Source organism: Delphinus delphis, chromosome 3 (genome assembly GCF_949987515.2).
Source record: "Delphinus delphis chromosome 3, mDelDel1.2, whole genome shotgun sequence".
In the NCBI taxonomy this organism is placed as follows: domain Eukaryota; kingdom Metazoa; phylum Chordata; class Mammalia; order Artiodactyla; family Delphinidae; genus Delphinus; species Delphinus delphis.
In genome coordinates, this window is record NC_082685.1 from 45,397,452 (window position 1) to 45,541,630 (window position 144,179).

The following is a 144,179-nucleotide window of genomic DNA, read 5'->3' on the forward strand; positions in this document are numbered from 1 at the left end:
TCTGCATAACGCGTGCCTCAATTCTGATCAATGAGACATAAAAAGAAGTCTGCTGGAGACTTTCTTTCTGGGAAAATAAGAGATGTGCATGAGGAAAAAAAGCCTTTTTTTCCCTATCGTTTTACTTCCTGCTTATTGGGATGCTGAATAAAGATAAAGTACCCAGAGCTGAGGCATCAGTCTTGCAACAGCAAGGGGACAAACATGAGGACGAAAATACAACATGCTGAGTATGGTCAAAAAGAGGGAGGGAAAGTGCCTGGATCCTTGAACGTACCACTGAGCAATTGAACTAATACCAATAGCCACCTACCTGCACATTTTATGTTTTGTGAGGAAAACAAGCCCCTGCAGGCTTAAGCCACAGCTATTAAAATCCTGTTACTTGCAGCCAAATTCACTTCTAAATGATACAACAATCAAGCAAGAACAGCCACGGTTTTTTGGTTTTTTTTAAGGAAGCTTCCAGTCTGGTGGGAGAGATATTTAACAAAATAATTACACTAATAGATGTATAGTTGTAAACTGAGACAAGTACTCTGAAGGAAAGGAATTTATTTACATTAGAATATATGAAAAGGAAACTGACCTAGGCTGGTTACAAAGTGAGAAGGAAGTACCTATCCATACAATAAATTGCCCCCAAATGTAACAGCTTAAAACAATCACTGTATTTTGGTCATTATTTTGTGAGTTAGATATTTTGGAAAGGCTTAGCTAGGAATTCTCTCCTGGATCTCTAATGAGGTTTCAGTCAGATATCAACTGGCGCTGCAGTTATCTGAATGCTTGGCTAAGCTGGGTGTTTAAGACGGGTTACTCGCAAGGCTAGCAGGTGATGCTGGCTGTCAGTTGGCTGCCAATTAAAGCACCTATACGTGGCCTCTCCAGCACTGCGTCTAAGGGAAGTTGGAGTTCTTGTGAGATGACTCAGGGCTTCAAGCACAACTATTCCAAGCGAAGTGGAAACTGCCTGGTATATTATGACCTAGCCTCGGAAGGTACACAGCATCACTTTCACCATACTCTTGGTCAAAGCAAAACTGCCCAGATCCAAGAGCAATGATACAGACCCCTCCTCTCAATTGGATAGGATGTCAAGCAAAGTAACGGGCTATTTTTAGATCCTCCATAGACCTCCTTAGGAGATGAGAGTTGAACTAATATCCGGAGAAGGAATAGGTAGTATTAAGCAAACAGAAGGGGAAAGCGGACATGACATCTACAGCAAATAGCCTGTTGCAAAAAAGGCCCAGTGGTAGAAGGAAGTACAACATATTGGAGAATAAAGAGACTAGAGCACAGAAAGTGAGGTGTGGGGGATGGGACGGGGAGAGCAGTGTTTTGAAGGGAATTCATGCAGGACTTTGTAGACTGCGGTAAGGATCTCCATCTTTATTCTAAAAGTCACTACCTGTGTGACCTTGAATAAGTCACTAAAAACCAGTGTCACTCTATCTGTTAAATGGGGGTAGACGTTGGTCATACCTACCTTATAAAACTGTCAAAAGGTTTAGTGAGATAATACCTTCACAGTAGGTGAAGTGTTCAATAAATAGCAGTTGTGGCTATTATTATGGTTATTTTTATCGTATTTCTATTATATTACTAAATAGGGCATTCACTTTGCAGATGGGAAACTAAGACCCAGAGAGTTTATGTGGCTCAGAACAGTCAAAAAACAAGTCTTTGAGCAGGGGTTGAAACCCAAGTCTCTCGGCCCCATGTTAAGTGTTCTTCCTTCCTCCTCACCCTTGGCCAGGGCAGCCTAGAGGCAAAGGTGCATTCACACGTTGACACCTTCTGTATATCTAGATGACATCTGCTTGAAGTGTTACCGAAATGCACGTGTGTGTGTGTGTGTCCGACACACAGTGAAGCCAAACAATACTGAAAAGTCAGAGTTTAAGTGTCCTCCTCCTCTTAGCCAGGACCTGGACCTCAGAGGCTGAAAGCTGTGCCTTGGGAACTTGCTCTTTCTTGTCAGAACAGAGAATAACATTTGTTTGGTGGAGATATATAGGAACATCATTACCTAACCATGACCTGACCTCAAGAACAAGGATCTGACACCAAGAAGTTTGCGACAACTAATCACGCCCCTCCCTCACCTCTCCTAAAAAGGGCTTTGCTGAAAGCTTTCAGAGAATTTGGGGTTTAAAGACATGAGCCACCCACCTCCTTGCATGGCCCTGCGATAAGCCTTTCTCCGTTCCAAACTCTGACGTTTTGATATTGTTAGGCCTCACTGTGCGTCGGGCACACGGACTTGCATTTCAGTAACAGAAGCAGGCATGGATTTTAGGAATTCCATTAATAAACTGAGACCCATCTCTGCTGCTGAGGAACCAGGAAGCCTCATCTACATGTAATTGATGCAGGAAGTAATGTAACAGAGGACAGGTGCATTGACTTTGCCACCAGAGAGAATCCCAGCTCAACATCTTCTGGCTCTGTAACCTCAAGCAAGTCACTAAACCCCATTGAGCTTCAGCTATCTCATCACTAGCGGAGGAGTAATACCCACCTCACTGGGTTATTTTGAGAATGAAAGAGAAAATGAATGTGAAACATTTGAAGCCTCAATAGTACCTGAAAAATGTCTCTTCCCACTCAGAAGTCTAACCCTCAAAACACTGAAACAACACTGATTCTTCCCACAAGATCTTATCATCACTGACAATAATACAAAGGAGGATCAGACATTGACTGGTCTCTGTGTGGGTCTATAAATCTACTGAGTAGGTTCCAGACTCAGAATCTTTCCTCTGCCCAGAACCTCTCACCTCAGATTCTTACACAGATTGTTCTTCAGTTCATTCAGGTTTCTACTCAAATAAGGAAGGGCTGAGGAAAGCCTTCATTATCTAGGATCTCATAGTAGACGGGATCTGATAACATAGAGATCAGGGCAGAGGGCATGTCACATCAAAAGAACAGCATGAATTAAAGCATAAATGCAGGAAAAGTGGGAGTCCTATTCAGGACCATGGTAGACAGTTCAGAGACTATGGTAAGAGGAAATATGGGAAGGTACAATGGGTATGGACACTAACACTGGTGAGCCCTGCAATGTCATTCTAAACATTAAGAAGTATTAATACAGTAGGACCCAAGACCCTGACCCATTAATCCAACAAACCATCAGTTGTGTGTACTTGTGCTCTCTCTTACACACACACACACACACACACACACACACTCACTAAGGACCACCTGCCCAATTGTTCTCTTGTAAGCCTGGGGGACCACTTGCCAGCCAGGAGTTAAGGTTTATAAGCCCATCACTGATGGAAATTAGAGCTGGCAGACAAGTTATGAGAACATAATTTAGGGGACCATGGGGTGAGATGCCCATTGGTTGACTCAAAGAAAAGGAGTAAGAGGAGAAGAAAGGGAGGGGGAAGGAGAGGAGGGAGGAAGGGAGAGAGGGAAGATGAGGGAAACGGGGAGGGGAGAGGAGGAGAGAGGAGGAATAAACTGGAAGAAACTCTAAAACTCCCACTTTCCCTGCAGTTAGAAGAATGGCTGCCAAAATCATTCTTCCTAAGTCACCCTTGTGGGTAGATTGAGTACAGAAAGGCTTGTGAGCTAATACTCAGGGACTCATCCCTTCCAGCCTACAAATATCTCCCCATCTGGTTCTGTCTCAGCACCTAAAATTCCTCCAGTTAGGGATGCAGGTGTCTTCAGGAGTCCAGTGTTAAAGTGCAGATAGCTCTAGGAGGAACCCAACATTAAGCTATTATCAACTATTAGCATTTCTATAGGGATTAGACTCAACAGAACCAGAGGTTTTCAGGGCAGGAAGGGATTTTTAGAGGTTAGTTTATGAGATAATTTACTAACACCCGGACCATGAGAACCATATCCTCAGGGGAGAAAAGTTCAGCCCATGCTCTGGCTCTGCCTCATCTGCCTCCTTCATCTCCTCCTCCTCCCTAAGGCAAACTCATTCATTCATTCAACAGCCATTTATTAAGTACTGCTTTAGACACTGGCGATACAGGGTGACCAACGTAGACAAGGCCTTGACATTCCAGCGGAAAAGCTAGACAGTTATAAAGAAACTCTCTAACCTTTGATGCCTCACCCTTAGTCCTTGTGTTCACATCCCTGTGGTACGCGCTAAACCCTAACCCACACTGCTATCTCCCTTTCTGGAGAGCTGCTGCATTATGCAAAGTGTCCAACAGTTTAGTTTTCAACGATGCTCCAATTTTTCGTTCTGCTTTCTCACCCAGACTGTAAGCTCCTGGAGGGCAGAGATGTCATCATGTCTAATTGTATCCCTCACTAAGCCAAGCCTATGACAAAGCACACGATGGGAATTCAAAGACTTGACAATCCCTACAGATCACACGCATTTTTTCTCACCACTAACCTCCTGGCATTTAGTAGGTACTCTAAAGACACTTTTTCAATAAAAAAATACTAGTTGATTGATATGCAGAGAAGACATTCCAGGTCAGGTGTCTTGGGGAAATGAGCAGGACACACAGATGAACAGCACTTGTACACGACATAGTTTAGGGTGGTACCAGGACAAGGAAGAGTAGATACTAAAAGGGAACAGGCGGGTAGAAACAAACCCTGACCTTATAATTTTTTAATGCTTATTTCCCAGGTATGAGGTGGGCTAAAAATGTCTTCTAACTTGGCACTCAGTGATTGAGGACTGATTTTTCAATTGATCTGACTTATTGCAATTGATCTGACTGATTTACTGCAACTTTTAACATATACTGCAAATCTACTGAACGCTAGGCACTCCACTAGACTCTTGAGAGGATAGAATCCTGATAAGAATTAAATTCAGATTCTGCATTTGAGCAGATTCTGTAAGACCACTGATTCAGAATTGATTCTGAATTTCAGATTCTGAAAGTCTCTTCCCTGGGTGTCCAGAAAGCAGGCAGCAGATGAATATCTATCATTATGAATAGCAGTGACCTTCAGACTGGAAATATCCAGTGCCATGGAGTAAGACAGAAGTGCTCTTAGTGAAGTGGTCAGATGGGGCTTCCTAACTTTATTAGTGCCCTGGACCTGCCTGGTCAGTTCAATCACACCTTCATGAGCTCATTTATTCTACCACTAGATCTGAAATACCCTTTACCTGACAGGTTCTGGAAGTAGACAGCATGAATTCCATTCCTGGCTCCTCTTCTACTTACTGGTGACGTGAAGTTGGGCAACTTACTGAATAACAGTGCCTCAGTTTTCTCATATATAAGTTGGGGATAATAATAGTGCCAGCATTTCTCCTAGAATAATGGAAACAAAAGCAAACATAAACAAATGGGACCTAATTAAACTTAAAAACTTTTGCACAGCAAAGAAAACCATAAACAAAGTGAAAAGACAATCTGCAGAATGGGAGAAAATATTTGCAAATGATGTGACCAACAATGGATTCATTTCCAAAATATACAAACAGCATGTACAATTCAACAACAACAAAAAAGAAAACAACCCAATTGAAAAATGGCCAGAAGACTTAAATATCTATTTCTCCAAAGAAGACATACAGATGGCCAACAGGCACATGAAAAGATGCTCAACATCACCAATTATTTGAGAAATGCAAATCAAAACTACAATGAGGCATCACCTCACACCAGTCAGAAGGGCCATCATCAAAAAGTCTACAAATAATAAATGCTGCAGAGGGTGTGGAGAAAAGGGAACACTCCTACACTGTTGGTGTGAATGTAAATTGGTACTGCCACTGTGGAGAAAAGTATGGAGGTTCCTTAAAAAACATAAAACAGAGTTACCCTGTGATCCAGCAATCCTACTCCTGGACATATATCCAGAGAAAACTCTAATTCAAAAAGATACATGCAACCCAATATTCATAGTGGCACTATTTACAATAGCTAAGACATGGAAACAATCTAAGCGTCCATCAACAGATGAATGGATAAAAAAGATGCGGTACATATATACGATGGAATATTATTCAGGCATAAAAAAGAATGAAATAATGCCATTTGCAGCAACATGGATGGACCTAGAGATTATCATACTAAGTCAAGTAAGTCAAATAGAGAAAGACAAATACCATATGATATCACTTATATGTGGAATCTAAAAAAAATGATAACAAATGAACTTACTTACAGAACAGAAACAGACTCACAGACTTTGAAAACAAACTTATGGTTACCAAAGGGGAAAGGAGGGGAGAGGCAAACTAGGAATTTGGGATTCACAGATACACACTACTACAGATAAAACAGGTAAACAACAAGAACCTGCTGTATAGCACAGGGAACCATATTCGATACCTTGTAACAACCTATAATGGAAAAGAATCTGAAAAAGAATATATATTTATATATGTATGCATAACTGAATCACTTTGCTGTAACCTGAAACACTGTAAATCAACAATACCTCAATAAAAAAATAATAGTACCAACATCTGAGGATTATTCTGAAAGATAAATAAGTTGGTATATGAAAAACACTTAATTTCTGGCACATAGTATATATCTAACAACTCTTTGCTCCATCTATATTATGTGCTGGAATAGATACCTACCTTCCCAGAATTCACTGTCTAATGAAGGAGAAAAGCAATTACAATGCAGTGAGAGAAGTGCTAGGTGGGGTAAAGTAGATGGTGAAATGAGAAGGCAGAGGAGGGGCCCTGAACCAGGAGGTCAGGGAGAATTTCTAGAAGAATGTGAAGACTGAAGTGAGACATAAAGGAGCAACCCATCAAAGAGCTGGGGAAATAAAGTTCTAGGTGGAGTTTATTTAAAATCTCAGACATCAGAGAGTGTGACCTATGTGGGGAAACTGAAATTTCAGTGCAGCGAAGACACTGAAAGAAGAGACAATAACAATAAAAACCTAGTAAAGCAGAAAGAAAAGTGGTAACTGCATTAGTAAAACCAAGAAAGCAGAATTCTAATGTGGTTGTGCAGGGGAAAAAAATAAAAGCAACACAGTTTACACTGAAGAAATTCCAAAAAGCTCCAGGATTGGTGGTACCAGCTCCACTGGACGGGAGGCAAAGGCAGGGCTGAATAGAGGAGCATGGGTTATAAGTACATTTAAAGTAGCTGAAATTGAAACAATATTTGTAAGTACTGAAGCTGGGTGTTAGGAAGATGGGAGTTCATTACACTCCTCACTTTGGTTTATGTTTGAAATTTTCCATTACAAAAGGTTAAAAAAACATTAGCTCCCAGATGTCCTCCTTCAATCTGCATAGCTGGGAAAGTGCCTTTAACTGACCCTGACATAAAATTGGAAATTTATTTTGAAGAATGAATAAAACCAAGATCTCTGAATATGTAAGCATCAGGAAGAATTGAGAAAGAGGGTATTATACTCAAAGCAAGGGTACTAAGTGACTAGTTAAACCTGAATTCTGAGACTTCTAGTTTTTTCTCCAGTTGGACTACCAAAACCATGGCAGCCGTATTCTCCAGGCAAGACACTGGAAGGAGCTTATGTGAGGAATCTAACCAGCTCAAGAATAAAAGACTCGAAGACGCCAACACCAGAACTTCTTCCATGAAGTAGCCCAAACTGATAGCCTAAAAATGCAAGAGTGCACACATACACAAAGATTCCAAATAGTTTCTTGGTTCCCATTCCTAAATATGAACAGATAGCCAAAGATGACAAGGTATCTGAAGAAAGCCTTTAAAATGAATGACAGACAATGAGACAGCAAACAGATAAGGGGAAAAGCAACTTGGTGAAACAGAGACTATTCAGGAAGATGAAAACCTTAAAAAACAACAACAACAAAAAAGCTGCAATTAATAGCCTCAGAGACAGAAGGAGGGAGACTGCATTCATAAAGTAAAAATGCAATGCTGTTTAAGGCGTAATTAGAAAACATGAAAGAACTCTTAGAAATTAAAAATATGATAGGAGAAATGAAAAGCTAAAAAAAGGACTGAAAGATAAAGCTGAAGACATCTCCCAAATGGAAAAGCAAAAAAAAAAAAAAAAAAAAAAAAGGAAATAAAAAACAAAATGCAATAAAAACAGAGAATCCCTCTACAAGATGCAACGTCTATATGAGAAGAGTTCTGAGAAAAGAGGAAATAGTGGAGAGAAAATAATCAAAGAAATAAATTCAGATGAATTTCCCATAACCAAAATAACCTGAGTTTCTAGATTAAAAGACTCACTAAAGACCCTCAGGGATAAAAATATGGCTAAGCCAAAGCACAATAAAGAAAATTTCAGAATGTTGGGAATAAACAAAAGATCTAAAGATTTCAGAGAGGAAAAGAAAAAACAGATTACATATTAAGAATGAATAAGCAGATAGGCTTCAGGTTTATCAACAGCACCCTAGAAGCTAGAGGAAAGTGGAATAAATGCCTTCAAATCATAAGGGAAAATAATTTCCAATCCAGAATTCTATACCCAACCGAAACGTCAATTAAATAGAGAGAGACAAATGAGAGACATTTTCAGACATGCAAATTACTTTAATTTTTATCCTGTGCACGTTTTAGAAGAAAAGTACTGAATGAAGTGCTTCACCAAGATGAGGAAGTAAAGTGAGAAAGAGGCAGACCCAGGATTCAAAATGAGAAAGAGGAGAAGGAATAACTCAGGATGAAAAGAGAGACCCCAGAATGAGAGCAGACTCAGAGACCATTAAGTCCAGATTAAAGCAAGTCAGAAGTTTCTAAGAGTGATGTCTCCAAAAATACTGAATTGAGAAGAATAAATAATATGTATAATCAGTGTAATGAGAGGAGATTGTGATAAGTATGGGGGGGAGGGGGGAGGCTACTTGGGGATACATTTTGGAAAATTACATTTTAAAAAACCAAAGTGACATGTGGAACAACTCCTACAGAACACCTACTGAAGTCTGGCAGAAGACCTCAGACTTCCCAAAAGGCAAGGAAATCCCCACGTACCTGAGTAGGGCAAAAGAAAAACGAAAAAACAGAGACAAAAGGCTAGGGAGGGACTTGCACCTCTGGGAGGGAACTGTGAAGGAGGAAAAGTTTCCACACACTAGGAAGTCCCTTCACTGGTGGAGACAACAGGGTGGGCAGGGGCGGGGGGAATCTTCAGAGCCATGGAGGAGAGCACAGCAAAGGGGTGCAGAGGGCAAAGTGCAGACACTCCTGCACAAAGGATCAGTGCCGACCAGCACTCACCAGCCTGAGAGGCTTGTCTGCTCACCCACCAGGGCGGGTGGGGACTGGGAGCTGAGGTTTGGGCTTCTGAGGTCGGATCCCAGGGAGAGGACTGGGGTTGGCTGCGTGAACACAGCCTGAAGGGGGACTATGCACCACAGCTGGCCAGAAGGGAGCGAGAGACAAAGTCTAGACCTGCCTAAGAGTCAAGAGACCATTGTTTTGGAATGTGCAAGGAGAGGGGATTCAGAGCACCATCTAAATGAGCTTCAGAGATGGGCGTCAGCTACGGCTATCAGCTCTGACTCCAGAGACGGGCATGAAATGCTAATGATGCTGCTGCAGCCACCAAGAATCCTCTGTGCAAGCACAGGTCACTATCCACACACACCCCCAAGGAACCACTGCAGCACCACACTGCCAGGGTCCCGAGATCCAGGAACAACTTCCCCTGGAGAACACACGGCACATCCCAGGATGTTTCAACGTCACTCTGGCCTCTCCTGCCGCAGGCCCGCACCTCATTCCAATTATACCTACCAGACCCCTCCCTCCACCTGGCATCAATGAGCAAAGAGCCCCCTAATCAGCCTCTGCATTAACCTCCTCCTGTCTGAGTGGGGAAAAGATGCCTGAGGGTGACCTACATGCAGAGGCGGGGCCAAAACCAAAGCTGAACCCCAGGAGCCATGTGAACAAAGAAGAGAAAGGGAAATCTCTCCCAGCAAGCTCAGGAGCAGTGGATTAAATCCCCACAATGAACATGATGTACCCTGCATCTGTGAAATACCTGAATAACCAAAAAATTGTTCCAAAACTGAGGCGGTGGACTTTGGTAGCAACTGTAGACTTCAGATTTGCTCTCTGCGACTGATTCATTTCTGATTCTTATGTTTATCTTAGTATAGTTTTTAGAGCTTGTTAACATTTTGGTGGATTTGTTTATGGTTTGGTTGCTCTGTTCTTTTTTAATTTTTATTATTACTCTTTTATTTTAATAATTTCTTTTATTATTTTATACTTATTTATTTTTATTTCTCTTTTCCTCCCTTTTCTTCTGAGCCATGTGGCTGACAGGGCCTTAGTGCTCCAGCTTGGTGTCAGGCCTGAGTTTCTGAGGTGGGAGAGCCAAGTTCAGAACACTGGAACACCAGACACCTTCCAGCCACACGTAGTATCAATCGGCGAGAGCTCTCCCAGAGATCTCCATCTCAACGCTAAGACCCAGCTCCACCCAACAGCCAGCAAGTTCCAGGGCTGGACGTCCTATGCCAAACAACTAGCAAGGCAGGAACACAACCCGACCCATTAGCAGACAGGCTGCCTAAAATCACACTAACTTCACAGACACCCCAAATCAAACCATCAGACGTGGCCCTGCCCATGATAAACACAAGATCCAGCCCCACCCACCAGAACACAGGCACCAGAAACTTCCACCAAGAAGACTACACAACCTCAGCCACTGGGGGCAGATATCAAAAACAACGGGAACTACGAACCTCCCGACTATGAAAAGGAGACCCAAACACAGTAAGTTAAACAAAATGAGAAGACAGAGACATAGGCAGCAGATGAAGGAGTAAAGTAAAAACTCAAAAGACCAAACAAATTAAGAGGAAATAGGCAGTCTCCCTGAAAAAGAATTCAAAGTAATGAGAGTAAAGATGATCCAAACTCTTGGAAATAGAATGGAGAAAATACAAGAAACGTTTAACAAGGATATAGAAGATCTAAAGAGCAAACAAACAATGATGAACAACACAATAAATGAAATTAAAAATTCTCTAGAAGGAATCAATAGCAGAATAACTGAGAATGAAGAACAGATAAGTGACCTGGAAGATAAAATAGTGGAAATAACTATGACAGAGCAGAATAAAGAAAAAAGAATGAAAAGAATTAAGGCAGTATCAGAAACCTCTGGGGCAACATTAAATGCATCAACATTCTAATTATATGGGTGCTAGAAGAAGAAGGGAAAAAGGGTCTGAGAAAATATTTGAAGAGATTATAGTTGAAAACTTCCCTAACATGGGAAAGGAAACATTCAATCAAGTCCAGGAAGCACAGAGTGTTCCATACGGGATAAATCCAAGGAGAAACACACCAAGACACATATTAATCAAACTATCAAAAATTAATTACAAAGAAAAAATATTAAAAGCAGCAAGGGAAAAGGAACAAATAACATACAAGGGAAACCCCATAAGGTTAACAGCAGATCTTTCAGCAGAAACTCTGCAAGACAGAAGGGAGTGGCAGGACATATTTAAAGTGATGAAAGGGGAAAACCTACAACCAAGATTACTCTACCTGGCAAGGATCTCATTCAGATTCGATGGAGAAATCAAAAGCTTTACAGACAAGCAAAAGCTAAGAGAATTCAGCACCACCAAACCAGCTCTACAACGAATGCTAAAGGAACTTCTCTAGCTGGGAAACACAAGAGAAGCAAAGGACCTACAAAAACAAACCCAAAATAATTAAGAAAATGGTAATAGGAACATACATATTGATAATTACATTAAAGGTGAATGGATTAAATGGTCCAACCAAAAGACACAGGCTCGCTGAATGGATACAAAAACAAGACCCATGTATATGCTGTCTACAAGAGACCCACTTCAGACCTAAGGACACATATAGAATGAAAGTGAGGGGATGGAAAAAGGTATTCCATGCAAACGGAAATCAAAAGAAAGCTGGAGCAGCAATTCTCATATCAGACAAAATTGACTTTAAAATAAAGACTATTACAAGAGACAAAGAAGGACACTACATAATGATCAAGGGATCAATCCAAGAAGAAGATATAACAATTGTAAATATTTATGCACCCAACATAGGAGCACCTTAATACACAAGGCAAAAACTAACAGCCATAAAAGGGAAAACTGACAGTAACACAATCATAGTAGGGGACTTTAACACCCCACTTTCACCAATGGACAGATAATACAAACAGAAAATAAATAAGGAAAAACAAGCTTTAATGACACATTAAAAAGAGGGACTTAACTGATATCTATAGAACATTCCATCCAAAAACAACAGAATACGCTTTCTTCTCAAGTGCCCATGGAACATTCTCCAGGATAGATCACATCTTGGGTCACAAATCAAGCCTTAGTAAATTTAACAAAATTGAAATCGCATCAAGCATCTTTTCTGACCACAACGCTGTGAGACTAGATATCAATAACAGGAAAAAACTGTAAAAAATACGAACACATAGAGGCTAAACAATATGCTACTAAATTACCAAGAGTTCACTGAAGAAATTAAAGAGAAAATCAGAAAATACCTATAAACAAATGACAATGAAAACATGATGACCCAGAAGCTATGGGTTGCAGCAAACACAGTTCGAAGAGGGAAGTTTATAGCAACACAATCCTACCTCAAGAAACAAGAAAAATTTCATATAAACATCCTAACCTTACACCTAAAGCAATTAGAGAAAGAAGAACAAAAAAAACCCCAAAGGTAGCAGAAGGAAAGAAATCATAAAGATCAGATCAGAAATAAATGAAAAGAAATGAAGGAAAGAACAGCGAAGATCAATAAAACTAAAAGCTGTTTCTTTGACAGGATAAACAAAATTGGTAAACCATTAGCCAGACTCATCAAGAAAAAAAGGGAGAAGAAATCAACAGAATTAGAAAAGAAATAACAACTGATACTTCAGAAATACAAAGGATCATGAGAGATTACTACAAGCAGCTATATGCCAATAAAAGAGGCAACCTGGAAGAAATGAACAAATTCTTAGAAAAGCACAAGCTTCCAAGACTGAACCAGGAAGAAATAGAAAATATAAACAGAACAATCACACGCACCGAAATTGAAACCGTGATTTAAAATCTTCCAACACACAAAAGCCCAGGACCAAACATCTTCACAGGCGACTTCTATCAAACATTAGAGAAGAGCTAAGTTTGTCTTTCTCAAACTCTTCCCAAATATAGCAGAGGCAGGAACACTCCCAAACTCATTCTACGAGGCCACCATCACCCTGATACCAAAATCAGACAAAAATGTCACAAAAAAAGAAAACTACAAGCCAATATCACTGATGAACATGGATGCAAAAATCTCAATAAAATACTAGCAAACAGAATCCAGCAGCACATTAAAAGGATCATACACCATGATGAAGTAGGGTTATTCCCAGGAATGCAAGGGTTCTTCAATATATGCAAATCAATCAATGTGAGACACCATATTAACAAACAGAAGGAGAAAAAACATATGATCAACTCAATAGATGCAGAAAAAGCTTTTGACAAAATTCAACACCAATTTATGATAAAAACTCTCCTGAAAGCAGGCACAGAGGGAAACTACCTCAACATAATAATGGCCATAAATGACAAACCCACAGCCAACCTCATTCTAAATGGTGAAAAATGAAACTATTTCCTCTAAAATCAGGAACAAGAGAAGGTTGCCCACTCTCACTGCTATTATTCAACATAGTTTTGGAAGTTATAGCCACTGCAATCAGAGAGGAAAAGAAATAAAAGGAATCCAAATCAGAAAAGAAGTAAAACTGTCACTGTTTGCAGATGACATGATACTATACATAGAGAATCCTAAAGATGCTTCCGGAAAACTACTAAAGCTAATCAATGAATTTGGTAAAGTACAAGGATACAAAATTAATGCACAGAAATCTCTTGCGTTCCTATACACTAACGATGATAAATCTGAAAGAGAAATTAAGCAAATACTCCCATTTACCACTACAACAAAAAGAGTAAAATACCTAGGAATAAACCTACCTAAGGAGACAAAAACCTGTATGCAGAAAACTATAAGACACTGATGAAAGAAATTAAGGATGTTACAAACATGTGGAGAGATATATCATGTTGTTGGATTGGAAGAATCAACATTGTGAAAATGACTATGCTACGCAAAGCAATCTACAGATTCAATGCACTCCCTATCAAACTACCAATGGCATTTTTCACAGAACTAGATTTAAAAATTTCACAATTTGTATGGAAACACAAAAGACCCTGAATAGCCAAAGCAAGTTGAGAAAGAAAAATGGAGTTGGAGGTATCAAGCTCCCTGACTTCAGACTATACTACAAAGATACAGTAATCAAGACAGTATGGTAATGGCACAAAAACTGAAATATACATCAATGGAACAGGGTAGAAAGCCCAGAGATAAACCCACGCACATATGTTCACCTTATCTTTGATAAAGGAAGCAAGAATATATAATGGAGAAGTGACAGCCTCTTCAATTAGTGGTGCTGGGAAAACTGGACAGCTACATGTAAAACAATGAAATTTGAACACTTCCTAACACCATACACAAAAATAAACTCAAAATGGATTCAAGACCTAAATGTAAGGCCAGACACTACAAAACTCTTAGAGGAAAACACAGGCAGAACCCTCTATGACATAAATCACAGAAAGGTCCTTTTTGACCCAACTCCTGGATAAATGGCAATAAAAACAAAATAAACAAATGGGATCTAATGAAACTTAAAATCTTTGGCACGGTACAGGAAACCATAAACAAGACAAAAAAAAAAAAAAAAAAAAAAAAAAAAAACACAGTAAAGGAAACCATATTACCCTGAATGGGAGAAAATATTTGCAAATGAAGCAAATGACAAAGGACTAATCTCCAAAATATACAAGCGCTCATGCAGCTCAATATCAAAAAACAAAAAACCCAATCCAAAAATGGGCAGAAGACCTAAATAGAGATTTCTCCAAAGAAGATATACAGATTGCCAACAAACACATGAAAGGATGCTCAACATCACTAATCATTAGAGAAATGCAAATCAAAATCACAATGAGGTATCACCTCACACCAGTCAGAATGGCCATAATCAAACAAATCTACAAACAATAAATGCTGGAGAGGGTGTGGAGAAAAGGGAACCCTCTTGCACTGTTGATAGGGATGTAAATTGATACAGCCACTATGAAGAACAGTATGGAGGTTCCTTACAAAATTAAGCATAGAACTACCATATGACCCAGTAATCCCACTACTGGTATATACCCTGAGAAAACCATAATTCAGAAAGAGTCATGTACCAAAATGTTCACTGCAGCCCTATTTACAATAGCCAGGACATGGCACAACCTAAGTGTTCATTGACAGATGAATGGATAAAGAAGATATGGCTCATATATACAATGGAATATTACTCAGCCATAAAAAGAAACGAAATTGAGTTATTTGTAGTGAGGCGGATGGACCTAGACTCTGTCATACAGAGTGAAGTAAGTCAGAAAGAGAAAAACAAATACCATATGCTAACTCATATATATGGAATCTAAAAAAAAGAAAATGGTCTAATGAACCTAGGGGCAGGACAGGGATAAAGACGCAGACATAGAGAATGGACTTGAGGACATGGGGAGGGAGAAGGGTAAGCTGGAACAAAGTGTAGAGTGGCATGGACATATATTCACTACCTAAATTAAAATAGATAGCTAGTGGGAAGCAGCTGCATAGCACAGGGAGATCAGCTCGGTGCTTTGTGATCACCTAGATGGGTAGGAAAGGAAGGGTGGGAGGGAGATGCAAGAGGGAGGAGATACGGGGATATATATATATATACATATAGCTGATTCACTCTGTTATACAGCAGAAACTAACACATCTTTGTAAAGCAATTATACTCCAATAAAGATGTTTAAAATAATAAAATAAAATGAGCCCTGTCAAGTAAAAAAAAATCTAAACAAATTAAACAGAGACAATCATTAGCTCTACAGAAAGCAGAAAGTTAGAGAGGAAAGAAAAAGTAATTGTCATAACGTAGCTCAGCAGTGAAGAGTGCTTATGGAATATAAACGTGGAATATTCATGCAACTAACAATGCAGTAAGTACATAAAAGGGTAGAAGAATGGAAAATGTACTTGTGTGCATGGGGGAGGTGCTTCTTGGTGAAAGGTAACTTTTTATCTTCCATGGTGGGTTATAAAGTGATATGTCTAAACTGAAAAATCACAAAGAGGCCCTATATGATGTTCCTTAGAGATAAACATTTTTTAAGTTAAAAGTATTTACAATTATTAGGAAGGTAGTGTGTTTTTCATGATAACCTTGTCAGAAATATTTGACTTGAAAGTTTGATTAAAAAATAAAAACTATATTAAAACTAAAAGTAAGCAGAAAAACCATATTCTGGTCCATTAGCAGGTCACAAACAGCACTTCGATAATGAGAACTGATATAGTCTGATCCCTAATTTTGCTTTACAGATAATCTACCTGAGACCCATAGGAGTGAAGAGACTTGCCCAGGATCACCCAGGGGGTTAGTGGCATAGACAGAAGGAAGTATCAGATCTTTGAACAGTTTCCAATGTTAGAGAGTTTTTGTTTATAGCACCCTGCCAATAAGCCATGTCTGCCCAAGGAGTCCTGCAACATCTGGGCCTCAGTTATTTCAGACTGAGTTCTGTAGGGACAAGCGCCATGGAAGGAGACTTGAACACTGCTTCTAGAAGCTTACAGTCAGAAGACTAGGACCCATGTGTGTCAAACCCTTGTGGAATAATTAAGTGCCCCAGGAACTCACTCTTAACTGTTACCCCTGCCACACTGGCACCGCTCTCTCCCTTCTGCCCTCACATTTTGGCTACTGCAGCCTCAGCTGAGAAGTTGACACAGGGGGACTTGCCTTTTTTTCTTACATTGTTGGATAAATTTAAAAAAAAATAAATCTTTATTATTATACAGATTGACAATTATGTTTTCACTAGCATCATACAGAATAAAGAAAACAAACCAAACATAAATAGGCATATATAATAGCTCAGAAGGTAACAACAACAAAAAATTCAAGTGGAGGGGAAATTTAGAGGCATTAGGATTCTACCTACCTATTTTAAAATAGGTTTTATAGGGTTGGCCAAAAAAAATGACCAATAAAGGGAAAGCTGTTACGAAATAGGCACTCACATCCCTGTTGGTTGGAATGTTAATCAAGGCAAATTTTGGAAGACAATACAGCAATAGCTGTCAATAATTAACATTCACTTACCTTTTGACTCAGCAGTTTCTTTGCTAAGAATTTACCAAAATGTGTGCCAAGATATATGCACAATGAAATTCATTGCAGCATTCTTTATAAAGCAACAATAAAAGAACAAAAAATAAACTACTGAAGTATCTATCAATAGCAAAGGGGTCAAATCATTAATTGTTGTATATCCCTACAATGTAATAATAAGCATCCTTTAAAAAGAACGAGTTAGATCTATCTTGCTGACATGGAAAGATTTCCAAGACATACTGTTTAGTTAAAAAGGCAAGGTTCAGCACATTTCCATTTGTTTCATACACACACACACACACACACACACACACACACACACACACACAAACTGTTTTCCATAAAAAGTGTTATCATCTTTAAAGAGACGAATCAGAGCCCCAGAGGAGAGGTGAGGAAGAGTTTTGCTTGGTCTTATACCTTTTAGAAAGTTTAAATTCCAATCATATGCAAGTATACCATTTTTTTTAACAATGAACTTTAAAGATAGATAATTCATGAAAAGCAACAAGTAAACTCTCATTCAGAGAGGGGAAATTATTTTCCTAACTTCTCTCCAATGGTAACAGGAGTCTGAGAACTAAAATTTAAGGCTTTGCCTGATGCACTGCTTTCCATAGCTTCCCCTCCCAGTCCCCTAATCTGTAAAAGGAGAACATTTCTTCCCCCTCTTCTTTAGAAGATGTCAGAAAAAGATGCCTGGATCCTGAAAGTTGTGTCATAGCTACTTGTTCGATAAATGAATGAATGAATGGGAATTAAGATAATGCATGTGAAAAATAAAGGATTACTGCTTTGAAAGGGTTAATGCCCTCTCCCCAGCTGGGACTTGATTGTCTGACCCCTGAGTTCCCCTTTGGAAAGAAGGTGACTGGCCCAGTGACTACTCTGCCTGGCATGATGGATGAGAGGAACACGCAGGAAGTAGCCACCAAAGGCTTGGCATTGTCTCCTGTTGGCTTTCTGATCACATCGCGGCTGGCTGTCAAGTCCATGGCCCAGCGATTTATGGCATCCCTGGGCAAGAGCAGCCTGTGCAAGGCTGCTGCTGTGGCAGCTCAGGGACAGGAGCCAAGCTCTCATTCTCCTTGAAGATGTAACTATTCCTCCTAGGGCCAGGAGCTCTCCCTACATCAGAACAGAAAGAATGCACCCTGGTACCTCCCCTGCTCCCATGGGTTTCTTACCAGGATTGTACAGCTGCCAAAACAGTGTTTCTGTGGACAACCCAGGCTGATGCAAGGCAGACATCTTTGCCAGACCCTGCTTCCCAAATCACTGACAGCCATAAAAAGGCATTTACTGTCTCTATCTTCATCTCAGACTTATGCCTGATGACTGCCACATCTCAGGAAGAGTCGAGCAGAGAGCTCTCTATAATTCGTTTAACCAACTCTAAGCAGAATGCTACATTTGCAGCAACATGGATGCAACTAGAGATTATCATACTAGGTGAAGTAATTCAGAAAGAGAAAGACCAATACCATATGATATCACTTATATGTGGACTCTAAACTATGGCACAAATGAACCTATCTACACTGTAAATCAACTATACTTCAATTTTAAAGAAACATACAAAAGAGAGGAGGAAAAAAAGAATGCTGCAGGCAGCAAGGGTGGTCAGGATGGAATCCTGGTTAAGAGCGTGAGCTCTGGACTCCAAAAGACCTGTGTCCAAACCCTGGCTCTGCTGCTGTCAGCAGTGTGACCTTGGGCACATTATTTAACCTCTCTGTGCTTCAATATCCTCAGCTATAAAATGATAATCCTAATAATGATACCCAGCCCATAGGTTTGTTATGACAAAATGAGATAAGTCATTTGGACAGGACTTTGTCAACTATATTTAGGCAGGCTGTTCAGCAAAGAATGGACCCTGCTTACAGTAAAGGGAGAAGAATTCACATCCAGTTGGAGGAATCATAAAAGGATTCTTGAAAGAATGAGTCAGTAGGATGTGGATGGTCAGAGATGAAGGAAGGGCATTCCAGATATAAGAAACACTCAAAAAGAATGCACAGGGGAAGGAAAACAGGAAACATCCTTAGGGAAGTTGTGTGGTTCAGCAAGGCTGGAATGTAGGACAGTATAGGGAAGATGAGACTGATGAGAGATGAAACTGAAAACGGAAATTGGCTGTGAGGACTCTGAATGCCAGGCTAAGGAAGTCAGCTGGGAGCCATGGAAGCTGTGTGAGCTGCGGCAAGGCAGAAGCAGAGCTGCACCTTAAAGGAGGCATTTGCCAATGTGTATATTGGCACAGATAAGAGAAGGTGCTACAGAGGCTTCTATGAAAGGCAAGTTTATTCAGTGGAAGCGCCTCTAAAATGCCCCCAGATAATCCCTCAAGTCTCTCTTATTGTAAATGGGGCACCTCGGGCTACAGTTCTGTCTCCCCTTCCCAAAGTAACACGTACTACGAACAGATTTGTACATGGAGAGTGCTATCCTGAGGACCCTAGTCACCAATTCCAAGGGCCATTCAAGTCTCTTCTCCCAGGGCTCTGTTTCCCCACCTAGTCAATAGCAAGTGTGAAATAGATGAATGTTGATTAGCCTTACATGATTTTTTGCTACATCCATATATCCCACTTAGTATTATTTGTTTAACCTTTTTCTTCAGTCAACCCACTAGTTTTTTGTTTATGCTAAGATATATTTGAAAAGAAGGAATCTTTCTACCACTGCCATGAAGAGAAAATGTCTATTTCCTCCTCCAAATAAAAGTTAACCACCATAAAAGTTAAATAAAAATGCAAAAAAACCAAAACCTTATGAAAATCTAGCTAGAGCCTCTTGCTCTCTCTTTATCTGGAAAAGAGATTGGCACTTATCAATGAGGTGACATATAGTAGGAGATTGAGACATTCTCCCCCTTAGCTAATGCAATGATTAAAGGAGGATTAAGGGGCAAATTCCTTCCTCACAGCGGATTAACTTTTTCTTTTTAACATCTTTATTGGAGTATAATTGCTTTACAATGGTGTGTTAGTTTCTGCTTTATAACAAAGTGAATCAGTTATACATAGACATATGTTCCCATATCTCTTCCCTCTTGCGTCTCCCTCCCTCCCACCCTCCCTATCCCACCCCTCTAGGTGGTCACAAAGCACCAAGCGGATCTCCCTGTGCTATGCGGCTGCTTCCCACTAGCCATCTGTTTTACATTTGGTAGTGTATATATGTCCACGCCACTCTCTTTGTCACAGCTTACCCTTCCCTCTCCCCACGTCTTCAAGTCCATTCTCTACATCTGCGTCTTTATTCCTGTCCTGCCCCTAGGTTCTTCATGACCTTTTTTTTTTTTCTTAGATTCCATATATATGTGTTAGCATATGGTATTTGTTTTTCTCTTTCTGACTTACTTCACTCTGTATGACAGACTCTAGGTCCATCCACCTCATTACAAATAACTCAATTTCGTTTCTTTTGGAGGTTCCTTAAAAAACTACAAATAGAACTACCATACGACCCAGCAATCCCACTACTGGTCATATACCCTGAGTAAACCATAATTCAAAAAGAGTCATGTACCAATATGTTCATTGCAGCTCTATTTACAATAGCCAGGACATGGAAGCAACCTACGTGTCCATCAACAGATGAATGGATAAAGAAGATGTGGCACATATATACAATGGAATATTACTCAGCCATAAAAAGAAATGGATTCACTTTTTATTCAACAGGGTCCCACCTAAAATCTTTCTTGTAAACCAGACTTACACATTCTCACAATCTGACAAGTAGTGAACTCAATGATCTCTAATAATCCTTCCATTTCGTTTTTCTTTTTTTGACAATATTCTTTGAGCACTTTCAGATACATATCAGGTGCTTTCCTAAGCTTGGGAGATCAACAAAATGAGTAAGAACTGTCTGTGCATTCTCATCCCAGGTCAGCTGGGAACTTGTTTGGCATCACTGGACAGCTTCCTCACCCAGCTACACTCAGACCTCACTTTCTCTACCTCTGAAACATTGAGCTTGAACCACACGATTGCTGTGGTTCTATATCTAGCTTTTTATAACTCGGTAAAGCCAAGGTGGGAGAACTGGGGATTAGGACAGGGGTTAATGCAGAAACTACGGCAGGGATGAATCCAGATAATGACACCGGCAAGTTGATCAAGTCTAAGGTAGGTGCTAAGGTTGGCTGGCTTAAAATTGGGGGCGTTGGGTACAACCACTTTAGAAAACTGTCAGTATTTGCTAAATCCAAGCACACACATATACAATGAACCAACAATTCCATTCCTCAGGGAAACTGAGTGCTTATGTCCATCAGAAGACTGTACAAGAATGTCCATAGCAACTTTTTCATAACCGCCCAAAGCTGGAAACAATCTGTGGCACAAAAATGGATAAATAAAACGTGGTAGATAGACCCGATAGAAGACTACACAGCAGTGGGAAAGAATGCCCTGCTGCCACACTTTACAACATGGATAATTATGTTGGGCAAAAGAGGCTAGATATAAAAGAATACATACTATATGATTCTGTTGTACTTGTATGTTGTTAAAGAACCGACAAAGTAAATTTATCATAATAGAGGTCAGAATAGTAGTTACCTAGAGCAGAGACTTTTTTTGTTTTTCTTTTTTAACGTCTTTACTGGAGTATAATTGCTTTACAATGGCGTGTTAGTTTCTGCTTTATAACAAAGTGAATCAGCTATACATATACATACATCCTCATATCTCCTCCCTCTTGCGTCTCCCTCCCACCCCTCTAGGTGGTCACAAAGCACAGAGCTGATCTCCCCAGAAGAGAGGTTTATATTAATTGGAAAGGGGCATGAGGGAAGCTTCTGGGCTGCTATAAATGTGCTATACCTTGATCTGGATGGTGGTCACACAGATGTATACATATGTAAAAATCCATCAAGCTCTAAACCTACAATTTACACATTTTAATATGTGTACGTTGTATCTCAACAAAAAGCAAATAAAAAATAATCAAGGAAACCAAAGGTTGATGAAGATATTGGGCTTACCCGAAGATAGAAGCAAAAGGAAAGATTACTCCAGATGAAGAGTGTTGCTCTGATTTTACCCCACTATTGAAAGCCACTTTATGTACTGCTGCAGACACAATCTTAGAAGGACCATATCTTCAGGTAGATCAAGTGATATGATGGGGTCTTCATAGATATCATGTGTTGGAAAGTAAAATAATAGAAAAGGGTTCCAATGGAGAGTAAGACCCTCAAAGGGGTGGGTGGTGGGGAGGAGACATCACAGACCAACGAAAAAAAATGTACTATATTTTTGGAACTAGCTATGTCCTCAAACCTCCACCAAACATACCACTCAAGTTCTAAACATAAACCCAGGACAAAGGGGATGTGTGGTGGAGTGGGAAATGTACAGGATCAAGTGTTTGGAGATATTAATCCAAATTCTGATCCACCATTAAGTTAGAGTATGACCTTGGACATCTTATAAAACCCTCCTTAGCCTTAATTTCCTCACCTGTAAAGAATGGTAACTCGATTACACTGCTGGACTTTAACTTTGGGGGATCATGAAGCATTTTGAGACTCTGATGAAAACCACAGATCCCCTTCCCAGAAAAATGCCCATATACACCAAGTTTTGCATATGATTTCAAGAGGCTTGTAGAATCCTTGAGGCCCACACATGGGCTGCAAATTAAGAGTCCCTAGATTACAGGCTTTTAAAAATTCATTCTGAGGATTATTTTTCTACATTTTCTTTTTTTTTTTTTTCACTGCTGCTACTACTGAGTCTCTTCTTTTGTTCTCTCCCCACTTCCGACTTCAAGAGCTGACAAGACTACTAGCTTCGAGCTGCCACTTCCAGTGGGGACCAAAGGGGTTATGATGGACACACACAGCTGGTCCCAGCCAAGCATTCCCCCTGCCCACCAGTCTCATCCAAGGCTTATGGGATATGTGCTCGCTGGAGAGGCAGAAAATCAGTTCATAGCTGGGTAGCTGGAAATCACGTCTTCCATTTGTAACTTTTCAGTAGTAATTAAAACAAGCAGGAAGCGGGGAAGAAACAGTCTTTTTTTTTTTTTTCCCTTTCCACCTGCCTATCCTTTCCCTACCACGTGGCTGGGAGAGGGGCCCAGAAGCCTGAGAGTCAGGACTTTTACTAGTGAAACTAATTGCTTTGGGGCTACATTATGTCAAAAAGCAGACCACAGATCTGAACCCTAAGCAATATCCAACTCCATAACCGTTAGGTCTCCCTTGTCAGATTCAGGCTACTAGATATCCACAGACACAGTCTGGGAGTGGGGTGGAGAAGGAGAGTTACAGAGCAGGGATGGAAGAGGGGAAAGGCTGGGAGAGAGTAGTGGGTATGATTTCTTATCTCAGAGAATTAGCCAAACCATTGAAACAGGTTTGGAAGACAGTCGGATGGAATGCCTGTCCTCATTTGTGCAAGGGTTTCCCTAAAGACCCAAACAGGTCTTTCTCACATCTACATATCTGCTCCAAGTCACTACCCATTATAATCCAATTCTGTTGACAAACTGCTGGATTTTTGGCTTCATATGCAAGGAATGGTAACTTAAAAAAAAAGACATCCCCAAATCCAAACCAGTAATTAACAGTGAGAATTTCAGGTAGTGTGGACGGCAAGAGTGGGGATGGAAGGGAGAATTAGGTTGTAGTAGTCTTTTCTTGCCATTACATCTCTACCCATCCCACCCCCGCCCACAGAAATCTACTTCGCAATTAGAGGACCATAAATCTGAGGTCAGACCTTCCCTTCACTAGCTGTGAGATCTTAGACAAGTTAGTTTTCTTTTATAAGCTTCAAGTTCCTTGTCTCTAAAATCGATGTAACATCAACTGCTCCTAAGGGCCACTGGAAAGAGTAAAAGAGAGTACACACATAGAGACCTGCCCAGGGGATGCTCAGGACAGGTGAGTTTCTCCTCTGCCCTTGCCTGATCATCCCTGTTTCCTGATGGGCTGGGCTCAGACAGCCCGCTCTTTTGAGCACCCAGAGAAGAACAGAATACGGTCATGGAAAACACAGCCAGAACAGTAGTTGTTGGTGGGGGATCACCCCTGACAAGACACCAGAACAGGAGACACTAGGCTGGGCTGCAAACTCTAAGGACAGGCAGACCCTTTCATTACGTGTGTTCATGTCTCACATACCAATTAAATCATATATTTCTGGCACAGAATACATTGCGATTTCATCCCTGAGGCTGACTGAAACATCCATTCATTCAGCATCTTACCATATTATATCTAAACTGTGTTGCAGAGACTCTGGTGCCAGACCATTGGGTGTGAATTCTCAGTCCACCTCCTTCCAGCTGAGTGACCCGTAACAAGCAACATAACTTCACTGAGCCTCAATCTTTGACCTGTAAAATGAAGTAAAAGTAAAAAGGGTTGAGTTCTAGTTGAGGTCATAGATATGAAATGCTCAAAAACACAGCAAAAGATAAGTAATCTATAAATATCAATATTAGTTATAATTATTATTATTGCTGTTAGAGCTGGGATCTCCACTCCAAGAACCTTCAGTGTAACAAGGGACTCAGACAAGAAAAAACTGCTTACAAAAAGTGTAAATGATGCAAAGGAAACACCCAAATATAGAGTACAGTGGAGTACCCACAGAAGGGATCCTTAATCCAGACCTAGGAGTAAGGAACGGCGTTCAGGGCCAAGTAATATCTGAGCTTAGAAAACCTGAAGGGTTAGTAAGAAAGAGTACAAAGGCCTGGAGACAGGAAGAAGGACACAGACATCTTGAGGAACTGACATTCTGAATGGAACAAAGAGTGTGAGCAGAGAAGTCCAGGAGCATGAGGATGGAGAGGACATCAGGAAGCAGACTGCAGCTCCTAACACCATGCCTTGATTTTGTTCATGCTACCAATGGATCTGCCCATTTTATGGATGAGGCAAAATGAAGCTAGAGAGGGTCACAGCTTGCTGAACCAGAACAGAGCACAGGACTATGGAGTCTCAATAGAGTTCCCATCCTATTACACCACCAGCTTTTTGAAAATGAGCATTTTGGAAAGGCGAAGGTCTAGGTCCCTTGAGTAGTGCTAATCATCTCACCCTCACCAGGCTGAGCAGCACAGAGCTGTGGGCTGCAATCACCTCCCTCCCACCTCTGATGCGTCACATTCTCTGAACTGAGACAGTGGGACTGAAATACTCAAGGAAATCAGTCTTCCACTTGAAATGTCAGGACAAGACATTAAGATGTGACAGATGAGGGAAAAGAGAAGCCACACCAAGGAACTATCACTGGGGTCCTCGTTCATTTGGTGTTGCAGGAGTCTCTGCTTCCATAGGGAAGACAACAGATACAAACAAAACAAAATAAAACAAAGCCAAAAAACCAACTTTGGGGAGTGATTTGATAGCAAGTGGTGACCCTCTGAAAGCATTAGATGGAAAAAACGTGAAAGTGGCCTTTGAAATGGTGCAATTTTGCTGAGCTAAGGGAAAATAAAAGACTGGAAAGAAAAGAAATAAGACTTGCATTGGTTTCCAAGACTCTGCAAGCAATGGCCATCTTCTGGAACATTATGCTGAAGCAAAGGCAAATCAGAGAAGGAAGACCCTGAGGGTGATTTCACTTTGAAATGAGGGAGAAAGAGAAATGGTAAAATTTTTAAATCTGTGGTGAAACATGCAAATAGAATCAACATCCTTTGTTCCTTGATGTGGACGCTCATGTACCTCGAGGGAAGGCAATGGATAAAGGATCTTCAATGACATTACAGATTTCAAAACTAGAAGGTTGTTCTTTCGAAAAATATGGAGAGACTCCTTTCAAAGTCCTTTATGTGAATGGAACAGACACTCAAGAGTACCCAGGCTATTGTGGGAATCAGAAGTATGGGTAGGTCAGGGACTGGGATTTTTTCAGAGAAGAGTGTGTTATGTTGTAGATAAAAGAAGGGCATACTTCAGAGACAGCTCAGAGATGGTACATCAAATAATGTATTTCAAGAGGAAAATCTAAAGTCTACCTTTTTTGACATGAAAGGGAAGTCATAGTCTCTGCTATGTGCTTTGCCATTTCATCTCACATTGCCTGGGGTTCTCCAATAACCTTACATAATCTTCACTAGTAAACACTGGCTGAGGATTTCCATTACGTGAAAACTAACACTACCTGACACTAGGTGGGATTCAATGAAGTATAGGGCAGAGATCAACCCAAGAGAAGTTCCAACCTAGTTTGGAGGAAAAAACACAGGTGGGAAAAGTAAATGACGGACAGGAGCAAACATGAAGTGTCATTAACAAGAAGAAGAATAATAACTGTAAAGGCAACAAGTGCTACAGAAGTTCAGAGGTCAAACATTTCTGCTGGTATTATCACCCCAGCAAGGCCGTATGCTTTACACAGAGAAGAGTCACATTTTCTGCTTCTCCGTATACTGCATATACGAAGACCACCAGGCTGAGGGAAGAAAGCAGCTCACTACAGAGCTCTTGTCTTTAAACAAAAGGAGTAACGGCAAGTGCAGTCCAAGCCTAGAGTCATGGATCTGCAGACTGCTTCTTGGAAGTGAGATGGCAATTATGGCTCATGTTGATATGCTATTTATCCTGTAGACAGAACAGTACCATGGTTAAAATGCGGGACCTACCACTGAACTGCCTAAATTTGAAACTTGGTTGTTTTTTTTTAACACATTAATGTGCTACCTCGGATTACTTTCAAAAGCTTTCTATGCCTCAGTTTTCTCACTGTGAAAGGGGAATAATAACAGTATCCACTAATGGAAACCATCCACCAAGGTGGCTCCCTAATAGCTGTGCTATGGACTGAATGTTTGTGTCTCCCTACAATTTGTATGTTGAGGCTTAATCCCCAATGTGACAGTATTAGGATATAAGCCTTCAACAGGTGATAAGGTCATGAGGGTGGAGCCCTCATGAATGAGATTGATGTCCTTATAAAAGAGACCCCAGAGAGCTCCCTAGCCCTTCTGCCATGTGAGGGACACAGCGAGAAGACAGCTTTTCTTTTTTTTTTTAACATCTTTACTGGAGTATAATTGCTTTAGAGTGTTGTGCTAGTTTCTGGTAAACAACAAAGGGAATCAGCTACATGTATACATATATCCCCATATCCCCTCTCTCTTGCGTGTCCCCCCAACCTTCCTTATCCCACCCCTCTAGGTGGTCACAAAGCACCGAGCTGACCTCCCTGTGCTATGCAGCTGCTTCCCACTAGCTATCTATTTTACATTTGGCAGTGTACATATGTCAATGCTACTCTCCCACTTTGTCCCATATTACCCTTCCCCCTCCCCTGTCCTCAAGTCCATCCTCTACGTCTGTGTCTTCATTGCTGTCCTGCCCCTAGGTTCATCAGAAACTTTCTTTTGTAGATTCCATATATATGTGTTAGCATATGGTATTTGTTTTTCTCTTTCTTACTGCACTCTGTATGACAGACTCTAAGTCCATCCATCTCACTACAAATAACTCAATTTCATTTCTTTTTATGTCTCAGGATATTCCATTGCATATAAGTGCAACATCTTCTTTATCCATTCACCTGTCGATGGACACTTAGGTTGCTTCCATGTCCTGGCTATTGTGAAAGGGCGGCGATGAACACTGTGGTACATGTCTCTTTTTGAATTATGGGTTTCTCAGGGTTAAGCGCAGTAGTGGGATTGCTGGGTCATATGGTAGTCCTATTTGTAGTTTTGTAAGAAACCTCTGTACTGTTCTCCATAGTGGCTGTATCAATTTACATTCCCACCAACAGTGCAAGAGGGTTCCCTTTTCTCCACACCCTCTTCAGCATTTATTGTTTGTAGATTTTTTTGATGATGGCCATTCTGACCGGTGTGAAGTGATACCTCATTGTAGTTTTGATTTGCATTTCTCTAATGATTAGTGTGTTGAGCATCCTTTCTTTTGTTTGTTAGCAATATGTATATCTCCTTTGGAGAAATGTCTATTTAGGTCTTCTGCCCATTACTCGATTGGGTTCTTTGGTATTTTGATACTGAGCTGCACGAGCTGCGTGTATATTTTGGAGATTAATCCTTTGTCAGTTGCTTCGTTTGCAAATATTTTCTCCCATTCTGAGGGTTGTCTTTTTGTCTTGTTTCTGGTTTCCTTTGCTGTGCCGAAGATTTTAACTTTCATTAGATTCCATTTGTTTATTTTGTTTTTATTTCTATTTCTCTAGGAGGTGGGTCAAAAGGATCTTGCTGTGATTTATGTCATAGAGGGTTCTGCCTATGTTTTCCTCTAAGAGTTTGAGAGTGTCTGGGCTTACATTTAGGTCTTTAATCCACTCTGAGTTTATTTTTGTATATGGTGTTAGGAAGTGTTCAAATTTCATTCTTTTACATGTAGCTGTCCAGTTTCTCCAGCACCACGAATTGAAGAGGCTGTCTTTTCTCCGTTGTATATTCTTGCCTCCGTTATCAAAGATAAGGTGAACATATGTGCGTGGGTTGATCTCCGGGCTTTCTACCCTGTTCCATTGAAACACTGAATATGTTTTTTTGCCATTACCATACTGTTTTGATTACTGTAGCTGTGTAGTATAGTCTGGGGTCAGGGAGACTGATTCCTCCAGCTCCGTTTTTCTTTCTCAAAATTGCTTTGGCTATTCAGAGTCTTTTGTGTTTCCATACACATTGTGAAATTTTTTGTTCTAGTTCTGTGAAACATGCCATTGGTAGTTTGATACGGATTGCATTGAATCTGTAGATTGCTTTGGGTAGTAGAGTCGTTTTCACAATATTGATTCTTCCTATCCAAGAACATGGTGTATCTCTCCATCTGTTTGTATCATCCTGAATTTCTTTCATCAGTGTCTTACAGTGTTCTGCATACAGGTCTTTTGTCTCCTTAAGTAGGTTTATCCCTAGCTATTTTATTCTTCTTGTTGCAACGGTAAATAGGAGTGTTTCCTTAATTTCTCTTTCAGATTTTTTATCATTAGTGTATAGGAATAGAAGAAATTTCTGTGCACTCATTTTGTATCCTGCTACTTTACCAAATTCACTGATTAGCTCTAGTAGTTTTCTGGAAGCATCTTTAGGATTCTCTATGTATAGTATCATGTCATCTGCAAACAGTGACAGTTTTACTTCTTGTTTTCTGATTTGGATTCCTTTTATTTCTTTTTCTTCTCTGATTACTGTGGCTAAAACTCCCAAAACTTTGTGGAATAACAGTGGTGAGAGAGGGCAACCTTGTCTTGTTCCTGATCTTAGAGGAAAAGGTTTCAGTTTTTCACCACTGAGAACGATGTTGGCTGTGGGTTTGTCATATATGGCTTTTATTATGTTGAGGTAGGTTCCCTCTATGCCTACTTTCTAGACAGTTTTTATCATAAATTGGTGTTAAATTTTGTTAAAAGCTTTTCCTGCATCTATTGAGATTATCATATGGTTTTCAGCCTTCAGTTTGTTAATATGGTGTATCACATTAATTGATGCTTATACTGAAGAATCCTTAAATTCCTGGGATAAACCCCACTTGATCATGGTGTATGATCCTTTTAATATGCTGTTGGATTCTGTTTCCTAGTATTTTGTTGAGATTTTTGCATCTATGTTCATCAGTGATATTAGCCTTTCTTTGTGACCTCTTTGTCTGGTTTTGGTATCAGGGTGATGGTGGCCTTTTAGAATGAGTTTGGGAGTGTTCCTCCTTCTGCTATATTTTGGAAGAGTTTGAGAAGGATAGGTGTTAGCTCTTCTTAATGTTTGATAGATTCCCTGTGAAGCCATCTGGTGCTGGGCTTTGTTTGTTGCAAGATTTTTATCACAGTTTCAATTACAGTGTTTGTGATTGGTCTCTTTATATTTTCTATTTCTTCCTGGTTCAGTCTCAGAAGGTTGTGCTTTTCTAAGAATTTGTCCATTTATTCCAGGTTGTCCATTAAATTGGCACATATTGCTTGGAGTCATCTCTCATGATTCTTTGTATTCCTTCAGTGTCAGTTGTTATTTCTCCTTTTTCTTTCCTAATTATGTCCATTTTGGTCTACTCCCTTTGTTTCTTGATGAGTCTGGCTAATGGTTTATTTGTCTTCTCAAGGAGGTAGCTTTTAGTTTTATTGATCTTTGCTATTCTTTCCTTCATTTCTTTTTCATTTATTTCTGATCTGATCTTTTTGATTTCTCTCCTTCTGATAACTTTGGGGTTTTTTTGTTCTTTTTGTTTGTTTGTATGTTTCTTTGTTTGGTTCTTCTTTCTCTAATTGCTTTAGGTATAAGGTTAGGTAGCTTATTTGAGATTTTTCTTGTTTCCTGAGGTAGGATTGTATTGCTATAAACTTCCCTGTTAGAACTGCTTTTGCTGCATCCCATAGGTTTTGGGTCATCATGTTTTCATTGTCAATTGTTTCTATGTATTTTTTGATTTCCTCTTTGATTTCTTCTGTGATCTCTTGGTTATTTAGTAGTGTACTGTTTGGCCTCCATGTGTTTGTATTTTTTACAGATTTTTGCCTGTATTTGATATCTAGTCTCATAGCGTTTTGGTCGGAAATGATACTTATACAATTTCAATTTTCTTAAATTTACCAAGGCTTGATTTGTGACCCAAGATATCATCTGTCCTGGAGAATGTTCCATGAGCACTTGAGAAGAAAGTGTATTCTGTTGTTTTTGGATGGAATGTCCTATAAATATCAATTAAGTCCATCTTGTTTAATGTATCATTTAAAGCTTGTGTTTCCTTATTTATTTTCATTTTGGATGATCTGTCCATTGGTGAAAGTGGGGTGTTAAAGTCACCTATTATTGTGCTACTGTCGATTTCCCCTTTTATAGCTGTTAGCATTTGCCTTATGTATTGAGGTGCTCCTATGTTGGGTCCATCAATATTTACAATTGTTATATCTTCTTCTTGGATTGATCCCTTGATCATTATGTAGTGTCCTTCTTTGTCTCTTGTAATAGTCTTTATTTTAAAGTCAATTTTGTCTGATGTGAGAATTGCTACTCCAGCTTTCTTTTGATTTCCATTTGCATGGAATATCTTTTTCCATCCCCTCACTTGGAGTCTGTATGTGTCCCTAGGTCTGAAGCGGGTCTCTTATAGACAGCACATATATGGGTCTTGATTTTATAACCATTCAGCCAGTCTGTGTCTTTGGTTGAGCATTTAATCCATTTACATTTAAGGTAATTATTGATATGTATGTTCCTATTACCATTATCTTAATTGTTTTGGGTTTGTTATTGTAGATCTTTTCCTGTCTTGTATTTCCTGCCTAGAGAAGTTCCTATAGCATTTGTTGTAAAGCTGGTTTGGTGGTGCTGAATTCTCTTAGCTTTTGCTTGTCTGTAAAGGTTTTAATTTCTCCATCAAATCTGAATGAGATCCTTGCTGAATGGAATAACCTTGGTTTTAGGTTTTCCCCTTTTATCACTTTAAATATGTCCTGCCACTTGCTTCTGGCTTGTAGTTTCTTTGAGAGATTAGCTGTTAACCTTATGAGGTTTCCCTTCTATGTTATTTGTTGCTTTTCCCTTGCTGCTTTTAATATTTTTCTTTGTATTTAATTTTTGGTAGTTTGATTAATATGTGTCTTGGTGTTTTTCTTCTTGGATTTGTCCTGTATGGGACTCTCTGTGCTTCCTAGATTTGATTGACTACTTCCTTTCCCATGTTGGGGAAGTTTTCAACTATAATCTCTTCAAATTTTTTCTCAGACACTTTTATTTTCTCTTCTTCTTCTGAGACCCCTATAATGCGAATGTTGGTACATTTAATGTTGTCCCAGAGGTCTCTGAGACTGTCCTCAATTCTTTTCATTCTTTTTTCTTTATTCTGCTCTGCAGTAGTTATTTCCACTATTTTATCTTCAAGGTCACTTATCTGTTCTTCTGCTTCAGTTATTCTACAGTTGATTCCTTCTAGAGAATTTTTAATTTCATTTATTGTGTTGTTCATCATTGTTTGTTTGCTCTTTAGTTCTTCTAGGTTCTTGTTAAATGTTTCTTGTATTTTCTCCATTCTATTTCCATGATTTTGGATCATCTTTACTATCATTACTCTGAATTCTTTTTCAGGTAGACTGTCTATTTCCTCTTCATTTGTTTGGTCTGGTGGGTTTTTACCTTGCTGCTTCAACTGCTGCATATTTCTCTGTCTTCTCATGTTGTTTAACTTACTGTGCTTGGGGTTTCCTTTTAACAGCCTGCAGATTCGTAGTTCTCTTTTTTTTCTGTCTGCCCCCAGTGGTGAGGTTGGTTCATTCGCTTGTGTAGGCTTCCTGGTGGAGGGGACTGGTGCCTGTGTTCTGGTGGGTGGGGCTGCATCTTGTCTTTCTGGTGAGCAGGGCCGCAGCCAGCGATATATTTTGGGGTGTCTGTGACCTTTTTATGATTTTAGGCAGCCTCTCTGCTAATGGGTGCAGTTGTGTTCCTGTCTTGCTAGTTGTTTGGCATGGGGCATCCAGCACTGGAGCTTGCTGGCTGTTGGGTGGAGCTAGGTCTTAGCATTGAGACAGAGATCTCTGGGAGAGCTCTCACCAATTGATATTATGTGGCGGCAGTAGGTGTCTGGTGGTCCAGTGTCCTGAACTCAGCTCTCCCACCTCTGGCCTGACATCAGGCTGGAGAAGCTAGATCCTCTCAGCCACACGGCTCAGAAAAAAAAAGGAAGAAAAAAAGATTTTAAATAATAATAAATAAATTAAAAATAATAATTTTTAAATTAAAAAATTTTAAGAATAATAATAACAAAAAAAGAAGAGAACAACAAAACCAATAAAGAAATCCACCAATGATACCAGTGCTAAAAAATAAAATAAGATATACATAAAAATCAGAAACAAATCAGTTGCAGACAGCAAATCACAAGTCAAAATTTGCTCCCAAAGTCCACCGCCTCAATTTGGGATGATTTGTTGCCTATTCAGGTATTCCACAGATGCAGGGTACATCAAGTTGATTGCGGGGATTTAATCCGCTGCTGCTGAGGCTGCTGGGAGAGATTTCCCTTTCTCTTCTTTGTTTGCATAGCTCCTGGGGTTCAGCTTTGGTTTTTGTCTTTTTTTTTAATTAACTTTTATTGGAGTATCATTGCTTTACAATGTTGTGTTAGTTTCTACTGTACAGCAACATGAATCAGCTATACATATACATATATCTCCTCTTTTTTGGATTTCCTTCCCTTTTAGGTCACCACTGTGCATTAAGTAGAGTTCCCTGTGCTATACAGTATGTTCTCATTAGTTATCTATTTTATACATAGTATCAATAGTGTATATGTGTCATTCCCAATCTCCCAATTCATCCCACCCCCACCTTTTCCCCTTCATATCCATACATATGTTCTCTACATCTGTGTCTCTATTTCTGCCTTGCAAATAAGATCATCTATACAATTTTTCTAGATTCCAAATATATGCATTAATAAATGATATTTGTTTTTCTCTTTCTGACTTACTGCACTCTGTATGACAGATTCTAGGTCCATCCACATCTCTATAAGTGACCCAATTTCATTCCTTTTTATGGCCGAGTAATATTCCATCATATATATGTACCACACCTTCTTCATCCATTCTTATGTCGATGGACACTTAGGTTGCTTCCATGTCCTGGCTATTGCAAAGAGTGCTGCAATAAACATTGGGGTGCATGTGTCTTTTTGGGTTATGGGTGCCCAGTAGTGGGATTGCCTGGTCATATGGTAGTTCTATTTTTAGTTGTTTAAGGAACCTCCATACTGTTCTCCATAATAGCTGTATCAATTTACATTCCCACCAACAGTGCAGGAGGGTTCCCTTTTCTCCATACCCTCTCCAGCATTTATTGTTTGTAGATTTTTTGATGATGGACATTCTGATTGGTGTGAGGTGATACTTCATTGTAGTTTTGATTTGCATTTCTCTAATAATTAGTTATGTTGAGCATCTTTTCTGGTGTTTGTTGGCCATCTGTATAAGACAGCTGTCTTTGAACCAGGAAGTGGGCCCTTACCAGACACTGAATCTGCTGGTATCTTGATCTTGGAATTCCCAGCCCCCAGAACTATAAGAAATAAATGTCTGTTGTTTTAAGCACCAGGATTACAGTGTTTTTCATTATAGCAGCCCAAACAGAGTAAGACAACCTGACTCCTAGCATTCACACCCTTGTAGAGTCACCTTACACATTGTACCAGTGTTGGTCTGTGTGACCACTAACATACAGCAGACGTGGTGGGATTCACTTCAGAGACTTGGGTATAAAAGACCATGGCCCCCATTTTGGACATTCCCTCTCACCTCCTCTCTCTCAGAGCTTTTGATCTGGAAGAAGCCAACTGCTATTTTGTGAGCAGCCATACAGAAAGGCCCAGTTGGTGAGAAACTACAGCCTCCTGTCAACAGCCAGTGAAGACTGAGACCTGCTGCCAAAAACCACCTGAGCATCTTGGAAGTAGATTCCTGAGCCCCAGTTGAGCCTAAAGACGATGACTATAGCCCCAGTCAACAGCTTGCCCACAACCCTGTGAGAGACCCTCAGTCAGGACCACCCAGCAAAGCCCTCCTGATTTCCTGAACTTCAGAAACTATAAGAGGGAATAAAATCTAAGTTTGGGGGTAATTTGTTACACAGTAATAAATAATACACCCATCTCATTAGGTAGTGGTGAAAAATAAAGGAGATGATAGATCTGAAGCATTTAGTGCCTGGCACTTAACAGTCAGTAAGTAGTTGCTAACATTATGGGCAAGACACCATGCAAAGTATTTCATTTGCACAATGTCACTTACTTCTTACAACCCAACAAGTTCAGTACAGGACAGCCAAATTTTAGACAAATTTGAAATACTGTGATAAAAAGATAAAATCCCACTTTATGCACAGAATGCAATATAATGTTAATTTTCATTCCTCCCATGTTGGTCAAATATCGCATAATTTTAAAGTTTATGAACTGAAAGATTTTTAAATGATGCTTATACTCTTTCTTAAAGCTTCAAATGACAGTGGTACCAGTTTAGCTTGAAGACAGTCTTCCAGTTTTCTGAGCACCCAATTCCAATGTGTGTTTTGGTGGTGTTTCCCCCACCACCACCAGCAGAGTGTCTGAGAATACAATCCAATTCTGACACTCTCTACCCAGAGATAGAATCAGATTCCACAGGTTAAGAGTTCAGTCCTACAAGACGGCCCACTGCCTTCAGACTCCAGCCACAAGCCCAGGCTCTTACCTGCATTTCTGACCTACTGGCTACAAACTGGATGTTCCAACAACTCCCTCCAACTCAAGATGGCAATCTCAAGTTCAGGTTGTTACCTGTATTTCTCACTGGCTGTGAATCAGGGGTTCCCAAGACCCCTCCTCAGGCTCAATTAATTTGCTACAGTGGCTTACAGAACTCCAAGAAACATTTTACTTACCAGAGTACCAGTTTATTATAAAAGGATATAACTCAGGAACAGTCAGATGGAAGAGACACATAGGGCAAGGTATGGGGAAGGATGTGAGCTTCCATGCCCTCTCCAGCACACCACTCTCCCAGAACCTCCATGTGTTCAGCAATCCTGAAGCCCCTCCTTTTGGGTTTTTATGGAGCCTTCATTACATAGGCATGATCGATTAAATCATTGGCCATTGGTGACTGATTCAACCTCCAGACGCTCTTCCCTCCACAGAGGTTGGGGGGCTGGAACTGAAAGCTCCAACCCTCTAATCACACGGTTGGCTCCACAAGCAACCAGCCTCCAACCTTAGGTAGTGTCCAAAAGTCACCTCATTCACTTAACAAAAGACACCCCTGTCTGGCTTTCCTCCAAATTCCAAAGGTTTTTGGAACTTGGTGTCAGAAATGGGGATGAAGACCACATGCATATTTCTTATTATAAATCACAATATCACAGACAGAAATACCACTCCCTTCTTTTGTCAGTCCTATGAGAAAATTGATTTTGAAATACGTGAGTTTTGAAGCATACAAGTTCTTCTGGAATGCATCCCTCAGATAAAATTATTATTATCTTCCACATTTTGCAGTTAAGGAAACTGAAGCCTATAAGAAATGTGGGTAACTTGTCCAGAGTCACAGTGCTAAGTGGCAGGAGGTGGCATTTGACCCCAGGCAGCTTGACTTCAGAGCCATGCTCTGAACCACTACACTGCTTTAGAGAAAAGAAAGGCCAGCTTTATAACATCCTCTGAGCTGCCTCGGGGTGAGCCTAAGGTTAACATTTTTCAGCTATTGATCAGAAAAAGCCATTTCACTTCCTCTATTATTGGTGCATTTTAATTACTGTCAAAATTAATCAGCAACCTCAACATTATCCTCTTTTGGACTTCAGCACAATACAAATACTTGTATGTATACAGTGTATGCTGATGGTGTTTAATTCAAATTTATACACCAGTAATCTTTTCTTTACTTCTTAATTACACTGTGCTTCCATTTACAGTTATCTAATCAAATACAATCTATATTCAGAAACACATGACCAGAGAAATGAGTAGTGGCACTGATGTCACCGTGAGGCGTTTGCTGCAGCTTTCAAGCGAACCCAATCTTCCCAATCTGTTTGAAGCAACTTTTCCTGTTAGGTCAAAAGGAGTTTTTCCTTCAACAAATGGGTTACCTTTTGGACATGAATCACGTGACTCATGGAAAGGAGAAAGCAAGCCAGCCTGTGACCCATGCTTCAGAGGGTCACCTCACTTCATCTTCACAACAAACCTTCAAGGTAAGTAGTTTGTCATGTAGGCATTTATGTGCGCACACACACACAAACACACACACACACACACATTTATTAAGTGGTAGAGTAAAATTCAGAAGCTGCTCAATCCGACTCCAAATTCTAGCAGTGAACATTTGACTCCAAATCTCCTCCCAGTACATTTGACTCCTGGAAGCACTGCCTGGCTTGGTTGGGCTACAGCACCAGTGGATATGGTGATCTTAAGAGTGGAGAATGGAGTATATTCCCTGTCAGAGGTGGGAGACATTCTCCATCCCAGATGAGAACATTGATCCAGAATCAATAGATGGGCTAGAACAGAGCATGCCAGATTTAATGAACACAATAATCACCTGCAACCTTGCTAACAAGCAGATTCTGATTCAGTAGGTCTAGGGTGGGGTCTGAGATTCCTAATTTCTAACCACCCATCAACTGATGTTTACGCTGCTGGTCTGTAGCCCACACTTTTTTTTTGTAATACATCTTTATTGGAGTGTAATTGCTTCACAATGCTGTGTTAGTTTCTGGTGTACAACAAAGTGAATCAGCCATATGCATACATATATCCCCATATCTCCTCCCTCTTGAGCCTCCCTCCCACCCTACCTATCCCACCCCTCCAGCCCACACTTTGAGTAACAAAGTTTTAAGAGACAGTATCAAGAATACAATACCAATGGCATTCAGAATTAAGTACTGGTAAAGGAAGGTTTTAAAAAATGTTCAATTATAAGAGATTGGTTTGAGATGGAGGAGCAGAAGGATGTGCTCTCACTTCCTCTTGTGAGAGCATCAGAATCACAAATAACTGCTTAACAATTTTCGACAGGAAGACCCTGGAACTCACCAAAAAAGATACCCTACATCCAAAGACAAAGGAGAAGCCACAATGAGATGGTAGGAGGGGTGCAATCACAATAAAATCAAATCCCATAACTGCTGGGTGGGTGACTCACAAACTGGAGAACACTTATACCACAGAGGTCCACCCACCGGAGTGAAGGTACTGAGCCCCACATCAGGTTTCCCAACATGGGGGTCTGGCAATGGGAGGAGGAATTCCTAAAGAATCAGACTTTGAAGGCTAGCGAGATTTAATTGTAGGCCTTCGACAGGACTGGGGGAAAGAGAGACTCCACTCTTGGAGGGCAGACACGAAGTAGTGTGTGCATCGGGACCCAGGGGAAGGAGCAGTGACCCCATGGGAGACTGAACCAGACCTACCTGCTAGTGTTGGAGGGTTTCCTGCAGAGGCGGGGGGTGGCTGTGTCTCACCATGAGGACAGGGACGCTGGCGGCAGAAGTTCTGGGAAGTACTCCTTGGCAAGAGCTCTCCCAGAGTCTGCCATTAGCTCCACCAAAGAGCCGGAGTAGGTTCCACTGTTGGGTCGCCTCACGCCAAACAACCAACAGGAAGGGAACCCAGCCCCACCCACCAGCAGACAAGCAGATTAAAGTTTTACTGAGCTCTGCCCACCAGAGCAACAGCCAGCTCTACCCACCACCAGTCCCTCCCATCAGGAAACTTGCACAGGCCTCTTAGATAGCCTCATCCACCAGAGGGCAGACTACAATCCTGCAGCCTGTGCAAAAAAACCCCACATTCACAGAAAGATAGATAAGATGAAAAGGCAGAGGGCTATGTACCAGATGAAGGAACAAGATAAAACCCCAGAAAAACAACTAAATGAAGTGGAGATAGGCAACCTTCCAGAAAAAGAATTCAGAATAATGATAGTGAATATGATCCAGGACCTCGGAAAAACAATGGAGGCAAAGATCAAGAAGATGCAAGAAATGCTTAACAAACACCTAGAAGAATTAAAGAACAAACAAACAGAGATGAACAATATTATAACTGAAATGAAAAATACACTAGAAGGAATCAATAGCAGAATAACTGAGGCAGAAGAATGCACAAGTGACCTGGAAGACAGAATGGTGGAATTCACTGCCACAGAACAGAATAAAGAAAAAAGAATGAAAAGAAATAAAGACAGCCTAAGAGACTTCTGGGACAACATTAAACACAGCAACGTTCTAATTATAGGGGTCCCAGAAGGAGAAGAGAGAGAGAAAGGACCCAAGTAAAGATTTGAAGAGATTATAGTCGAAAACTTCCCTAACATGGGAAAGGAAATAGCCACCCACGTCCAGGAAGCACAGAGAGTCCCAAGCAGGATAAACCCAAGGAGAAACACAGCAAGATACATAGTAATCAAATGGACAAAAATTAAAGACAAAGAAAAATTATTGAAAGCAACAAGAGAAAAATGACAAATAACATACAAGGGAATACCCATAAGGTTAACAGCTGATTTCTCAGCAGAAACTGTACAAGCCAGAAGGGATTGGCATGATATATTTAAAGTGATGAAAGGGAAGAACCTACAACTAAGATTACTCTACCCAGTAAGGATCTCATTCAGATTTGATGGAGAAATGAAACCTTTACAGAGAAGCAAAAGCTAAGAGAATTCAGCACCACAAAACCAGCTCTACAACAAATGCTAAAGGAACTTCTCTAAGTCGGAAACACAAGAGAAGAAAAGGACCTACCAAAACAAACCCAAAACAAGTGAGAAAATGATAACAGGAACATAGATATCGATAATTACCTTAAATGTGAATGGATTACATGTGCCAACCAAAAAACACAGACAGGCTGAACAGGTACAAAAACAAGACCCATATATATGCTGTCTACAAGAGACCAACTTCAGAACTACGGAGACATATAGACTGAAAGTGAGGGGATGGAAAAAGATATTCCATGCAAATGGAAATCAAAAGAAAGCTGGAGTAGCAATACTCATATCAGATAAAATAAACTTTAAAATAAAGAATGTTACAAGAGACAAGGAAGGACACTACATAATGATCAAGGGATCAATCCAAGAAGAAGATATAGCAATTATAAATATATATGCTCCCAACACAGGAACACCTCAATACATAAGGTAACTGCTAACAGCTATAAAAGAGGAAATCAACAGTAACACAATAATAGTGGGGGACTTTAACACCTCACTTACACCAATGGACAGATCATCCAAACAGAAAAATAAGTAAACACAAGCTTTTAATGACACAATAGACCAGATAGATTTCACTGATATTTATAGGACATTCCATCCAAAACCAGCAGATTACACTTCTCAAGTGGACACAGAACATTCTCGAGGATAGATCACATCTTAGGTCACAAATCAAGACTCAGTAACTTTAAGAAAATTGAAATCATATCAAGCATCTTTTCTGACCAGAACGTTATGAGATTAGAAATCAATTACAGGGGAAAAAACGTAAAAAACACAAACACATGGAGGCTAAACAATACGTTACTAAATAACCAAGAGATCACTGAAGAAATCAAAGAGGAAATCAAAAAATACCTAGAGACAAATGACAATGAGAACATGACGATCCAAAACCTATGGGATGCAGCAAAAGCAGTTCTAACAGGGACGTTTATAGCAATACAATCCTACCTCAAGAAACAAGAAAAATCGCAATAAACAATCTAACCTTACACCTAAAGGAACTAGAGAAAGAAGAACAAACAAAACCCAAAGTTAGTAGAAGGAAAGAAATCATAATGATCAGAGCAGAAGTAAATGAAATAGAAACAAAGAAAACAATAGCAAAGATCAATAAAACTAAAAGCTGCTTCTTTGAGAAGATAAACAAAATTGATAAACCATTAGCCAGACTCCTCAAGAAAAAAAGGGAGAAGACTCAAATGAACAGAATTAGAAATGAAAAAGGAGAAGTAACAACTAACACTGCAGAAATACAAAGGATCATGAGAGATTACTACAAGCAGCTATATGCCAATAAAATGGACAACCTGGAAGAAATGGACAAATTCTTAGAAAAGTATAACCTTCCAAGACTGAACCAGGAAGATATAGAAAATATGAACAGATCAATCACAAGTAATGAACTGAAACTGTGATTAAAAATCTTCCAACAAACAAAAGTCCAGGACCAGATGGCTTCACAGGTGAATTCTATCAAACATTTAGAGAAGAGCTAACACCCATCCTTCTCAAACTCTTCCAAAATATAGCAGAGGGAGGAACGCTCCCAAACTCATTCTGTGAGTCCACCATCACCCTGATACCAAAACCAGACAAAGATACTACAAAGAAAAGAAAATTACAGACCAATATCCCTGATGAATATAGATGCAAAAATCCTCAACAGAATACTACGAAACAAAATCCAAAAACAAATGAAAAGGATCATATACCATGATCAAGTGGGATTTATCCCAAGGATCCAAGGGTTCCTCAATATATGCAAATCAATCAATGTGATACACCATCTTAACAAATTGAAGAAGAAATACCATATGATCATCTCAATAGAGGCAGAAAAAGCTTTTGACAAAATTCAACACCCATTTATGATAAAAACTCTCTAGAAAATGGGCATAGAGCAAACCTACCTCAACATTATGAAGGCCATATATGACAAACCCACAGTGAACATCATTCTCAATGGTGACAAACTGAAAGCATTTCCTCTAAGATCAGGAACAAGACAAGGATGTCCACTCTCACCACTATTATTCAACATAGTTTTTGAAGTCCTAGTCACGGCAATCAGAGAAAAAGAAAAGGAATACAAATTGGAAAAGAAGAAGTAAAACTGTCACTGTTTGCAATGACATGATGCTATACATAGAGAATCCTAAAGATGTTACCAGAAAACTACTAGAGTTAATCAATGAATTTGGTAAAGTTGCAGGATACAAAATTAATGCACAGAAATCTCTTGCGTTACTATACACTAATGATGAAAAATCTGAAAGATAAATTAAGGAAACACTCCCATTTACCACTGCAGCAAAAAGAATAAAATACCTAGGAATAAACCTACCTAGGGAGACAAAAGACCTGTATGCAGAAAACTATGACACTGATGAAAGAAATTAAAGATGATATAAACAGATGGAGAGATATACCATGTTCTTGGATTGGAAGAATCAATATTGTGAAAATGACTATACTACCCACAGTAATCTACAGATTCAATGCAATCACTATCAAATTACCAATGGCATTTGTTACATAACTAGAACAAAAAATCCTAAAATTTGTATGGAGACACAAAAGACCCCTGTTCTCTCTATGGAGAACAGTATGGAGGTTCCTTAAACAACTACAAATAGAACTGCCATATGACCCAGCAATCCCACTACTGGACATATACCCAGAAAAAAACATAATTCAAAAAGACACATGCACCCCAATGTTCATTGCAGCACTATTTACAGTAGCCAGGTCATGGAAGTAACCTAAATGCCCATAGACAGATTAATGGATAAAGAAGATGTGGTATGTATATACAGTGGAATATTACTCAGCCATAAAAAGGAAGGAAATTGGGTCATTTGTTGAGACATGGATGGATCTAGAGACTGTCATACCAAATGAAGTAAGTCAGAAAGAGAAAGACAAATATCGTATATTAATACATATACGTGGAACCTAGAAAAATGGTACAGATGAACCAGTTTGCAGGGCAGAAATAGAGACACAGATGTAGAGAACAAACGTATGGACATCAAGGTGGCAAAGTGGCGGGGTGGGGAGGGGTTGATGGTGTGATAAACTGGGAGATTAGGATTGACATATATACGCTAATATGTATAAAATGGATAACTAATAAGAACCTGTGTACAAAAAAATAAAATTCAAAAACAGTGTTCCATTATATATGTAAAAAATGGTGATCGTGATGAAAGTAACATTTATTCAAAGCTTACCATGTATCATGCCCTGTTCTAAGTGATTAATGTGTAATAAATTAATGTGTAATAAATCACTTAATCCTCACAACAGTTTTTTTGAGATGAATACTACTATCATCCCATTTGACAGAAGAAAAAATTAAGGTGTACGTTAATTTGAGTCTGAAAGGTGCACGTTATTTGAGTCTGAAAAAATATATATATAAAGAATAGATATGTGTGTAACTGAATCACTTTGCTATACACCTGAAAATAATACAACATTGTGAATCAACTATAACAAAAAATAAGAGAGGGGGAAAATGGCGGAAGAGTAAGAGGCGGAGATCACCTTCCTCCCCACAGATACATCAGAAATACATCTACATGAGGAACAACTCCTACAGAACACCCACTGAACACTGGCAGAAGACCTCAGACCTCCCAAAAGGCAAGAAACTCCCCACGTACCTGGGTAGGGCAAAAGAAAAAAGAATAAACTGAGACGAAAGAATAGGGACGGGACCTGCACCTCTGGGAGGGAGCTGTGAAGAAGGAAAAGTTTCCACACACTAGGAAGCCCCTTCGCGGGCGGGGACTGCGGGTGGGGGAGTGGGGGAGCTTCGGAGCCGCAGAGGAGAGCACAGCCACAGGGGTGCGGAGGGCAAAGCGGGGAGATTCCCGCACAGAGGATGGGTGCCGACCAGCACTCACCAGCCCGAGAGGCTTGTCTGCTCACCCGCCGGGGAGGGCAGGGGCTGGGAGCTGAGGCTCAGACTTTGGTCGGATCGCAGGGAGAGGACGGGCTGCGCGAACACAGCCTGAGGGGTTAGTGCACCACAGCTAGCCGGGAGGGAGTCCGGGACAAGGTCTGAAGCTGCCGAAGAGGCAAGAGACTTTTTCTTGCCTCTTTGTTTCCTGGTGCGCGAGGAGACGGGATTAAGAGTGCTGCTTAAAGGAGCTCCAGAGGCGGGCGCGATCCGCGGCTATCAGCACGGACCCCAGAGACGGGCATGAGACGCTAAGGCCGCTGCTGCCACCACCAAGAAGCCTGTGTGCAAGCACAGGTCACTATCTACACCTCCCTTCTGGGGAGCCTGTGCAGCCCGCCACTGCCAGGGTCCCGGGATCCAGGGACGACTTCCCTGGGAGAAAGCTCTGTGGGCCTCAGGCTGGTGCAACGTCACGCTGGCCTCTGCCGCCGCAGGCTCGTCCCGCACTCCATGCCCCTCCCTTCCCCCCAGCCAGAGGGAGCCAGAGCCCCCGAATCAGCTGCTCCTTTAGCCCCGTCCTGTCTGAGCGAAGAACAGACGCCCTCCAGCGACCTACACGCAGAGGCGGGGCCAAATCCAAAGCTGAACCCCGTGAGCAGCGTGAACAAAGAACACAAAGGGAAATTTCTCCCAGCAACCGCAGAAGCAACGGATTAAATCTCCACAATCAACTTGATGTACCCTACATCGGTGGAATACCTGAATAGACAATGAATCATCCCAAATTGAGGAGGTAGACTTTGAGAGCAAGATTTATTATTTTTTCCCCTTTTCCTCTTTTTGTGAGTGTGTATGTGTATGCTTCTGTGTGAGATTTTGTCTATATAGCTTTGCTTTCACCTTTGTCCTAGGATTCTGTCCGTCCATTTTTTGTTTGCCTGTTTCTTTTTTTACTTAAAAAAATTTTTTTCTTAATAATCATTTTTTATTTTAATAATTTTATTTTATCTTTATTTTATTTTATCCTCTGTGTTTCTTTCCTTCTACTTCTTCTCCCTTTTATTCTGAGCAGTGTGTATGAAAGGATCTTGGTGCTGCAGCCAGGAGTCAGTGCTGTGCCTCTGAGGTGGCCAACTTCAGGACACTGGTCCACAAGAGACCTCCCAGCTCCACATAATATCAAATGGCGAAAATCTCCCAGAGATCTCCATCTCAACACCAACACCCAGCTTCACTCAACGACCAGCAAGCTACAGTGCTGGACACCCTATGCCAAACAACTAGCACGACAGGAACACAAACCCACCCATTAGCAGAGAGGCTGCCTAAAATCATACTAGGCCACAGACACACCACCAAACGTGGACCTGCCCACCAGAAAGACAAGATCCAGCTTCATCTACCAGAACACAGGCACTAGTCCCCTCCACCAGGAGGCCTACACAACCCACTGAACCAACCTTAGCCACTGGAGGCAGACACCAAAAACAACGGGAACTACGAACCTGCAGGCTGCAAAAAGGAGACCCCAAACACAGTAAGATAAGCAAAATGAGAAGACAGAAAAACACACAGCAGACAAAGGAGCAAGATAAAAACCCACCAGACCTAACAAATGAAGAGGAAATAGGCAGTCTACCTGAAAAAGAATTCAGAATAATGATAGTAAAGATGATCCAAAATCTTGGAAATAGAGAAAATGCAAGAAACATTTAACAAGGATCTAGAAAACTAAAGAGGAAACAAGCAACAATGAACATCACGATAAATGAAATTAAAAATACTCTAGATGGGATCAATAGCGGAATAACAGAGGCAGAAGAACGGATAAGTGACGTGGAAGATAAAATAGTGGAAATAACTACTGTAGAGCTGAATAAAGAAAAAAGAATGAAAAGAACTGAGGACAGTCTCAGAGACCTCTGAGATAACATTAAACTCACCAACATTCAAATTATAGGGGTCCCAGAAGAAGAGAAAAAGAAAGGGACTGAGAAAATATTTGAAGATATTATAGTTGAAAACTTCCCTAATATGGGAAAGGAAATAGTCAATCAAGTCCAGGAAGCACAGAGAGTCCCATACAGGATAAATCCAAGGAGAAACACACCAAGACACATATTAATCAAACTGTCAAAAATTAAATACAAAGAAAACATATTAAAAGCAGCAAGGGAAACACAACAAATAACACACAAGGGAATCCCCATAAGGTTAACAGCTGATCTTTCAGCAGAAACTCTGCAAGTCAGAACGGAGTGGCAGGACATATTTAAAGTGATGAAGGAGAAAACCTACAACCAATATTACTCTACCCAGCAAGGATCTCATTCAGATTTGATGGAGAAATTAAAACCTTTACAGACAAGCAAAAGCTGAGAGAGTTCAGCACCACCAAACCAGCTTTACAACAAATGCTAAAGGAACTTCCCTAGGCAAGAAACACAAGAGAAGGAGAAGACCTACAATAACAAACCCAAAACAATTCTGAAAATGGGAATAGGAACATACATATCGATAATTACCTTAAATGTAAATGGATTAAATGCTCCCACCAAAAGACACAGACTGGCTGAATGGATACAAAACAAGACCCATATATACACTGTCTACAAGAGACCCACTTCAGACTTAGGGACACATACAGACTGAAAGTGAGGGGATGGAAAAAGATATTCCATGCAAATGGAAACCAAAAGAAAGCTGGAGTAGCAATTCTCATATCAGACAAAATAGACTTTAAAATAAAGACTATTAGAAGAGACAAAGAAGGACACTACATAATGATCAAGGGATCGATCCAAGAAGAAGTTATAACAATTGTAAATATTGCTGCACCCAACATAGGAGTACCTCAATACATAAGGCAAATACTAACAGCCATAAAAGGGGAAATCGACAGTAACACATTCATAGTAGGGACTTTAACACCCCACTTTCACCAATGGACAAATCATCCAAAATGAAAATAAATAAGGAAACACAAGCTTTAAATGATACATTAAACAAGATGGACTTAATTGATATTTATAGGACATTCCATCCAAAAACAACAGAATACACATTTTTCTCAAGTGCTCATGGAACATTCTCCAGGATAGATCATATCGTGGGTCACAAAAGCCTTGATAAATTTAAGAAAATTGAAATTGTTTCAAGTATCTTTTCCAACCACAATGCTATGAAACAAGATATCAATTACAGGAAAAGATCTGTAAAAAATACAAACACATGGAGGCTAAATAATACACTACTTAATAACGAAGTGATCACTGAAGAAATCAAAGAGGAAATCGAAAATACCTAGAAACAAATGACAATGGAGACACAAGAACCCAAAACCTATGGGATGCAGCAAAAGCAGTTCTACAAGGGAAGTTTATAGCAATACAATCCTACCTTAAGAAACATGAAACATCTCGAATAAACAACCTAACCTTGCACCTAAAGCAATTAGAGAAAGAAGAACAAAAAAACCCAAAGTTAGCAGAAGGAAAGAAATCATAAAAATCAGATCAGAAATAAATGAAAAAGAAATAAAGGAAACGATAGCAAAGATCAATAAAACTAAAAGCTGGTTCTTTGAGAAGATAAAAAAATTGATAAACCATTAGCCAGACTCATCAAGAAATAAACGGAGAAGATTCAAATCAATAGAATTAGAAATGAAAAAGGAGAAGTAACAACTGACACTGCAGAAATACAAAAGATGATGAGCGATTACTACAAGCAACTCTATGCCAGTAAAATGGACAACCTGGAAGAAATGGACAAAGATTTGGACATTTTAAAATGGACAAATGGACAATGGACTGCCGAGACTGAACCAGGAATAAATAGAAAATATGAACAGACCAATCACAAGCACTGAAGTTGAAACTGTGATTAAAAATCTTACAACACACAAAAGCCCAGGACCAGTTGGCTTCACAGGCGAATTCTATCAAACATTTAGAGAAGAGCTAACACCTATCCTTCTCAAACTCTTCCAAAATATAGCAAAGGGAGGAACACTCCCAAACTCATTCTATGAGGCCACCATCACCCTGATACCAAAACCAGACAAGGATGTCACAAAGAAAGAAAACTACATGCCAATATCACTGATGAACCTAGGTGCAAAAATCCTCCACAAAATACTAGCAAACAGAATCCAACAGCACATTAAAAGGATCATACACCATGATCAAGTGGGGTTTATTCCAGGAATACAAGGATTCTTCAATATATGCAAATCAATCAACGTGATACACCATATTAACAAATTGAAGGAGAAAAACCATATTATCATCTCCATAGATGCAGAGAAAGCTTTCGACAAAATTCTACACCCATTTATGATAAAAACCCTGCAGAAAGTAGGCATCGAGGGAACTTTCCTCAACATAATAAAGGCCATATATGACAAACACATAGCCAATATCGTCCTCAGTGGTGAAAAACTGAAACCATTTCCACTAAGATCAGGAACAAGACAAGGTTGCCCACTCTTACCACTCTTATTCAACATAGTTTTGGAAGTTTTAGCCGCAGCAATCAGAGAATAAAAGGAAATAAAAGGAATCCAAATCAGAAAAAAAGAAGTAAAGCTGGCACTGTTTGCAGATGACATGATACTATACATAGAGAATCCTAAAGATGCTTCCATAAAACTACTAGAGCTAATCAATGAATTTGGTAAAGTAGCAGGATACAAAATTAATGCACAGAAATCTCTGGCATTCCTATACACTAATGATGAAAAATCTGAGAGTGAAATTAAGAAAATACTCCCATTTGCCACTGCAACAAAAAGAATAAAATATCTAGGAATAAACCTACCTAAGGAGATAAAAGACCTGTATAAAGAGAAGGAGGGAGGCAGTCCCAACCAGAGAGCCTTGTGGAAGCAGGGAAACCCAGTCCTCTCTCTCCTCATGCCTTCTAATCACTCAGTTCTACTTGTAACCCAATATGGTGCAAGTCAGCAAAAGCAGCCCAGGTGAAGTAGCCCAGAAAGTGTCAATCTCCCGAGGCAGGAGCAAGCCAGAAAACACTGGAAATGGATACAGAGAGGAGGGGCAAACAGAAAGCAACCAGCACAGGTGGTAAGGAATCTGGGAACACTTCTATTCTATGTAGGACAGTTTAGGCAAATGTGGATATTTATAAACCAGGAGTGACCACCTGCTAGGAACAAATTTACCACAGTACAACTTGAAGGGTTGATGTATCCAGCAGAGAGGAGACAGTGCACCAGTGGACAAAGCAATAAAGAGTGGGTCAGACGGGTATGCAGGCTTGAACCTGCTATAATAAAGGCACTTTTAACCAATGTGGAAAGGACTGCTTTATAGAGCTCTGAGTCTGCCATCACCAGACATCTTTCAGCTTAGCGTAGAAGGTGCTTGATGGGGGTTTATAACAAAGATCCCAGCAGAAAAATGGTCCAGGTGACTGCTATCGTGTCTTCCAACCTAAGATCCTATAAATGTGCGATGTTAGGACAAACCAGGCCAGGTGATCTCACAGGAGATCGCTGAGTCCAACTGTGCCGGAAGCACAGCCTCAGGACTCTGGGAATGAAGCTCAGCCAGGTGTGACGTCACCTCTCCATGATTCCGGGAGTGATGTTACTACACTGCCACAACCAGCGCGACAGCCGGAGCTTCCTTTCTCATAACGATGATACCCCCTGAACTCTCCGGAGGGTTCTCGCTCCTCTTGGTGAGTATATTGCTAAGAGCATCACACTTGATGATTTGTGTATTCAGAGGATCTCACGCTAAAAGCATGGGAAACCAGCATCCATTTGGGGTGAAAAATGAATCCCTCTAAAATTCACATACCACTGTTACTTCATGGGACAAGTGGTTGGCCCTGTCTTTGCAAGTGTATGTGACTCTTAAGGTTCAAAACAGGGGATTTCGTGTCAGATAGACCTGAGTTCAAATATTGGCTCCACTCTTCACAAATGTGTTGCCACAGACAAATTACTGGCTTCTTTGAACCTCTATCTCCTCTTCTACAAATATGGGGATGTTGATACCAACAGCTCAAAATAATTAAGTGATAGAAGGTAACTAAGACACACTAAATACTCACTGAACAACAGCTATTATTATTATTAACATCATCATCATAAGAGTGAATAGAATGGCATGGGTCCAAGAGAAGAGATCAAACAGTGGAGAGGAAAGTAATAAATCAGGAGGTGAGACCTATTTTCAAATCCCACCGATGCTCTCCATCTCCTTGCTTGTTCAAATAGCAATCTCTCTGACACTCACTATTTCCTCTCCAGGTAAAAAGATATAGTAACCTTTGCCCTACTTAGTAATCTCATGAGAAAATAAAAAGATGCTAAGGAGATCACCTGTTCAACGTGTCACAAACTCCTATGTTGACAAGGTCCAGGCAGCAAACCTTAATGAGACAAGTGGGCGGGTGGAGACAGTCTACTGGGAGTGAAGGGCCCTGGAAAACACATTCCTCACCTAAAGGTGGGAAGTGGCTACTCAACTCCATCTACCTAGTGCCAGCTGCTCCAATATCTAGTTTCCTATAAAATTTCTGAAGTTTTAAGTCTTGATAACTGAGTCAAAACTGTAAAACCTCTATCAGCCAAAGAAAGCCCTTCTGTGGGAACAAATTTGGGCTCTCTAACAAAACATGATTCATTCTCTCTCTCTCTCTCAACACATGAGAGAGCAGGGGCACAGAAAGGTCTAGCAATTTGCCCAAAGTCACTCCACCAGTTAATATTGCTAAGGATGACATGACATCATGGATTTCTTTCCCTTCTCAGGAGCCCTTGGTTACCCACCACCTGGCCACTCCAAGGTGGCTCTTACTGTTGTTTTTAGTCATATGTGCATGTGTTTTTTCTCCAAGCAAGCTCTTGGAGAGCCATTTCCCACATCTTGCTCCGCCTAGCTTTGATCGTGCGTCTCTGCCTGCACTGATCACACTCCATGTGAGAACTGCAGGCTTGATTATAGCATGCCCAGTGAATGATGAGCACAGAGTGACAGCACATCTGTGTCCTGAGGCAGGGCTTGAAAAGGCTCAGCTAAGAGTGATGACCTTCTACTGATGCTCCTTTTCTAAAAAGCAAAATAAATTAGATGCCATTAGAATGCCTTACAAGTTATAAATTAGTCTTATTTGGGTGAGAAAGACTTTTAGGTAGGTATAATAAGTTTTGTTAAGCACTGCTAGATGCTGGGTGTGGACCACAGACTTGACATGATTTACTCAATCCTTACAACAATCCTATGAGGTAGAAATAATTGCTATTCCCATTTTGAAGATCAGGAAACTGAGGCACGGGGAGGTTAAACTAAATTGTTCAAGGTCACATTGCTAGAGAGAGACAGAGCCAGGATGTGAATGAGTCAGTTTGACCCCAGAGCCTATGGTCTTTACCTATGCAATGTGTAGCCTCCCTTGGATGATCTAATTTAATCTTCACAGTGACCTTATGAGAAAGTCCTGTTGTCTCCATTTTGTAGATGGCTAAACTGAGTCTAAGGGAGGGTAAGTGTCTTACTCAGGGTAACACAGCTAGCAGGTGGTAGGTATAAGATGGCTGTCATTTCACTTGAAACCTTTGTGGGAAAGGAACCACATTTCTCTAAGTTGTCTTCTTAGTCCTTAATATTTTCTCACCTGCCCTTTCTCGGAGACTGGCTCCAAAAGCATGCCCATGTCTCCAGGCAAGGCAATGAGTGCCTTGTCAGGGAGAAGAGGAATAGCAGTGGCCTTCTGCTCACTGTACCACTAGAACATAAGCTTTACATGGTAGGAACCCTGTCTGTTTTCCCCCTCTTCTATGCCTAAAACCTGGCACAGATCATGATAAATATTTGCTGAATGAATGAATGAATGGGTTGAATGCACAGCAGAACCGTTTGAAATCTGCAGTTATGTTCCAAATACATTCCAAAGATGCAAAAGAGAATGAACCTTTTAAGCTTAAAAAAAAAAATTATTAGCAGAAAGCCAGAAGGTCAAAAGCAAAGTTTGGTTGAATAAATCTTTTGAATTGTAACAACACAATCATTAAAAAGGAAGGACAAGAAAGCAATCTGTTAGGAACTGGCAGTCTAATCACTCAGGTACCCAAATAAAGAAATGTCAGAAGGAGAAAAAAAAAAGAAAGAAATATGGCAGGAGCAGCTCTGCAGGGCCTCTGGAGAGGGGAGCAGGGGGCGACAGAGACTCAGGGAAGCCTCCCTCTGAAGCTCCATCTCTGCATCAGTGCCTCTGCCATCCCTCTTCCCCTCCAGCCCCCTTCCTCCAAGTCTACTCCTGTCCCATAACATTGGTTTATAAGTATACAGAACCAGGAGAGAAAGAGCCCTTGCCCCTGCTGCCCAGAGACACCATGGGACCAACCAGGATCCCTCACTTAAGTTATAATGTCTGAAGGCTCCCTTGCTTTCTTTTCAACATGTTCTCATTGATCCTTGCAAGGCACCTGTGAACAGGCTGCCTAGGCACGATGACCCCTCATTGGACAGACTCAAGCAGAGAAAGAGTAAATCAAGCCCAGTGGTCTGCACAGTCCCAATGTTCATCCAAGAAGTCTGACTCAAGTTCCAGGGCTCCTCCTTTCCTTAGGCTGCCTCCTAAGACCTGGGATCTCCTGAAGGGTGTGGTGGACACAACAGAGTGCCTTTATTTTAAGGAAGCAGATTCTCCTTATCCTCCATCCATTCTCAAAACGGGCACCATTCTTATACCATAGCAACTGGTCAAGGAGTAGCTGCCTCATCCAAGCTTGGCAACTCTAAAGCCCCATCTTATTGACCACAGGGATTGGATCAAGAGGTGGACATATGATCCAAGACAAGCCAACCCAAATCCTTCTCTGCAATTTTCTAGACCTAATTTGAGAGATAAGTATAATAGATAGGGTGGTAAATGTCCCGAATCCATTCAACCCCAGATAATTTTTCTAAGCCAGTGATGGTAATCTCATCCTTCTTATCAGTAATTGAGTTAATATCTGCCATGTGACCCAATTCTGGCCAATGAGAGGAAGTGTGTTAAGTATATGTCTAGGAAGTCACAGATTGTGGTTGGGTCTGCATGTGACGCTGGGAACTCATCCAACCACCCTACCAATGGTTTAAAGATGAAGCCAACACTGAACCCTCATACACTGTTGATGAGAATATAAATTGGTGTAGCCGCTGTGGAAAATAGTATGGAGGTTTCTCAGAAATCTAAAAATAGAACTACCACATGACCCAGCAATTCTACTCTTCGGTATGTATCTGAAAAAACAAGAACACTAATTCAAAAAGATACATGCATCCCAATGTTCATAGCAGCATTATTTACAACTGCCAAGATATAGAAGCAATCTAAGTGTCCATAAAACAGATGAGTGAATAAAGAAGATGTGGCATATCTATACACACACACACACACACACACACACACACACACACACACACACAATGTAATATTAACCATTAAAAAATGAAATTTTGCCATTTGCAACAACATGGATTGACTTGGAGGACATTATGCTAAGTGAACTAAGTCAGACAGAGAAAGACAAATACTATATGATATCACTTATATATGGAATCTAAAAAATACAACAAACTACTGACTATAACAAAGAAGAAGCAGACTCACAGATATAGAGAACAAACTAGTGGTTACCATTGGGGAGAGGGAAGGGGAGAGGGGTAAAATAGGGGTAGGGGAGTAAGAGATACAAACAATTAGGCATAAAATAAGCTACAAGGATAGAGTGTACAACACAGGGAATGTAGCCAATATTTTATAATAACCAGAAATGGAATATAACCTTTAAAAATTATGAACCACTATACTATACACCTGTAACTTGTATAACATTGTAGAGCAACTATATTTCAATTTTTTAAAAAAGATGAAGCCAACACAGAGAATAAAAGCAGGAAATGGAAAGACCCAGGGTCCATGAGCACTCACCATAGCACTGACCGTATGCTGACTAGACTTCCAATTATGTGATATAATAAATTCCCTTTTTATTTGAATTATTTTGGGCCTGAGTTTTCTGTTACTTGCAGCCCAAAGCCCTCTTTGTGATACATGCCTCTTTCCTTTTGGCCACGGAAATGCTACAAACTGACTTTGGAGCTGCTGGCAGTCATCACGGCACAGTTGTGATCACAGCCCCTGATCATGGCAAACAGTGGATCTAAAGCAGGAATGAGTATGCCTATAAAAAGCAGAAATAAGAAGCAGAAAGGAGAAGGGATGTGAGAGCGCTCAGGTTCCTAGTTGCTGTAACCTTGCTCTGTGGCTTGAGGGAACTTGGGTCTTTCCAACTCCATGTCCCAAACAAGTTCCATGTGAGCCCTCAGCCAGGGATAGAGCCAGCACTATGGTGGAAAGCACCCTGGTTAAGTGCTGGGAAAGTAATTTCAAGTCCATCTTCTGCCATTGACAAGCTGGGGGACTCTGGACTCTTCAATGGATTTCTTGAACTGTCTTTAAAATGAGGAGGCTGGGACGTTATCTGTCATGACTCAAAAGTACATCCCAGAGATTTCATGGCTATGAATTTATCCTCCAAATAAACTCAAAAAACACTGAAAGATGCAACACAAAGATATCCATTGCAGGGCTTTCCTGGTGGCGCAGTGGTTGAGAGTGCACCTGCCGATGCAGGGGTCGCAGGTTCGTGCCCCGGTCCGGGAGGATACCACATGCCGCGGAGCGGCTGGGCCCGTGAGCCATGGCCGCTGAGCCTGCACGACTGGAGCCTGTGCTCCGCAACGGGAGAGGCCACAACAATGAGAGGCCCGCGTGCCACAAAAAAAAAAAAAAAAAGATATCCATTGCAGCCTTGTTGATAGTAACAACCTAACTGGCCACCCAAGGGACTTTGTAAATGAGCTACAGCCATAGACCAAATCTGGCCACAGCCTGTTTTTGTATGGCTTGTGAGCTAAGAATAGTCTTATGTTTTGTTTTTGTTTTGCGGTACGCGGGCCTCTCACTGTTGTGGCCTCTCCCGTTGCAGAGCACAGGCTCCGGACGCGCAGGCTCTGCGGCCATGGCTCACGGGCCCAGCCGCTCCGCGGCATGTGGGATCTTCCCGGACCGGGGCACGAACCCGCGTCCCCTGAATCGGCAGGCAGACTCTCAACCACTGCGCCACCAGGGAAGCCCTGGTCTTATGTTTTTAAAGCATTGTTAAAAGAATCCGGAGGAGCAGGAGATGGTACGGAGACCCTATGACCCACAAAGTCTAAAATATTGGCTCTTTACAGAATGTTTCTTGACCCGTGAGCTATTGTATAATTGCCCTGTGAAAAAGCAGCCGTTGAAAATGAAAAAAAAAGAGAGAGAGATCCATACGCACTCACATGAAAAGAGATCTACTACATATTGTTGAATAAAAATGCAGATATCAGCACAGCATGAGTCATCTGATTATATTTGTGTCAAAATATAGAAGGCAAGTTATTTATGATGTATATGCAAATAAAATTTCTGGAAGGGTACACAAGAAACGTAACAGTGCTTGCCTCTAGGGAAATGAGACGAGATGGAGGTGATGAGAGTCAGAAAGCCTTTTACATTGTACTTTACATTCTGCTTGACCCTTTCATTTTACCATGAGCACGTGTTATGGTTCTAAGCGTAAAAATGAGCCAGTTGGACAATATGATCTCTTGGGGCACCTGCAGCTCTGAATCTGTCTAGAATAATAAGTTCTAATGTTGAGTTACCATTTTTTGCCAGTGTGACCACTACAATGCAGGGCACATCTACACTTTGTTTTCATTTTCACAACAAGCTCCTGAGGTTATGAGCTTCCTCGCCAGATGAGGAGACTCTGGCTTGGGCTACAGCTGAATATTCCAGGCCTCTGGCTCCACTATGCAGCTTCCAGAGGTGACACCATTCAGTCTACCTGAGCCTGAGAGGCACAATGAGGCTGACGGTGTAAGCAAGTAGAAGCAGCAAAAGATACGGCGTATGATGTAAAGGAGGCCAGATATGTAATATGGCTGAATATTTCTTTCCTGGACCCACTGCAGGCTTTTATGGAGCAGATGGCAAGGATGGGAGGTCAATTTTTTCATAGGGGAGTTGGGAAAAAAGTCAATCTTTTCTACCGCCCCTCAAATCATATCATGCAAAGGGAGCCTACTCTGCTCACAGGGAAGGCTGTGTGACCTTGGGTAAATCACAGTCCCTCTCTGAACCTCAGTGCTTTCACTTTTAAAACGAAGAGGTTGGCCCTAATCGGGGCTCACAAACTCATGTTGACAGGGCCGGGCCAGTCAAGTTAATGGGTCAAGGGACCAGGTGGGGACATTGGGGAACTCAAGAATTCTTGCCCTATTTAGAGCAGGGCAGAGTCTATCCATCACTTACAGATTGCTGCCAAGGGTAAATGCAGACCAGTGTCACCAAATGGCCTGGTTTTCAAGAGAAGCCAGAATCCCTATTTTTATATCAAAAAATTCAATTTTAAAATCTTGCCATCTCATTCCAGTATTGAAAAAAATCCACTCCGGTGGAAGCCAAAACCACCACCAAGTAGCCTGCAGGACTGCCAGTTTGCCACCTCTAACCAAGAGGGTCACCAGGGACACATACCACTGAGTCCCTGATGGAGGTGACAGGGACTGCATCACCCAAAGACCAAACTCCCCAGAGCTTTCATTTGCAGCCATCCATCAGAATCCTCCCTCTTTCCTTTCTCTCAGCCACGTCTCTGCTCACCCCCAGCAAATAAGAATTGGCAAAATACGGTAAATAAAGTACCAAGCAAGTGAAGGAGAGAGGCGTGGACTCTAGTCATCTGAAATCAGCAACAGGAGGTGAGGTGAGAAGGTAGAAGCAAACTTTGCTAAAATGCCCGGCTGCCCCCTTCCTGGGGACGAGTCCTAAAGCAGTTGCAGGAAGGGGGCTCTCCTCTCTCTGTCTGCAAGCAGCGTCTTGCCCCCTTTCCTTCCCCTCTGCCAGCATCCTCAGCATCTCTGCACCCACATCAGAGATTTCCATGCCCCTCAATCTAGAACTGACAAGCCCGTTACCGGCCGACCGTGACATCCCAGCTCGTTCTGCATTCTGACGTGGCTGCCAGCGACACCAGCCTCCTCGGCGACAACCTCAAGGTGATTGAAATACTAAATACCCCACGGTGGCAGGTGTGCTCCTGTGCGTGTGCACGTGCACACGTGGTGGGGGCAGCCATCATTCGGGCTCGTGACAGCCCTCACATCAGAGGAGCAGGAAAAAAAAGTAATTCAAGAGAAATGGAAAACTGCCCTACTCCAGAATCAGCCACGTTTCCCCACCACTGCAGGAGAGAGCAAAGCTCCCAGTACTGGAGGCCACCAACATTTTAGTATCAACCTGCTTTTCCAGTCTCATCCTCAACAACACCGTTCCTTCAAGGAACCTCAGTCACTCAGATATTTTCCCAAGACTCTGCCAAGAATATCCCTCCATTTGGAGGAAGGCAGGTTTTCATGGTGCTTGTAAAAAAACAAGTTAGGCAATTCCTTGGTACCTGAAATAGTAGTTCTCTTATAAAACCACTGATAATCTCTTCCAACCAATACTACCATGCAGTCTTAGCAAAAGTAATGATAAATATCATTTATTGAGTACCTGCTATGTGCCAAGCACTGTACTGAGTGCTTTGCCTGCTTTATATTATTCGACCCTTACAACCACTCTGTTAGATGAGAACACTGAGGCACAAAGAGGTCAAGTACCCCACCCGATGTCACACAGCTAACACAAGGGAAAGCAAGGATTCGAACCCAGGACCTCTGTCTCAGGAGCCTACGCCCTCAACTCTAGGATATGCTGTCCTCCTCTGAGGTTCTGTGCAAGTGGAAATCTCCAACACCCCCTACACCTTGAGGTCCAGAGTAGGAGACAGCATATCAAGGAAAAGGGGATGAGATGGGAGTCAGGCAGTCTTGTCACTGATGCACTGGGTCACTTTGGACAGGTCACCTCTCCAAGCCTCTTTTTGCCTCTTCTCTAAAATTGGTGTTTAAATCAGATGACCCAGCTTGATGCAGTTTGGGATGCCACATACAAGTCGTTTCACCCAAATGTATTTCAAAGGAGCCGAAAGAGAAAAAGGACTGCGTGGTGGAATGTCTTGGTGAACATAATGGAAACAGGGTAGCAATCAGAGAGAGGTGCATAAACAAAGACATAGAATGACCTAAAAATCTATTTCTTTGGGACAGCTTGGTGGGCTCTACTGTGACTGATTAGACCCTGAGAATTCTACTCCAAAGGTTCAGCTCCAGACAGCAAGGCTCCTGGCCCCTGGGTGAGCGCCCAGGTAGGCATCACTGTAGATTCTCCAGTGTCCAGCAGAGGGCATCCACGTCCACATACTTAGCTGCTTGGAGGGACTGTTAACTTGGCAATCGCTTCCGACCCTGCCAGGACCTTGTCTGTCTTGCTTTGTTTTCCCTGCTCAGTTTGTCAGTGGGAACTGGAATAACCAAGGCATGGGATAGGCAACTGAGGAACTTCCGTTTGTTCCTCTATGCCTCTGGATTTCCAACCAATTCTTTTAAAAGACAAAGAGGCCGTTCAGCAGCCCCATTCCTCTCTGCCATTTCTCCTTGTTCCTGGGTCTCTCCAAGCCGGTCAGGGAGATAAGAGAATGTGCCCAGCCCGCAATTGTGCTGCGCCTTCTCTGCCTACTCTCAGGGATCTCTGATTTAGCTGAGAAGGGTTTCACTTTATCAAATCACAGCCCTCCTTAGCAATGGCTCAAGAGACCATCACCGCCCACCGGGTGCTAAAATACGCTATCATTAGGCTCAACATGTGAGTTAGTTAATTAAATGTCATGCTTTTGATGGCATTAATTAGACCTGCTGCCGACTCCTCAGAAAACAAAACCAAACAAAACTGAAAACACCACTCCTCACCCAGAGAGACTCAATGGAGCCAAAGTGAGACCTTCCTAAAGCCCTCCCTCCTCCCAGGACAAAATTAGTCCAAATGGATCTCTGAACAGTTCAGTGAGTTTCATGATGTCATATTTCCTTTGAGGGATGATATTGCTAATGTCCCTGGTATTTGAGAGCATTTAATGTTTTTATTAATAATGACATAATTGCTCCTTACATGAATATACTATTTTAGAGGTTATAACCTACTTTCACATTCATCGTCTCTTTTGTGTTTCAAAATAACCTGCAGGGGTGGGTGGGGGTGAGGAAAGAGGCTCAGTTGCTGGAGGTCACTCAGAGGGCTGGACAGGGTGCTGGGCCTCAAACCCAGACCTTTCCATGGACCCACATCTTCCCATTCATAACACACTTTTGCATATGTTTTCTCATGTGTGAAACATCTAACAAAAACCCAGGCAGGAAGAAAGAGGAATAATTATCAGCATTTCTTGACAAGTGATGAAACAGAGGCCCCAAGAAGTCAAATGAGTTTGCTGAGGGACCTAAGCTAGTCAGGCTTTAGTGACTAATACTAATAAGTGACAAAATGAGGACCAGAATCACAAAGTCTCAGGGTTCTAGCCCAGATGCTTAAGAAACTGTCTAAGAGAACACCAGGACAGACCATGCTCTTCCAATAAAATTAGAAACAATAATCTGAGCGTCCACCAATTATTTAACCCCACCATATGCCAAGCATCCTGACACAGCACGTCTAAGTGCTCACAAAACTTTAAAACTAGGTATGGCTATCTAATCTATTCAACTGAACAAACAAAACCTTAGAGAGTTGATCCTACAGCTAGAAGAATAGAGAGGCTGGCATCTGGGACCAGGGTTTCCTGAATCTAAAGCCCACTGTCCATCCACTTTACCATAATTCCTTCAACAAGGCTATCATAGTATAAGGATGTATTGAATGTGCACTGTGGGTTCAGCATTATGACACATGTATGGAGAGAAGAGAGGTACTTTGGACACAATTCCAAGCACAAGGGGTTTGCTGTCCACTACAGAAAGATAAGCTAAACAGACGGGAAAAGAAAGAGTGCAGAGAGCAGTACAGTACACACAGAGCTAAGGAAGAATCCTTGAGGGTAGTGGGTATCTCCTCAGGCTTTAAGCTCAAACATCAGAAGTGTTAAGGGCTCCTGGATGGCTTTGATTTTTCATATTACCTATCTTGTACAGTTGATGTATGCAACATGCATAATTAATATACATTAAATCATTGGCATGTATTCAGCAGAGAAAGAAAGAGAACTGAAATACTTGAGCGGTGTCCTTGCCATTCTGCTTAGCAAGAACGTGCCCCTGCATGAGCGTGAGATGGGAGACATTAACCTGCTGGTCCCCCAAGCAGCATCTGTCCCTGCATCCCTCTCTGAGCATGGGCATTTAGCAAGATGACTGTGGTTGTTTTGCTTAAAGACACAGTATTATTTTGGTATTAACTGGTTTCTAAACACAAGGCAACCATTTTGCTTGAGGCTCAACCAAAGAAATACACATCTGTTCCAATGCTCAAGGACAAGCTGGCTGTGTCAGACACAGGAAGAGATGGAATTATTTTGAACTTTATAGACAATTTAAAGTATTTTCTAGGGCAATTTTTATTACACAGAGTTTTCCACTTCCATGTTGACTTTTAAACTTAACCACGCATATGGTGTGACTCCACTGTAAATTGCATGCATGTACTTGCCACTACATTACCCACTGAAATAGCTGAATCTACTGGCATTGCTTCCCAAATAGCAGCCATGTGTTATCAGGTGGCCAGAGATCCAGAAATGCAGGAATTACAATGCTGACGAAGAGTAACAATGGACACACGGTCAGGTGGTCCTCTCCAGGCACTACCAGGAAAACAGCAAAGTGTGAGGCAGGCCCAAGATTAGACAGAAGAAGGCAGCAAGGTCCAAGGTACAAACACAGGCAGCAGCATCGAGTAGAAAGATTACTGAATGAATGACTGAAGGCCTATCCCTTATCATCGATGACCTTGAGCAAGTTACTTCATGTCTCTGAGCCTTAGTTTCCTCAGTCATAATTGAAAAGAATGTACAAGTTCTCCCTGAAAGATCAACTTCCAAATCCTGATGCCAGGAGTCAAAAAGGATACAGAGGCAAACCTCTGGGAGTCTGGACTACTAAGAGTTTTGCAAAGCAGAGCCAGGGTCCCGATGTTCAAGAGTCACAGTAAATGGGCTTGTTACAGGGTTACCATTTAATGCGGGACACTTTTGAGAGTATAAGCAAGAAGAATAATACTTAAGCAAGCACAATGTGCATAAGCCAGGACCATCTCAGCAAACCAGTTCACACAGCCTCAAGCTTGGAGAAGACAGAAGTCTCAGAACCCTGGAGAGCGCCTTGCCCCCTACAGCTCCCCCTCAGCCTGGGTCTGTCCTGTCAGCACAGCCCCACTTAGCTGACTCCTCACGTCTTTCCTTGGCTTGTGTCCACTTGGGGCCAGGCTGGAAGTTTTCAGAGGAGCCTAAGTCCTTAGCAGATACATTTAGTTTAAACGAGAGGGACAGCCAGATTCAGCAAGCTGGAGGCTAAATCACCCAGAAGTGTAGCAAAATACAGAAGAAAAAATATATTCAACTGCGACCCAGGAAATCTGAGTCTCCAGATACGTCTTTGAATTTCTGTATAATTTCGGGAAAGCCAGTTAGCTTCTCTGAGACTCAATTTTATCTCCTATGAAATCAAGGAGAAATCTTGGTTCCCTTTCGCATTTTGAGCTCTAATATCATAGCATTTTATGGTTCTTATACACATGGGCATGCACCTTGGTATTTTGGTGTTTCTGTGAGATTTTAGATTTTAAGCTTTTCCTTCGCAGTATAAACCATCTAACATCTCTAACCATGTCCGTTTCATTAGCTCTTGACATGGTGAGTGTCCAGCCAAAGCCATCCATTAGGAATGATGATGACACACAGTGGGCAATCACAGAAGAGTTGCCAACGCTCTAATATCGCATATGAATACTGCAGCATTTTTTTACTCTGCTTAGATGATCAAGGGTAAGATCACTTTAGCATTACTCATCAGTCCTCATAATATCACTGAGCGCCTGGATCTAGCCATGCCTGAGGCCAAAAATCCCCAGATTTTCCAGTTACATGAATCAGTCACCTCCTCTTTTTAATTTACTGGGTTGAAAAGTTCCCTGTCTCCGTTAATCTTACTGCATTCCATTTCTATCACTTGTAACTGAAAAAGGCCTGAGACTGTGCCATCTATCTAGAAAGTGAGATTGCTGCATACAGCACATAGTACAAAGCTTTAGATATAGATGTCTCTATAGGTTTTTTTCTTTCTCCTATAGGTCAGGAGTCAGAAGGGGAAAATTGTAGAGTCAAGATCATGCCAATGTCAAGAATCTGCTAGACTAGGTTGCAGAACTATTTGTTGAAATGCCCTTTTGGCCAGTCGTGCTGAGCATTTTTAACAGTCTGCAGTTTGCTCCTGAGACATTTAGCTGCCTATAGATAAGTTTGCGCCTCTTGTGATATCATAGTATTAATGAAATAGACGAATACTCCAATGAGATATGTTGATAGGTTCTACATGATATATGCCTGAGGAGAGGTGACAGCCATTTATTGAAGACCTACTGTGTGCCAGGAATGTCCTGTGCACTGATATCCATTCTCACAATAATCCTGGGTAGTGATATAATCATCTCCATTTCATTAATATTAACGTTAAAGGTTAGAGAGGCTAAATACCTTTTTCCAAAATGTCACTGGTCAGTAAGTGGTAGAGCCTGTGTTCAAAGCTTAGTCTCTCGGGTTCAGGTCCAGAGTTCCTTCCCCCGTGCTAAGACAGCTTTCCCTCCATAGAATGCAGGGGGCTCACTGAAGACTAACAGCACTAAAGGAAATGGGAATAAAAACAGCCCAGACCTGAAGGTGGGTGGGCCAGGGGCTGTGGGAAAGAATCTACCTCCAAAGGGGCAGAGCTTGTGGCGAGGGCAGGCATGAAGAAGGCTGTGTTCACATCATGATAACCCAGCAAATGCTTTCCTGGAGAGCCATCATCGTCCTTCTTCATTCTTCTTCCTCCATGTAACCCTCAAGATCAGGCTGAAGGTGACACAGCTAGTAAATAGCAGAGGCAGGGTTAGAACCCAGGCCTGACTTGTTCCAGGAGCCCAGGCTCTTTCACAAGCACCTCGGAGGTTTCCCAAGTGACATCACTCCCACGTCACATTCCGGACTTTGCTAGACCCTTATACCACCTGCATTGTTATTTACTTAGTATTTTAATTCAAAACGACAACATTTCCATTTAAAGTCATTTTAAAAGGAAGCTTAACATCACTAAATGAATGGAAAAACTATATTGCTTGCCATCAATAGAAACTTCAAAATAAATACAAGAAGAACAAGACAAAGTTATTAAATTTAAGAGACACTGGTGCTTGATGATGTTTCTGAGCCTAAGGCTTGATTTTTCTTTAATTAAAAAAAAAGGTAGGAAGGAATTATTGAGGGTCTTAAAAATATATTAGCACAAACATGAATCTTTCTCCCTGACATGATCAGATGGATTAAAGGAGAATTGAAAAGAAAACAACTCTCACAACACATTTCTACATGACTGAAGGCCCAGTTGATGTGCCACTTAAAACCATGGTGGAAGTACCAGCAGGGACACACTGCCTTGATGTACATCTGGCTCACACAAGCCTGCCACATCCCCATCTCTGTGCCTTTGCTGACGCTGTCCAGCCCCACCCTCCTTCCCTTTCTCCTAGCAAGTCTCACTTCTCTTTCATGGAGCCTTCCAGAAATGTCTAACCCTAAAGGGCTATTTTGACTCTGGACCACACATCTACAAAGTGCACAATTTATTGTTCTGTGTGGTAACGTGACCACCTCCCGTGCAGACTTCTTCTCGCTTTGATAAGCTTGATATCCAAAGAGGCAAGGTGACTGTCCCAATCAATCCATTGCCCTATCTGCAAAGTAACTGCAAAACAGCTAACATCCATTCCAGCTCTGGCAGGGGCTGCGTAAATTTTAGTACCAGAAAATATCTTAATGATCATCTGATCTGTCCTCTTATTTTGTAGGTGACAAAGCTCAGACTCAGGTTTTAAAGTGACTTGTTCAAGGTGAAACCCCCAGATGATGATGGCAGAGGTGGGGTGTGAACTCAGAGTCTCTTGGTTGGTAGAGATCTTTCTTTTTCCTATATTTTTCTATATGGTAAGAAGATAAGAGCATTTAATAAACACAACTCCCATTTTAAACACTCAAGAACAAACAGGCATGACCCTGGTTCAGTTGCTGAAAATTTCCAGTGGATACAGAATCTTCCAAAAAACAAATTCCAGGAAACATCTTCATCTTGCAAACCAGGCTTTTCTGATTTTGTAGTCATTTGTAAATGAGGACTGATGGGGTAGAAGGGGCCAGCCAAAGGGAATAGGGAAGAGTGATTCTGCCAGTGGTGACATTGTAGAAATAATAAATGTCTCCTTAGGAAAGGTTTTTTTAAAGCTGTTATTATTAAACCTCTCAAACATAACCGTGTGAAGAGCGCCTGCCAAATCGCACCTACCTCTGCTGCTCAGATGATTGGGATAAGCTTTAGATAAATACCTCCGGATCTATGGTGCTGATCCAACAGGAGCTGGAACTTCCAACACTTTGCCCAGCTCTAAGTAATTATTTATTTATTGGAAATATTTATTGTTTATCTACCTTCAAATTTTAATGACAGACATTCCACTGCTCCCATTGTGATTCAGGGCACAGACAAAATCTCCCCCAGACTCTCCCTAGTAAACGTAATACAGCACAGAGTAGTGCTGAAATTTTTATAAGTCTGCAAAGTCAGTTCTTCATGCTTACCCTGTCACCCCTTTACAGCTTTTTGTACAGAGACCAAGAAATGCTCCATAATTTGTTCTTTAAAAAATGCTCTCCTATCTGGGTTACAGGTTCTATGAATTACCTCTGTTCTAAGATCTGTGTCTTTGTCTTTTCTCTTCTGGGAATGCAGTCCATTTCTCTTAGCAAGAGGCATACCCAGCCACAGCACACACCCTCTGTAGTGTTTCTCTATCCAAGATGGCCCAAATCAATGTCACCTTCTCTTTTCAAGGTTACCTTGAAGACTATGGCCTTGGGATGGGAATGGAGAAGATATGAGAGTCAAGAGACCTCTCTGGGACTCAGTTTCCTTATTAGTAAAGATGGAGGTTGGGCTAGACAAACCCCAAGATTTCTTGCCATTCTAACAGTCTGTGGATGGGCTTATGGCAAACATCCAGTGACTGTTACCATCAGAGAACCAGCTCGCTGTTTAATCAACTGTAAAAGATGGTCAGGAGCGTTACGCTTCGGAAGAATTATCTGTTCACCTCTTCACTGGGGACACCCAACAGTGAAGGACTGACCACAAGTCAGGTAGTCTTCATCTCCCAGGGAAGACACAACCCAAGGAAAGACCATACATCTCTCTTCCTGAAGAACAACATGACGAAATCAGCCTCCTTCCCCTGCTCCTAAAGGGCCTGGGACGTCAGCAGATTTGCCCCGGGGCAGTTTTTTTCAGCTGCCTTATCCTGCTCCCCAATAGGCAAGTAAGGCAGAGTCAAGGATGTGACTTTTCCAAGAGTCTGGCTACCAGCGATGGGCTGGGCTGAAGCAGCCACCTCTGGAGCTGGGTTGCAGGGATCTTTGGAAAACCACTCCTCCTGTAACATTTGTCCACACCTAATGTCCACACCATTGGTTTTCGTTTGTTAATTTATAGGTAGAACCAAAATAAATAATCAAAACTAAATGATGGTTTTGCTATGAAGCAAAATTCTTGATTAGATTTTAGTGTCTGATCTAACATCTCCCCCTCTAATACATAATTGTCAACTCCTTAAGGCACAGAATGCCAACATCAGGCTGCCCACGAAGTGAAACATTCCTAGCACAACACCCTTGGCTTAAAATCAGAAGACTGAGATCCTGGTCCAAGCGTTTTCTCCCTTACTTGCCACGTGGCCTTGAACAAACCTCCTCACCTGTCTGGACTCCGTATACGGAGTCATCTATGAACTCGATATAACTCAACGAACCTTTTTTGAGTGTCTACTTAAAAGGCACTAATAAGCAAGACAAAGTTATGCAAAGAACAGGACAAAGTGATCTTGCCCTCAACTCAAGATAAGACAAATACCAGTGATTGTAACACAGAATCTACTGAGAAAAGTGTCATGAGAAAATTATAGTTTTAGTCAGGGTAGAAAATGAGAGGGCATTTTGAGGAAGTTAGCATTTAAGCATGGATGAAAAAGAGAGAGAATTGTGAGGGCAGGCCTGAAGAGTAAAATGAAAATTTCAGACAAAAGAAATATGAACAAAGATATGAAGCAGAAAATGGCAGACTGAGATTGCCATGGGTGGTTGGCTTGGTTAGAGGTTGGAGCACTAAAAGAGGAGGAAGGGTGAAACTTGAGGACCAGAGACAGACACTGAAGCATGACTTTAGATAGCATTTATTTTGTCTAAGGGGTTTATAATTCATTCTGGCAATGGGGAGCCATTAGCTACTGTGGAGTGAGGGAGTGGTGCGATCAAAGCTGTGCTTTAGGGACTCTTGTCTGGCAACCGTGGAGAATATGAATGAAGAATGGAGAGAGATCAGAGGCCAGAAAGTAGTAAGGAGGTACTGCATTCCTCCTCCCAGGTGCTGTAACAAGGCGCTGACTGAAGGCAGCTCATAGCTCCTGTGGTTATAAGAAAGAAAGAAAATAGATGTGAGAGCATTTTAAATTCTTTATTTGGATAAGAAATATGTCATCAAGAACTGGGAGAATGAGATCGTGTAAAATAATAGTTGAGGCTCTGCCACAACTTCATAGATGCTGGCAGAAGACAGGAGACTCTTGGGTCAGAGACAAAGGACTTTGTTACTCAAAGTGCAGTAGACAGCATGAGCTTCATGTTTGCCTCAGTTTCCCCTACCCCTCAAGTCTTATGGGGCAATAGAGAGATGGACCCAGGTGAATGCAGCCAACACAATGTGTTTATGATACAGCTGAGGAACCCAAAATTTAGGAAACCTCCAAATTTCATAAGGGGGTATTAGCAAACCTGCCCAATCTTTGACCCAGAGTGAGACGTTATCTTCATTTTCCTGGTCAGGAAAGAAATCTTTTCTCTGCCCTCAATGGAGATGCTATCTCTGTTTTTCAAGGCTGTCTGTTATACAAACATCCTTGAAAAGGTAGTCCTGAACAAAGCTGTGGATGTCTCTCACTTAAAAGACAGGCAGAAATGCAAGAAACACATGGAGAATTATATCCTAACAGTCTTCCCCGGTGGAAATGAATGTTTCATATCTCTGCATTTGACTGGAGAGCTTCCAGAGGAAAATAACCAGGTAGGTAGACTTTAGCAGGGCCACATAAGTGGCAAATAAAAAGATGCTGTGTCTCCTGTGGTTAACTGTAAACTAGCAAGAAACAAACAAAATCAGCGCTACAGGCTTGTCCATGATGTTGTCAATCTGCAAGAACAGACACTTTACTACCTTTTAATACTGATCTTTTAAAGAACTCTTTCCTCTGTTGATGAAGATTAAAAGAGGGTGTACAAGTGACCTGCCCCAGGGAACCATCCAGTGGGCAGGCTCTCTATCTCAATGCTTCAAAGTCAGCTTGATTGCTATTACTGTGCATATTTTTATCCTCCCATAAGCGCAGAGCGCTGAAGAAGATGGTTTTGCACTGCTATGTAAACATCATATCTGCTTCCCAGGATGACCGAGAAGAGGGGAAACTCATAACAGCATTAGCATTTTCACTTACTGAGCACATTTTACCTGGAACACCCAATTAATGCTTTGCCTAGGATGTATTCATTTATACTCCATGACACCCCTGAGAAGTAAGGTAAGTATTATTAAATTCATCCAGCAGTTCAACCATGGGTAGTGTGAACAATGTTAGGTCAAATAAAAAGGGTTCAGAACGACACCAGCAAAAGTTGGGAGTACAAATGCCAGGCTCCCCTCTCGGGTGTTACCCAGTCTCATTCTCCTAAAGAGGAAAATTCCAACAACTAAGAACTACAAGACCATACCCTCTACTGCATCTATTTTACCCATGTCCAAGCCTTAAAGATCGAACTTACTATCCCTATTTGTTTTCCATACATCTCTCTGACTACCTTCATTTAAGTCAATCTGACCTACTCTTGAAATTGCACAAGTGGAGTTGATGCAATTTGTCAGGGTTCATTCCCATTGCCCACCCTGTATTTCCACATCATGTCCATATCTTAAGGCCAATGTCATCTCCTCTCTGGAGTCTTCCCAGGATCCCTTCTCTAGCCTTTGATCTATACCTCTTTTATGATTTAGGCATAGATACTGACAATGAAAAGTAGAAAGTGATGTGTATCAGCTCCTTCCAAGACTGAAATTTGTTTTGTTTTGTTTTGTCTTTTTTATTGGAGTATCATTGCTTTACAATGGTATGTTAGTTTCAGCTTCACAACAAAATGAATCAGTTCTTTATATACATATGTTCCCATATCTCTTCCCGCTTGCGTCTCCCTCCCTCCCACCCTCCCTATCCCACCCCTCCAGGCGGTCACAAAGCACCGAGCTGATCTCCCTGTGCTATACACGGCTGCTTCCCACTAGCTATCTACCTTACGTTTGGTAGTGTACATATGTCCATGCCTCTCTCTCACTTTGTCACAGCTTACCCTTCCTCCTCCCCATATCCTCAAGTCCATTCTCTAGTAGGTCTGTGTCTTTATTCCTGTCTTACCCCTAGGTTCTTCATGACATTTTTTTTTCTTAAATTCCACATATATGTGTTAGCATACGGTATTTGTCTCTCTCTTTCTGACTTACTTCACTCTGTATGACAGACTCTAGGTCTATCCACCTCATTACAAATAGCTCAATTTCGTTTCTTTTTATGGCTAAGTAATATTCCATTGTATATATGTGCCACATCTTCTTTATCCATTCATCCGATGATGGACACTTAGGTTGTTTCCATCTCCGGGCTATTGCAAATAGAGCTGCAATGAACATTTTGGTACATGACTCTTTTTGAATTATGGTTTTCTCAGGGTATATGCCCAGTAGTGGGATTGCTGGGTCATATGGTAGTTCTATTTGTAGTTTTTTCAGGAACCTCCATACTGTTCTCCACAGTGGCTGTATCAATTTACATTCCCACCAACAGTGCAAGAGGGTTCCCTTTTCTCCACACCCTCTCCAGCATTTATTGTTTGTAGATTTTTTGATGATGGCCATTCTGACTGGTGTGAGATGATATCTCATTGTAGTTTTGATTTGCATCTCTAATGATTAGTGATGTTGAGCATTCTTTCATGTGTTTGTTGGCAGTCTGTATATCTTCTTTGGAGAAATGTCTATTTAGGTCTTCTGCCCATTTTTGGATTGGGTTGTTTGTTTTTTTTGTTATTAAGCTGCCTGAGCTGCTTATAAATTTTGGAGATTAATCCTTTGCAAGACTGAAATTTTTTGAAGGTACAGTTCATGTCCATTCATTCTCCATATCCCTCATGTACCCAGATCAGTGTCTGATTCTATACAGTTTCTTGATAAAGATTAATAGAATGAATGAACTTTTTCCTCCACTGTGGTTTCTGGAGAATAACAGCATGTCATATGCTATTTTTTTTGCCAAGATACTTAACCTGTCTATTCTTTAATTCTAGAACACAAAAGTCATAGACGTGGCTTTGAACAATACCAAGGTGTAGAAAATTTGAAGAGAATGTGAACAGTGTTCACAAGTCCTTTACCCTATACAGAATATTTAGATAACCTTCTAACCTTCAAATGATGAAAAATTAATGACAATTTCTTACACTTATATAGCCCTTTTCATGTTATTTATTTTATGTGACCTTCCTCAGAAGGTACTCTGTATTATCCCCAACTTTAGAGATGAGGAAAGTGAGATTAAATGAAGCTAAGTGAGTTACACAACCATATATCACTGCTTGGTGGCAGGCTGGAATGGGATCCTAGGTATCTGATTTTAAGTCTAAAACTCCCCTCTTTGCCATTAGTTAAAACAAATAATTCACCATTCTGCTTTTGAAAATTATATTTAAGACTTACTGCTCATTTTTTTAAGATTTTTTTTTGATGTGGACCATTTTTAAAGTCTTTATTGAATTTGTTACAATACTGCTTCTGTTTTATGTTTTGTTTTTTGGCCATGAGGCATGTGGGATACTAGCTCCCAGACCAGGGATCAAACCCACACCCCCTGCAGTGGAAGGTGATGTCTTAACCACTGAACTGCCAGGAAAGTTCCCTTACTGCTCATTAAATAAGCATTTATTTAGTGGCTTCTTTGTGGTTGAACACCAGGCATGGAAGAAGAAATTAAGTAAGCATTGTCTCTGTTTCTAATACGTTTACAGTCCGACTGGGGAGACCAATAAGTAAGTCAGCAGCTACAGTGTATTGTGCGCTGTGATCATAGTGTGTATGTGAGTGGAGTATGAACTTAGAGGAGAAGGATCTCAACTAGTTATGGGAGCAGCAGCCTGAAGTAGCAAGAAGAACAGGCAGGTAGAGAGTGACATCAACAGAATGGTGGAGTGGGAAGCCCTCCTCCCCCTATTACCACAAACATACCGACTCAGCAACAGTTCATGGATAAATCCTTTTGTGAGAAATCAGAAACTAACTGAAAGGCTTCTGCACCCTGGGAGAATGTGAAGCCAGGCTCACCAAGCCGAGTAGAAACAATTCAGAACTTTCTCTTGCTGAAGACCCTGCCCCCAGCACAGTGACATACAATCAAGAAGAGACCCCTGAGCTCCCTGCTTTACTGAGGAGAGGGAAGTGATTGGTTTATGTGTCCAGAACCCCAAATTTTGCAAGGAAGCTTCCCCAGAGGACTGGCTTGTGGCTTAGCAGTTTTAGAGCTCTAACAGGCACAGTTTAGCTGCCTGGGGGAGAACAAAGGATGTAGTTTGGGCTGGTAGATGCCATTTATTCCCTTCTCTCACCTCACCCCCACTCAGCACAGAGTGGATGAAAAATCCCAGCTCTCATCTTCCTCCTGGGGAGGGTAAGAGTTGATCTATACATCAGCACCCCAACTCCTTCAAGACTGCCCAAGAACTAGCAAATGTCTTACCAGTCCTGGAGCTCTGATGGGTCTAACACAGTTTAGTCTTCTACGGGAGAAAAGAGGCAGAGGATTGGGCTAGTAGATGCCATAGTCCCCCCTACCCCCAACTGAGCACATAAAAACCACAGCTATCTGCTTCTTCCTGGGGAGGGAAAGAATTTCTAGAGATTCTGAGAACCTCTAGCTGGGCTGATCGGTGGGGCTCTTCTACTGTAACTAGACAGTGAAGAAGCATGTGAGAGGTGCCCACATTGTTTAATGTACATACACCAACACAGAGAGTCAAAGAAAATGAATAATCAGGCAAAGATGTTTCAAACAAAGGAACAAGATAAATCTCCAGAAAGTGATTCTAGAGAGACCTTCAAGATGGCGGAGGAGTGAGACGTGGAGATCACCTTCCTCCCCATAAATACATCAAAAATACATCTACATGTAGAACAACTCCTACAGAGCACCTATTGAATGCTGGCAGAAGACCTCAGACTTCCCAAACGGCAAGAAAAACCCCATGTACCTGTGTAGGGCAAAAGAAAAAAGAATAAACAGAGATAAAAGAATAGGGATGGGAGCTGCACCTCTGGGAGGGAGCTGTTAAGGAGGAAAACTTTCCACGCACTAGGAAGTCCCTTCACTGGCAGGGACGCGGGGTGGGTTGGGGGGAAGCTTCAGAGCCACAAAGGAGAGCAAAGCAACAGGGGTGCAGAGGGCAAAGCGGGGAGCTTCCCGCACAGAGGATCAGTGCTGACCAGCACTCACCAGCCCGAGAGGCTTGTCTGCTCACCCGCTGGGGCGGGCGGGGCTGGGAGCTGAGGCTCGGGCTTCCGAGGTCAGACACAGGAGAGAACTGCCGTTGGCTGTGTAAAGAAGCCTGAGGGGGGCTAGTGCGCCACAGCTAGCCAGGAGGGAGTCAGGAAAAATGTCTGGACCTGCCAAAGAGGCAAGAGACCTTTGTTTCGGGGTGCACAAGGAGAGGGGATTCCTTCCCAGTGTGCCCACAGAAGGCAGAGCACCACCTAAGCGAGCTCCAGAGACAGGTGTGAGCTGCAGCTATCAGCTCGGACCCCAGAGACGGGTATGAACAGCTAAGGCTGCTACCGCTGCCACCAAGAAGCCTGTGTGCGAGCACAGGTCACTATCCACACCCCCCCAGGAGCCAGTGCAGCACACCACTGCCAGGGTCCCGTGATCCAGGGACAACTTCCCCAGGAGAACACGTGGAACGTCTCAGGCTGTTGCAAAGTCACACTGGCCTCTGTGCCTCAGGCTCCCCCCACATTCCAATCATGACTACTGTACCACTCCTTCTCCCTGGCCTAAATGAGCAAGAGAGCCTTAATCAGCTGCTGCTTTAACCCCCTCCTATCTGAGCAGGGAACAGACTCCTGAGGGCAACCTACACACAGAGGCAGGGCCGAAACAAAAGCTGAAGCCCTGGAGCTGTGTGAACAAAGAAGAGAAAGGGAAATTTCTCCGTGCGACCTCAGGAGCAGCGGGTTAAATCCCCACCATCAACCTGATAAACCCTGCATCTGAAGAATACATGAATAGACAATGAATGTTCCCAAACTTGAGGCAGTGGACGTTCGGAGCAACTGTAGACTTGGGGTTCGCTTTCTGCATCTAATTTGTTTCTGGTTCTATGTTTATCAGAAAACAGAAAACATAATCAGAAACATAAACTATGTTTATCACAGTTTAGTATTTAATGCTTATCATCATTGGTGGATTTGTTTCTTGTTTGGTTGCTCTCTTCCTTTTTTATATATGTATTTTTTTTCTCCTTTTTCTCTTTTGTGAGCATGTATGTGTATGCTTCTTTGTGTGATTTTGCCTGTATAGGTTTGCTTTTACTCTTTTTCCTAGGGTTCTGTCTGTTCGTTTTTACGGTTTTTTGTTTGTTTGTTTGCTTCTGTTGGTTTTGTTTGTATGTTTTTACTTTCTTCCTTTTCTTCTGAGCTGTGTGGTTAGCAGGGTCTTGGTGCTCCAGCCAGGTATCAGGCTTAAGCCTCTGAGGTGGGACAGCTGAGTCCAGGACATTGGACCACCAGAAACCTCCCAGCCCCACGTAATATCAATCAGCAAGAGCTCTCCCAGAGATCATCATCTCAACACTAAGACCCAGCTCAACCCAATGGCCAGCAAGCTCCAGTGCTGGATGCCCCAGGCCAAACAACTAGCAAGACAGGAACACAACCCCACGTATTAGCAGAGAGGCTGCCTAAAGTATTACTAAGTTCACAAACACTCCAGAACACACCACTAGAGGCGGCCTAGCCCACCAGCAGGACAAAATCCAGCCTCATCCACCAGAACACAGGCATCAGTCCCCTCCACCAGTAAGCCTACAAAAGCCACTGAGCCAAACTCACCCAATGGGAGCAGACACCAAAAATAATGGCAAATATAAACCTGCAGCCTGTGAAAAGGAGACCCCAAACACAGTAAGATAAACAAAATGAGAAAACAGAGAAATATGTAGCAGATGAAAGAGCAGGGTAAAAACCCAACAGACCAAACAAATGAAGAGGAAAAACGCAGTTTACTTGAAAAAGAAATCAGAGTACTGATAGTAAAGGTGATCCAAAATTGTGGAAATAGAATGGAGGAAATACAAGAAATGCTTGACAACGACCTAGAAGAACTAAAGAGCAAAAAAAAAATGATGAACAACACAATAAATGAAATTAAAAATTCTCTAGAAGGAATCAATTGTGGAATAACTGAAGCAGAAGAACGGAGAAGTGACCTGGAAGATAAAACAGTGGAAAAAACTACCACAGAGCAGAAAAAAGAATGAAAAATATAGAGGACAGTCTCAGAGACCTCTGGGACAACATTAAATGCACCAACACTCAAATTATAGGGGTCCCAGAAGAAGAGAAAAAAAAAGGTTCTGAGAAAAAATTTGAAGAGATTATACTTCAAAACTTCCCTAACATGGGAAAGTAAATAGTCAAGTCCAGGAAGTGCAAAGAGTCCAGTACAGGATAAATCCAAGGAGAAACACAGCAAGACACATATTAATCAAACTATCAAAAATTAAGTACAAAGAAAAACTACTAAAAGCAGTAAGGGAAAAGCAACAAATAATACACAAGTGAAACCCCAAAAGGTTAACAGCTGATCTTTCAGCACAAATTATGCAAGCCAGAAGGGAGTGGCAAGACATATTTAAAGTGATGAAAGGGAAAAACCTACAAGATTACTCTACCCAGGAACGATCTCATTCAGATTCGACAGAGAAATTAAAATTTTACAGACAGGCAAAAGTTAAGAGAATTCAGCAACACCAAACCAGCTTTACAACAAGTGCTAAAGGAACTTCTCTAGACAGGAAACACAAGACAAGTAAAAGACCTACAATACCAAACCCAAAACAATTAAGAAAATGGAAATAGGAACATACATATCGATAATTACCTTAAATGTAAATGGATTAAATGCTCCAAACAAAAGACATAGACTGGCTGAATGGATACAAACACAAGACCCGTATATACTGTCTACAAGAGACACACTTCAGACCTAGGGACACTTACAGATGAAAGCGAGGGGTTGGAAAAAGATATTCCATGCAAATGGAAGTCAAAAGGAAGCTAGAGTAGCAATACTCATATCAGAAAAAATAGAGTTTCAAATAAAGACTATTCCAAGAAACAAAGAAGGACACTACATAACAATCAAGGGATCAATCCAAAAAGAAAATAAAACAATTATAAATATTTATGAACCCCACATAGGAGCACCTCAACACATAAGGCAAATGTTAACAGCCATAAAAGGGGATATCAACAGTAACACAATAACAGTTGGGGATTTTAACACCACACTTTCACCAATGGGCAGATTAACCAAAATGAAAAAAAATAAGTAACACAATCTTTAAATGACACATTAAACAAGATGGACTTAATGGATATCTATAGAAAATGCCATCCAAAAACAACAGAATACACTTTTTTCTCAAGTGCTCATGGAACATTCACCAGGAGAGACCATATCATGGGTCACAAATCAAGCCTTGGTAAATTGAAGAAAACTGAAATCTTACCAACTCTCTTTTCTGACCACAACGCTATGAGACGAGATATCAATCACAGGAAAAAAACTGTAAAAATACAAACACATGGAGGCTAAACAATACGCTACTAAATAACCAAGAGGTCACTGAAGAAATCAAAGGGGAAATCAAAAAAATACCTAGACACAAATTGCAGTGAAAACATGACGACCCAAAACCTATGGGATGCAGCAAAAGCAGTTCTACGAGGGAAGTTTATAGCAATACATTCCTACCTAAAGAAACAAGAAACATCTCAAATAAACAAGCTACACTTACACCTAAAGCAATTAGAGAAAGGAGAACAAAGAAACCCCAAAGTTAGCAGAAGGAAAGAAATCATAAAGATCAGAGCAGAAATAAAAGAAACGAAGGAAGCATTAGCAAAGATCAATAAAACTAAAAGCTGTTTCTTTGAGAAGATAAACAAAATTGATAAACCATTAGCCAGATTCATCAAGAAAAAAAGGGAGAAGACTCAAATCAACAGAATTAGAAATGAAAAAAGAGAAGTAACAACTGACACTGCAGAGATACAAAGGATCATGAGAGATTTCTACAAGCAACTCTATGCCAATAAAATGGACAGCCTGGAAGAAATGGATAAATTCTTAGAAAAGCACAACCTTCCGAGACTGAACCAGGAATAAATAGAAAATATAAACAGACCAATCAAAAGCACTGAAATTGAAACTGTGATTAACATTCTTCCAACAAACAAAAGCCAGGACCAGATGTCTTCACAGGCAAATTCTATCAACCATTTAGAGAAGAGCTAACACCTATCTTTCTCAAACTCTTCCAAAATATAGCAGAGGGTGGAACACTGCAAAACTCATTCTACGTGACAACCATCACCCTGATGCCAATACCAGAGAAAGATGTCACAAAGGAAGAAAACTACAGGCCAATATCACTGATGAACATAGATGCAAAAATCCTCAACAAAACACTAGCAAACAGAATCCAACAACACATTAAAAGGATCATACACCATGATCAAGTGGGGTTTATCCCAGGAATGCAAGGACTCTTCAATATATGCAAATCAATCAATGTTATAAACCATATTAACAAACTGAAGGAGAAAAACCATTTGATCATCACAATAGATGCAGAAAAAGCTTTCGACAAGATTCAACACCCATTTATGATAAAAACCCTGCAGAAAGTAGGCATAGAGGGAATTTACCTCAACATAATAAAGGCCATATATGACAAACCCACAGCCAACATCGTTCTCAACAGTGAAAAACTGAAACCATTTTCTCTAAGATCAGGAACAAAACAAGGCTGTCCATTCACCACTATTATTCAACATAGTTTTGGAAGTTTGGGCCACAGCAATCAAAGATGAAAAAGAAATAAAAGGAATTCAAAACAGAAAAGAAGTAAAGCTGTCACTGTTTGTAGATGACATGATACTATACTTAGAGAATCCTAAAGAAGTTACCAGAAAACTACTAGAGCTAATCAATGAATTTGGTAAAGTAGCATGATACAAAATTAATGCACAGAAATCACTTGCATTCCTATACACTAATGATGAAAAATCTGAAAGAGAAATTAAGTAAACACTCTCATTTACCATTGCAACAAAAAGAATAAAATACCTAGGAATAAACCTACCTAAGGAGACAAAAGACCTGTATGCAGAAAACTATAAGACACTGATGAAAGAAATTAAGGATGATACAAACAGATGGAGAGATATACCATGCTGTTGGATTGGAAGAATCAACACTGTGAAAATGACTCTACTACCCAAAGCAATCTACAGATTCAATGCAATCCCTATCAAACTACCAATGGCATTTTTCACAGAACTAGATCAAAAATTTTCACAATTTGTATGGAAACACAAAAGACCCCGAATAGCCAAAGCAATCTTGAGAAAGAAAAATGGAACTGGAGGAATCAGGCTCCCAGACTTCAGACTATACTACAAAACTACAGTAATCAAGACAGTATGGCAGTGGCACAGAAACAGAAATATAGATCAATGGAACAGGATGCAAAGCCCAGAGATAAATGCACACACATATGGTCACCTTATTTTTTATAATGGAGTCAAGAATATACAATGGAGAAAAGACAGCCTCTTCAATAAGTGGTATTGGGAAAACCAGACAGCTACATGTAAAAGAATGAAATTTGAGAACTCCCTAACACCATACACAAAAATAAACTCAAAATGGATTGAAGACCTAAATGTAAGGCCAGGTACTATAAAACTCTTAGAGGAAAACATAGGCAGAGCACTCTATGACATAAATCACAGCAAGATCCTTTTTGACCCACCTCCTAGAGAAATGGAAATAAAAATAAACAAATGGGACCTAATGAAACTTAAAAGCTTTTGCACAGCAAAGAACACCATAAACAAGACGAAAAGACAACCCTCAGAATGAGAAAATATTTGCAAATGAAGCAACTGACAAAGGATCAGTTTCCAAAATATACAAGCAGCTCATGCAGCTCAATATCAAAAAAACAAACAACTCAATCCAGAAATAGGCAGAAGACCTAAATACACATTTCTCCAAACAAGATATACAGATTGCCAACAAATGCATGAAAGGATGCTCAACATCACCATTCATTAGATAAATGCAAATAAAAACTACAATGAGGTATCACCTCACACCAGTCAGAATAGCCATTATCAAAATATCTACAAAAATAAATGCTGGAGAGGGTGTGGAGAAAAGGAAACCCTCTTGTACTTGGTGGGAATGTGAATTGATACAGCCACTATGGAGAACAGTAAGGAGGTTCCTTAAAAAACTAAAAATAGAACTACCATATGACCCAACAATCCCAATACTGGGCATATACCCTGAGAAAACCATAATTCAAAAAGAGTCATGTACCACAATATTCATTGCAGCTCTATTTACAATAGCCTGGACATGGAAGCAATCTAAGTGTCCAACAGACAGATGAATGGATAAAGAAGATGTGGCACATGTATACAATGGAATATTACTCAGCCATAAAAAGAAACGAAATTGAGTTATTTGTAGTGAGGTGGATGGACCTAGAGTGTGTCATACAGAGTGAAGTAAGTCAGAAAGAGAAAAACAAATACCATATGCTAACACATATATATGGAATCAAAAAAAAAGTGTTTATGAAGAACCTAGGGCAAGACAGAAATAAAGACACAGACGTAGAGAATGGACTTGAGGACATGGGGAGGGGGAAGGGTAAGCTGGGACGAAGTGAGAGAGTGGCATGGACATATATACACTACCAAATGTAAAATAGGTAGCTAGTGGGAAGCAGCCGCATAGCACAGGGAGGTCAGCTCGGTGCTTTGCGACCACCTAGAGGGGTGGAATAGGGAGGGTGGGAGGGAGACACAAGAGGGAGGAGATACGGGGATATATGTATATGTATAGCTGATTCACTTTGTTATAAAGCAGAAACTAACACACCATTGTAAAGCAATTATACTCCAATAAAGATTAAAAAAAAAAACCTTAGCCTCAAGCAGTCTTAAAATGAAGCTGATGTTCTAGGTCAAGGACTAAATGCAGTGAGAAGTATTTCTCTTATCTCTGCTATTGGTCTGAGGATATCTGTCCTTGAATTCATATATTCAGTACACTGTGACTTAAATGGAGAAATTTAGTATTCAATCAACCAATATGTTGATTCAGTCAACTCATTATCTATCTACCACATGCCAAGCCCCGTGCTAGGAACATGCACCCATATATCAAACAGACATGGAACTGCTACTGTGAACCTTTCAGTCTAATGTGAAGAAAGTCCATCTTACTGATGACAGGTCATCAATGAAGGGGTCATTAAGACAAAGAGAGGGTTTCCACTGGAATGTTGACATCAATAAGAAAAAGCATACATCGACTGGGACTGTGAGCTGAAATTGATGGTCTAAAATTCCCTTACCCTATTTTTGACGATATTAGATGGCTTGCTGGCCATGAGGGGTTTCTTCATTCTTCCCATCCTTGTATCAAACTTAAGGAAGAAGTCTAAGCCATGAGTTTGAATGATGTCCCCTTATATACTTATCATGAGAATAGTATGTAAGAAACTAAGAAACATAGACTCCCACATTTAGAAAAGACAGAGTTTAACTCCCTTTTGGTGCTTGAATCTCCCATATAACATTCTCACCAAGTAGTCATCCAGCCTCTGATTAAATACTTCCTGTAAGGGGGAACTCACTACCCCAAGGACTACTTACTTTATCTTAAAAATCACTTCTTTGGGCTTCCCTGGTAGTGCAGTGGTTGAGAGTCCACCTGCCAGTTTATTTGTAGTGAGGTGGATGGACCTCACTACAAATATCAACAGCCGGGTTCATGCCCCGGTCCAGGAAGATCCCACGTGCCGCAGAGCGGCTGGGCCCCGTGAGCCATGGCCGCTGAGTCTGCGTGTCCAGAGCCTGTGCTCCACAACGGGAGAGACCACAACAGTGAGAGGCCCGCGTACCGCAAAAAAAAAAAAAAAAAATCACTTCTTTGTGCTTGAATGGAATTCTGTCTTTCTGTGGCTTCTGCCCAATTAGAGACTCTCTCATCTTAAAGGACATAGAAGCTTTAGCTGTACATGACGAGCTAACAGGATCTGCAAGCAGGTGGTGTCATTTAGTAAAATCAGCAGCCCAGTTCTTAATCCTGGTTTCCAGAAGAGGCCGAGAGTATGCAGTCCCACTGCAACCACTGGGGGAGAAAGGAACACGCCATGTGTGTAATATGCTGAAAATCAGTCACTTACAAAGGGAAGTCTGGAATTAGAGACAGTCTAAGAGAAAAGAATGAGTGGTTCTCATCAGTCTGACAAGAGGACAGATGATCTGTCTTCAGCCCGGGTCTCTTGATCTCTGTCTCTCTCTTCTTTCCTATTTTTAGTTCCTCACTCAATCAACCGTTATGTACTGATTGTCTGCCTCTTCGTGCCAAGTACTGTGGTAAGTGCTCAGGACGAGGTCCATCACCTCACTCTCCTGACCCATGCAGATAGAGTAATCTCGACATTCAGGTCTGGAAGAGGAGGAAGTAAAAGTTCCCTTTAGATCTCAGACTCCTGCTGGGTACTCTAGCTCAGTTTGCCAATAATGTTCTCAATCAGGGCAAAATGATACCTGCTTTGTACTTACCACAGTCCCCTGTAACCATAACACCCTTGGGAGCCTTGAGGAATGAAGGATATGGTTCAGAACACAATGTAGACATTCCTGTGTCTCCTAAGCAAATTCCATGGCAGAATATTCCAAATCTATGTTCTTTCTTTCTTTTTCTTTTTTTAATTTATTTATTTATTTTTGGCTGCATTGGGTCTTCATTGCTGCATGCGGGCTTTCTCTAGTTGTGGCGAGCGGGGGGCTACCCTTTGTTGCGGTGCGCAGGCTTCTCATTGCTGTGGCTGGTCTTGTTGTGGAGCACAGGCTCTAGGCGTGCAGGCTTCAGTAGTTGTGGCACATGGGCTCAGTAGCTGTGGCTCGTGGGATCTAGAGCGCAGGCTCAGTAGTTGTGACACAAGGGCTTAGTTGCTCCTTGGCATGTGGGATCTTTCCAGACCAGGGCTTGAACCCATGTCCCCTGCACTGGCAGGTGGATTCTTAACCACTGTGCCACCAGGGAGGCCCCTATGTTCTTTCTTAACCAAAAGCCTTATTACTAGAAGGTAAAGTAATTCTGAGCCTTTATTATTGGAAGGTAGAATAATTCTGAGTCCACTGCAATATCTCACACTCCAGTTTTTCCTCAGCCCAGCCTCTCACAAGTTTCTATCTCGAGGGCAAACAAACACAGAAAGAATTCTCACTAAAAGCTCCATGAGCCATTGAGAGGCAAAGCAATACACATACTAACAGAAACCTAAAGAAAAAGAGATGCATTCTTCCCCACTTTGCCCCTGAGTCCCATACAAGGACAGCCCTCTGTACCCTAGTACATTCACTACGCTGGCAGACGAATCTCCTAACAAAGCAGAATCTACTATCAGAAGTGAGAACTGATTCCTACAGTGGTCCCGGGGTCTGATGGGGCATGATGAGAGCAGTGACACCACAGAGCTCCCATGGAGGCCATGGGGATCTGAGGAAGTATCAGGGCTTGACAGGGGTGCCTGCCTCTGGGCACTGGGGGAAGCAACTACCCCTGACCAGTGAATACAGCAGAGCATCAGCTATGAACATCACAGAGGGCATCTGAAAGGGGGAGATGGCAGATGCCAGGTAGTAACTGACCAGATTTGTTAGCACATATGGGACTCTCCCTGGGGACCCTCTGAAATAGCTTGAAGGACCTTGCTGGGAGCTGAAGGCACTGCATTAGCAGGTGCAGATGAAAGGCACTGCAATATGGGCTGTTACCAATAGCGCTTCATTCTGAAGAGCGAGTGAAGGTGTTTGGGGAAACCAAGATGACAAATTCAGCAGAATCACAGAATATGAGGGAGGGACAGGAACACAGAGACAACGGAGTATGAAATCTTTATTGTTTAGATGGGCAAACTAAAACCCAGAAACGGGCAAGGACAGAAGTATGGTCACACAGCTGAGGATATAGCAGAAGGAGGACCAGGCTCTTGTCTAGCACATGGCCCTCCCCTGTCCCTGTGCAGGTCCCACATCTCTGATTAGACTAACCTGTACTGCTCTTGGTGATGAGAATGCTGGGCCTGGTATTTGTAGATGCAGACTATATATGTGTGGATTAATGACTTAGCGAAGCTGACTTCATTTCTGTGTCCGCATTTTTAGCAGCTCTTTGGAGGAAAGGGAGGGGGGGAGACCAATGGTCAGGGAGAGGCTGAGGTGTGCCAGGCATGCTGAAACTGAGCCTTCTTCATGTCCCATCAGGGTCCACTCCCCTGTCCTCCACGCAAGGGGGTTCTAGAAGTACAGGAGGACGTGGGTCACAGGGTTACAAGTGCACATGTGTGTAGTGCGTGTCACGTTTTTGCTGGTTTCTACACTTCAACTGATGTCTGTATGTTTCTGATAAACCAGGGTAGAAGGGAGGGAGAATTTGTGCAGAGGGACAAGATCTGTAGACAGAATGTCTGGGAGGCTGGTCATAAAAAGCAAGCGGTAATGCTTTCCACAAACAGCCACGAGCAACCCTGAGCCAACACAATCATAAAGCACCAGCGCCTGCCACAACCAGCTTGACACGACTCGCCCACACGGCCTGCCTCCTGCATCCCTCTTCACAGGCTCCCCACAGACTGATGCCTGGTTCCAAGCCAGAACCTGACTATCTTCCTCCTCCTTACCACCACCAAGGGTAGAAAGCACCTCCTGAGACGGGAGGGAAAGAGTTAAACTGCACTGGCCTGTCACCTCTACCAGGTTTCCAGGACAATACCCTGGAGATGGTGACATCTGAATTCCCTACCATCAATCTCCCAGAGCTGCGTCCTTCCCCCCCACTCCCAGGGCCTCCTCCATTATATGCCCTCACCCAGGTCAGGGCCTCTGCTTCTCCAGGTCTGCTCCCCAGCAGGCCTGCACTCCTTCACTCTCCTCCAAAGGGAGCCACGGCAGCTGAAAACGACTCACAATACCAGGTTTTATTTAACATCTATCATAGGCCAGGCACGCCTTGCTAAGGGCTTGAACTGTACTGCCTTCTTCGACTCTCACAAAAAAAATCCATGACATAGATGCTGTTAAGGTGCTTGCTTTGCAAATCAGAAAAACAAGGCTTATTGTCACACAAAAAGAGTGTGATCCAAAAGCAAAGCCATTGGCCAGAGCCCATGCACCTTGTTATAGGTTTGCAGTTTAACCAGGACCACCGAATTTTGAATTAGCAGCAATATACTTCCCAAAAGTGCTTTTCTAGCCCCTCGAAATCATCTGCTTGAAGTATCTCAGTCCCTTGAATTAAGTAAGGTGCTCAGCCAGGATCCATTTCCTTCCACAGAAACAATTCTCCCACCTTCATGGGAGTCTTTTGGCAACACCTGGGGTTTTTCTTGTATGTTCTCCCACTCAGTCCTCAAGTCGGTCCTGTGATGGACATGAGTCGGGGATTAGTCTACTCTTACAGATGAGGAAAGGGGGGCTCAGCAGGGTGAAGGTGAACAGGGTCAGAGAGCTTATGAGCAACTCAGACAGGGCTAGAAGATTCTTTACCAGCATTTGTCTCCAACACATCCAGGTTACATCCAAGTACCTCACCTAGGAACAAGAAAAGATTTCCCACAAGCCAGTCACTCCTTAAATGGATTTCAACCAGGAATTGCTTGACAACAGCTAACAAAAGCCTTTCTTTTTTCCCCAAGTCCTGGCAAATCAATCGGGACACCAATGGAGTGAAGTGTTTCTGTTCTATGTGCCCCAGCCTCCACCCAGGGAGGTAGAGCAGGCGCAGAAGCAAGGGCAGCTCTTCTCACAGGAGGGAGACACAAGAGGGAAGAGATATGGGAACATATGTATATGTATAACTGATTCACTTTGTTATAAAGCAGAAACTAACACACCATTGTAAAGCAATTATACTCCAATAAAGTTGTTAAAAAAAAAAAGAGCAATTTACAAGATGCCCTTAGAGGGAGAGAAGAACCACAGTGCCTTCATTAAAAAGGAGATGTAAACAGCTGTCTAGCCTTTTGAAAACACTCCCCGTTGGGAACAGAGATGGCAAAGAGAAAATGCAGCAAAAGGAAAGAACATTTAAATGAACAGGAGGCAGCTGTTCTAGGACAGGATGCTAAGATGTCAGTTAAGAGTTTCAGATCCCTTAGTGGCTTCCTTATGCCTAAAAGATAAAGTCCAGGTGCTACCACTGGTTTCAAGACTCTCCCTTTCTCAATCATAAGCTGCCTTTCCAGCTTTCTTTCCCACTACTCTCCTGCATGTCCTCTAGCCTCCAATCAAAATGAGCACCTATTCCCTGTACATACTCTAAGCCAAGGGGTTCATATTCAGATGCCTAAAAGATCCAGCCAGAAAAGTGGTAGATTAGAACCAGCTGCGAGTAAGTAAAGCAATATGCCAGGCATATTTTTAATGACCACTGACCTTTAGAAAAACAGTAGAGTGATGAGGCCTGAGGCAAACTGGAACATTTCTGCCTTAATGGGGGCATAAATTTCCCAGCTCCAGCCAATCAAGGCCCAGCTTATACCTAACTTTACACCTCAAGGAATAAAAACAAAGAACAAACTAAGCCAAGAGTTAGCAGAAGGAAGGAAATTACAAAGATAAAGAGAGGAAATAAATGAAAGACAGACCAAACAAAACACTAGAAAAGATCAATGAAACTAAGAGCTGGTTTTTTTTTTCAAAAATAAACTAGATAAACCTTTATAGCTACCAAGAAAGATGACTCAAATAAATAAAATTAGAAATATTTGATACAATACAAAGGATCATAAGAGAATACTAAGAACAATTATATGCCAACAAATTGGACAACCAAGAAGATATAGATAAATTCCTATAAACATACAACTTACCAAGACTGAATCATGAAGAAATACAAAATCTGAATAGATGAATTACCAGTAAGGAGATTGGATCAGTAATCAAAAATCTCCCAACAAAAGCCTAGAACCAGATGGTTTCACTGGTAAAGTCAATCAAATATTTAAAGAATAATTACCAATCCTTCTCAAACTCTTCCAAAAAATACAAAAAATGGGAATACTTCCAAACACATTTTTTGAGTCCAGCATTACCATGATACCAAAACCAAACAAGAAAAGGAAATTACAGGCCAATATCCCCAATGAACATGTATGCAAAAATCCTCATGAAAATACTAGGAAACTGAATTCAATAGTACATTAAAAGGATCATGCAACATGATCAGGTGAGATTTATTCCAGGGATGCAAGGATGGTTCAACATTCACAAATCAATAAATGTGATACACCACTTCAACAAAATAAAAGATAAAATTATTTGATGATCTTCATAGATGCAGAAAAAGCACTTGACAAAACTCAACATCCTTTCATAATAAAAATTCTACATCCTTTCATAATAAAAACTCTGAACAAATTGGGTATAGAGTGAATGTGCCTCAACATAATAAAGGCCATATATGACAAGTGCACAGCTAACATCATACTCACAGAGAAAAGCTGAAAGCTCTTCTTCTAAGATCAGGAACCAGGATGCCCACTCTAACCACTTTTACTCAACAGAGTACTAGAAGTTGTAGCCAGAGCAACCAGGCAAGAAAAAGAAATAAAAGGCATCCAAATTGGAGAGGAAGTAATAAAAATTGTCTCTATTTGTAGATAACATGATATTATATATAAAAGACCCTAAAGATTCCACCAAAAAAATTGTTATAACTAATAAACAATTTCAGTAAAGTTTTCAGGATACAAAATCAATATATAAAATTCAGTTGTATTTCTACATACTAACAACAAACCATCAAAAACAGAAATTTAGAAAAAAAAATCCCACTTACAATAGCATCAAAAAGAATAATTTTTTTTTAAAAAAAGAATAAAATTTTTAGGAATAAATTTAAACAAGGAGGTAAAAGGTCTGACATTGATGAAAGAAAGTGAAGACATAAATAAATGAAAAGATATTTCATACTCATTGATTAGAATTGATACTGTTTAAATGTGCACACTACTCAAAGCAATCAATAGATTCAATGTAATCCCTATCAAAATTCCAAGGGCATTTTTCACAGAAAGAGAAAAAACAATCCTAAAATATGTATGTAACTACAAGAGACCCTGTATAGTCAAAGAAATCTTGAGAAAGGACGAAGTTAGAGGCATCACAATTCCTGATCTCAAACTGTATTAAATAAAGCTGTAGTAATCAAAACAGTATGGTGTTGGCATAAAAACAGACATATAGATCAATGGAACAAAATAGCCACCCCAGAAATAAACCCATACATACATGGTCAATTAATTTTGACAAAGGAGCCAAGAACATACAATGGGGAAAGGATAGTCTCTTCAATAAATGGTTTTGGGAAAACTGGATAACCTCATGTAAAGAGAAAAAAAGAAGAATGAAAGAAAGAAATTGGACCCTTAACTTATACCATACACAAAAATCACCTCAAAATGGTTTAAAGACTTGAATGTAAGACCTGAAACCATGAAACTCCTAGAAGAAAACAGAGGGGGTAAGCACCTTGACAGTGGTACTGGCGACAATTTTTTGGATGTGACCCCCCAAACTCAAAGTCAACAAAAGCAAATATAAACTAATGAAACTACAACAAACTAAAAAGCTTCTGCACAGCAAAAGACAATCAACAAAATGAAAAGGCAGCCTACAGATTAGGAGGAAATATTTGTAAATCATATATGTGATAACGGATTAATATCCAAAATATAAAAGAACTCAAACAACTCAATAGCAAATAATCTGATTTTAAAATGGGCAGGGGAAATGAATAGACATTTTTACAAAGAAGGCACACAGACGGCCAACAGGTACATGGAAAGGTGCTCAATGTCACTAATCATCAGGAAAGTGTAAATCAAAACCACAATGATGCATCACCTCACACCTGTTAGAATGGCTGTCATAAAAGTCAAAAGATAAGTAGTGTTGGGGAGGATGTAGAGAAAAGGGGACCCTGTGCACTGTTGGTGAATGTAAATTGGTACAGCCAGTATGGAAAACAGTATGGAAGTTCCTCAAAAAGTTAAAAATAGAATTACCATGTGATCCAGCAATCCTACTTCTGGATATATATCCAAAGGAAATGAAAACAGAATCTTGAAGAGATATCTGCATTCCCACGTTCAGTGCAGCATTATTCGCAATAGCCAAGATATAGAAACAACCTAAGTATCCATCAAGAGATGAATGAGTAAAGAATATATGGTGTATATATACAGCCTTGAGAAAAGAGGACATTCTGCCATTTTCAACAACACAGATGGACCTTGAGGATATTATACTAAATGAAATAAGTCAGAGAAAAACAAATACTGTATGATTTCACTTATATGTGGAATCTTAAAAAAGCCAAACTTATAGGAACAGAGACTAGAATGGTGGTTACCAAGGCTGGGAGTGCGTGAAAAGGGAGATGTTGGCCAAAGAGTACAAACTATCAGTTATAACATAAATAAGTTCTGGGGACCAAATATACAACATAGTGATTAGTATAGTTAATAACACTCTATTATATACTTGAAAGTTGCTAAGAAAGTTGGCCTTAAATATTCTCACCACAAAAAAGAAGTGGCAATCATGTGAGGCAATACAGGTGTTAACTAATGCTATTGTGGTAATCATTTGCAATGTATAAATATATCAAATCAACACATTGCACACCTTAAAATTACACCATGTTATATGTCAATTATATTTCAATAAATCTGGAAAAACCAATCACAGCCCAGCTTGAAGGCAGGCTCAGGATTACCAGAGCTTCTGAATAAAGAAAATTGAGGACTGAGGATATGAAATATCCTCATAATCAAATATAAGTAATAATTTTTTAAACATGCTACAGACTAAACAACATATTTGTTTGGGCCAAATTTAGCCTGACAGAGACTAGTTCTAAGCCTTTGATCTAATGTCTTTATTCCTTTACTGCTTTACTCTTACTGAATAAAATAGTCTCCCCTTCTCCACTGCCTATTAAAAGCCTATCCATTCATAACCTGAGAACGCAGTACAATGCCAAGAAAAATGTCTCATGGTTGCATTTTTTAAAAATAATATGAGTAGGGCTTCCCTGGTGGCGCAGTGGTTGAGAGTCCACCTGCCGGTGCAGGGGACGCGCGTTCGTGCCCCGGTCCCGGAAGATCCCACATGCCACGGAGCGGCTGGACCCGTGAGCCATGGCCGCTGAGCCTGCGCGTCCAGAGCCTGTGCTCCGCAACGGGAGAGGCCACAGCAGTGACAGGCCCGCGTACCGCAAAAATAATAATAATAATAATAATATGAGTAAAGTGGTATAAAACTTCGAAAAACAAGTCCAGTGAGCATGATAGGTCTAATAATCTCTCTCAGGCTATTATCATGAGAGATAAAACAGTCATTGGGGAGGAAGTGAGGCCAGCAGCCTTGTATAATGCAAACGGGCAGGCATCAGGGTTCCATGTCAGAAGGCTCTGTCATTTACTAGTTACTAGGGTAACTAGTCTGTTACCCTAAATAGATTACTTCATTCTCTGAGACCTGTTTTCCTCATCTGAAAAATGAGGACTAATAGTGTCTACCTGCCTACCTCCAAAGTTGCTGCTAGAATCAAATCAAATTGAAAGTATATTAACATGCTCTCAAAATTAGAAGATGATACAAAAATGTAAGGAATTATTACTAATATAATATTCTGCAGTTAATAAAAATGTAAATAACAAAAATAAAGTGCCTTTTTAAAGTGCATGCCTACTCACCATTTCCAGAACTTAGAGAAAAAAATAATTTTTTTAAAAGGGCATTCCCTTTGGGCCCAGGAATATTACTGCTAAAAAATTAGCCTGAAGAAATAAATCATGTGTGATTGCATTGTTTAGCTACAACTGTGTTTGTTGTAGTGTTTGTACACATGACAAACAAACAAACCAAAAAACCAACCAGGAAACAGCTTAGATGTTCATCTATAGAAGCTTGGCTAAATACACCATAGGATCTCCAAGGGTCAAATACCATGTAACCATTAAAAAGTCTAAGACCATGTGTTACAAATTTTAAAATATATTTTCCTGCTGCCTCAACACCCCCACAAACAGGCTGGGAGTACAGTGGCCAGGCCACCAAGTGCGCCAGTATGAGAAAGCTGACCCCTGCCACTGGTCACTTTCTGTCCTCTCCTGACTGTGACCTAGTAGCGTTCAAACACACCCATGAAATCCCCTCATGCCTTTTGCTTTGATTCTCCATCCTGATCCCCAATAAAGATGCTTGCTCATGGCTCCTTGCTCTTTCTTGAGTCCTCACCTGTTTGGTGGAGCCCCATCTCCTGGTGTTTCCCCCATGCATTACACTCACCCTCATGGCGTGCAGTGACTCTCCAGGACTTGTGAATATGATAAACTTTGTTTTTCTGCACCTCTCTGTGTCCCCTCTTGTGGCCACACCTGACTGACCACCTTGTAAAAGAATACAAAACAGAACATTCAGTGGAATGAAAAATTATTTTTAAATGTGTTTTAAAGTAAAAAGAAAAAACTGGCTCTAGACTAGCACAATCCCATTTGTATAACTGTGTGCATATATATTGCACAATAAAATGTTTTAAAATTATACAACCCAATGGTAACTCAGCTGGTGAAATCACGGGAGAATTTTGATTTTTTTTCCTTTTGTTTACTGACTTATTTCTAAATTTTCTAAAGATATCAAGTATAACTTTTGCAGTACAAAGGAAAATATCCAAACTGGTAACTACCCCATATTCAAAAGAATAATATTCTGCTCATCCTCCAAACAACATTTCAGGAAACATCTTCTCCCAAAGACTTTCAGAATTCCGCCAGGTGGAGGGCACACCTCTGTCACTGAACCTCCATTTTACTTAGGATTTCTCCTAGGAAACGTTATTAGAATTATTTGTAGACTTGTCTCATCCCTCCATTTAATCACCTTGGGGATGTGAACCATGCCTAAGACAGACCCTTGTATATAATAGACCATAAGTTTTATAGAACTGATTAATTAAAAGTGAAGTTAAATAACTCTTTTCTAAAACTACTCTAGAAAGGACACACTCTGTCTTTGACTAAGTAGATCAACATTATCACCCTCACCACGCTAATAACCAGCATTTACCATGCACTTACTGTATGCCAGACACGTATTTGCTTTCAATAAAACAACATGATATGAAACTACCATTATTACACCCAATTTTAGTTGAAGAAACTCAGTCTCAGAGTGGTAACGTAACTCGCTAAGGGGGCAGAGCTTAATAAACGGTGGATCTGGGGTTTGAACCCATGTCTGTCTGGCTTTGAGATCCTAAGTCTTATACCAACCATATTATCCTGCCTTGAACGTGATGGGGAACCTAAAGTGGTCATCCATGTGGTCAGGTTATGAGTTAATAAAAAGTTAAGTGCTGAATTTTCCTTTATCACTCTCCATGAAATACCTGTAATAAGACCACAAAATGTCTTAAGCCGCCATTGAAGGACAGACATCCATTATTGCTATCCCTACAAAAAGGAAATCATTTACTTAAATGTAGTGTGGTGCAGTGTCAAGTATACTGGCCTAGAAGTCACTAAACCAGGTTTCAAGTCCTGCCTCATCTGCCAACTCACTAGGGGAGTTTGGCCACCACTTCAACTCCATCCGTGAAGGGAAAGGTTGGATGCAGTGGCTCCTAGGGTCTTTCTCTGTGGGGACAGCCTCCTAATCGTCTCAGCTTCACTGTGCCCTCTCCAACCTATTCTTCTTCCGGCAGCCAAACCAGGTCATGTCACTTTCCTGCTTCAAATCCCTCTGCAGATGCCTTCATAGTTTGAATAAAGACAAAGTGCTTAAAATGGCCTCTGCCCCTGTCTCCAAACTTTTGTCCCCTCACTCACTCCAAGGAAGCCACATCACCTCTTTCCAGTCCCTCAGATACAGGTCAGCTTTTGTCCCCATTGTTCATTCTTCCTGGAAGCACACACTCCCTCACACACACACCACCAAACCCAAATTGTATACCAGATGAACTCCTACTCATCTGTAAAACCTCTAGATAAAAATCCCTTCCTCGGGGAGGCCTTCCCAGTTCTTCCAATCTGAAAAATTCTCTTTTAGGACCCTATATTTCTCTCCATAGTACATCATAGTTTACAATTATTGAGTTCCCTGTATGATCGTTTGCTTAAAGACTGTCCCCTGCTCACATACTCCCTGGAGGCCTGCTTTGTCGACCATATGACCAGCATGTCTCTGCCTGACTTATAGTAGGCGCTTAATGCCCAGTAAGCAGTTAATTAACTAATTAACACCTAAACACTGGTATGATCATTGTGAGTTCCCAGAGCATATAGCTGGGAACAGGCCAGAGAGAAGAAATGGAATATAGGACTGGTCTAGGGGACAAAGAAGAGGCGCTGCAAGTAGAGTGTCTTGGTTTAAGTACTGAGGAAAAAAACAAGAGCAAGACACAATCCCAGAAAGGTCCATGAGGTGCATTTGCAAAGCTGGACCAGTGCCCTTTACAGAGCACCTTGGGTTGGGCGTGTGTGTGTGTGTGTGTGTGTGTGTGTGTGAGTGTGTGTGTGTGTGTGTGTGTGTGTGTGTGTGTGTGTGTGTGTGTGTGTGTGTGTGTGTGTGTGTGTGTTGGGAGTGGAGGGTGGACACAGCTCTGCTCTGGCAAAGCAGAGTCCTTCCACCTGCTTCTGGCACTGTACCCGCCTCAGATTGGCGTCTGCACCGCTGGAATGCAGTCAGCGTGGGCAAGCTGTGCCTCACCACTGCATTTCAGCCCCACGGTGCTGCACCATGGTCTGCTGTGCTGAGTCCCCGCAGGGCAAAGGCATCTCAATCCAACTGTCTCTCTGCCACGTCAGTTTTCACCCTGAGATGGGACCCACCCAACAATAGCCACTTGTTCTCGCTGTCACTCGAAGCCTCCTGGTAGTAACAACACTATTTCAATGTAGCCAGTGTTGCTCGGGAAGCACTGATCCATCCTCTGACCGCCTATCCCATAACCCCAGGGACAGGGCAGCCGAAAGGGAGAGACCGTGATCTCCGTCCTTTACCCTGACAACAGGAGGCCAACATAAAGTGAGGTCAATGGGGAATATCTGCTTGAAATACTATTTTTACTTGAGAAGTTATTTCATTTATTTTTTCATGCAATTTTCATTGTCACTGATCAAAGTTCTGTATGAATATGCCAACTATGAATGGATATCTACATATTACTTACCAATTATTTGTCTACATTGAACCGTAGTTTGAATTTAACCATTTCTAAAGCACTGTTGGATTCCTTCCCCTTTGAGCTTCACGGCAATCCTGTAAGGCCAGTGGTATATCGTATTAATTTCCTGGGGCTGCTGTAACAAATGACCACAAACTTCGTGCCTGAGAAACAAAAGAAGTGTATTTTCTCACAGTTCTGGAGGCCATCAGTCTGAAACCCCTCAGGGCCATGCTCCCTCTGGGGGCTCTAGGAACACGTTTTCTCCTTGACTCTTTCAGCTTCGGGTGGCTGCTGGCATTCCTGAGCTGCTAGGTGCAGGGCTCCAATCTCTACCTCTATCTTCAGCTCACTGCCTTCTCTGTGTGTTCAAACTCCCTCGGCCTTTCTTTTATAAGGACACTTGTGATTGCATTCAGCATCCCTTGGATAATCCAGCATAATCTCCTCTTCTAAAGATCCTTAATTACATCCGCAAAGACCCTTTTTCCAAATAAGGTAACATTCATAGATTCCAAGGACTGGATGAGGATGTCTTCTAGGGGGACATTTTTCAGCCTACCACAGACACGGATGATAACTGTCATTTCACAGATAAGCAAACTGAGGTGAGAAGACTGATCCATAGTCACATAGCTAGTAACAGAGACCACATGGAAACCAAACCTGAACACTAAACTCAGGACACTTCAAGTCTATCATGTGGAGAGGAAAAAACCTTTGTCCAGCTCTCAAAGACAACTCAGTCTCTGTGGGGAGTTCTGGAATGTTCCAGATAAACTCCAAGTCAAGTATTTGCCCAAGGCTTCTTAACCAGTTGGTGACTGAGCCACTAAGGGAGCCAGGCCGTGGAAGCAGACTAGATGGAGAAGCTTCCTGTTGTGTGGCCTCCTGGTTCGAGCACTCCACAAGGGTGATCCCTGCCACTGCCCTGCCCTCCAGCTGGCTTTCCTGATCCATTCAAAGAGAGTAGGACCAATCAATGAAGACCTTCTGGAAGCAACAAAACTGCAGGCCATATAAAACAAATGTACGATTACCAAAGCAGAGGGTAGGGGGGAGGGAATAAATTAGGAGTTTGAGATTAAAATATACACACTACTATATATAAAATAGATAACCAACAAGGACCTACGGTATAGCACAGGGAACTATACTCAGTATCTTTTAATAACCTATAATGGAAAGGATGCTCAGCATCACTAATCATTAGAGAAATGGAAATCAAAACTACAATGAGGCATCAGCTCGCACTGGTCAGAAAGGCCATCATCAAAAAATCTACAAACAATAAATGCTGGAGAGGGTGTGGAGAAAAGGGAACCCTCTTGCACTGTTGGTGGGAATGTAAATTGATACAGCCACTATGGAGAATAGTATGGAGGTTCCTTAAAAAACTAAAAATAGAACTACCACACGACCCAGCAATCCCACTACTGGGCATATACCCTGAGAAAACCATAATTCAAAAAGAGTCATGTACCAAAATGTTCATTGCAGCTCTATTTACAATACCCAGGACATGGAAGCAACTGAAGTGTCCATCGACAGATGAATGGATAAAGAAGATGTGGCACATATATACAATGGAATATTACTCAGCCATAAAAAGAAATGAAATTGAGTTATTTGTAGCGAGGTGGATGGACCTAGAGTCTGTCCTACACAGTGAAGTAAGTCAGAAAGAGAAAAACAAATACCATATGCTAACACATATGGAATATATATAAAAAAAAAAGGTTCTGATGAACCTAGGCACAGGACAGGAGTAAAGACTCAGATGTAGAGAATGGACTTGAGGACATGGGGAGGGGGAAGGGTAAGCTGGGACGAAGTGAGAGAGTGGCATGGACATATATACACTACCAAATGTAAAATAGACAGCTAGTGGGAAGCAGCCACATAGCACAGGGAGATCAGCTCGGTGCTTTGTGACCACCTAGAGGGGTGGGAGAGGGAGAGTGGGAGGGAGGGAGATGCAAGAGGGAAGAGATATGGGGACATATGTATATGTATAACCGATTCACTTTGTTATAAAGCAGAAAATAACACACCATTGTAAAGCAATTATACTCCAATAAAGATGTTTAAAAATAAATAAATAAATAACCTATAATGGAAGAGAATGTTTAAAAAAGTATATATTTATACATATATATGTATAACTGAGTCACTTTACTGTACACCTGCAACTAACACAACATTGTAGACACAGATATCTATGAAGCAGCAGGGAGACGAGGATGGTACATGTTTGAGGCAGGCAGAAACAGGATCAGCCTGACTGGACTAGAAGGCTTCTACTGAAGGTTCTGCAGGGGAAAATGTGCTTTTCAACAGAAAATGAGGCATTGTCCATAGCACCCCCTTCTGCCTTATCTGATCTGACCCTGGGAATTTTTTTTTCATTGTAGATAACTGATAACAATGCCAAATAATTCTTGCCTATAGCCATGCAAATGAAGTCTCTCTAGTCGGGGAACAAGCCTCCCCACCCTGTGGGGGAAAAAACCTAGTTTTGTCTCCATTTGCAAATTCATTTCAAATATTTCTGATTTCTAAATGCTCCTGTTCTTTGGATTCTCCTCTGAACTGGTTGTAATATCACAGCTATTTCCTCATTAAAGGAGTTAAATAAAATCTTTAACACGAGTTTATCTTTATACCTGTACAAGAATCATGATTTTATCTTTTATTTTTAATTTTCTTTTAATAGTTCATAGGAGAGAGTCCCAGAAACTACCTCTAAGCTCATCTAGCTCAATGTGTTTTATTGAAAAGGAAACTAAGGCTCAGAGAGGGCATAGGACTTGTCTGAGGACCCAGGGATGGGGATAGCAGAGCCTGGGCTAGTGCATGGCACCAGATTCATAGTCCCACAGACCTGGATTCCTCTCCCAGCTAGCCTCTAATAAGTGTGTGACTCAGGCGAGTCATTTATCTCATAGAACCTCAGTTTCCCCATCCAAGTACCTACTTCCCATCACCCGCCCACACTGGGTTGCCTTGAAGGCAAACGAGATCATGCATGTAAAGCAAGAAGAAAGAATCTCAATGAGAAGTGCTCAAGGTGATCCAGTGAAGTGACTGAATTTTACATTTGTCTTATAGTAAATCATCGTGTCATTATTTCATCATCTCTGTCTCCCTCCCCAGTAGAAGGACAAATTTATTGATGATAAGGATGATTACCTTCTCTTGGATAAACCCGATCTATATGACTGGGCACTGAGCTAAGTGCTTTACATGTATCATCTCATTTAATCTTCACAAAACCTAAGAGGATAGGTAATATTATCTGGCTTCCATAGCAAAGATTGCTAGTTACCTGTTCAATATCCATTACCCCTTTCTTCCTTACTAAGTCAACTCCAGTTTTATTCAGAGCTGCAAAGGACCCAGACAAAATTTCTATCTCTCAACATCTCTTGCACATAGGGATGGTCACATAGCCAAGTTCTGGCCATGAGACATAAGAAGTTGGTGAGCAGGGTTTCTGAGAAACATTCTTTAAAAGAGAACTGACCTCTTTCCCTTCCATGTTTCCTCTATATTCCCACAAAAAAAACTTGGATGTGGTAGTTGGAGCTGAAGCAGCCATGTTGTGACCATGCATTAAGAATGAAGTAACCATGCACTAAGGAAGGCAAAGAAGAAAGGGAGAAGGATCCTGAGTCACCTTTAGATTGTGTAACTGCCATTACAAGTCTTGGTCTGCCTATTCGCTGACCTCTTTAAGTGAGAAAATTAACACCCTAATTTGTTGCTGTCAACGTTTGCAGGATTTTCTTTCTACCAGCTGAATGTAATTTCTAACTACACACCCCATTTTCCAGTTGAGAAAATTTCACCCCAGAGAACTAAAAAGACTGCCCAAGGTCACACATTTAGTAAATATAAGACCTGAGAGTGTTACCAGGCATTCTTAACCATGTGGCTTCACTGCCTCCTTAGTGGCACACAAGGCTATATTGGATATTTTGAGCCCAACACACTTCCACTCACTGAGTGATTGATTTGGCTATTGTGAAGCTGCCCAAAGTTCATCATCCTTCCCTTTTCTCATACCCTTCCATCTAAACCATTTGGTGACGGTGAGCATTAAAGAGAATATTATCAGGAACTGGACTGGGAGATAGTACCTCAATTTCTCCGTATGTGCAAGGAACAGCTCAGACTCCGTGATCTCTAGAGCCTGAATGTCATTGTAGAATATCAGCTCTGACACTCTGCAATGTTAATGTCATACGAGAGTACAGTTTTGTAAGTCACCAGGCGGGGGAGTTGCTCCAAAGTCCCTGAGTCCTCCCCTGGCTTACCCAATGCATGAGTCTCCTCTACAGCATCCCATGACTGATTGCCCACTCTTTACTTATATTCTTCCAATTCTTTTAATCAATTTTTAATCCCAGCATGTAGTACCTGTTAAGTCACTCAATATGTTTATCAAATGAACAAACAAACAAACAACTGAACGATCCAATATAATACATCCAAGTTTATTCAGGGATAGCTCTGAGCAAAAGGAAGTTCTATATCATACAACTTTTAAACTCACATTTAAAATAATTATATCAGTAACAGCAATTACCACTTGTCAAGTGATCATCAGATGCCAAGCACTGTACTAATGTCTTCACGTGCATTCTCTCATGGAGCTGAAATCTGCCTGCCTATGGTTTTAACCCGCTAGTCCTAATTCTACCCTAACAGCTGCCATCTGAGATCTTGCTATGTGCCTGGCACTAAGCTACACACTTTACATATCTTCTCTCATTTAATATCTTCAACAAACCTATGAGGTAGATGTCATCATCTCTACTGACTAATGAAGAAAGAACAGGGAGGTTAAATAACTAGCACAAGAAGACCATAAATCAAAGTGTATGGATTAAAAGCCAGGATGGTTAATACAAAAGTTCATGTGCTTAATCACAGTGCAGTGCCTCATCCCAATGACTAAGAGACCTTAGCGCTCCTCTCTTGTGGAGGACTCCAACTAAGGATTTCAACTAAGGTATACAAGAAGCCTCTGCTTTAAGACAGCCCAGATAGCAAAGTGAGAAAGGCAGTGAGAGCGGTTCACTCTGCAACCCTCCCCAGGCCTGGAGGTACGGTCTAAAGGTTCCACTGGCTCTTGCCTAGAGCGGCCCCACCTTCAGGACTCACCACCGTAGAGGAGACAATGGCAGAGAAGCCTGTCTGAAGCTAAACAAGCGAATCCCGCCACACTATGACGCATGTAAACCTAACAAGCCCTACAGTCCCACCAAGGGCCAGAGACATGAGCCTGGCTCTCCCCACGCCTGGAAGCACTGAAGCCAACACACGCTAGTGCCTACTGTTACATCAGACCAGCAGATTGCAAACTTTTTGGTTCCAGGACTCCTTTACACTCTCTGAAACCACTGAAGATCCGAAAGAGTTTTGGTTTATGTAGGTTATATCTATCAATATTTACTGAGTTAGAGATTCAAATTGATAACTAAAAAAAAATGTTTATTGTAATACAACCTAACAATAAATCTATTAACAAAAATAATATATTTTTACAAAAAGTAACTGTGTTTCCCAAAGCGCGCACACACAAAAATACTGGGAAGCACAGGATTGTTTTACTTTTTTGCAAATCTCTTCAATGTTTGGCTTGGTAGAAGACAGCTGGATTCTTATTTCTGCTTCTGTATTCAGTCTGTTGCAATATCATAAGTCATACTGCCTCTGGAAAACTCAACTGTACTCCCATGAGGCAATGAGACTGAAAAAGGTAAATAATGAAAATAGTTTTGCTTCCCACATCAAAGTGTCCCCAGACTATACTTTGAGAATTTCTGCCCTAAACCAATAACATAACACATAGCTGTGTACTTTCCTGCTGTGCCCTGGCCTTCTCTCTGAGCTCCTAGTCAGGCCCATCTTTTTTTTTTTTTATTGAAGTACAGTTGATTTATAATGTTGTACTAATTTGTACTGTACAGCAAAGTGATTCATATTTATTTATAGATATTTATAGATATATATACATTCTTTTTCATATTCTTTTCCATTATGGTTTATCACAGAATACTGAATACAGTTCCTCATGTTATACAGTAGGATCTTGTTGTTTATCCATTCTATATACCAATATAATAGTTTGCATCCAAATTCCCAATTCATCCCTCCACCACCCACCTCCCCCTTGGCAACCACAAGTCTGTTCTCTATGAGTCACTTTCTGTTTCGTAGATAAATTCATTTGTGCCATATTTTAGACTCCACATATAAGTGATATATGGTATTTGTCTTTCTCTTTCTGACTTATTTCACTTACTGTGATAATATCTAGGTCCATCCGTGTTGCTGCAAATGGCATTATTTCATTCCTTTTTATGGCTGAGTAGTATTCCATTGTGTGTGTGTGTATGTATATGTGTGTATCTATATATATACACCACATCTTCTTTATCCATTCCTCTGTAGATGGACATGTGGGTTGTTTCCATGTCTTGACTATTGTGAATAGTGCAGCTATGAACATAGGGGTGCATGTATCTTTTTGAACTAGAGTTTTCTCTGGATATATGTGGCCTGGCCCATCCTAACTGGTGCCTTCTTACGACACAGTCTCTGATTCTGCATCTCCCTACCCACATGCTGGGAAAATTCTCTTCCTTCTTTGAATCCTAAAAGTCCTCTGTTTCTTCCTCTTGTGTGTTACACACCACTTTTTAATTTGGGGGGAGGTGGGGAGTCATCTGTGGCCACACTTCATCCCTCTGGTCTAGCAACAAGTCTAAAACAGGAACCGTGTATCACTCAAGTCCCTTCTCTCACTTAGACACAACACATGGCAGGGTATCCACAGGAAACACTTATTTGATTAATTTTATGACAAGTACAGCATGTAAAACTGAGAGGAGAGTAATAAAGCATGAACTTATAGTTGGATACACCTGGGTTCAATTCTGCACTCTGCCACCTCCTACCTGTATGACTTGGAACAAGTTTCTTAACCACTGAGCCTGTTTCTACAACTGAAAAATGGGACTCAATAACAGACATTTTAATGTGAGAACTTAGGAATTTAGCACAATGTTGGGCACAGTAAATTCACAGTTACTACTGTTAATATTACTGGCTATTATCTCTCTATAGCCAAGCCATCCCTGAGTCCACAGTGACACGTGACACAGGTGCAACTTGAGGGTGAGAGATGGTGTGAAACTCACTGCCAGGGGATTCTACCCTGGACCATTTAGGGCTCAGACTCAAGAACCCTTCTTGGGCTTCCCTGGTGGCGCAGTGGTTGAGAGTCCGCCTGCCAATGCAGGGGACGTGGGTTCGTGCCCCAGTCCGGGAAGATCCCACATGCCGCGGAGTGGCTGGGCCCGTGAGCCATGGCCGCTGAGCCTGCGCATCCGGAGGCTGTGCTCCGCAACGGGAGAGGCCACAACAGTGAGAGGCCCGCGTATTGCAAAAAAAAAAAAAACAAAAAAAAACAAACAAGAACCCTGCTTAAGTACAGACACTTCCTCATATCTCTGACTCTCTGTCAGTACTTCTCACCTCCTGCTTAACTCCTTACAGGGCACCTGTCATTCTACCTGCAGAGCCTCTCATATCCATCGATGTGTCCCCTCCTTCACTGTCCCACCCATTCTGAACTACCATACCTTCTCACAGCACTACTACAACAACTCTTGATTTTTTTGTCTCCTTCCTCTAGACCCTTTTAATCCATTCTTCACTTGGCAGCCAGAATAACTCTTATCAATGGTCTTTATCAATTCACTGCTCAAAACTCTTTAATAATTTCTCATTGCTGGCCATCATCAAAAAGTCTATAAACAACCAATGCTGGAAAGGGTGTGGAGAAAAAGGAACCTTCCTACACTGTTGGTGGGAATGTAAATTGGTGCAGCCACTATGGGAAACAGTATGGAGGTTCCTTAAAGAACTAAAAATAGAACTACCATATGTTCCAGCAATATCACTCCTGGAGAAATATATAGGGGTACATGTATATATATATATACTCCTGGAGAAAACTCTAATTCAAAAAAGATACATACACCCCTATGTTCATAGCAGCACTATTTACAATAGCCAAGACATGGAAGCAACTTAAATGTCCATCAACAGATGAATAGATAAAGAAGATGTGGTACATATATACAATGGAATACTACTCAGCCATAAAAAAGAATGAAATAATGCCATTTGCAGCAACAAGGATGGACCTAGAGATTACCATTCTAACTGAAGTAAGACAGACAGAGAAAGACAAATATCATATGATACCACTTATATGTGGAATCTTAAAAAATGATACAAATGAACTTACTTACAAAACAGGAGTAGACCTGCAGACACAGAAAACAAACTTATGGTTACCAAAGGGAAAGGTGAGGGAGGGATCAATGAAGAGTTTGGGATTAACATATATACACTATTATATATAAAATAGATAACCAACAAGGACCTACAGTATAGCACAGGGAACTATACTCAATATTTTGTAATAACCTATAAGGGAAAAGAATTTGAAAAAGAATACATATGTGCGCGTGTGTGTGTGTGTGTGTGTGTGTGTGTGTGTGTATATATATATATATATCTGAATCACTTTGCTGTACACCAGAGACTAACACAACATTGTAAATCAACTATACTTCAATAAAAAAAAAAAATCCCATTGCCCATAGATTAAACTCCTAACTCCTTACCATGCCCTACAAAGTCCTTCATGACCTGGACCCTCCTCAACTCTCCACCCTTTTTCACAGCATTCTCCCCACCCTGCTTTTGTTCACCATGCTTCAGACATACTGGCCTTCTTGCTACTCCTAGAATCTGCCAAGCTCTCCCCCACCTCCAGGCCTTTGTGTTGGTTGCTTCCCTGTCGGGAATGCTCTCCTGATAACTCCTTATATGGCTGGCTCATTCTCATCCTTCAACTTTCAGTGCAAATGTGTATCTTCAAAAGGGGCTCAGTGACCACCCTGTTCAACATGGCCTCACTGGTAACCCTCTCACTCATTGGTCTATTTCTTTCATGTGACTTCTATTGAGTTATAATTATTTATTTGTGGAGTTTTTGTGTGTCTTCCTTATTAGAATATAACCTCCATGAGGCATAAATTTTGTAGGTTTTCTTCATCGTTGTGTAACAACACTACATATGGCACTCAGCACCTGTAGGTACTCAATAAACATGAAATATATACTAAATAAATGAATTATTGGTCCAAGCTTTGGTAAATGGTATAAGACAAGTTTCCAAACCTTATCTACTATAGTATCATGAAAGGAAAGTGACACTGACTCCACCGAAGCCTGAGGGTAAAATGTGCAATCTCATTGTCAGGGGATTCCACTGGGAATTTCTACAGCTCACATTCAAGAATCTTTTTCAAGTGCAAACTAGTTCCTGATACCCTCCTCCAGTCTTTCCCAGCTGATTCTCTGCCAGTAGCTACCACTAACTCCTCCATCCACCCTCTGTTTAATTCCTTGCTGGTCCCCCAGCTTTTCCTACTAGAAAAAACAAAAACAAAAACCCAAAAGCCTTTCTCCATAAGGATGACTTCTAATTGCTATGTGGACACAGGAATGAACAAAACTTGTAAGAATTCCAGAATCATAAAACATTTATGATCATGGTCCTTGGTTCATAACTTCTGACTCCCTCTTGAGAGGGAGCTTCATGGGGTTTCTGTCTGCTGTAAGAATTGGACTCACCAAACTTCTTTCCAAAACAACCTCACATCTGCCTGACAAGATCATCCTTGTCTCAAATTGACTCCTTGTATTTCAAAGGCGTTTTGTACAGTGGAGTCCCCAGCTCTCTGGGTTCTGCCATTCTCTCTTCCACTGCCTGCCGCTCGTGGCTGGTAGGCAAGGATGACTCTTACAGCCAGTAGGGAGGCGACCACTGATGTATCAGCAACCAGCTAACATATCAAAATAAACATCCGCTGTGCCCTTTTGGGCCTGAATGCCAGTGTGTGCCCTCTCCCAGGCACTACGCAAACCCTTGCCAGTGAATTGACTGAATTGTGGAGAGCTATGCTCAGGTGGTCTTTATGGTTATAATACTTTCAAAGCTAGTAAGTATGCTTGAGATTACAGTACAGCGGGTAATGCTGTATGCACGCACACTGGGAGAAACAGCTTCTAGCCGTTTAAAATGTTTAGTACATCCTAAAGAAATCCCATTCCGCCTCCTCTTGCCATGCAAGTGCCAGGGCACTGGAAGGTGGGAGAGAATTATCTACCCATGTCCACTAGCAGTACCCCATCTTGAACTTCTTTATTGTCATTGTTTGGCCGTGAGCTATTTGGCAAGCTGTTTTGAAAGGCCCCAGTTTGTTAAATTCAAGAAACTCATGTGAGAAGCAGCGAGAAAAACAATCAAAACAGCAATAAAACACAGGCTTACCCTGGCACATTACAGAAATGTTCCCTCTCCTTTTCCACCTCTCTCCCCAAGACGTTACCCCCTGCCTCGAGCAAGTGGGAGATCTGGACTTCGTTGATGGAACCTGGTAGGCTGTGTCAACAGGGCCCCTGTTAGTATTGCTCAGGGACTGTCTGGGCCAGGCCAAGAGAGCTGAACCAGATGCTTACGGAGCAGAAAGACGGTGATCTGCCCACACATGGGAACAGGCAGCACATGAAGACTTAGGGTTTTTCAGGGTCCTTCTATATTCATTGTATTAACTAATTCTTATAGGAGCCCTGCAAGGATATCTCTCCTTAAAAGAGCAGGAAGCCAACTCAGAAAGGTTCAGTCATTTGCCCAAGATCACAGAGCAAACAGATACAAAGCACTAGTTCTCAAGCCTAAGGATGCTGACTTCCTATGCAAGCCTTTCTCATTAATAATAATCATCCCTGTTTGCAACATATATGACAGCCAAAGGTTAATATACCTTGTTAGACACCTGCCCAATATCCATACCTAAATTTCATGTTACAAACCGAATCTCAGTTCTGTTCAGGGCAACAAGAAGCCCAATCATGGATGATAAGTAATTGATCTGAGCCAGTGGTTCTCAAAACTGAGCATATCAGAATTACCCAGAGAGTTTGTTAAAATACAAATCACTTATTGGACATACCCTTTGCAAATATTTTCTCCCATTCAGTGGGTTTTCTTTTCATCTTGTTAATGGTTTCCTTTGCTGTGCAAAAGCTTTTTAAGTTTAATTGGGTCCAATTCATTTATTTTTTAGTTTGTTTCCTTTATCTGAGGAGACAAATCCCAAAAAACTATTGCTATGATTTAAGTCAAAGAGTGTTCTGCCTACATTCTCTCCTAGGAGTTTTATGGTTTCCAGTTTTACATTTAGGTCTTTAATCCATTTTGAGTTTATTTTTGTATATGGTGTGAGAAAATGTTCTAACAAGGGGTTAATATCCAAAATATATAATCAGCTCATACAACTCAATATCAAAAAAACAAAGCGCCCAATTTAAAAATGGGCAGAAGACCTAATAGACATTTTTCCAAAGAAGATATACTGTTGGCTAACATGAACATGAAAAAATGTTCAATATTGCTAACCATCAAAACCACAATAAGATATCATCTCATACCTTTAAGAAGACGTGGCACATACATACAGTGGAATATTACTCAACCATAAAAAGAAACGAAACAGAGTTATTTGTAGTGAGGTGGATGGACCTAGAGTCTGTCATACAGAGTGAAGTCAGAAAGAGAAAAACAAATACCACATGCTAACGCATATATATGGAATCCAAAGAAAAACAAAAAAAAATGGTACTGATGAACTTAGTTGCAGGGCAGGAATAAAGAGGTAGACATAGAAAATGGACTTGAGGACATGGGGTGGGAGGGCAAAGCTGGGGCGAAGTGAGAATAACATCGACATATATACACCAGCGAATGTAAAATAGTTAGCTGGTTGGAAGCAACAGCATAACACAGGGAGATCAGCTCGGTGCTTTGCGATGACCTAGAAGGGTGGGATGGGGGGAGGTGAGGGAGGTTCAAGAGGGAGGAGATATGAGGACATATGTATACATATAGCTGATTCACTTTGGTGTACAACAGAAACTAACACAGTATTGTGAAGCAATTATACGCCAATAAAGATCTATTAAAAAATAATAATAATAAAAGAATGGCTATAAAGAGACCACAAATAACAAATGCTGGAGAGGGTGTGGAGAAAAGGAAACCCTCCTACATTGTTGGTGGGAATGTAAATTGGTGCAACCACTACAGAAAACAGTATGGAGGTTCCTCAAAAACCTAAAAATAGGACTACCATATGATCCAGCAATCCTACTCCAGGGTATATATCTGAAGAAAACGAAAACGCTAATTCAAAGATATGTGTATCCTAATGTTCTTTACAGCACTATTTAAAATAGCCAAGACGCGGAAGCAATCTAAATGTCCATCAATAGATGAATGGATAAAGAAGATGTGGTAGAAATACACACATACACGCACAATGGAATATTAGTCACAAAAGAGAGTGAAATTTTGCCATTTGCAACAATATAAGTACATCTAGAGGGTCTACTAACCTATGCTTAGTGCAATAAGTCAGACACAGAAAGACAAATACTCTTATGTTATCACTTATATGTGGAATCCAAAAAAATCAAACATATGACTGAATATAACAAAACAGAAACAGTCTCACAGATATAGAGAACAAAGTACTGATTATTAGTGGGGAGGGGGATGGAGGAGGGGCAATACAGGGGTACGGGATTAAGAGATACAAACCACTATATAAAATCAATAAGCAACAAGGATATATTGTATATCACAGGGAAATATAGCCAATATTTTATAATAACTTTATTTTATTTTATTTTTTTTGCGGTACGCGGGTCTCTCACTGTTGCGGCCTCTCCCGTTGCGGAGCAGAGGCTCCGGACGCGCAGGCTCAGCGGCCATGGCTCACGAGCCCAGCCGCTCCGCGGCACGTGGGATCTTCCCGAACCGGGGCACAAACCCGCGTCCCCTGCATCGGCAGGCGGACTCTCAACCACTGCGCCACCAGGAGGCCCTATAATAACTTTAAATGGATTATAATCCATAAAAATATTGAATCACTATGCAGTACACCTGAAACTAATATAGTACTGTAAATCAACTATACTTCAATAACACACACAAACGTCACTGTCCCTACTCCAAGCGGTTTGGATTCAGTAGGCCTGGGGTGAGGCCTAAGAATTAGCATGTGTAGCAAGCTCCCAGGTGATGGTGATGCTATTGGTCCAAAGACCTCTCTTGGAGAATCACTTGGCCAAAACTAATCATGACAGTCCTGGTCTACAGCTCCCTTGCAGCCAGGTATGGTCATGGATATCAGCAGTTCTGCCAGTAAGATATTAGGAGACAGCTGCCGGGGACTTCCAGGAACATTTTGCTTTCTTAATAAAAAGGAAAAGTATGGTTAGTGCCACCCTAGCCCTTTTTCTGCTTTGGACAGAGAGGTGATGCCTGGGACTGCAGCACACATCCTATGTCCATGAGGCAACAAGACAGCACTGTGGGGTTGCAGGGGGTAGGGGATGCAAAGAAGAAAAGTCTAGGTCACTCGTGACATGTCTGAACCCTGGACCAGCTACCTCTGAACTTCTTCCTCTTTTAGGAATCTAATCAACCAAATATCTTTATTGCTTAAACATCATTAGATTAAGCATCAGGTAGATGCTATTGTTATTTATAACTAAAAGCGATTGTAACGTAACCTATACAAAAAATTTCTGCAAAACATTTTTCTTTTAATCAAACAATGGAAATTGGTGCCTCCCACTCCGCAAAGGGGACCTTTACATTCATCAGTACATTCAGGCAGGCCCAGAGTAAGCATGATGTTGACTTAAAACAAGTTTCTGTTTTCTGGTGGGGATGCCTTATTTTAAAAGTTTGGAGTCCCTTGCCATAAATAACCAATGCTTTGAAAAACACTATGCTAGGTATTTAAAACATGTTTCTTAAATTAATATTGAGTGAAAGATGTGGACCAGATGTGAGGAAAACTGCCTAGAGATGTCATCTTAGTTTCAAACTTGTCATTATAGACCCACCATGCCTGATATACAGTAATTGCCGCCAAAGACTAGATTCACTAAGCAAAACAAAACTTGAACTTCTGTACACATTTGTTGCTAGATTAGAGACATGACCTACCACTAAGTACTCCAAAATGTGTCCCAAAGGACAGAGGTTCCATAAAATGCTCCACCACCAAAAATAAGTTTGGGAAATGACGCATATTCTATCTCCCTCCAGTAGAAGTACAAAACACATGTTGATATTAAAGTCCTTGAAATAGTCCTACAGTAGAAAAATCTATTTAATGCAGCCTTTCCCAAACACACTTGGCCCACATTTTCCACCATTATATCCACTACTCTTTCAAAACATTTTGAGGAATGCTGACTTAGTAAAACAGTAGTCAAAAATTATTACTCTACCCAGACTTCCCTGGCGGTTCAGTGGTTAAGACTCCACGCTTCATTAAGATGCTGCATGCCTCACGGCACAGACCAAAAAAAAAGACAAGACTCTGCCTGCGGCATGAGTAACATGGTAGAAAAGCTATTAAATACTGCAGTTGATCTGCTGGGCTTCAAACCCCAGCTCTGTCACATAAAGCCGTTGATTCTAAGATGTATTTTTTCACATTTATCATTTCCTAAAGTCATTTCTTAGTTTAACTGGCAGGATTTTTTTTCTTAGTGTAAATAAAATAATGGTGAATCTTACAATTAATGCCACCATTAATTACTTACCAAATTGGTAAAGCATTGTATATGACTTTGTACTAGTCACTTAACCAGGGTGTGCCTCAGTTTCCTCATTGGTAAAACTGGGATATTAAATGCTTCATAGAGTAGATGTGAAGATAAAATACTTCCTGGCACAATGTAAGTGCTCAGTAAATGCTAATTATCCTGATAACTATTTCAGGAACACTGAAAAGGCTTCCTATTCCCCAAATCCCTTCCTCATCTATCAATTCTTTAACAACGAATATTTTCCCCAAAAGATGTGAATCTGCAAATCCCTCAGGGAGAAAGAACCACAGGCTGGTAGTCATGCTCAAGAATAAAGACTAAGAAAAGATGCTCTTCTGCAGACAGATTTTGACAGAGAGAAGAGGAAGTGGTCCCAAGGCACAAAAGGCAGGGAAAGAAACTGGGCCACATCTAGTGGGGGAAGCAGAGCAGTGAGGCTGGAGGCATGTTCTGTATGGTTTTTCTCAAGGTTAAATCAAGGCTTGTTTCCCCGGAGAGCCTCATATTACTCTTTGCTTAGAAACTGAGCATCCCCAGGAGGCTTCAGCCCATAAGAGAGCATCAGGTGCTCATCAACAGCCTCTTGAAACTAGACACAGGGGAGGCATCAGAAGGGAGATGGACTCAGAGACAGAAGACGGAGGAGGCCAGAGGCCAGCTTTTGTCTCTTCATTCTGCTGAGTATTTAGGCTAAGACGACCAGAGGCAGGGAATCACCTGAACAGTGCAGGGCCACTGAAAATTCTTAAAACTCAAAAACTACTCTTGAAAACCCAAAACCAAACTTTGAGGAAACCTCCTCTCTCTCTCCTTTGACAAATGTCTAATTATACGCCAATATCTTCTTCATCAGCAGCATCCTTCTCTTTAAATAAATGGGGGGCTTCCCTGGTGGCGCAGTGGTTGGGAGTCCGCCTGCCAATGCAGGGGACATGGGTTCGTGCCCCAGTCCGGGAGGATCCCACATGCCGCGGAGCGGCTGGGCCCGTGAGCCATGGCCGCTGAGCCTGCGCGTCCGGAGCCTGTGCTTCGCAACGGGAGAGGCCGCAACAGTGAGAGGCCCGCGTAGCGCAAAAAAAAAAAAAAAAAAAAAAAAATGGGGCCATCCTTCTGATGGAGCCTCCTTTCCTTTTCCTAGGGAATCTTCAAAAATATAACCAAGGAGGGGTAGCGAAGAAATATTTAATGGATCAAGCACAAGTCTCAGAGACAGAAGAGCTCTAAGACAGTCTCAGCCATTTGCTGGCTATGTGACCTTGGACAAGTCACTTAATCTCACTGAGGCTCACCTGCAAGGTAAAAACAATGCCCTTCACCTTGCCTACTGCATGAAGGTGCCATAAACATCAAGTTAAATAATACAGGTGAAAGCACTCAACAAAAAGTAAGTAACTAAAGGAGGCAAGACAAGTTATTGAAGATTAAAGTTTAATGTTTCCTTTGTCCTAATAATCCCATATTTTGGGACTCTATCCTATAAAAATATAAGCATCTGTATGAAAGGAGTTATGTATGAGGATGTTTATTACAGATCAGCTGGTACAGGAAGGGAGAGAGGAAAGGAAAAGGAGAACGAATTTGAAAATTATTTGAATGCTCTTCAACAGGGGACTGGCCAAATAATTTTATGGTGTATCCATATGATGAAATACTATGAAGCTATTATTTATTTTTATGATTCTATTCATAAAGTGTTTACACTTTTTTTCCTTTGAGTAGCCTCATGTGGCTTACTCATTTTGATAGTCATCAATGGTGCTTAAATGAAGCTATTATTATTCGAGTGAGATTTATATCCTGACCTAGAGCATTTTCTGATATGCCTTTTAAGTCAAAAGAGCAAATAATATATAGAGTTTGGGTTCTATTATTTTATTTTAAAAAAGAAAAAGGGGAAGAAATTTGTATACTTGTAGCAGGATTTTTAAAATGTGTGGAAAAATACAGACCGAACTATTAGCATTGGTTATCTGGAAAGGATGGGATTAAAGAGGAAGGTTATTAATGTTACCCTCATGCACCTCTGAATTGTTTAATATGATAAAAATAAATATGCACTACTTTTATAATGTGAAAAATCCAGTAATGCTAAGGGAAGGGAGGGAGGGAGGAAGGGAGTAGACAGAGGGAGGGAGAAAAGGGGAGAAGAAAGGGGAAAAGAAAAAAAAGATAAAGAAAGATCTGTGATCTTTGACCAAAGTAGATGGAAGCCTTATATGTCTACACAGCTTCCAGGATCATGCCTGGTTCTGTATGGATACTAGGAATTTTAGGCATGGCATTGACCTAATAGATCATGACTCTGAATTACCTGTTCCCTCCTCCTTCAGAGTCTGCCAGGTTCCCAGGGGTCCAGAGAGAAGACTCTCTTTGTTGTTACAATTCAGGATGAACTTTTACTTTCCAAATTGAATGTCTATGGCATCTCCCTTGAATAACAAATGTAAAACTCATTTGCCTACCATATTTACCTTTCTCTCTCTGATATGTGAGCTTCTCATGCCCCTAGAGCTCTTTGGAGTTTTCCCCTAGAGGAATAGACACAGGGAGGATCCTGTATTCTGCATCCTTGGCCAGCATGACACCAGAGATGTGCATACACACATTGCTTCCTGGATCCCACCCTGTCCTCAGCTCAGCTCTCAGATTCCATGCCAGCAAAGTATACAAGTATCTTAGTAGGTGCCACAAGCAGCTCTTGAGTTTTTATCAGCTGGAGATCTACGATGCATCAGCACAAAGCTTCAAAGGTCCTTTGAGGTAGAATGATGCAGTAGAAAACACTCAAGACTCAAACACTTTTTAAAATGATAAAACACTGTGCTGGTGAAAGTGCAGAGAGAAGGGCACACTCACATCCTATTGGTTTGAGGATAAACAGCTACCCTATCTCTGAAAAGCAGCTTGGTAATACAGCTGAAGGATCTTAAAAATGTTTCTATATTTTAAAGAAATTTGCTTTCCTAAGGAAATAATCAAGAAATAGCAAAAATGTTTATGTATGTATCTCAAATGGTTGTTGTGGCAATTAATAAGTTAATTTATGTAAAGTGCTTAGAATAGTTCCAGGTACCTAGAAAGCCCTGTATAACTATTAGCTAATAATAATAACTGTTATCCTTTCCCTCTTTAAATTTCCCTTGCTTTTTAACCTTCTAAGATACCTTTGTATTATATTTATAACCAAGAAAAAATATTTTAAAATATAGATGTCAATCTTAAGGAAATAACCTAAAATTTTTAAATGCTTTATGCCCAACCATGTTCATATTATCATTTATAATCATGACAAGCTAGAAATAACTTCCATGTTCAAAAACAAGGGATTGATTAAGTAAATGACAATGCCTCCTTATGAGGCACCACTTGGCAGAAATTAAAAATGATAATCCTGAGGAATTTTAATAACTTTTGGAAATGCTAATGTTCTTAAATTAGGAAGGGAAAAAGGACACAAGATCATATACATATACTTTCAACTGTGGTCCAAAAAAAATGAGGGATGGGGGAGTGAGGAGGGGCCTAGAAGAAATTCTTACAAAATGTTAGCTAATACCTTCTTCCTACACCTAAATCCCAACTCCTTAATGGGGTTCAATAAATTCCAAGGTATATAAACTTTCAGGGAATAAGCAGATGACAGCTTCTTAAAACAGGGGGCCCAGAATAGCCCTCTGCCCACAGAACTCATGGAACATTAAAGCAGGAAGAGGCCTTGGAGGGGACGGTGGTACATGGCATGGGGGAAGGTGCAAGAGTTGTGGAGTAAGGCCAACCAGCCTTCAAATCCTACCTGCACTCTACACCCTCTGGTGGCCGGGCAGGTGATTTAACCTCTCTCAAGCTCTATTTCTTCCTCAGTAAATTGGCAGTAAGCAGAGTACCTACACTATACATAAATAAAGCCATGAATGATGGATAAAGCTACAAACTATACGTAACATGAATAAAGCTACAAACTATACCTAACATGTTCTCAGCACCTATGAACTGGAGAGGCAGTGATGGTGGCCTTTCCAAGAGCCTCTGTCTCACCATGAGTAAATTGTGGCCTTAAGAGGTAAAGTGACTTGTCCAAGTCACTCACCAAAACTCAATCAAAACAGACCCCAAGGGGCTTCCCTGGCGGCGCAGTGGTTGAGAGTCCGCCTGCCGATGCAGGGGACACGGGTTCGTGCCCCGGTCCGGGAAGATCCCACATGCCGCGGAGCGGCTGGGCCCGTGAGCCATGGCCGCTGGGCCTGCGCGTCCAGAGCCTGTGCTCCGCAACGGGAGAGGCCACAACAGTGAGACACCCGCATACCGCAAAAAAAAAAAAAAAAAAACAGACCCCAAGCCTCCCATTTCCTGTTCTCTGGGCAAGAACTTCCTCCCTTGAGTCCCTTTTTTCTTGCTTTGCCCCCTCCGGCTCCATTTTCCCTTTTGGAAACAGCTGAAATTATCACTTTGATATTTAAAAACGCAAGTTACTAATATGTGCCCAAAGTAATAAATGTTTTAGAGTTTCAATTAAATTAAATGCAGGAAAGCTGGATCCCTTTTCTATATCTAATGACTCACACAGACCCATTGCCCCACTACCCATTAATTCTAACAAGGTCAGCTCATTACCAGAGTCTCCTCATTACTGCGTAATGAACCTGGGCAGGGTATGCCGTGAGCAGACCCACAGACAGACCAGAAGTCTGAGCCTCTGGAGTTTCTGTGCCATCCTCTCGCCCATTGAAACTCAGGCCTCAGAGCTGAGGGCAGTTCATACACACAAAGGCCAGAGGTGCCAGGGAAATGTATCTGAGACTTACACGTCTAGCCTAGACATCAGGTAGCCCCAGCTCCCATTTCTCCTGATGCTACAGCACAGCAATCTTCCACAGTGTGTTTCCCATCTGTTGTTTCTTTCTCCCAAGCTAGAATCTCTACTTCTTCTTTTTTTTTCTTTTTTTAAGCCACACCACGCGGCACATGGGATCTTAGTTCCCCGACCAGGGATCAAACCCGTGCCCCCAGCAGTGGAAGCACAGAGCCCTAACAACTGGTCCGCCAGGGAAGTCCCTAGAATCTCTACATCTTAAGGGATTACTCCTTAATACTTATTGACCATCTACCCTGTGTCAAGCACAGTGCCAGACACCATTATTATCACCATCTTGCAGATGAGGAAAATGAATCCCAACCTCAGAGTGGTTAAGTAGTTTGCCCAAGGACACACAGTTAATAAGTAGCAGGGATGGAATTTGAGCCCTGATTCCAAACCCCATAGTCTTAACTGCCAAGTTTTTCCTCTCTCTTCTGAGAGGCATTCCAAATGGATTGGAGACAGGGACCACCCATCTTATTCCCTGTTGCATCTCCAGTGTACCCCATACGGCTGATGTGAGGATTCAATGAGATAATGGAAGAAAAGCGCCTTGACAAAGTGTAGAGATTATTGGTACTAACACATAAGCAAATATGATTATAGTGCTGGGCACTCAGTAGATGATCATTAACTATTTAGAATGAGAGAACTTTATATCTTAACTTCAGAAAACACCTGTCACAACTGTCTCATTTTTAAGGAGAGGAAAAATAATTTGTTTAAGATGATGAAAGTAATTAAAAGCAGAAGAGGGGTTGAGTTCAAGTCTGTTCTCCCTTCTCCTCCCCAGTGGCTTTAAAAGCCAGTTCCCTGTGGTGCTGGAGCTTTGCAGAGTTTGGGGGGAACCCCTACAGAATGAGGAAGATGATAAGTACTGACTATAGTCCCCCACAATGTCACTCCTCCAACCCGGGTGCCTCTGCTTTTATGCATCTTTAAACTGGGCTTCTGTACAGGAGTTCACGCAACAAAGGGCTCTAGTGGTTTAAAGAAAAATGTTCAAAAATTGGACTTTATATTTCACTGTTGGATCATGCAGAACTACATAGAGAAATATGAGAGATTTTACACACCCCTCTCAAAACTGACAGATCAAGTAAACGAAAAATAAACAAAGATATAGAAGATATTCTTGATGCAATGAATAACCTAGACCTAGTAAAATATATGAAACTTGGCACCCATCAAATGAGGAACATGAACGCTTTCTAGCACTTACTGTAACTTTTACAAAAATAAGGGACACAAAGGAAGGTCCCAAATATCCCAAAGAATCAACATCATGTGGAATCTGTTCTCTGATCACAGCAGAATAAAATTAACAATTTTAATGACAGCTTAAAAATTCAATGTATCTACAAACTAAAACAAAAATATTGCTGCTGAATAATCCGTGGGTTAAAGACAAATCCAAGAATGAAATTATAAAACACTTCTACTCAAAAAACAAGGAAATCGGGCTTCCCTGGTGGTGCAGAGGTTGAGAGTCCGTCTGCCGATGCAGGGGACACGGGTTCATGCCCCGGTCCGGGAAGATCCCACATGACGCGGAGCAGCTAGGCCAGTGAGCCATGGCCGCTGAGCCTGCGCGTCCGGAGCCTGCGCTCCGCAACGGGAGAGGCCACAACAGTGAGAGGCCCGCGTACCGCAAAAACAAAAACAAACAAAAACAAAAACAAGGAAATCAATGCATATCAAAACTTGTAGAAAATGGCAAAGCAGTACTAAAAGAAAAATTCTAGTTTTAAATATAATTAACAGAAACAATAAAAAAATCGAAGGAGCAAGCTAAGTGTTCAACTCAACAAAATAAAAGAGTATAAGATACACCAAAAGATACAGTGAATTACAGAAAAATGGAGAAGAGTGTGGAGATTCCTTAAAAAACTAAAAATAGAACTACCATATGACCCAGCAATCCTGCTGCTGGGCATATACCCTGAGAAAACCATAATTCAAAAAGACACATGCACCCTAGTGTTCATTGTAGCACTATTTACAATAGCCAGGACATAGAACAACCTAAATGTTCATTGACAGATGAATGGATAAAGAAGATGTAGTACATATATACAATGGAATATTACTCAGCCATAAAAAGGAATGAAATTGGGTCACTTGTAGAGATGTGGATGGACCTAGAATCTGTCAGAGTGAAGTAAGTCAGAAAGAGAAAAACAAGTATCATATATTAACGCATGTATGTGGAATCTAGAAAAATGTTACAGATGAACCTATTTGCAGGGCAGGAACAGAGATGCAGATGTAGAGAATGGACATGCAGACACGGAGGAGGGCAGAGGGGATGTGATGAGTTGAGAGATTGGGATTGACATATATACACTACCCTGTGTAAAACAGATAGCCAGTGGGAACCTGCTGTATAGCGCAGGGAGCTCTGGGGTGACCTAGATGGGTGGGATGGGGGGAATAGGAGGGAGGTGATATATGTATACATATAGCTGATTCACTTCGTAGTACAGCAGAAACTAACACAATATTGTGAAGCAACTATACCCCAATTAAAAAAAATTTTAATGTAAAAAAAGAAAAATATAGAAACGAATATAAAAATAAAAAATAATAACAAAAATGAAAAAAATCAAAAATGGGGCTTGAAAAATAGTAATAATGTGGGCAAACTCTGGAATGACTGATTTAAAAGTTTAAAAGATACCATGCAGTTTTAAAACCACAGATATTAAATATAAATTTTTTTCTTTTTAAATTATAAACCATATGTGAATAAAACAAGAAAATCTAAATGAAATATGTAAATTTCTTAAACTATATATAATTAACAAAATTGGTGCAAAAATAAGTATAAAACTTAAGTAATCTAATTAGTCATTAAAGAAATTAAGAAGATAATAAAAGTCCTTCCTTCTCTCCAAAAAAAGGCACCAGGATTAGATGATTTGATAGAAGACTTCTAACAAACTTTCGAGGAAGACATAACAATCCCTCTTTTATGCAAATTGTTTTTTAAAAAGAAAGAGAGAGATTTTCAATCTATTTTTATGAGGCTTATAAAACTTTACCAAAAGCTAGGAAAGAAAATTATAAGTAAAGAAAAATTATATGACTATTCATTTAATCATATATATGAAAATTTTGAGTAAAATGTTAGCTTTTAATTTTTTGGAAAAAGTCTCTCATGACCAACCAGGATTTATTCAAGAAAAGCAAATATGGTTAAACATAAGAAAAAAATCATCCATATCATTTTCTACAATCATGCACAAAAGGAGAAAAAGTCACATTCTCATCTCAATAGTTATAGAAAAGGCATTTTATAAATTTCAATACTTATTTATGAAAAACTCTCAGAAAACTAGGAGTTGAAAGAACTTTCCTTAAGTCGATAAAAGCTATATTCCATAGACCTACATCAAATATTCAATTTAATGAAAACCCTTTAGATATATTCTTCTAAAATCTTCAAATCTTCTTTAAATCAAGAATAAGCTAAGGTTTCAACTATCACCAGTACCATTCAAAATAATACTGGAAACCTTGCCCAATTCAATAAGACAAGAGAGATAGGGGTTTCCCTGGTGGCACAGTGGTTAAGAATCTGCCTGCCAATGAAAGGGACAAAGGTTCGAGCCCTGGTCGGGGAAGATCCCACATGCTGCTGGGCAACTAAGCCCGTGTACCACAACTACTAAGCCTGCACTCTAGAGCCCGTGAGCCACAACTACTGAGCCTACGTGCCACAACTATTGAAGCCCGCGTGCCTAGAGCCCGTGCTCCGCAACAAGAGAAGCCACCGCAATGAGAAGCCCACACACCGCAATGAAGAGTAGCCCCCGCTCGCTGCAGCTAGAGAAAGCCACACACAGCAACGAAGAACCAAAAGCAGCCAAAAATAAAATAAATAAATGTATATTAAAAAAGAGAGATAAAAGCATAATATTAGAAGGAAAGAGACAAAACTGTCATTATTAGCAGATGATATAATTATCTGTATTTTAAAAACCGACATAATCAAGAAACAAACTAGAAGAACTAATAACAGAATTTGGTAAAATTGCCAGATTTAAGATAAATTTATAAAATGCAATAAATAGCATGTGTCTACACCAGCAATAACCAATAGAAAACAGAAATTTATTTACAACAGGAACAAAAATGATAAAATAGTTAAGAGCAATAAAGGAAGAATGTATACCACTATTATTTCAAAATATATTTAATGGCATAAAAGAAGAATTGAAGAAAGAGAGGGTTATGTTCATGGATGCAATTACTTCACATTTGTAATGATGTTAATTTTCCCCTTATTTATCTATTAACTCTGTGTAATTCTAATTTAAATTTCAGGAGAATTTTCTAAGAAATGTGACAAATCATATCCTTCAAATGAATCCTCCTCCCTTTATAAAAACAAGCAAGTTGGTTTCTGTTTCCTATAGCTAAGGGTAAAATAACTCTAACATGAATTACATTACTAGAATTTAAGAAAGGAGACCTAGAGGCCAGGACAATGACTATGATACTCTTGTAAGACTTCTGGCAATTTTCATCGTGTCCATATCTGTCATTGTTGTGCCACCCCCATTCTCTATAGCCTCAGGTTCTCAATCTGCAAAGCAATCTCTGGCAATGTTTTACAATGTCTGTTTCAAAACACCAACCGGGGTTAGTGTTTGGAAATCAGAACCCTGCCCTGCCCAGATCTCCTGTGGTGAATATCTGCTGCATTCAGTCTTCCTGACTTCTGTATTTCTTCTTCATGGACACTTTCCTTCCCCACCCGCCAAGTGATGCTGGTGATGCTAATCACTCAAGTGATCTTGCTTTCTCTACTACTCAGATGGCCAACTTGTGTACCCCTTCTCTTTGGACACCTCTTGTGAGCATGTGACCCAAGCAAGGCTAATCAGAGTCCATTCAGGAGTTGACATGAAACTGAAAGAGAAGCTCTGGGACTCTTTCCACTGGGATCAATGTTTGTGATCAATATCTTGTATCAATGATACAAGCCTAGAGTTCCTAGACCTATTTTTACCACCATGTGGAGAAAGCCTCCCTACGGATGAAGCCAATATATACATAAGAAGAACTTTAAAAAAGAGAGAGGGAGCTTTACTGACATAGTTTAACTGCTAAGTCCAGCCATGCCTGAAGCCAACACACCCCTTTGATTTCCCAAGTAGGAAAGCCATTAACAGTTGTTTAGTTTCTACTTAAGTTGGTTTGAGTTAGCTTTCTATTACTTGTAACAGAATGAGCCCTAATTAGTCTGCATATTATAACAGAAGCTCTAAGCAAGTGTTTCAGTTTTATAAGCTCCCTGGGAGAGTCTGTTACACACTCAAGTTTAAGAATTAATCTATGGCTTCTTCAGGATCTAAATGACAGGAAGTAGAGCAGAATACTGGGTTTAAGCAAAATGAACATACAACCCATGATCTAGCCCCTGCCTGCCCCTCTAACTTAGATTCATGCCATTTTCTACCTCTCCCACAGGGGGCTTCTTTTAGTTCCTCCAACAGGACATTGCTTACCTCAGGACACTTGCATGTGCTTATCCCCTCATTCTTCAACACAGCTTGCTGGTTCTCCATTTTTAGGTCCCAGATTAACTCTCAGAGAGTCCTTTCCTAACCGCCTCATGGAAAGGAGGTCACCTCTCTCACTATCCATTATCTTTTTCACCTTGGTTTTCATTCACAGCTTTTACCAAGTTTATAACTACTTATTAGTCAACCTGTTTTTGTCTGCTTCCCCTATTAGAATGTAAGCACCAAGAGAGTGAGCACCGAGTGTCTTGATCACCATTATCTTCCCCATGCCTGGCACACAGCCTGATGCCTAGCAGGGTTTCCAGTAAATATATTTGAGTAAACGAATGAATCACCACTTACCCATCAGCCCTCCTCGGGAAAAGCAAGGAAGGGAAGCCAGCATTCACTCATCACCTCCCTCAGCTGAGTCAAGCAACAAAGAGAAAAGAAAAGGGGGTAGGAGAAGAAATGGGCAACATGCTTCCACGGGAATCTGCAGATCTGTATGATGTGCCGACCCTGTACGTGCTTCTGAGAGGAACACAGAATCATCAGGTAACCCACGGCAAGACGTGGTCCCTGTCTTCAAAAAGCTTCTCATCCGGCTAGAGAAACCTTTAAAATAAGGAGCTACTAGGGCAGAGGGAGAAACGCACAAGAACAGCAACTCCAAAATTACACTTCATCTTTGCAGACACTATTAACATCTCACGGCAAAATAATTTGTGAACCTAACAGAGAACACAGAGAGGGGAAGAACAGATGCATCTCGACCATACCAAGGGGGAAAAGCTGCAATTAAACACACATCCCTTATTCAACAGCCCGCAGGCTCTACGGCTAGGCTCGGGGCTGGTGCCGCGTTTCTTTCTTCCTCGGTAACTTAGTCGCATTTTCCCCTTCTGGCGCCTTATTTCAGTAATGGGTTTGTTATTATAGCTCCGAAGTCAGAGCGACACATGAGAACAGGGGAAATGAGAGGAAGAAAAAGAGCTGAACGTGAGCAGAAGGCTCTTGCCTGAGAGCTCTTGCTACATTAAGATACAGAGGGAGGACGGTGTCCTCTCACTCATATTTGCCTTTCTCCTTCTGTGGCGCTCTCTGAAATGAGCTGCAGGGTAACAGAAGAGGCTGTCTTTGGGAGTGTGTCTGTTCAGATCCCTGAAAGAATTAAATTACGTTCAAGAAGCACATACTTAGGTCCCTATTAGGTGAAGGAAAGGAGGAGGGACCTTATAGGTAGTAAATGTCGCTTCCCTGCCAGGCTCTACTCTGGGTGCTGAGAAAACACTGGTAAAGAAGAAAGCCGATGCCCCTCACCCCATGGTACTTATACACTAGTGAGGAGAGAGACAGATAAACAAATAAGACAGATAAGACAGAAAAAAACCAAAAATACAAGATCACAGGATAGATGCAGGCGAATCTGAAATTCCATCCTGCCTAGAAGATGTTTCACCTGGGAAAGTGAGCTTACAGGAAACACTGAGTCCGCAGATCAGTAAACAGGAGTCTGGAGAGTGACAGGAACCTAAGAATGGATGAGTCGGAGCTCCCTGAGGACAGAGGGGATCCTCACCTCAACCAGCTGACACACCAGCCACAGGGACTTGAAGGGCTGTGACTTCTAACAAAAAACCACTGCTCCCTCCCCAGCTTTGTGTAGCTGTCTTCACGCACTGAAACTCTTACGTCTTTTAATTATATTAAAGAAACGTGCGTCCTTTGCCCAGGTGTGTTAGTATCTCTTATCAGTCACAGTCACCCTTGAGACAACCATACAAAGGTAATTTCAGAGAGTGACAGAAGTCTAAGGAGGAAACGAAACCGAGGAATGTGACACTGAGGGCCTGGGAAGGGGAAAACAACATTCACTTGGGTGTTGGAGCAAGGCCTCCCTGAGAAGGGCATGAAAGGAGGCCGCCAGGGCCAAGACCAGATGGAGGGCACAGCAAAGGCAAGCACCTGGGGGTGGAAGCAAGACTGAGCATTCGAGGGGCAGAGTGAAGGTCATGTGGCTAAAGTGGTGCTTCAGGTGTGATGCCCCCAGACCAGCAACATCAGCAACCCGTGGGAACTTCTGAGAAGGGAACATTCTTGGGTCTCACGCAAGAGTCAGAAACTCCGGGAGTGCAGCCCAGCCATGTGTGTTTAACAAGCCCTCCAGGTGATTCTGAGGCACATGCAGTGTGAGAGCCACGAGGCTGGAGGATGGTAAGAGAAGAGTGGACTTGGAGGAAGCGCTGAGCCAAAGCCTCCTTTAGAAGTGAATTCCCAAATCAGGACAGTAAGCCATCCGGTTCATCTGAGATTTTCATCATCGGATCCTCAGCATCTACCATGTTGCCTACTACAGAGTAAATGCTTCATACCTGTTTATTGAACAAATAAATTAATATAAATATTGAGCCTCTACTTTGGTCGGATACTAGTTACTGGGCAAAGTTAGGTAAGATCAACAGTAGCTTATGATCTACAAGTGGAAAGAGACAAATGCAAAGGAAGAAATGAGACCACTAGAATCAGATGCACTGATATTGACAAGAAATGAGAGGCGAAGATATCTTGAAGCAAGGAGGGTCAGAAAAACGAAAAAGCAGACAGAAGAGCTCAGTAAGCACAAAGGCGGCAGCATTTAGTTTTGGGGCAAACGGTGTAGTTCATTAACCCCCTAGGGAATGACTATATTAATGGCATGGAACAACTATCATTCACTTGTTGTCTCCAAGTAAACCAGAAATGGTATATTGACTCAATCGATTAAAACACACACACACACACACACACACACACACACAAATAAGAGTCTCTACTTATACAGAAAAATCCTCAGCTTTAAGGAAAATTCCACTACCCAAAATGCTTCATTTCCTGAGTCATTTTAGATAGCCAAGATTTTTACGTATTGTTATTATTTCTATTACCAAAGCGCTCTCACAGCCCATAGTAGGGGATATCGGTGCTAACCAGGTCCACCTGGAAGCTGTCCAGAGGCCCCCTCTGAGAGCCTCCTGAGCCAATGCGAGCAGGGAAGCCCAAGCCAGCTAAGCCCCTCTAGCTGTCAGGACGTCCAGTAGGGCATGAGTCATTCTGAGACCAGAGGCCAGCCTCTCTACTGAACCTCTCCATAATAGAGTGGATTTTAATAGACTCTTCCTCACCTCCTTCCTTCCTCCCCTTCTGGCAGTTGGCAAATTCCTGGGATGAAAGCACCTCCCAGGTTTCTTTCATTCACCTCTGTCTCCAGATCAGAGAGAGCCTGGCCCACATAAGAGAACATGGGAGCCATCAAGAGAAGCCTCACCTTCCTCTGGCCACTTCCCAGGGAAAAAGTCCTTGACTGTCTAATCCAAATCCTTCCTGCTGCATGAAGCTCTTTTTCTCCGACTGAATTTGGAAGATCCCTCAGCTAAGGAGAAAAAAAAAAAAGAAGTACTTCATTATGGATGTAGCTGTTCACAATTGATTTTCCTTCTTCATCTACATTTCCATACCTTGAATATTTGTCTTACTATTTTTTTTCTATCACTATTCTCCTGTCAACAGTCTATGTTTCATTAAGGACTCACTTCCTATATTAGTGAAAATACCAATGAAATAGCCCTGGAAGTTATTGTCGGTGCGTCTAGCGTGTGCGCGCGCATGCACACACACCACACACACACGCACACACACAAAGAAGATATTAATAAACAGACCTAGACTCCAAATCATCAAAGGTATCTACACATGAACTGGGCTGTCTAGAGAGTCTGGGCTGTCTACAGCATTCCCTGTAATCAGGAGGTAAGGTTACTTCTGGTCAGTAGTTCAAGGAACAGTTGAAATATTGGATTAGATGTCCCCAGAAGTCCTTCCTTGCTGAACTGCTGTGACATTCCGTGATGCAGTGAGCCTCCAAGCTTGAACATGAATTTGAGCAGGAGCTAAGAGGAGAACGGGGAGGGAGTAGCACAGGTTTGCTGGGTTTATCTGGTGCCAAAAGATATGCTAGGCGTATTCGGAGAGCCCGGCATTGGCAGTGCAGTGGCATCTGTGATGGCATCATCATCACCACTGCAAACATTCCACCAGCACCTACACTGTGAATTATTTCAGTCTACCTTACAACAGACCTATCAGACGTGACAGTTATTAGGCCCATGTCACTACGAAGAAGAATGAGGAATGGAGAAGCTGGACTCTCCATCATCACAAAGCTGGTAATAGATCCAAGACTCAAACCCAGGCTGTCTGGCTACATCACGCTGCCTCCCAAAAGGGTTGTAATGACCCCTTGCAATTTAAGCATTTTTAGCATTTTATATGCTAAAAAAAAATGAACAAGACCTGTTTTTATCCTTACAGAAGTCTCCTGAGGCCAGGAAGTTATCCCTAAATGATACATTGGAGACAGAAGGTAAAGGAGGAGGATGACTTGTCCACGGTCACCTAGCAATCAGAGGCAGAGCCTCTTGGTACTCTGCCCACATGTCCTCTTCCTGTCCCCACACTGCCTGGCTCTCCTGCAGCTCCTAGCCTAGTTACCTAGGCAGCAAAGTAGCACTTGGTTAATCCCCTGCCTGCAAATTGGCCACTCAGCCATGCACCCTGAGGTCTCAGATACATTCTACTCACAGCCACCAACTCCCTAGGGAAATAAAGGGCCAGAGAGAGAAGGGAATTAAGAAAGAAAGATGATGCTCAGGGTGCAAAACTAACAGACATCTCTGATGCACCCTTTCCTTCAATTTCCTATGCCTACCAGTCCTCAAACCCTAGAGACAATAGTAATAGATTCCCATTTTGCTGATGAGGTTGAGTGGTCTCCTCGCTGTCCTGCCTCCCCTATCACACCTATCCTTTTCTCTCCTGACTATTAGGATAACCTCCTTACCGGCATCTTTTCTTCCCCTCCTCTTGCTGCTCCAATTCTGTCCGCATGGGATGCAGGGCTATGCCTCCTGGATCACTTCTGATCATGGCCCCCTCCTCCTCAAAGACTTCCAATAGCTCCCAGCTACTTACAAAGACAAATCCCCACCTGCTCTTCAGTCTCTCCATGATTTGGCCACAAACCACATTTTCAGCCTTATCTTTACTACTTATATATGAGCTCCAGTCACAGTAGTACTCCAGAAAAAGAACCCAAGAAAGTTCTATGTACACACTTCTCATGATGACTTCTCTGCTGGAACCCTTTGCCTATTTAAGGCTGTACTCAGATGCCACCCATCATGGAAATTTCTCCCCCTCCCCTCTTGGTCTCAATCTCTATGCTACCCCCATCACCCACTAGTATTGTATTCTGTATCCTAAATATGTTTGACAATGTCTGCCCCATGGTCTCCGGCAAAAGTCAACCTGCTCTTACCATACGATCAAGCAATTGCACTCCTTGGTATTGACCCAAAGGAGTTGAAAAGTGATGTCCACACAAAAATCTTCACACCCATGTTTATAGCAGCTTTATTTATAATTGCCAAAAGTTGGAAGCAACCAAGATGTCCCTCAGTAGGTGATGAATAAATAAACTGTGGAACGGCCAGACAGTGGAATATTATTCAATGCTAAAAAGAAATGAGCTACCAAGCCGTGAAAATACATGGAGGAACCTAAGTAAAAGAAGCCAATATTAAAAGGCTACGTACCGTATGAGGTCGACTACGTGACACTGTGGAAAAGGTAAAACTATGGAGACAGCAAAAAGATCAGCGGTTGGCAGGGGTTAGTGGGGAGGGATGAACAGGCAGAGCACAGAGGATTTTTAGGGCCGTGAAGCTACTCTTCGTGAAATTTATAATGGTGGATATATGGCATTACACATTTGTCCAAAACTGCAGACTGTACAACACCAAGCGTGAACCCCATTGTAAACTATGGACTTTGGGTGATGCTGACGTGTCCGTGCAGGTTCATCAGTTGCAAAAAAAAGTACGCCTCTGGTGGATGATGGTGATAGTGAGGGAGGCTGTGCACGTGTGGGGAAGGGGGGATATGGGAACTCTCTGTACCTCCCCTCAATTTTGCTGTGAATCTAACTCCTCTAAAAAATAAAGTCTATTTTTTTAAATGTCTGCTCGTGCATGGTAAGCCCCTTAGGAGAATGAGGCATGCCTTCTGCTCCTGTATACCCTTCATGGCCTAGCCCTCCCACCATCACAGCAGGTGCTGATAAATGTTTGTTGAGTTGAATTAAATTGAGAGGTCATCTGGGGGGAAAGAGCTAGAACTTTACCATGATTTGGACTCTGAGACGACAGGGAAGTTGAAGGACCAGTGACCTCTCTCTTCAGAACTCAATTATCTGCATAAGAACAAACATCTCTGATATCTAGCTATTAATTTGCTCACAATCATCTCGGCCTCCAAAGTTCACAAATGTCCCTTTCAATTTCTCAGCGACATCTTTCATAGGAAATGAGATTCTCCCCTCATTCACCGCATCACAGTAACCCTTGTACCATCTCCCTTCCCCACCCTACCCCCCAAATCTCCTCCCACATTCTTATTCTTTTCTGTTTGCCACAATGAACCCCCTGGGCATCAAAATGCCGGTCATCACAGCTTTCTTGGGGCCTGTTAGGGGACCCATCATTTCCCGCTCAGCTTCCTAAATCAATAGCTGAGGACCACAGGTCTTATTGGCAGCCTGAGTCAAAGGAATCTATTCTAATTAATCCTCCACACGAAAATGATGGCCTTCAGCCATCTTGCAGGCAGAAGCCAACAAACCTGGAGTGAAAGGAAAATAAAATGCAGGCCTGGCTTCCTATGAAATCAATACAACCTGACTCTGAGCTCTGTTCTGGGTCACACAGAAGGGGCAGCAAGTGTGGCCGAGAGCACTGGAGAGGTCCCTGACCATGAATCTGACAGCTGGGGTGCAGGAGCTAAGGACCCCCATTGTACCACAGACCCCAGAGGATGAAGGCCCTTTGATACACATTCATTCATGATTAACAGTGATTTACAAAATTCAAATGCTTCCATGTGCTTGATATGACAGTATCTTGAATACGCAGGAAATGGGCAAATCTGAGAGTGAATGAGACAAGAGAAGAGAAAATTCACATCGTTATTGAGGTTATTCTGCAACAAGGCAGTTGGACAGTCCAATGTTCAGTGACCAGCACATCACACAATTTCAGGGATGGCTCAGCCAGTCCCTGATGGGGAGTGATGTGGGCCACCTAGCAGGTCATGGCCAAGGAAGGCTTGGGAGGGTGGCAGTGCCCACAGTCAGGGAGAAGCGATGCTCTTCTTCCAGATGACCCACTGCAAAGTAGAAAGACTGTGACATGAGTTGGAGCCCACGCCTGGCTTTAAGTCCACTTCTTTCTACCTGCATGACTTTAAGCAAGTTACTCAGCTTCTCTGAGTTTACTTCCTCATCTGGAAAATGGGATAAACAGTAACAGTACTTAGTTAACCAGCTTGTTGTGAAACTGTCTTCATGGTGGGATGGCGTGTGAAATACCAAATGATGTGATTTTTCCCCTTCATCCTTCTAAGTCCAAGATCCTCCCTTACCCACTGAGTGGGTCGGAACAATTAGGTCAAGACTATCCCAAGAATTAGAAGTTTCACAAAAGAACTCAAGGACAAAGAGAGCAAAATTTCTCACTTTGGACTTTGTTTCAAGTATAATACAGGAAAGGCTAGGAAGAAAGTCAACACACACACACACACACACACACACACGCACACCCATTCTTCCACTCTACCACTATGCTTATAGAATTTTCCACCCTTAGGGGGAAGAGAACAGTTGAAGGAAAAATGAGAAATCTTAGACACTAATAATAGGCCCTGTGCCCCATCATGGCCATCCTCATCCCACTTTCCAATTTCTTCTGGGGTTCTGGGAGTATGGCAACCCATCCTACCAAACCCTATGCCATTCTGCGAGTAGAGAAACAAGAGGGCCCCATAGGGTCAAGGACAGAGAGGACCAAGTGATGGCCCAGTGCAGTGCCACCAGCCAAGCAACACTGGTGCTGGGGACCAAAGCCCAGGTCAGGACAAGTGTCCCTCTCTGAGCCACCTCTCAGCCTCAACTCCAAGGGAAAGGAAGGAGAGGGGGAGAATCCTGAGGTTTCCTGAGTTTACCCCCATGAGACCCAAATAACTAAAATGACTGAGTTCTGCTGGAAGTGAAAAGAATATATAATCTGCCTTCCGATGGAATGGAGCTCTAGAAGGAAAGTAGATTCAGTTTTGGGAAAATAAAGTTATGTTTTGATAACCTGAGTCCATGACATATATACCTATATATTTACAGACATACATATATATTAAAAGTAATAATAATAATAACTGACATAATGTAACAACTACATTTATTGAGTGCTTCCGTGTGCCGGGACTGTTCTCACGGCTTTATAGAGATTACATCTTTTATCTCTCACAATAATAGGCATATGGGTTCAATATTATTGTCCTCTTTGGATGGGTAAACTAAGCACAGAGAGGTTAGATAACTTGATACCTAGCCCAAGGTTACAACACAGGAGTGGAGGATCCAGAACTTAAACTCAGGCCATCTGATGGCAGAGCCCATGTTCCTGATCACTTTTGCTCTCTTGCCTCTACCTTGAGCATTCAACACCTTACAGCACGTTTACTTGTAACTTATTGAGTGCTGACTATGACTTGGGCACTATGCTAAAAACTTTACTCTGATATTTATACTCTTTATAATAATCCCAGGAGAGACATGTTGTTATTTTCACCTTTCTAAAGTTGAGGAAACTGGGACTCTGAACCTGACTCTATCTGGCTCCAAATGTGTGCTCTCGACGCTTTCCTATACAACCTCCGTGGAAACACAGATACAGGGCTTGGTTCACTGCCAGCGTTAGAGCAAGGGCTTCACATGTGTAGCTGCCAATATTTGGGTCATGATGGTGAGGATGGGATATGGGTTCCTAACAGCCCCAAGTCCAAAAGTGGGGACCAGAGGAAAGGGCTCTGTAAGAATTGGGGTCCAATCTCACCAAGGAAAGGCCTGGAAAATACTAGATGGGTATCCAATCATGCATAGATTCCCAAGGAAAGACTCAGGTCCTGGCAGATGGGGTGAGTCCTGGGTGAAGAGGGAATATTGGATTCAGAGGCCACACAAGGGTCTACTGCCAACGAGATCTGACTCAAGGAATCGTGGGCCCAAAGTTTCTGGCTACAGTGCAACCCCGACAATTCAGGATGGTGGTTATTCTGAGTCTGAAAGCAGAGGACATCACTGAGCTTCACTCTACAGACAGGGAATTTAAGGTTCAGAGAATATGAGTCATGAACACAGTCACACAGCTGATAAGTGGCAGAACCAAGGACGCAAACTTGGCGTGCTCTGTCTCCAAATTCTGTGCTTTTCCTCACCACTGCATTTATCCCAAGCAAGGTAAATGCCACTTGGGGTTTGACTCCCAGGAAAGAAGGGGGAGCAAAGATACACTTTGCCAATCTCCTGTTGTTCAAAAGGCCCAGTCCTATAATCAGCAAATATTTTCAATTGTCTAGGCTTGCCCGCCCCTCTCCCAGTCCAGAGCAAACTGACATCAGACTGCAGACCTCTCCCCGGCAAGGGATTAGTTAAAGAAATAAAGTCCCATTTCACAAGCTGCTAAATCCTATTTGAACAGCCTTGCCAGGGATTTCCTGGGCTTAATCACCTGCTAGCGCTGGACAGTGGGGAAGTTGCTGGGCTATGACTTTGTTTTTCCCTGTCCTTCTCCCTTAGTGCGATTCCACTCCTAGGTACACCCCCCAGGGTTTACACAAGAATGCTCACTGCAGTAGGGCTCATAGTGGCAAAAAAAAACAAAGCAAAAAGTAAAATCTGTCAATAGGAGATAGAGAAAAAAAACAGTATATACCACAGTTAAAACAAATGTACTAGAACTATGTATACCAACGTGAATAAATCTCAAAAATACATTCAGTGAAAAAAGCAAACGGCAAAAGAATATGCACGGTATGAATATTTCTATACAGTTCTAAAATATAGAAGGTAATGCCAGACACTTTACAGAGACTCGAACATGTAGAAAATTCATAAAGTCGTGCTTGAAAATGACAGTCACTCTATTTAAGATGGTGGTAAACTTCAGAGAAGAGAAAGGGGAAATAAAATTAAGAAGAGGTTCCTTCTCTATATTGGGAGGGGGAAGGTAAACTGTGACAAAGTGAGAGAGTGAAATGGACATATATACACTACCAAACGTAAACTAGATAGCTAGTGGGAAGCAGCCGCATAGCACAGGGAGATCAGCTCCATGCTTTGTATCCACCTAGAGGGGTGGGATAGGGAGGGTGGGAGGCAGATGCAAGAGGGAAGAGATATGGGAACATATGTATATGTATAACTGATTCACTTTGTTATACAGCAGAAACTAACACACCATTGTAAAGTAATTATGCTCCAATAAAGATGTTAAAAAAATCATAATGGAAAAGAATATGAAAAAGAATATATATATATAGGTGTTACTTTGCTGTACAGCAGAAATTAAATACAACATTGTAAATCAACTATACTTCAATTAAAAAAATTTTAAAAAGAACAGGTTCCTGGAGTAGTTTAAATCTATTTGTAACTTTTTACTCCTTTTTTTAAAAAATCTGAAGAAGGCAAAATATTAAAATCTGTTCAAGTTGGATTATAGGTACATAAGTGTTCATAATACATGATCATATTTACATTTGAAATCTATCATTACAAAAAAGTTTTTTAAAAGAATAATTGAACCTTTAAGTATTATAGTATGAAGTTGGACTCTAGTCTGAAAGCAATGAAAGTTTCTATGCTGATAAAGATGTGATCAGACAGCCTGGTGGAGGAAAGGAGATAATCCTAGCATGGAGTTATGAAGGCCTGGTCTAGTGCAATAGCACAGTGAGGACAGAAAGAGCCAAGGAGTCAGAACCCAAATCTCCCAGTAGTGCTGGAAGGTGAAAGCATTACCTAGACTAGTCCTTCTCATCCCCTGTCCCTGCCTCTGAGAAATCCACCCTCCTCCTCACACCATTCCAACCATTCACTCCCACTGAGAGCTGCCAATCATGGTTTGCTTCCCAAGGGTGGGCATGGGAGTCAAGCTGGCCAAGTAATGGTACCCCACCACCAAGGCCTATCATGATTGGTCCAAGAATGGACAATGACCCAAAGCTCAGCCAATCCTTTTCCTGGAATGCCTTCTTCATTGGGAACCAAAAGAAGATGGTAGAGCTTGAAAGAGATGGGTGGGTGTAGAGCTCTTTGTGGCCACGATCCCTCACCAAGAGAAAAGCTAGTCAGGACTTGGAGAGAATGAAGCCATGCTGCAGGGAGCAGCAGTGATAAGAGATTTCGAAGCCGTAGTGAGCTCCTGGCTCCAGGTGCCGCATTCTATAGCCCTGCCCTATGTGTGTGTGAGCAGCGGTGGCTTCCACAGTATCCTTCTGGATCAGTTCTGCTGGGTGACTTTGGACATTGATCCTGGCTGCACAGCCTCCTGGTCTTCTGGTGCTCTGAACACTCTGAGCTACCCCAAAACCATTTAATAACTCCCTTCAGTGTCTAAACGAGCAAGGGTTGGTTTCTGTTGTTTGCAACCAAGAACCCTGATGCCGACATGTAGTGTAACCACTGTTCTCCCAGGAGACGCCAGGAAGAGAACATCTCAAAATGGTGCCACACGTAAGGACTAAACCAACTGGGGCTTGGAATAATCAGGATCTCACTGTTTCCATGCTGGACTTTTATTCCCGGAGAGCAAGCCGCCCCTTCCAAGAAATGATCTTAACACAGTCGACCCTTCACAGAACATCTAGCATCCTGTCGCCATTCAAGCAGGCAAAATGTTAACATTCACAAAAGCCATTCATGCCCATTATGTCATTTCATCCTCTGAGTAATCCCAGGCAGAGACTATGAGTCTCATTTAATTGAGGAGGAAGCTGAATTTTGGAGAAATGACACACCCGATTCACACAGCAACTTAGCAACTGTGCCTGGAACAGAATTAGGCTCCTTAACGCCAGCCTGACACACCAAAAAGGAAATAAAACTAAAGAGCTAGGAAACAACATTAACTAACACTTCCACGGTGCTAGCTATATGCCAGATAATATCCTCAGTGCTTTTCACACACTTAATCCTTCTTGCAATCCTGTGAGGTTACTACTAGTGTGGCCCCCATTTTACAGATGAGGGCACAGAGGCACAGAGAGGTTAAGGTACTTGTCTGAGGTCACACAGCAGGTAAGTGGCAGAGCTAGGGTTCAAACCAGGAGTCTGGTTCCAGAGTCCAGGCTCTTAATCACTACATGAAATAGGATGGGAGGAGTGGTCTTTCTGGGGTCCAGGTACCTTAGCCTCTACTCCTTAAAGTGAAGGGAAGGTCTAGAAGGCCTGGCTGTGAAGGCACCCACACCACCCCACAGCTTAGGCTGATCTAAATGCAGGTACCTCACCCTAAAAACCTGGAAGGGAGGTGCACTAACAGAGCAGGTGCTGAATTGCAGAAAGGTTAAATATGGAACGGGAGCATGGGAGGCTGCAATAAGAGCGAGGAGGGTAAAAACCAACTTCAAAACAGAGCCCCAGACAATGATTTGAAGAGAAAAACCAATATATGTGCTATCACATAATAATTATAGCAACGCCTTCCATCTACCTCACCCTTTCCTTTCAAGGAGGCCAAAGAAGTTCACAATTGTTATTACAATTCTTCATTCTTGAGGCCTGGGACCAGCTGAGGATGGCTGAGGGCTTTCTTGTTATACGCAGGGCAAAGGGAAGCACTGAGAGGTCAATGCAGAAATCACAGAGCAGCGAAGTAGCTATCAAAGCCAACCGTCTGGGCTCGAGAGCAGATAGGCAAAAGCCAATACATTGAAAATCAATTCAGCAAAGGACTGATTCACACAAAGCTGTCAGACAAAGACTGAAGCTCACACTAAGAGAATTAGCCACTGCCATTTTACCTCCAGGGTGTGGGCACAAGGAGCAGATAGATATAGGGGGACAAGCAGGAACCAAGACATGCGCAGAGGACAGGGCGCAGGACTGGGGAATAAGTGACAAGTGAAAGAGTCAGTGAAGTGCTCACCAGAGCAAGTCTACCCATTCACAGAAAAAGCCCCAAGATACAATATCCTCAGCTCGACAATGAATTCTCCATCTGGTAAATCAATCGTTCAACGAAATGATTTTCATCCAACTGGTCTGGGGGTCTTGCGGGGGACCCTCCTGCAGTACAGTGAGCAGCCAAGAATTGTGTCTCTAACCAACCCTTCTCTCTCCCCTCTACCTTCACCTTAGACAATAGGTACCCAGTCCCCTCCCCCCACCAAACTAGCTGTCTGGAAGTGACCTGATCGTTGCCATCACCTCTTTCTAATGTTTTTTCCTCTTTTTATTCATTTTACACCCAGGCAGATGGGGTTATCCATTCCTCCCCAAACTACCTCTACAACCTCCCTCTAAACCTTTGCTTAAGTTGTTCCTTGGACTGGAATGACCCCTCCTATCCTCTTGGATAACTGATCCATTTCAGTGTGCAAACTACAAGTCACTAGGGAATTAGACTGTGGTGATGGCTGTACAACTTTGTAAATATCCTAATAATTGTTGAATTGTTCATTAAAAATGGGTGAGTTTTACAATATGTAAATTATAGCTCAATAAAGCTTTTTTTAAGTCACCCAAGGGACATGTATTAGAAATGCATTTTTCCATTTCCTACCCCTAGAAATTCTGATTCAGTAAAAGTATAAGAAAAAATATGCTTTTTTATAAATAATCAGGCCATGGGATTCCAACATCTGGGGAACTCACTCTCGGAAACACTGATCTGCATGGAGATTCAGATCAAATGGCCCCTCCTCCCTGAAGCCCTGCCAGCCATAAGTAAGCACTCCCTTCTCTAAACCTCATGGTAACTCTCTAAATAAACTTAGTCTGCCTTGTAGTACAGGTTTCTGTAGACAGATATCTATCTTCTACTAACATCTGGAAAATCAGGAACGTGTCTTCCCTTGACATCCTTTGTTTATGTGTATCTTGGTTCATTCCACAGATTACAGGTCAGACTATGCATGTTGTTATAAACTATGAGAACAGTGGGTAAGGATGCTTAGAGGGATCAACAGTTGGTTTGATGGAGGATGAGTGAAAGGATGATAGATAGATGGACAGATGAATTGGATGGATGACTGAGTAATGGGAGATGAAGTACCATGAATGATGGTTAGAGAAATGAATGGGTGGCTAAACAAATGCATAAAAGAAAAAAAGGATGGAGTCATTTACTCTAAAATGTGAATGTGAGTCCCACTGTTTCCTTTGCAAGACTAATGGGGTCAGGGGAATACAATTCCATTGCACACACCTAAGCATAGGGGGGTATCACTGATTACACGAGAGAGCACTGGACTGGCGATCCGATGACCTGGTCAAGGGCCTACTTTCTCTGCTATCTCCAAGTGTGCCCTCATGCAAGTCATTTTCATTCTCTGAGTTTCAATTGTCTCACCAATAAACGGGCATGCTTCCCCCTATTCTGCTGCCCCACCACGTAATTTTGAAGATCACACTGGCTAATGAAGGTGAAAGCTGTATGATAGCACTGTCTTATGAGAATTTCTAAGGGACACAGGGAAATAAAAAAATTTTTAAACATATTCAGATGATATTTGATATTTCTACAGGTGGCCAAAAGAAACAGCTTCACACAAACCAAATTTTGTTGCACAGTTAGAGCTCCTCATACCTTGCTTCTGAAATGGAAGTAAGACCCACATTCCACTTGGGTGTAAATTTTTAAAATAAAATAGGTTTGAGTCAGAAAGAATTGGTTTCAATCCAGGCCCCAAAATTTATTAGCTATGTAACTTTGAACAAATTAATTTTTTTTTTTTTTTTTGGCCATGCCACGTGGCTTGTGGGATCTTAGTTCCCCAACCAGGGATTGAACCTGGGCCCTCAGGAGTGGGAGTGCACAGTCCTAACCACTGGATTGCCAGGGAATTTCCTAATTATTTTTTCCTAGCCTATAAAGTGGGCATAATAACATCTACCTCACTGAATTGAGAAAATTAGGTAAGCGATATTTATAAAGCGTCTAACACTACGCCTTACACAAAGCCCAAAAGCACCACAGAAAGTGTTCTGTGTTTGCTCTCTTGTCTCCTTCAATGGAAACGGAAGTCTTAATGAGCATGTCGTCAAGGAATAGGTAGAAGCAGCCCCCAGTTTTGCCACTTCACATTTCTCCCTGATCTGCATCTTCAACCCTGTTTAGAGAGACTTTCAGCTCTCTCCACCTTTCTTGAACCAGCTTTCTCATTCCAAGATTCTACTTGTATCCAAAACAGACAAAAGCAACAAATGCATGGATTGCTCATTTATCAAACACTTGTTACACATCAAATTCACCAAATACCTATGATGGAGCATCTATTCTCGTGTGTCCAGAGTGGTGCTGGGATCCAGGCTAGGGTCATTTTAGCACATGGGACTTCGACGCATAGCAATTCCTTTAAGACTAGATCTCATGGAAGGCATCTTAACTAGAAAGCAAAGAATCACCAACTCTACACACACAGCTGGCTTACCCTTTGGCTAAGGATTCACAGAAACAAGCCATGAAACTAGATTATGTAAGCCTCTTCCACGGAAGAAGAAAAGTATTGATTTTAATGCTTCATTCAAATATATAACAGAAAGCACCGGACTGGCAGTCTGGAATCCTGGGTTCTCATCTTGGACCAATTGTTAATAGCCATGTGACTTGCAGCAAGTCCCTTCTCCTCTCTGGACCTCAGGTTTCTCATCTACAAAATAGGAAGAGACTCCTTAACGCTCTGGATAGCATTAAGTCTTGAAGTGGGTAGATTAGTGCCTCTCCACAAAAAATTCATGTTCACTTGGAACCTGTGAGTGTGACCTTATTTGGAAATGGGATTTTTGTAGATATAATCAAGTTAAGATCATCTTGATAGTCAATCGAGATGAGAGTGGGCCCTAATCCAGTGGCTGGTATCCTTATAAAAAGAGGCAGACAGAGCTTCCCTGGTGGCGCAGTGGTTGAGAGTCCGCCTGCCAATGCAGGGGACACGGGTTCGTGCCCCGGTCCAGGAAGATCCCACATGCCGCAGAGCGGCTGGGCCCGTGAGCCATGGCCGCTGAGCCTGCGCGTCCGGAGCCTGTGCTCCACAACGGGAGAGGCCACAACAGTGAGAGGCCCACATACCACAAAAAAAAAAAAGAGGCAGACACACAGGGAAGAAGCCATGTGAAGAGAGAGACACAGATCAGATGATTCATCTGCAAGCCAAAGAACACCAAGGATGGCCAGAAACCAAAAAAAACAGGAAGAGGCAAGGAAGGATTCTTCGCTATAGGGCTGTCAGAGAGAACATAGCTCTACTGACACCTTGGTGCTGAACTTCCAGTCTCCAGAACTGTGTAAAGAAAAACTTTTATTGTGTTAAGCCAGCTGGTTTGTGGTGCTTTGTAATGGCAGCCTTAGGAAGCCAATACACATCTCCTCAAACTGCATGCTAACTCCACCTTATTGGCAGTATCTTCTTGGAGGGGTGTGTTGAGGGGGCTTCTGAGGCTGCACAGGATACAGGGATTAACTCCTGATGTCTTTCCTACAGAGAGAAGGGTGCAGTGACCTTGGTTTTGCCATCTTTCAGCTAGATAATCATTATGATACCTTTATGCTCAGATAACATACGATTCTATAACCCTAAGTCCGTATACCCTACCAGGTCCAAAAGCACTGTAAAAGGGGGAAATGTGGGGAGAGAACCATGTCTTCCCCCAAACCATGGCCTCCAAATCCCCCTGGATAGCACCAGCCCCCCTCTGCTCCAGAGACAGCCTGGAGTCTGTCACCCTCTTAGCTTTGCCTTCACCGGGTCTGATCTAAGATCAAATTGTCAAAGACCTGAATGGGTTTCCCAACTGGCACTACCTGAGCATTATGACTGGAAGTGACCTTGATTTACAGCAGTGTAATGGTTGAGAAAGAAAAAACCCTGAGTGGAGTGGAAGCCACAGAAGTGCTGAGGCTTCCCTGAGAAGGGTTCAGAGAAGCCAGTCTCCTGGAGCCGTTTTGTTTTTTGAAACTATGACAACATTGGTTTATTTTTGTTTTTTTTATTTTATTCTATTTTATTTATTTATTTATTTTTGGCTGCATTGGGTCTTCGTTGCTGTGCGTGGGCTTTCTCTAGTTGTGGCGAGCGGGGGCTACTCTTCATTGCAGTGCGCGGGCGTCTCATTGCAGTGGCTTCTCTTGTTGTGGAGCACAGGCTCTAGGCGCGCGGGCTTCAGTATTTGTGGCATGTGGGCTCCGTAGTTGTGGCTCGTGGGCTCTAGAGCACAGGTTCGGTAGTTGTGGCGCACAGACTTAGTTGCTCCGCGGCACGCCAGATCTTCCTGGACCAGGGCTTGAACCCGTGTCCCCTGCATTGGCAGGCGGATTCTTAACCACTGCGCCACCAGGGAAGTCCCTCCCGGAACCTTTTATGGGCATGCAGATCAGACCAGCGAAGCTCACTCAGGTACACAGACCATTCATGCCTCTCCTCTGCCCTACTGCTCCTGACACCATGCTTAGAACATGCTAGACAGCACCCGGGATGCAAAGAAAGATAAGGGTCTCAGTGATGGTGCTTTGCAGTCAAGGTTTGAGTCGAGTGCCTCCTTCACCCAAAGCAACTCAGTCTTTGGAACCTGGTCTTCCTCGAGCACAGCCCAGTCTGCTGAGTGTTCCACTCACCCACATGCCCTAGGAAGCTGGAAGTTCATTAATACCCAGAAATAAACTCAAAATGGTTTAAAGACCGAAGTGTAAACCAGACACCATAAAACTCTTAGAAGAAAACATAGGCAGAATGCTCTATGATATAAATAACAGCAAGATCCTTTTTGACCCACCTCCTAGAGAAATGGAAATAAAAACAAAAATAAACAAATGGGACCTAATGAAACTTCAAAGCTTTTGCACAGCAAAGGAAACCATAAACAAGACCAAAAGACAGCCTTCAGAATGGGAGAAAATATTTGCAAATGAAGCAACCGACAAAGGATTAATCTCCAAAATTTATAAGCAGCTGATGCAGCTCAATAACAAAAAATCAAACAACCCAATCCAAAAATGGGCAGAAGACCTAAATAGACATTTCTCCAAAGAACATATACAGATTGCCAGCAAACACATGAAAGAATGCTCAACATCACTAATCATTAGAGAAATGAAAATAAAAACTACAATGATATATCATCTCACACTGGTCAGAATGGCCATCATCAAAAAATCTACAAACAATAAATGCTGGAGAGGGTGTGGAGAAAAGGGAACACTCTTGCACTGTTGGCGGGAATGTAAATTGATACAGCCACTGTGGAGAACAGTATGGAGGTTCCTTAAAAAACTACAAATAGAACTACCATATAACCCAGCAATTCCATTACTGGGCATATACCCTGAGAAAACCAAAATTCAAAAAGAGTCATGTACCACAATGTTCATTGCAGCTCTATTTACAATAGCCCGGAGATGGAAACAACCTAAGTGCCCATCATCGGATGAATGGATAAAGAAGATGTGGCACATATATACAATGGAATATTACTCAGCCATAAAAAGAAACGAAATTGAGCTATTTGTAATGAGGTGGATAGACCTAGAGTCTGTCATACAGAGTGAAGTAAGTCAGAAAGACAAATACCGTATGCTAACACATATATATGGAATTTAAGAAAAAAAAAATGTCATGAAGAACCTAGGAGTAAGACAGGAATAAAGACACAGACCTACTGGAGAATGGACTTGAGGATATGGGGAGGGGGAAGGGTAAGCTGTGACAAAGCGAGAGAGAGGCATGGACATTTATACACTACCAAACGTAAGGTAGATAGCTAGTGGGAAGCAGCCGCATAGCACAGGGAGATCAGCTCGGTGCTTTGTGACCGCCTGGAGGGGTGGGACAGGGAGGGTGGGAGGGAGGGAGACGCGAGCGGGAAGAGATATGGGAACATATGTATATGTATAACTGATTCACTTTGTTATAAAGCAGAAACCAACACACCATTGTAAAGCGATTATACTCCAATAAAGATGTAAAAAGAAAAGAAATGAAGTTGCAAGGTTGTGGAGAGCTCGTGAGCACTGTCAAGGGTCACCCCCTCCCTGGTGCCTGTCTCTGGCCCAGCACACAGCCAGACGGACCCAAGGGAGGCAGCCCACGCACAGCTGGCGGCCGCCTGCTCACGCAAGTTCTCTCAGCCCCCGGGGTCAGGTCGGGAACTAGGGCCTTTCTTCCTGGGGAACTTAGGTCCCTCTGCACTCCCAGCAATGATACTTCCTGCCACCGAAGCACCAAACTCTCTCCAAACAAAGCCCTCTTCCCTGTTCTCTTTTGTCTACCTTGACAAAAAGCCCTGCCAACAAATTTGCCTTGGCTTCAAGTCCTGCTCAGTCCCACAACCATCCTCACAGCCAGTCTCCTGAGCCCCTGGGGCAACGCCCTCACTGCCTCCCAGCCTCCTCCTGTGCCGCTCTCCACTCCAAGCTCCTGTGGCTGCCAGAGCTATCTTTGCAAAACTTAGCTCTGATTTTGTCACACGCCTAGTCAAAATCGTTCAGTGGCTTTCGGATAAAGACCACAATGCCACCGTGAACAAGGATGGCTCCCCCATACCATCACATTGAAAAACCTGAATAATATAAAAATGAAACAGACATTTAAAATACAAGATTTAACAGACATAAAATCACTAGCAGATTGCAAGGAAAGCTCACTCTCCATTCTGTGCCTGTCTTGTCACAGATCTGTAAATAAGAGTCTGGCTGCAGTCCTGGTGCATAGACCACGCTGAGTAGCACTGGGCACCTAGACTCAGCCACATCTACCCTCCCTCCTCCCCTGACCCCTGACCCCCCCAGCCTCATCCCACAGGAGTCAGCTCCTCTCTCCCTTTACAGCTGTCGTACTCACCACCTCTGGTACCTGCTACCCGCTTTCTGATGCCTCATGGCTTGTTAACACACTATTCCCTCCAGCTGGAACGCTCCCTTTTCCTCATGCCCCATCCATTTAGTTTCAACTCATCCTTCAGGTTTGAGCTCACATTTATGTCTTCAGGAAAGCCTGCTCTGACCACCACCCCCTATGCACGCGCGCGCGCGCGCACACACACACACACACACACACACACACACACACACACACACACACACTCCATCTCCCCCAACCCAGTCTGGGTAAGTCCCTATCACTTGCTCTCACAGATCCCATTCCTTCACACGGTTACCTCGGTTTCCATTTATTCATCCAGTAGAATGATCATTTGCTTAAGATCTGCCTTGCTCTCTACTCCACAAGCACCAAGAGGAGGGGCCGTCCCTCTTGGCTCTCCCCACACTACCGGCACGTAGCACACGGCTTGGGCCCCTCAGAAGAGTCAACAACAGTTTGGAGAATGTGAACATGACATGACTGCATGGCCTCTGAATCGTCAGCACCCTTCTTTTCCTCCAAACGGTGCAGCTCCTTCAACTTGAAGCGGCCCACGTTCATGCCAAGGTTTCATTTCTACGAACATCTTCCTTTGGTTCTTCGTGTGTGTTTGGCGCCCCCCTGCACCCCACTGAGTTCACGTACCCTGAGCCTCCTCCCTGCCCATCAGTTATCACTTCTGTACGCTGCTCTATTTACAGTGTTCGCATTCTTGAAAAAAACATTCACATTACTATTAATTCTGCATTCCAAGCAGCAAATCACTTAGATACATGTTTTGCCAGATGAGGTTCTGGCCACATCTCCCAATCACACATGCCTTCTCAGACAGGCACTTGTAGAGGGCACAACTGCACGCAATGTGATGAATCCTTAATGGCAGTGTTCCAAGAAGCAAAAGCAGTGGAGAGCCCTCTGGTGGAGAGGGCTATCCAAGGTAGCTTCTCTGTTTGCTTTGAGTCCTAATACAGAGGCAAAGACCTATACCTCAAGAGACACTGCTTCTAGGGACTTCCCTGGTGGCACAGTGGTTAAGAATCTGCCTGCCAACGCAGGGGACATGGGTTAGATCCCTGGTCTGGGAAGATCCCACATGCTGTGGAGCAACTAAGCCCGTGCACCACAACTACTGAGCCTGCACTCTAGAGCCCACGAGCCACAGCTACCGAGCCCACGTGCCACAACTACTGAAGCCCACGCCCCTAGAGCCCGTGCTCCACAACAACAGAAGCCACCGCAATGAGAATCCCGCCCGCCACAACAAAGAGTAGCCCCGGCTTGCCACAACTAAAGAGAGCCTGGGCACAGCAAAAAAGACCCAATGCGGCCAAAAATAAATAAATAAAATGAATTAATTTTTTAAAAAAATGAGACACTGCTTCTAAGAGCTTATCTTGCTTCACCTGAAACAGCCATAGCTACAGGAATAAGAACCCAAACCAAGAGAACCACAACCTGGACGCAACTAGTAATTTGCTATGAGTCTCGGCTAAGGTCACTTCCCCTCTCTGGGCCTTGTTTTCCCATCCATGAGATGAGATTGGTCTAACGGTCTCTAAACCCCTAATTAAGACGTTTCACAAATCTGCAGAATACTATGATTTTCACATACTAGAGCTCAGCGTCATCTCTAATCATTTTATTGATTTATTCAGTAGATATTCATTGAGCCTCTACTCAGATATATTTAGGGCTGGGGTTTGACAGATGAAGACTGACGCGATGCCTGTCCTTCTGGGCTAGGAGAGGAAGCAGATGCTAAGTAAATAATTAATTATTGCAATTAAGGCTATAAAGGAAGAGAGGGATTTCATGAGAGCCAATGGTGGGAGGTTCCATTAGACTGTAGAGGATGAGGGACAGCTGTCAGAGGAGATGATCTTGAGCTGAGAAACAGTTTTTACATGTGTGTGAAGCCAAAGAGTTACCAAACCATCTCATTTAGCCACATGATTCCTGGAAGGTGAGAAGGGCAAGTATCAAAGAACTCTGTTCCTTGGCCTCCAGGGTCTGCTTTGCCCCACGCCCCAGACCAGCCCCTGCCACACCACACCTCCCCCAGGGCAGCAAAACCTTCCTTCACTGCTTCTGTCATGGGTTCCATTTTCACATCTTCATCTGCATCTTCCTCCCTCTCCCCGCAGGAAGCCCTGTGAGGGGAGGGAACATGTCTGTTTTGCATACCACAGTGCTTCCAGCCCGACCACAGTGCCTGGTGTGTATCAGGTGTTCAGAGCTCGGCTGGATGAGTGAATGAATCCCCACGTCACAGATGAGGAACCTGAAGTCCAGTAATGGGGAATGTTTGCCCCAGCTCCTAAGTTAGCATATAACAAAGATGGGTCTCAAATCCAGCCTAAGGTTGGGAAGGGAGGTGTATTCCAAGCATCCCAGTCCGCCCTCCTTCAATCAGAACAGAGTCCTTTTACCTGTTGTATAGTTTGACTCACTAACCAAGAGTTCATTATAAAGAAAGGATTATGCTCTTCAGTAAGACTTCAATACTGCGGCCCTACCCGCAAGCTGGTTCTCACGCAGAATCCATCACCCCCTACCCTACGGATATCCAAGTCAGGGGATACGGGTGCTGCCCCAAAAGGAAGATTCAGGCCTATCTGCTCCGCGCAGAGTTAGCTCTCATCCGTGGCTGACCAGGAGACCCAGGGACATGAGCGGGGCGCCTGAGCTGGAGACAGCAGAACAGTTTGTGTGTTTTGCCTAATGAAGAAGCCAGCACTGGTAACATCCACCTGGTGGCTCCGGACCTGGGAATGAAGCTACAAAGTCAACAGGAGCTGCTTCCCCCAGGCACCAGAGGGATCCTTCGAGAAGGGAATAGTGGCTAAGAACAGATGTCAGTCTTGGTTCTCAGCACAACCAGTGAACCAGCCTTTCCTGGACACCTTCTATGATCCCAGATATTGCGGCAGAGGAGGGGACAGATATGAGGAGGTGCCAGGAAGCAAAAGGCTGCTGCCAGGCCTGGGAGAAACCTGGAAGGGACCCAGGCACAGGGCACCAGGCAGAGTGTCAGTTTTCACAACCAAACTCTAGAGCAGGTGGGGGACTAGGTGCTGAGTCACACCACTTTGGGCCCCGGGCTGCCCTTCCACCCAAACCTGAGAGTGAGCTTAGCCCTGAGGAGGGGGGTGGAGCAGAGATCAAAGGGGATTTTTCAGGGTTGAGGGTAGGGCCGTCTTAATTACTGATGTATCCCTCATACCTGGCACAATACTTGGCTAATATTTATAGAATGACTGAAAGGAAAAGAGAGGAAGAAATGGGTACTGGCCACCAACTCACAAGTCAAACATTATAATAACCTGGGCCATCATTAACTGAGCATTTGGTAAGGGCCAGCACTGGGCTAAGCACTTCATACCCAGAATAATCCTGAGAGGAACGCACTGTAATCCTCATCTGACAGCTGAGCAAATATGACACAAAGTGAATAATTTGCATATAAATAATGGAGCTGGGAGGTGACTTCAGCTCTGTGTGACTGAAGCATCTGAGCTCTTAACTACCCTGTTTTTCAGCCAACTCACCTAACAAGTTGCTCTAAAGGAATGGAGAACTTTTTGGTAGAGAGAGGGAAGAAAGGGTATTTTTCCTAGGGGGAAGAAAAACACAGAACTAGGTATAAAAGATTAAACAGTACCATTTCTCCCAAAGAAACCTTCCCTGAGTCTCCTTCCTAAATGAGGGTCTCTTCTAACACACTTTTAGCACCTCTTCCTTCTTTGCAGCACTTGTTACTGTTCTGATGAAACAAGCAATGGTGAATGGAGTTATTTAAATGTCTGTCTCTTCATATGGAACCATGAAGAAAGGCAAGGTGCCATGACTGGTATCTCACTACTGCTTTACCCCAACGTGTGATACAGTGCCTAGCACATAGTAGGAGCTCAGTAAGCGTTTTTTTTAAAATATGTGTTAAGTAATAATAGGCAATGGGGGAAAAAAACATCCTCATGGCACGTGACAAGGAGAAATAGGAGAGAAGACAATGGAATCATATTCAGAAGTCCCTGAAGACCAAGGAGAAGAGCTCCATGGTGCTGTTGCAGGTCACAGGGTGCCACTGTAGGTTCTTGAGCTTATCTGCATAAGAAATATTAATCCGCTTAAGGTAGGAAATAGATCAGCTGAGAGAGAACCTGATGCTTGAGCCCCAACATTATCAACATTCAAACCAGGACCAGTGCTTGAGGTGACGAGGACCTTGTGAGGGTGGCAGTAAGAATGCAGCAGAAGAGAGAAATCAGAGAAGCAAATGGATGCACCTTCTACCCAGAACATTGCTCATGGAAAGTGAGTAAGCAGTTAGGGACATAAATCCGGGTCAGTAGAGAGGACAAGAGAAGACATGACTTTGCCCTGGCTCTATAAATTCTACTTCCTCCCTTTACAGAAGAGCAGATTTTACCGAAACTCAGTTGATGACAAACAAATGTAGAAAATATATTCCATTATCATTCCATTTGTTCCTAAGTCCTATATGTGACCAGCCAGAAGTAAAAAGAACGTTTCCTAAGGTCGTCAGAAGGCTCTGAGTCATTTCCCAATGAACCATTCACATCTTTAAACCTCCAGTTCTAGATCACTGACTTTGGAGCAGAACTGCTCCCAGGGCAAGGCCTCAGCCCACCCTATCCCTTCTTCTCTTGGTCGGAATTCAAGAGGGAGCAGTAAGACTTCATGTTAGACTCTTAAGATGCTTGCTTTTCATACAGAAGACCTGCTTTCAAATACCAGCTGTGACACTTACTAGCAGTGAAGCACTGGGCATATTAGCTAATGATATACAAACTGCTTAAACAATGGTTCTGGATTCATGGGTTCAGAAACAGAAATCCTCCTTGGGGATTCTCATTCATGGGACAAATAGTCATTGACTACCCATGCCAGACACCACACTGGGTACTGGAAAACGGTGATGAGCAAGATTGGTGAAGACTCTAATCTAGTCTGGGCAGACGGATAGGAAAACAAAAATCATGCAATCAAAAGGAAAATTGCAACTCTGCTAAGTGCTACGAAAGAGAGATTCAGGATAACAGAGAAGCCTAGAAAAGGGGGGGTTTGAACTAGTTACAAGGGTCTGAGAACTAAATTAGGAATGGATACAGTTTAGGTGAAAATAGGATAGAAATATACTCCAGGAAGGACAACCATGGCAAAGCACTTGTTTTAGAAACACAGTAAGTGGGAAGCATGGCCAGGCAGCAGATCAGTGTAAGCAGAGAAAACACAACGATAACATGATGGAAAATGAACCCAAAAGATAGCCAGAGTACAGATCATGACAGACCTTAGAGGCCAGGTCTTTGAGCATGTTTTACCCTAAAATCAATGTGAAACCACAAAAGAGGTGTTTGGGGTATGGTGGGATGGGGGAGGACATGGGATCGTTGCTGTCCCAAAAATCACTCTGGCTGGCCTGGAAGAGGCTAGAGTGGATGCAGGGCAACCAACTGGGAGGCTTTTGTAGGGGTCCAGGTGAGAGATGATGGTACATTCAACCAGGATGGTACTGGGCACAGCAAGAAATAGATTCAGGGCTTCCCTGGTGGCGCAGTGGTTAAGAATCTGCCTGCCAATGCAGGGGACACGGGTTCGAGCCCTGGTCTGGGAAGATCTCACATGCTGCGGAGCAACTAAGCCCGTGAGCCACAACTACTGAGCCTGCACGTCTGGAGCCTGTGCTCCGCAAAGGGAGAGGCCCACGCACCGCGATGAAGAGTGGCCCCTGCTCACCGCAACTGGAGAAAGCCCTCGCACAGAAACGAGGACCCAACACAGCCAAAAATAAATATTAATTAATTAATTAATTTTTAAAAAAATGGTCCACATCAAAAAAATCTTTAAAAAAAATTTAAAAAAAAGAAATAGATTCAATGTTTATGGAGGACGCAGAATAGACAGGACTTTCTGATGCTTGGATTGGGAAGGGTGTTTCAAGGACAGCCTGGGGCTTCTGGCCTGCAAAACCAGCCAAAGAGGCCACTCACCAAGAAAGGAAAACCTAAAGAAGATCAGGTTTGGGAGCAGATTACGAGTTCTGTTTTAGACACATATTGAATTTGCAGTGGATTTGAAGCATTGAGGAAGAAACATTAATCAGGTAGCTGTATATGCATATCTGGGGCTCAAAATATACATTTAGACATTATTAGTGTAAAGTGAGTAATTGAATCTGAGAGCAATGACAAGATCACATGAGAAGTGAGATGTAAGGGCCTATGATTGGGCTTGCAGAACTTAACATTTCCCTGTTCAGCTCTCATGCTTCAAGGGCTCTCCTTTTTAAAATATTAAAATAAAATACTAAAGGCAGTGATGATGGTCAGCTAAACTTATTTAGACTTACTATTTCCCGGGGAACTTTACATAAATCAGATAATTTAACTTACTCTTCCCTATAACATAGAAAGTATGCCCAAGCATTCTTGTTTTCACTTTGCAGATGGGGAAATTGAGGCTTAGAAAATATTTACTTTGCCCAATGTCACATAGCTGGTACATGGCTGGTTTCAAGCCTAGATATATCTGATTTCAAAAATACTCCTCATGATTTGTCCTCACTTTACCCACCACAGCTGTGACACAGAGGTACAATTAGTACTAAACCTGATGAATACAAGGCGGTGAGTTTAGCCAGTGGAAGGACCCTTGAGGGTAACAGTAAAAGATGCCAACTAAACTCCTACAGCTAATGGTCCAGCCCACATGCTCAGCCTCTGGTGAATGTCAGTGTCTCTGAGATGCCCTGTTTTCTCCCCAACATTAGTCCCTAGGCCAATATGAAGAATGGATGCAATGACTTCACCCCCATGCTGACAACTTACACCAAACCCCATGAGGGCCCCTTGTGATGTGGCAGAACAAATTTTGATCCAAAAAGATTAAACATTTACTTCTCTTTGGCACTGAACAAGTTACTTAATTCCTCCCTGACACCATTCCATAACAGGAACAGCAATATGCTTACACCCTGGGTTATTCTGAGGATTAAATGATAAGATATTTGACAAAGTACCCTGAAAACTGACGATGATGAAGAAATCAAACTTGTATGTGGGAAATCTTGCCTTTCTAATGGGTGACTTTTGGCCTCTAAGATCTGTTTCAAGCACCAAACCAGATTAGTGAAGAGAAAATGACTGGGAACAATAGGTAATGAACGGGATCTATGATAGAGGTGTTTTTTTTTTTTAATTGACATTAACTGACCTTAAAAAGAGGGATGAGAAGAAGGTGATCTCATAAATTATTTCTCCTGCCAGAAAAAAAAAAATAATAGGGTGATGAATGTGAACCAGGCGTAGCGTTTTCAAAAAGACAAGAAGTGCGTCCTGGTGGCCCCAGGCATCCCTCATTGTCATTCTCACTCTCATTGCTATCCCTGTGCCTGGTGTTGACAATCATTCCAGGAGTTGTCAGAAGAGTAATATTGGTAGCTAACATTTAATCATTAGTTACCATGTGCCAACCACATGGGCTAAGTGTTTTACCTGTATTATTTCACTGAGTCCTTGTGGAGTGAGAGGTATTGAGCCAAGGAAGAATCTATTGAATTGAAGGAGAGGAAGGTATCAGAATTAGTCAGTGAATTCAGGGGATCATGTACAAGTCACCAAGACTATGTGACAAAATAAAGGGGTGTTCTGGCAGAAACGGTAGAATGTCTACATTTAGGGACTCCGAAGAGAGACGGACAGTGTGGGCAC

General features: G+C 41.8%; 1 long non-coding RNA gene across 1 annotated transcript; it reads right to left on the reverse strand.

Moving 5' to 3' along the window:
• Positions 1–24,474: 24,474 nt before the first annotated feature.
• Positions 24,475–91,515, reverse strand: LOC132422001 (uncharacterized). Its single transcript, XR_009518799.1, has 3 exons — positions 91,300–91,515; positions 88,416–88,516; positions 24,475–24,549 (listed from the first exon to the last, which is right to left on the reverse strand). It is a non-coding gene; the product is annotated as an uncharacterized lncRNA (long non-coding RNA).
• Positions 91,516–144,179: the final 52,664 nt, after the last annotated feature.